At 46.4% G+C, this 103,781-nt stretch overlaps 12 protein-coding genes and 1 long non-coding RNA gene across 18 annotated transcripts; 6 read left to right on the plus strand and 7 right to left on the minus strand.

Annotated features, from left to right (window-relative positions):
- Positions 1-265: 265 nt before the first annotated feature.
- Positions 266-5,376, minus strand: LOC133143839 (neutral cholesterol ester hydrolase 1-like). Its single transcript, XM_061266029.1, has 5 exons — positions 4,386-5,376; positions 3,844-4,066; positions 2,373-2,442; positions 1,835-2,006; positions 266-1,722 (listed from the first exon to the last, which is right to left on the minus strand). Exons 1-5 carry the CDS (start codon positions 4,518-4,520, stop codon positions 1,102-1,104), a joined length of 1,221 nt encoding a protein of 406 aa, XP_061122013.1. The 5' UTR covers positions 4,521-5,376; the 3' UTR covers positions 266-1,101.
- Positions 5,377-5,459: 83 nt separating this feature from the next.
- On the plus strand, positions 5,460-6,908 carry emc9 (ER membrane protein complex subunit 9). The gene is made up of 5 exons (XM_061266031.1): positions 5,460-5,926; positions 5,988-6,064; positions 6,125-6,194; positions 6,272-6,366; positions 6,470-6,908. Exons 1-5 carry the CDS (start codon positions 5,732-5,734, stop codon positions 6,648-6,650), a joined length of 618 nt encoding a protein of 205 aa, XP_061122015.1. The 5' UTR covers positions 5,460-5,731; the 3' UTR covers positions 6,651-6,908.
- Positions 6,871-10,466, minus strand: irf9 (interferon regulatory factor 9). Of its 2 annotated transcripts, none has more exons than XM_061266028.1 (9): positions 10,376-10,466; positions 9,639-9,761; positions 9,384-9,555; positions 9,172-9,308; positions 8,971-9,055; positions 8,839-8,898; positions 8,392-8,769; positions 7,861-7,976; positions 6,871-7,793 (listed from the first exon to the last, which is right to left on the minus strand). In XM_061266028.1, the coding sequence occupies exons 2-9, from the start codon at positions 9,708-9,710 to the stop codon at positions 7,650-7,652; spliced, it is 1,164 nt and encodes a 387-aa protein (XP_061122012.1). In that variant the 5' UTR covers positions 9,711-9,761; positions 10,376-10,466; the 3' UTR covers positions 6,871-7,649. The 2 variants fall into 2 exon arrangements, with proteins under 2 accessions (XP_061122012.1, XP_061122011.1); XM_061266027.1 differs by lacking the exon at positions 10,376-10,466 and adding an exon at positions 9,997-10,369.
- Positions 10,467-10,693: 227 nt separating this feature from the next.
- LOC133143834 (E3 ubiquitin-protein ligase RNF31-like) lies at positions 10,694-20,521 on the minus strand. Of its 2 annotated transcripts, none has more exons than XM_061266020.1 (24): positions 20,384-20,521; positions 17,214-17,411; positions 16,980-17,126; positions 16,755-16,910; positions 16,635-16,694; positions 16,431-16,575; positions 16,092-16,241; positions 15,856-16,006; positions 15,688-15,791; positions 15,427-15,575; positions 15,080-15,310; positions 14,493-14,765; positions 13,682-13,867; positions 13,415-13,621; positions 13,158-13,331; positions 12,993-13,091; positions 12,699-12,788; positions 12,516-12,630; positions 12,332-12,444; positions 12,121-12,234; positions 12,002-12,050; positions 11,807-11,903; positions 11,391-11,556; positions 10,694-11,267 (listed from the first exon to the last, which is right to left on the minus strand). In XM_061266020.1, the coding sequence occupies exons 1-24, from the start codon at positions 20,414-20,416 to the stop codon at positions 11,205-11,207; spliced, it is 3,270 nt and encodes a 1,089-aa protein (XP_061122004.1). In that variant the 5' UTR covers positions 20,417-20,521; the 3' UTR covers positions 10,694-11,204. The 2 variants fall into 2 exon arrangements, with proteins under 2 accessions (XP_061122004.1, XP_061122005.1); XM_061266021.1 differs by having other exon boundaries at positions 17,214-17,422; positions 20,384-20,470.
- A 155-nt stretch (positions 20,522-20,676) lies between these two features.
- psme2 (proteasome activator subunit 2) lies at positions 20,677-22,645 on the plus strand. Its single transcript, XM_061266030.1, has 11 exons — positions 20,677-20,878; positions 21,097-21,129; positions 21,258-21,320; positions 21,447-21,524; positions 21,594-21,630; positions 21,717-21,814; positions 21,875-21,943; positions 22,062-22,129; positions 22,205-22,259; positions 22,331-22,417; positions 22,481-22,645. Exons 1-11 carry the CDS (start codon positions 20,831-20,833, stop codon positions 22,559-22,561), a joined length of 717 nt encoding a protein of 238 aa, XP_061122014.1. The 5' UTR covers positions 20,677-20,830; the 3' UTR covers positions 22,562-22,645.
- A 2-nt stretch (positions 22,646-22,647) lies between these two features.
- lsm5 (LSM5 homolog, U6 small nuclear RNA and mRNA degradation associated) lies at positions 22,648-24,076 on the minus strand. Its single transcript, XM_061266032.1, has 5 exons — positions 23,804-24,076; positions 23,489-23,584; positions 23,392-23,419; positions 23,237-23,309; positions 22,648-22,833 (listed from the first exon to the last, which is right to left on the minus strand). Exons 1-5 carry the CDS (start codon positions 23,847-23,849, stop codon positions 22,801-22,803), a joined length of 276 nt encoding a protein of 91 aa, XP_061122016.1. The 5' UTR covers positions 23,850-24,076; the 3' UTR covers positions 22,648-22,800.
- Positions 24,077-24,352: 276 nt separating this feature from the next.
- On the plus strand, positions 24,353-29,797 carry avl9 (AVL9 homolog (S. cerevisiase)). Its single transcript, XM_061266024.1, has 16 exons — positions 24,353-24,571; positions 25,345-25,465; positions 25,573-25,658; positions 25,758-25,829; positions 26,005-26,094; positions 26,159-26,225; positions 26,305-26,345; positions 26,531-26,569; positions 26,640-26,709; positions 26,777-27,132; positions 27,202-27,345; positions 27,407-27,617; positions 27,699-27,816; positions 27,911-27,964; positions 28,122-28,210; positions 28,440-29,797. Exons 1-16 carry the CDS (start codon positions 24,479-24,481, stop codon positions 28,559-28,561), a joined length of 1,773 nt encoding a protein of 590 aa, XP_061122008.1. The 5' UTR covers positions 24,353-24,478; the 3' UTR covers positions 28,562-29,797.
- Positions 29,073-34,610, minus strand: kbtbd2 (kelch repeat and BTB (POZ) domain containing 2). Of its 2 annotated transcripts, XM_061266023.1 has the most exons (5): positions 34,440-34,610; positions 32,977-33,505; positions 32,704-32,869; positions 31,206-32,515; positions 29,073-31,098 (listed from the first exon to the last, which is right to left on the minus strand). In XM_061266023.1, the coding sequence occupies exons 2-5, from the start codon at positions 33,147-33,149 to the stop codon at positions 31,002-31,004; spliced, it is 1,746 nt and encodes a 581-aa protein (XP_061122007.1). In that variant the 5' UTR covers positions 33,150-33,505; positions 34,440-34,610; the 3' UTR covers positions 29,073-31,001. The 2 variants fall into 2 exon arrangements, with proteins under 2 accessions (XP_061122007.1, XP_061122006.1); XM_061266022.1 differs by having other exon boundaries at positions 29,073-32,515.
- A 529-nt stretch (positions 34,611-35,139) lies between these two features.
- buc (bucky ball) lies at positions 35,140-37,623 on the plus strand. Its single transcript, XM_061266336.1, has 6 exons — positions 35,140-35,146; positions 35,344-35,496; positions 35,752-37,092; positions 37,169-37,264; positions 37,423-37,530; positions 37,610-37,623. Exons 1-6 carry the CDS (start codon positions 35,140-35,142, stop codon positions 37,621-37,623), a joined length of 1,719 nt encoding a protein of 572 aa, XP_061122320.1.
- An 822-nt stretch (positions 37,624-38,445) lies between these two features.
- Positions 38,446-41,581, minus strand: LOC133143937 (aurora kinase B-like). Of its 2 annotated transcripts, XM_061266223.1 has the most exons (9): positions 41,459-41,581; positions 41,090-41,128; positions 40,768-40,843; positions 40,643-40,688; positions 40,023-40,211; positions 39,684-39,822; positions 39,212-39,360; positions 38,958-39,132; positions 38,446-38,771 (listed from the first exon to the last, which is right to left on the minus strand). In XM_061266223.1, exons 1-9 carry the CDS (start codon positions 41,462-41,464, stop codon positions 38,598-38,600), a joined length of 993 nt encoding a protein of 330 aa, XP_061122207.1. In that variant the 5' UTR covers positions 41,465-41,581; the 3' UTR covers positions 38,446-38,597. The 2 variants fall into 2 exon arrangements, with proteins under 2 accessions (XP_061122207.1, XP_061122208.1); XM_061266224.1 differs by lacking the exon at positions 41,459-41,581 and having other exon boundaries at positions 40,763-40,843; positions 41,090-41,134.
- A 2,798-nt stretch (positions 41,582-44,379) lies between these two features.
- LOC133143800 (uncharacterized) lies at positions 44,380-45,067 on the plus strand. The gene is made up of 3 exons (XR_009710482.1): positions 44,380-44,664; positions 44,742-44,825; positions 44,894-45,067. It is a non-coding gene; the product is annotated as an uncharacterized LOC133143800 (long non-coding RNA).
- A 3,278-nt stretch (positions 45,068-48,345) lies between these two features.
- rnf152 (ring finger protein 152) lies at positions 48,346-53,212 on the plus strand. Its single transcript, XM_061266157.1, has 2 exons — positions 48,346-48,525; positions 52,192-53,212. Exon 2 carries the CDS (start codon positions 52,345-52,347, stop codon positions 52,948-52,950), a length of 606 nt encoding a protein of 201 aa, XP_061122141.1. The 5' UTR covers positions 48,346-48,525; positions 52,192-52,344; the 3' UTR covers positions 52,951-53,212.
- A 278-nt stretch (positions 53,213-53,490) lies between these two features.
- LOC133143899 (cadherin-20-like) lies at positions 53,491-83,504 on the minus strand. Of its 2 annotated transcripts, none has more exons than XM_061266156.1 (12): positions 83,360-83,504; positions 61,236-61,483; positions 59,482-59,776; positions 59,108-59,227; positions 58,774-58,941; positions 57,958-58,145; positions 57,191-57,456; positions 56,651-56,787; positions 56,156-56,277; positions 55,967-56,084; positions 55,304-55,555; positions 53,491-54,878 (listed from the first exon to the last, which is right to left on the minus strand). In XM_061266156.1, the coding sequence occupies exons 2-12, from the start codon at positions 61,404-61,406 to the stop codon at positions 54,370-54,372; spliced, it is 2,346 nt and encodes a 781-aa protein (XP_061122140.1). In that variant the 5' UTR covers positions 61,407-61,483; positions 83,360-83,504; the 3' UTR covers positions 53,491-54,369. The 2 variants fall into 2 exon arrangements, with proteins under 2 accessions (XP_061122140.1, XP_061122139.1); XM_061266155.1 differs by lacking the exon at positions 83,360-83,504 and adding an exon at positions 64,117-64,266.
- Between the last annotated feature and the right edge of the window lie 20,277 nt (positions 83,505-103,781).

Raw genomic sequence — 103,781 nt, forward strand, 5'->3', positions numbered from 1 at the left:
TAATTTGGAAAAAAAATCCACGATGTAGTGAAGCCGCGATAAACGAAACGCGAAGTAGCAAGGGATCACTGTATTTCCCTTGAACAAGTTATGCTTGTTGGAAAACTGCACTTTTATGTCAAGTGAGGTTCAACTCCCAATTATGACTGCACTGAAAAGACTATTAGAAGCTTGGTACAGGGCCTTTGTTACAATTCCCACCCCCCACCAAAAAAAAAGCTTTTTGCGAGAAGCGTTTTGCTTCTCAGTAAACAGCAAAAGCATGTAAGAGCGTTCAGCTGAATTTATTTCATGGCGGGCCCATAAAGAGCCACATTGAGCCCGTCTGTGAGGAACAAAGTGGAAGCTGGGATGGAGCAAGTTTGAATGTAAAGAAGACTGACACTTCAAAGGCCAGTTGTCTTCTTGCGCTGGTTCTCGTCGTTCCCTCGCAGACGCATGCGCAGATGACGCCATTTCAGCCAGCTCTCGTCACACAAGCCACCACGCCCGGCTTTGCGAGTGACGAGCGGCTCTAGCAATGTGCTTTGTGTGTGTTTAGACTATTATACGTGTTTTACGTGTGCGTGTGGGCCCACGCCCATGCTCATTGTTTGCTCTGAAGTTTTCCAAGTAAAAGGCCAACTTGGCCAAAAGCGGGAATGAAAAGCAGCGAGTTTCCAGTGATGAAATCAAACCGTAAAAAGCGTCAATCTCTTCTTTGGCTTGTGGTTTTGTGTCTTTTTTTGGATTGCTGGCAGCAGGTGCCATCTGTGACTCCAGGACAGGTTTACCATCTTTCTTCATTATTGTCTATTTCGTTGGCAAACCGTGATGTCGTTTTCAGTCGACGCCAAGTGACAAAATGGCCGTCCCCTGAGATAGATAAATACATATGCATTTTGCTGCTAAATTCCACCATTGCATATTAATCAGAATGCAATGTTTAGACAAATGGGTGCGCACAAACCATCTTCTTGTAGCGAACAGTTTTGACTTGGTTTTCCTTTAACAAAAATGAAAGGATACCGAAACATATTAGCTAGCCTGCTAGCTAATGTCAACATACAAGCCGTGGAACTTGTTTTCTCAATCGGTCCAATAAAAGCATCCGGCTTTGCCTCAGAGATTGTGGTCCAGCCATTGTATGTAGTTGTCGAGGGCACGGCGGCCCACGGCGGACATGACAGGCAGGTGTGCGAAGGACAAGCAGCCGTGGAAGCCGTCCTCATAGTGGTCGCTGGTCACGCGTACACCGGCCCGCCGCAGCCTCTCGGCATACATCAGCCCGTCATCCCGCAGCACGTCGAACTCGCACGTCAGCACGTACGCCTCGGGCGTCTTGGCCAGCGCCTCCCGCTCGGCCAGCAGGGGCGCCGCCCTCACGTCCAACAGCGCCGGCACCAGCCCCGCCAGCCCCGGCGAGCCCGTCTCCACCACCAGTGGCCGGAAGTCTTTCTTGCGCTCCTCCGGCAGCAGAGCGGTCCAGTCTAGTCGGGATCGTGCGGCCGGGCCAATCGCCGGCTGGTCCAAGGCGCTGTGGTTGTTGGCCAGTAGCGCCGGCTTTAGGGACGGGTCGGCGCCGAGGTAGAGCAGCCAGAAGCGGGCCATGACGGGCCGGAAGAGGATGGGCACCGCCCGGTTCTGCTGGTAGGACGCGGTGTGGAAGTCCAGCGCCTGCAGGACTGGGTAAATCAGCGCCTGGGCCTTGAAGCGTGCCGTCAGGGTCACGTCGGCGCCCAGCTGTAGACACACGCGCACACACACACGTCAGCCATGCTCATCAATCAACCGATGCTGCATCAGCTATTTTTCTTTCCTTTTTTTTTAATGGAAATGATGAAGTGCGGTTCACCTCCTGCGCGACAGCCGCCGCTAAGTTCCCTCCCGAACTGTCTCCCGACACGCACAGTCGTTCCCGGTCCAGGCCGTAATGCTCGGCGACCTCCTGGGACAGGAAGGCCCGCGATGCCGCCAGCGCGTCGTGGTACTGGTCCGGGAACACCGCCTCTGGAGCCAGACGATAGCTACGGCAACGTCGTTGTTTAAAAAAAAAAAAAAAAGAAGGACATGAACAGGAAAAAAGCAGTGATAAATATTTTGCATGGAGTTGGACAAACGCTGATACGTGTGATTGTTCAAGTGTGGTACTTGGGCGCCCTCTGATGGTAACTGAAATAATCACTGAACAAATGCCGCAGTGGCTTAAATTTCTTTTCACTCTGATACGGTAAATTAAATTTTTAAGTGCAACATATTTTTATTGAATAGAACTTTTTTTCTGAAACATTTATTTAGCTACAATTTTGCTTTTATGTGCAATCCATCCAATGCAGCTTTTCAAATTTAACCATAAATCCACTCGTTTTTGGGGGGAAATATTTGTTACTCACTCGATAGACATGACGACAGCATCCAGCTGTTCCGCCATTTGGCGGCACATGAGATCGTACGATCGCATCCCTGTGAAGAAAGAAGAAAAGGAGGAGAGGGTGTCACGTGATGTCTATCAAATCTAGGGTATCCTTTTTAGTGGCATGCATTTGATGCCTGGGCTTCAACCAAACAACAAAATACACAATTCTCACTAAATGTCCTGATTATTTCATATGCTAATAGAAATAGTGTTTTGCTTGTCACGATGTTTTGCTCTAACCAACCGATGAGAAATTCTTCGGGCCAATTGTGAATTAATTCCGGTCACCAATGGTGATTTGTATGGAAGTTTATCTGTGCCATCGGATTTTGAATTCGAATTTGTAGCACTGAATTTTTTTACATCCAATTTTTAACACTGAATTTTTTTTTGCATCTAAATCAGACTTTGAATTTTAAAAGCCATCGAATTTCTAGCACTGAATTTTTTTTTCCTAAGACATTTTTTTATATGTCTCAAAAAATTCAGTGTCAAAAAATTCCATGTCTTAAAAAATTCAGTGTAAAAAAATTCGACATCTCAAAAAATTCAATGTAAAAAAATTCAATGTCTAAAAAAATTCAGTGTAAAAAAATTCGATGTCCCCAAAAATTCAGTGTAAAAATATTCAGCGCGGACATCCGGGGTAACCAAGGGAGAAGTAATCGATCCCTGTATCAAATCATCCAACGTTCAGCCAATCAAGTTACGCTCCATTGGTCATGTGACGTCGAAACAGGAACGTCGTGAAGTTCAAAGGTAACAGTAACAGTTAATACTGTAATACTGTAATGAACTTGAACTTCACGACGTTCCTGTTTCGACGTCACATGACCAATGGAGCGTAACTTGATTGGCTGAACGTTGGATGATTTGATACAGGGATTGATTACTTCTCCCTTGGTTACCCCGGATGTCCGCGCTGAATATTTTTACACTGAATTTTTGGAGACATCGAATTTTTTTACACTGAATTTTTTTAGACATTGAATTTTTTTACATTGAATTTTTTGAGATGTCGAATTTTTTTACACTGAATTTTTTAAGACATTGAATTTTTTGACACTGAATTTTTTGAGACATTGAAAAAAATGTCTTAGGAAAAAAAAATTCAGTGCTAGAAATTCGATGGCTTTTAAAATTCAAAGTCTGATTTAGATGCAAAAAAAAATTCAGTGTTAAAAATTGGATGTAAAAAAATTCAGTGCTACAAATTCGAATTCAAAATCCGATGGCACAGATAAACTTCCATAGATTTGTAAATTTTATTTCAACGCATCCATTTTTTTCCCCGGAGCAACAGCGACCTCTGCTGCAAGGCCACGGTAAATACGTCCCTAAAGATAACAGTCCACCTGGACTCGTGCCCTTATTGATAACAGCTATCTAGCCATGTCTAGCTTTTGATTGACATATATATCTAGCTCGATGTAGTGACTTGCACTCACGTGCAGTTCCCAGCGCCCAACCTCCGCCGTGAAAGTAGATGACCCCCCTTTTGGGGCTGCGTCCACCCGTGGCCTGGAACATGCGAGCGGGTACGCCCCCGAGCTGTCCATCGCTGACGAGCACGGCGGGGCTTGAACGTGCCTCAATCTCCTCGGCCCATGACACCACCCAGTTGAGCAGGTGCACCTGGTGGCACACGCCCAGCGCCTGAGCCACATCACCCTGCACACAGCACAGATGCCTCGGGGTCATCCAGGAGCAATTGAGAGAAACTGGGCGTGAGAACTTATGGAACTGCATTCAAGCAGAACAAGTCCAGCGTGTTGTACAAGGCTTACGCAAATACAGGTCACATGCTGCAGTTTATCTCCCTGAGAATCAAAATTACACACAAGTGTAATAAGAGAAGCAATAAATGAAGACAAATAGATGCTGCAAGAGTTTCATAAGCAGCTATTTATTAATCTTCATCCATGTTAAATAATAATCGGCCCCGCCCTCCAATCGCAGCCCCCCGTCCAGCTGTCCTGTCAGGACTCACCACACGCATGAAGCCCCGGAAGAGGGCGTCCAGCAGCATCAGCTTCCACGGCTCGCTCACTCCGGCGGGCAGCGGCAGGTACACGTAATAGGCAGCGGCCACCAGCAGCACGGCTCCGGTGAAACGCAGCCTCATCGCTTGGCCGTCAGTGTGTACCGGGCCGGGGCCTCGGCGCGCTCGCAATCACCCTCCCCGCCCGGGTCTTGAGGTCCCTCCCAGGGTCTCAGGTTGGAGGAAGCACACAACGCCGGGCAAAGACCCCAATTTCAAAATAAAAGAAATATTTGGCGTTTGAGATGATCGCCTGAGCAATGAATTGTTGCGAATAAGATCTTATTTTGAAAACGTGTTTACGGAAAAAGCGTAGGCCTTGCGTAACGACGCGAAAACCTGGGAAATGTAGTCCTCACTGGGATAATATGGGAAACATCAATATGTTGTTAAAACGTTAAATAAACATCGCAAAAGGTAAAACTCAAGTATGATGTTAACATTTAAGAAAATAAACACCGGAAGAAACGTTCACTTGTCAAAGCCACACTAACACTGCCACCTGGTGACCCTACGAAGAAGTAAAGATTAAATTAGCTGTACAACCGAGGGTTGTGGTAACTATTTTCTTTTACATGATAGTTTGATTGATGTCATTCTTCCTCGCTAAAAAGCTGTTTGAGAGTGGAAAACGAATAAAGGGGAAATAATTGACAAATATTTTTCCCCAATCATGAAAAGGAACGTCATAATGTTGCCCAATCATTGCGATAGACAAACAGATACATAAATAATTTATATGAGCCGCTCGGCGGAATCAAAACTAACGAATGGTTATTACAACGTTGCAATATTTCAACGAAAAAAAAAAAAAACGTTTTCAGAAGACGAGCCAACAGAAAAAAGACAAATGATTGACAAGGATTCCCTCCAATCAAATGGTAAAACGTCACACAATGCTAACCAATGATGTGCGAAAGATCGGAACGTGACGATGCAGAAGAACCAAAAATGATTTGTAATCGTTTCCTCCAATCGGTAAAGAGTACGTCACTATGCTGGCCAATGAGTGAAGCCCTTTAGCATTAGCAATAGTAGACCCTTCGACCGGGATGGAGTAGCTGTCAACAAGGCTCGTTATCTTGTTCAATGGATAGTTGCATATTGGTAACAAGTTGAACTATTTAGTCAACAGCTTACGATTTTTTAATTTTTTTATCTATAGTGCACTCAACGGACTCATACATCTAGTGCTTGTGTTTAGCGTAAATGCTAATTTTAATACCGCCGCTACTTTTAGCCTTTTGGTCGCTCGCTCGCGATTAGTTATATCCTCGAAAGCCGGCGTCGTCGTCATGGGTGAAGTGGAGCTGTCATGCCGGGCGTACGTCAAGATGTACCTGCACGCCTGCCTCTTCCCCCGTTGCAGCGTCAACGGGGTGCTGTTGTCTTCCACCTCGGCAGGGGGCGCTGTCTGCGTGACTGACTGCGTACCGCTGCTGCACTCGCACCTGTCCCTGGCGCCCGTCACCCAGCTGGCACTCACACAGGTCAGAACGGCTGACCTTTTGACTAATGTCCTCATGTGTGCTAAAAATGGCGATGCTGCAGGTGGACGTGTGGTGCTCGCAGACCCGGCAAAGGATTGTGGGATACTATCAAGCCAACGCCTGCGTGTCAGATTGCAGGTAAGTCTCGGCACCGCTCTGACAGCAAGATTGGTGACGGAAGCAAACAACCTTTTACAGTCCAACGCAAGGAGCCTTGAAGATCGCCGACAAGATCGCCGAACAGTTCGACGGCGCCGTTCTGCTCATGGTCAGTTCCTTGAGAACTTTTTGGTCGCTGCAAACTATAATGAAGCGTCCTCATCTGTTGTGTTTGTCACCCTTCAGCTGGACGGGAGCAAAATGTCTCCCGACTACCGTGTCCCTCCCATCGTCATGTACGAACGCAAAGACTCGAGGTGGACGCTGAAGGACAAGCACACGTAAGGAGTGAATCTTACTTAATCACCAAAAGGAAGTCAGATAGCGAAATGCTAATATGAAATCATGAGTCACCTGTTCTTTGTTTATCTTCTTCCCATGTAGGATCATGCTGAGGCAGTGGGAGGAGACCCGCGCCATCGCCAGTCAGATGTTGGAGTCGGGCGACCACTCGCTCCTGGTGGATTTCGACAGCCACCTGGATGACATCACCAGAGACTGGACCAATCAGAAGCTGAACGCCAAGATCGTCGAGCTGTCCTCGCCGGCCAACGGAAACATCTAGAAGTGGGGGACGAGTGCTTCGAGTAATATATTACCGTTTTTATTGTTAACACGGAGGGTCGATGGCACATTGAAGCCTTTTCATTGTTTTGTCTTTTTGTTTTATTAACACGAGGTGAAAAATGATTTCAAGGACATGTAAACACATCCCAAGATGACTCCACTCCACATTTCTCCCTCGGGGATTTATCTTTCAACCATGACATAAAAGCACCCTAACATTTCAGTGAGCATGTTTAATAAAAATAAGTGAACACGTCTTTGGTTTTGATTAAAAAAAAAAACCAGTTGATTCAGGTGCCAGAAGATAGCAGCATAGCACTACTTTTGTGTAAAAGACAGTAAAATCACATCAACATAGTTCATTAATACTGCATACACAAAAACAGTGACTAAGTTACAAGTAAAAAAACTACAATTAATTTGTGAATTCAAGCATGCACGGTTCACTATGTGGTTTTTATCCTTGGCTTACGTTCGCCTAAAAAAAATGTAAATAGCACAATACACATTTTGTTTGTTCACGGGTGTTCCAGTAGGACATAGAAATAAATACAATTGTGACACATCAAATTTATGCCGATGCGAGCGCAACGTAAACGCCAGAAATATTGTTTTTAAAAGAACACTTGCAAATCAAAAGAACAGTCAGCGGCGTTTTAAATTTGTCCTAATTATTCTATTCGTGCGTAGTGCTGAACTCTGTGCAAATATTTACGTGCACTTTTTGCTCCTCTGCTGCTTGATTTGTGTGTTCCAAAAATGTAAACTCCCATTCTGGAAATGAAGAGTTTTTTTTTTTTTTTTTTCTGTCCCATTGAAGATGTGACCTTGACATTCCATGGGAATTGGCGACTTGAACTTGTGGCGTTTGTAGTGTGTGCCACGTCGTTCCATTCAAGATTTTCAGGCGAGCGGTTCAAACATGATGGAAGGATGGCCGCCCATCGAAGAAAGTGACTTCGGTGCTATTAGGGGAAGAGGCCGGCGCCAGGTTCCGTCAGGGTGCCGCCGCCTCCGCCTCGTCGCTCTGCTCAGCCACCAAGTTCAGTGTGATCTCTTCCAGCGGAGACTCCAGGATGTCGAAGGGCTCCAGCGTGGAGCAAGCGCTCCGCACTTGCTGCTCGGCCCACGGCAAAGTCACCTGACATCCGGCACCAACAACAACATGAAATAACACGTCAGTCGAAAGGAGTGCCACTTCAGAATACCTGAACGGTGATGAGTTTTTCGGACGGATCTTCAGTGCAGCTGAGTTCTTCGCCGAAGCAGAGAGTGAGGCTGCATTGTGGCGGCTCGCCGCCGTTCACACAAAAGTTGTCCAGCTCTGAAAAGCAGGACACAAAGTCGTGAGTTTTGCGGCAAGCTGAAGATTTCTGTTTAAAGCACAGGTGTCAAACTCAAGGCCCGGGGGCCAGATACGGCCCGCCACATCATTTTATGTGGCCCGCGAAGACAAATTGTGCATCAAATTCGTGTGTCATTACTAGAATTGCAAATTGTCTTCACTTTTAATATATTTTTTTTTCCAAATGTTTGACCAGTTTTTACTCGTCTGATTTGAAAACAAGTTATTTGTCAGTTTGTTTTCTCGCTTTTACTGTATATAATATGAGGTGCTCATCTATTTATTTGGGTTGACAGTCATAATGGCCCTTTGAAAGAAGCTATGACTACAATGCGGCCTGTGAAAAAAAAAAAAATTGACACCCCTGGTTTGAAGTGCAAAGATTTCCACTCACGTCGCTTGAAGGCATCTTTGCTGAAGAGCAGGACGGACTCCGAGTTCCTCTCCATCTTGGATAAGGTGGGCGAGCTGCCATGAGGCCCCGTCCAGAACACGCGGCCGCGGCAGAAGCGGCGGCCGTAGACGCCCTGGCTAGTGGACGTGAGCAATATGCCCTTCTCCATGAAGGGCAGCAGGGAGAGCAGCGCCGCCCTTTCGGCGGACACCGAAGGCGGCGGCTCCGGCAGGTGTATGCGCGGGAAGCGGACGTCGGGGGCGGGTGTGGGCGGCGCAGGCGAGGAGGACGACACGTACAGCACCCGCACGTCGGCCCCCTGGATGTGTCGCGTCAGCACTTTCTGGCCCAAGTAGTGCACCGCCACGTGCAGCGAGTCTGCGTAAGCATTCGTACACTTACTGCAAGTTTCTTGACAGTTTGTCATCTTGCTCGCTCAACGCTTACCTTCCTGCGAAGGCACGACACTCTCCTGGATGCACACGTCCAGTTGGATCTCGCTGAGCGCTGCAGAGAAGGCGCAAAAAAAACCATCGTCAGTCAAAGTTCTTCCGAGCGCTGGTGCGAGCTCAAACTCACGGGCTTCCATTGAGTGGTTGTCCATCAGTGCCGGGTGCCGCTCTGCCAGGAGATCCTCAGGCTGCAGCCCGATGTCTTCGGCGATCTGAGTTGCCACAAAACAACAGTTACACGAGCTAGCGGTGCTAAGAATGCTAACGAGCTAACAGAACAAGGCTTCCTTTTCTTGTGCAGCATGGCGGGAATGCTTTCAACACGCACTGGGTCAATTTTGCCGTCCTCCGCCGCCGTCTTCATGTGCTTGACGTGAGGGACGTCTTCATCGGCCGTGACGTCGCTGCTGCTGTTCCTCCTGCGCTTGCATTTGCGGCCGCTTTTCCTCTCTGGAATTGGTGCTCCTTGACAGACGTGGAATTCTCGTTTGTGCCCTGACATCGACTATCCCAAAAAACAAGCGAACGGTCCTTTCTCACCTTGCTCGTCGGGCGGTACCAGTCGGTAGACTTTGTACGGCTCCGAGATGTCCAGCTGAGCTCGCTCCACAACCTCGCAAAACTCGGAGCTCTTTTTGAGGGCGCAGCGCAGACGCGTTTTCCAACTGGCCGGGTTGTTATCGCTTAGCCTGCCCTTGAACTCGGCCCATGCCTTAACGACAACATTGTAGCGCCTTACTTTTTTTTTTTTTTCTCGCTCTCCTTGTGTACTTCCGCTAACATGTTGACATTCACCTTGAAGATGGCGGCATCCTCATCCTTGCGAAAGTCTTGCTTGCCGGCATGTTTCCAGGGGATGCGGAACATGGTTTTGGCCTCATCCTCCCATTTCAGACCCGGAAATTGACCACTGCTCACCTGCCAACACATGGCACTTTTGATCGAAAATGGTCCTGCCCTGAATAGGGTCTTTGGGAAGGTCCTTAATACCAAGTGACATTTTGGCCTGAGTATAAAAACTGTGAGATGTTTTAATGAAATTGTAAGTGGGGTGAAGGGGTGGGGACTTTTTTCCTTTCTTTAAAGTCGATTTTAAAGGTTTCTGCAGCGCGCCCTCCACCCGACCCGAGCCGACTCACGCGAACGCGCGCACCTGTTTCACCATCCACAAGCGCAGTTTGCGGGTGGATCGCGACGTCGCAGGGGCCATGACTCCCACGCAAGCAACTCCGAGGCACTCTGAGGGGCGGTGGGGGATACAGACAAAATATGCATAACGCACCATTAGCTCAGAAACAAATGAATGTACAAAAACAACAACAACAGCAGCAGCCAAACCGCAGGACGTCACTTCCTTGTTCGATACCCTCAAAAAACACTTTCGTTATAAGTCAGCCAACTATCGAAATCTTCTCAATTCGACAATCGGCTATATGGGTGGCACAAACGAGACCAATAGAATTGAGCAAGCTAAGAGAGCATCGAAAAAAATCTACGGTGATCATTCGGAAGTGGATTTAAGTTTCGTTTACCTGGCTGGCCCCCGCAGAAGCTTGCTGCTTGTTTCGAGTTTAGTATGCGCGCTCCTGTGGGCCGCGCACTTATTGTGTATTGCGTAAACAGACTTGCGAACGCGCAGAAGCGCAGGAGGCGTTTCGCTGAAATCACGTGACTTTTTGGAAGCCGTTCATGCGCTGGCCACGAGGGGGAGACAAAAGAGCACAAACGCACGATGATGTTCTTTCTGTTGAGGAGACGGTACGTGTTTGTCTTGTTTTCCAAAAATCAAAAATGATGATGGCGACTATGTATGTTATTGGGCTTGTAAAATGTCACATCGTGAGCATGTGTTTGAAGAGTACATATTTATTGATCATCAATAAAGCACAAAATTGATCATCTTGGCACATTCAAACTCATTTTTTTCGAGGGCCACTTCCCTCAGAGGGCTGTTATGACAGTGACATAAATTAAATGTTTAATCCTCTCATATTAGTACATTACTAGTTTTCAAATCATAAATATTTTCTTCAATATCAATTATAAATCTTCAATTACTGTAAAAAGATAATTAAAAAAAATCTTGCAAAATTCATTTTTGATTGCAAATTACAAATTTTGGTACGGATTTTAGCAAAGATTATGCAAATTGACATGCCTTGCTTTCACGGGCCATATAAAATGACACGACGGGCCGGATCTGGCCCCCAGGCTTTGAGTTTGACACCCATGGGATAGACAATCAGTTTTGCTCTCTTTTTATTTTGTTCACTTTTGGACTGCTGAGCAGCGAGTCTTGAGCTATGCAGCTCATTCTACATTAACGTGGAGCGTGTACGGCGGACGGAAGCTGGGTCAGCTTCAGTGATGCTGGTGAGTTGTGTTCCTGGGAACCTTTTCACCAAGAGGAACCTCCATCAGTTTCTAAAGGAAAGCATCAAAGTCAAACGCCTTTTCCGAAAAGAACATTAAATGCGCACAAGTAGTGGGAGAAAAGTTAAGGAGTCAACTAACTTAGCCGTTGAACGCATTGGAATTCAATTTCACCTTGAGCATTCGAGCGTGGTAGGCGTTGTCATCCTCGTTGTCGGCCCTCTGCGTGTCCACACGGTAGCGTTCGCAGGCTCGGATCAGGTCGCGGGCGTCGTACAGAGGGGCGGGGTCCAGCGAGTGAGCGTTGATCAGACTGACCAGGTACTCTTTGTAGTGTTTCCTGAACAAATTGTCCATCAGGAATTTTTCCTAATGTTGTCTTCTTCCTTGGGTCACTTTTGATTTTTAATGTCTGTAATGACTACCCCGAATTTTTATTCTGCAGTGTGGGTGGGGTGTTCTGTTTTGAAGTCATTTGACCTCTTTAAATCGCTCAGACGATTGTAAATGTTAAACCCGCTCAATATTTACAATGTCGCATCCCAATTTGTGGAGTTCACACGGAGATAAGTGATGAGAGTCGCACTCACTCGCAGAGTCCGGCCTGGCCCGGCTGAGTCTGGACGCCACACGGCGAGTCCACAATCTGACCGCCTTCGTCCTTTTGCTCCATTACACCGCATGTGTCTGCGTCATGCAGGAGAAGCGCACGCAAACAGAAATGCAGTGGGCCTAACACGGACCCCTGTGTTCTTTACAAACAATTGATTCTCGGTCACTCTCACCTGCTTGGGGTTCATCCGAACGTTCCGTGTTGAAGTCCACGCCGCTCCTCTGACAAACGGGAGCAGATGGGACACGTGAGCAAAGCTGCGGAAGCTGCGGAAATGTGCGGCGCTCGCACCTGCAGCAACGCTTGCAGCTGCGTGGCCTCCCAGTCCCGCAGGTAGAAGAGGCAGTCTCGAGGATGATGAGCGTGGAAGCTCGTGAAAATGCACTGTTCCGTCCTGCAGCCCGTCTGCAACAGAAAAAAAAAAAGGACTCTCGTGCTATCCTCAAGCAGGAGGAGAGACACTAAGAAATCCGTGTCCGCCGAAAAAAAACGGCGTACCCACCGTGTGGTAAGGGTTGTTGCATCCGCTGCAGAACTGGTACCTGCACTGGAAGCAGCGGAAGTGCATGCAGCCGCCTTTGGTCAGCGCATACTGAAAGCGGCATTGGGGGCAGGCTGCAAAAACAAGGCCACGCTCACTCTTGCAACCTTCAGCGAGCGAGTGAGAACAGCAGGCCGTCACTCACTTATGCCGTTGTCCCTCAGGTAGCCGGCCAGGCCCAGCCTCTGGTACTCGGGGTCGTTGTCCCGCTTCCACTGCTGGAACTGCTCGCAAGTCAGATCCTGGTGGTGAGGCTCCCACTGTCAAGGCGGTCAGATGCAATCAAGCCGTCGGCATATCGGATCTCCGGGCGCGGGTCGGCACTCACCCCTTTCTTGCACTTAGCGCAGAAGCTGTTGCAGCAGGACGGACACGTCACCTTCAGCTGGTCGCCTTCGTTAATGAAGCCCGACACGCACTGCGTGACCAAAAAACAAGGACAAGGGATATATGCAAAAATGAGCGCTTCATTTGAGCTTTTCATGAGACTACGCAGAAGAAGTGATAAGCAAGATACAGTAGGCGGGACGGGCAGGACTGGAAACAACTGACTCCAAAAGCGAGACCACCATCCAGTCTTTGTTGTGCTTAAAATGTGAAGACAATAAACATACACACTCACATGGCTGCACCACAAAAACTTGGGGTCCTTCCTGAGCACGTGCTCGGTGAGCTTCTTGTGGAAGAGGTCGTAGACGTCAGGCTCCAAACATTCCCGCAACTGCAAAGCGCAAATCCGCTGAGGTCATGGCAGCCCCTCCCCTCGCATTCTGTCCGCGGCTCATACCTGGATGTCCAGCGTGGAGAAGTAGCTGTCATGCTCCTCGGGATCGGTGATGTCGGGCCCGCGACAGATGGGACAAACCATGTCCCAGATGTGCCTGTCGCGCACCATGATGGTGAAGTGCTGGGTGAAACACTCCAGACACACCGAGCACTGACATGACGTCAGAGACTGCATCTGCGCGGGCGCAAAGAACTCGTTGGGGAAAACACTCAAATGGTGTTTGCGGTTGTTAGAATTTTTTTTTTTTTTTTGCTGACCTTGCTTCGAGGGAAGATGCTCAGGCAGCAGGGACACTCGTTGTTGAGGACGCGCCTGATGAAGTCGCGGTCGTGCGACTCCCTCACGGCTTGCACCACGTCCTCCAGCGAGTAGGCCACGTCCGGCTCCCGCAGCAGCGACAGTGCCAGCTCGCAGCGCCCCCAGCTGGGCAGCTCGTACAGCGCCAGCAGACGACGGCACATCCGCTGCGGGGAGCGCCGACATTAGCTCAGATGCATTCGGGCCTTCATTTTGGCGCTCTGCACCTCTTTGTCGGGGTGGTTGGGCTCCACAGACGGGTCGGGCTGCTCGCTCCAGATGCGCTTGTGGAAAGCGTCCAGTAGGGGGCGCTGCAGCACCGACAGGGCTCCCTTCACCTCGCCGCCGCTTTGCCGCAGGGCCTCTTCGCACCGACGGGCGTCTCGAAAGCCCAGAGAGTTCAGCTCATTCATCTGCGCACACACGGCAACACCATGGTTGGGCTGGCAGCCATTTTCAGACCTGGACTCAAATCGCTTCAAAACGCCAACATAGAAAATATTTCTTGAGTTTTATCTAGTTGCACCAGTTGATGAACTTTCACCTACTGCGGGTGGCTATGGGATTTACACTCTGCATTCCTGTTTTGTTTTTTTGTGTGTATGTGTGTGTGTGTGTGTTTCTTTAGCCTTGACCAAAGCATGTGAGTCATCTGCATGACCTTGCTTCCAATAATTGATGTGCTAGCTCGCTTGAAACGCAAACTGCACAACTCTGACAGATTTAAACATGGGAATCCTCCCTTGCGGCCTCAAGCCTCAGTAAAACTGCTGATTTATTTGCCGTTATCTGATGGCAAATTCAGGCCAAGATACATTTGTAGCTAAGTATTGCAGGGGACGGGCTCTTCTGTGGCAGCGAGCTGGAGGTCATTCGAAAGGATTTAAAGCCAAACTGTCCTCCCACAAGAGTGTTTGGAGGTTGGAGGCTTCAAGTCACACAAATCGCATTTGTGCTACTTGAAGGAGAGGATTATTTGAGGTGGTGCTTGGAGTCAAAGGTGTTTCAATCCACGCGTAGGCGAAGCGACGGTCACACCTTCATTTGTCGGTCCCTGAGCAGCTGCGTGGCGGCTTGCTCGGCGTCGCCGCCCGCGGTCAGCCAGGCCAGCTTGGCCTCAGCCCTGGACAGCTTTATGCCTTCGCCTGCGGTCGAGACGCCCGTGTTCACCGAGGCGGCCATGGCGCAGATCTCGTCCAGCAGGTGCGGCAGTTCCGACGCCTGCCAATCGCATGGGTCTCTGACGCCGGGGCCGCACGAGCGCAGCGCGGCGTACACTTCTTCGGGGCTGATGCCGCGCTTCTCGGCTTCCTGCGGGCAACACAGCGGGCAATGTTCAATGAGCGTTGCGTTCTGGCCAAAGAATCAACACAATTATGAGAAATGTTACTTTGGCGCCTCCATGTGGCAACAACCAGCAATGACTGCACATACCCTGTTGCAAATAGTAAAGCAATTCTTCCCTAACTCGTTAGCTTTGCTCCAATTAATTGCAATGGCATCGATCGGACATTCCCGCAAGTAAGTCGTTTGCCCTTTCTCTTTGGAATCAAGTTGCAAGAACAAGTTGGAGTCATTCAAGTCTGTGTGCCAAGCAAGCGCTGGCGTGAGAGAACAATTCCTACTTTGATCTGGTGTATGAGGAGCAGCCCGTCTTCCCTCATGCGTTCCTGCCTTTTGGCATCCAAGCTGGCTCTCCGCTTGGGCTGCGGCGGCGCGCTTTTACGGCCGATGTCGCCCGAGGCCTCGGGAGGACGCGGAGCTCCGTCCAAGGCTTTGCCCGGAGAGCCGCACACCTCGCACGCCTCTGCGGACGCGGGGTTGGCGTAGGTGCACGACTGACACATCCAATGAGGCTGAGGAAGAGAAAACGATCCAGCGGGAGTTCACATCTTACAAAGGAACATTTGGCAGCAGAGGACGTTCTTGACGACAAACTCAGCCCTTTTTTTTCAAAACTGTGGCTACCAACCTGTTCTCCGGCGTTCGAACCAAAACTCGAAGCCGGGCTGGAAAGCACCGGGGTGATCGATGGGCGAGGGGCCAGACGGGGACGGTCGCACACCTCACACAGGACGCTGCTGCCTGGATTGATGACCGTGCAGCTCTTGCACTGCCACTCTGGCAACGCACCGTCCAGACAATCATCGTTTTGTTTTTTGCACCAAAGTCATCTTATGACAAAATGTTTCTACTGCTTATTTCAAACACTTCACTGTTCCGAGCGTCTGACCTGCGTTGGTGGGCGTGGAGCCGCGTTTGCACGTAGCGCAGAGCGAGTCGTGCGGCTTGTTGACGACGGCGCAGTGAATGCACGTCCACGTGGGCCGAGGAGCGCTGGAAGCGGAAAATGACATTCAACACTGGGAATAACCCCTAAGGAATCGATCTCGAGGATTACCCGTTGCTCTTGGTGGGCGCCAGCACTGTCCTGCTGTGTCCTTTACGCTCGGGATGCGAGTGGAAGAGTTCGTCGCACTTGCGGCACAACATCTGCACGCACGTGGCGCACTGAGCGTGGGCGGGCGACATGCCACAGATGGAACACATCCCTTTGCACGTGACAAAACATCCGGGGCGAGAAAAATGTGAAGAGACGATGGTGAGGACGACGGTGGCGCCGCTGGCGCAACCTACCCTGCGTGGCTTTCAGTACTCGGTCTCGCTTGTGATCGGTCCTGGCAGGGTGGCGATGGAAGAGGTCGTCGCACGCGTCGCAAAAGGACTGGCCGTTACACGACGGGCAGAGTAGCGTTGCCGACCCGCCGCACAGATTGCACTGGCCCGCTGCGTATACAATTTCCAAGCTCAAGTTAAATACAAACTGGATTTTAGCAGTGGTTCTCCCATATGCCACTAGAGGGAGCCCGCATAACATGACCACCACTATACAGTACTTCCCAAGCCGCTCTTAATCGATAAACTCCATTAATGGCCACACTGCGCTCAAAGTGAAGGTTTGCGGTGGCAACTGACATGATGATGATTGCGGTGGCGCTTTCGGAGCTTGTCCTCCGACTCGGTCTAGTTTGGGCTTGGGCGCCACAGGGGGAGGCGGTGGCCTGTGTGCTGACTTGTCCTTTGACGGCGGGATCACGGTGGCGTCAGTCACCAGCGCATCCTGGCAGAAAAAATAAATCAGTACTTCTTCACCTTGCCTTTTCCAAATAGTACACTGACCTGTTGGACGTCCAACCCGGGGACAAGGTCTTTGAAGACTTCCTGATGAGGATGCGTGCCCTACAAATGAGGAAATGAGTCGTCGTGAATCAGCAAAGGCTCCTTTCGGAAAAGTCAAACCTTGATGAGCATGTCCAGCTCCGAACGCAAGATCATGACTTCCAGCGTCACCATGGCGACAGTGTCACGGTCAGGCTCGGTGACGTCGTCGGGAAAGCTGAGCCCGTCCAACTGCTGTTTGGTGTAGCCGTAAAGGTGAAGCACCGCGCGGCCGCCCTGAGCAATGGCAACTCGGTGGTTAGGTGCCGGTTTGATCAAGAACGGGTCACCGGGGGCGGTACTCACCTGAATGGCGTTCACAGTGGATCTGAAGACCGGGTTGTTGTACTTAACTATGCGCCAGAACTTAGGCCTGATGACGCTGGTCAGATTGCAGCCATATTTCTCAAGGATGTTCAAGGCCTTCACCAAATTATTCAGGGACTCCAACACCTGAGAGGAAGAGGATGAAATCTGAGTGTAAATTTGCAATGTGAGGAAAGTTTAACCAGAAAAATAGTCAAAATTAAAAGTGTTGACCTGAGCTCTGTTGCTGCCAGACACATTTTCCTTTAGCATAGTCTCCACCTGGAGGTGGGGGTACTTTTGGGACAGCGGCAGCGGGAAGTTGGCCATCAACTGGACGTCGGTCTTTACGCTCTGGCTTAGCCCTGCGGTAAGGAGGGCCAGGCTTCTCCTCCTCGCCTCCTCCATCTGCTCCTGATCACCGCGACCAATCTGGAAAAACACTTTAGATAGTTTGCACACTTCTGCATCAACAACAATGTACAAGAACATCAGAACTTCAATTCAATCAGATAAAGATTTCCTGCAAGTTTCTTCTGTCAATGTCTGAGCTAAAAGTGTCTTTCCTCGTTTCACTGAGGCTGGCAGGCTCCTGTCAAGGGGAAGTCCCAAACCAGAGCAACATTCCAGCTACAAATGTTGTCAACAACACGTCAATAAATAAACACACACATAAACCGTACTTTCAATAAATATTGATCGAGTTGACAACTTGAATTGTAGCTACGTAGGAGTCAAACGTCGACATTCCATTTGTTCAAACTTTGCTTTGACGAGACAAGAAGCGTCACCGCGTACACACAAGCAAAGTTTAACTTGACTTTAAATTTTTAAATTTAACCCCCGAGTACTCGTAAAACAACATTTGAGAATAATTGTGTGAAGGCGAAGGCCTTCACACATATGTTATTCTACTTTTTTCACTTTATTATTATTATTATATTTTATTCTCCTCACTTTTTTGTCCCGTTTCATCGTCCACATAATTCATCCGATTCACTCCATTCCACTTTTCACGTATTCCAAATATTCAGGAAAGGGTGGCTTCCATTTTTCTCATTCCGAATATTTTCCGATTCCGCAAAATTCCCCAAATTCCGACAAATTTTTCCCCATTCATTCTTAATGGCACATTCGACATTTCACATTTACGTCGTTCCAATTTGAAATTCACATCATTCAGCACATTCTAATCACATTCGGAAGGATTCTCGATATTCCCAAAATTCCCAAATTCGAAAATTTCACGTTTTCACGTTATAAATTCCGACAAATTTTCACAAAATTTCGTTTTTCACCTCTAACTTCTACATTTTTCAACCGATTCAACTCGTTCCAACTTTCAACTGTTCATCTTTTGCCTACCTATTCCACAACGTTCCACTTACCAAAAACTTCACATCTTTTATTTTGAAATTCAACTAAAATTCTCTTAAATTCCGTTTTTCTACTCTAATTTCTACATTTTTCAACCGATTCAACCCATTCCAACTTTCAACTGTTCATCATTTTTCTACCTATTCCACAACTTCCCACTTACCAAAAACTTCACATCTTTTATTTTGAAATTCAACCAAAATTCTCTCAAATTCCGTTTTTGTACTCTAATTTCTACATTTTTCAACCGATTCAACCCATTCCAACTTTGAACTGTTCATCATTTTTCTACCTATTCCACAACTTCCCAAATACTTCACATCTTTTATTTTGAAATTCACACCCAATTCCTTTTTCCCTTCTCATTTCTACATTTTTCAACCGATTCAACCCATTCCAACTTTCAACTGTTCATCATTTTTCTACCTATTCCACAACTTCCCACTTACCAAAAACTTCACATCTTTTATTTTGAAATTCACACCCAATTCCCTTTTCCCTTCTCATTTCTACATTTTTCAACCGATTCAACCCATTCCAACTTTCTACTGTTCATCATTTTTCTACCTATTCCACAACTTCCCAAAAACTTCACATCTTTTATTTTGAAATTCACACTCAATTCCCTTTTCCCTTCTCCTTTCTACATTTTTCAACCGATTCAACCCATTCCAACTTTCAACTGTTCATCATTTTTCTACCTATTCCACAACTTCCCACTTACCAAAAACTTCACATCTTTTATTTTGAAATTCACACCCAATTCCCTTTTCCCTTCTCATTTCTACATTTTTCAACCGATTCAACCCATTCCAACTTTCAACTGTTCATCATTTTTCTACCTATTCCACAACTTCCCACTTACCAAAAACTTCACATCTTTTATTTTGAAATTCACACCCAATTCCCTTTTCCCTTCTCATTTCTACATTTTTCAACCGATTCAACCCATTCCAACTTTCAACTGTTCATCATTTTTCGACCTATTCCACAACTTCCCAAAACCTTCACATCTTTTATTTTGAAATTCACACCCAATTCCTTTTTCCCTTCTCATTTCTACATTTTTCAACCGATTCAACCCATTCCAACTTTCAACTGTTCATCATTTTTCTACCTATTCCACAACTTCCCACTTACCAAAAACTTCACATCTTTTATTTTGAAATTCACACCCAATTCCCTTTTCCCTTCTCATTTCTACATTTTTCAACCGATTCAACCCATTCCAACTTTCAACAGTTCATCATTTGTCTACCTATTCCACAACTTCCCACTTACCAAAAACTTCACATCTTTTATTTTGAAATTCACACTCAATTCCCTTTTCCCTTCTCATTTCTACATTTTTCAACCGATTCAACCCATTCCAACTTTCAACTGTTCATCATTTTTCTACCTATTCCACAACTTCCCACTTACCAAAAACTTCACATCTTTTATTTTGAAATTCACACCCAATTCCCTTTTCCCTTCTCATTTCTACATTTTTCAACCGATTCAACCCATTCCAACTGTTCATCATTTTTCTACCTATTCCACAACTTCCCACTCCTCAAAAACTTCACATCTTTTATTTTGAAATTCACACCCAATTCCCTTTTCCCTTCTCATTTCTACATTTTTCAACCGATTCAACCCATTCCAACTTTCAACTGTTCATCATTTTTCGACCTATTCCACAACTTCCCAAAACCTTCACATCTTTTATTTTGAAATTCACACCCAATTCCTTTTTCCCTTCTCATTTCTACATTTTTCAACCGATTCAACCCATTCCAACTTTCAACTGTTCATCATTTTTCGACCTATTCCACAACTTCCCACTTACCAAAAACTTCACATCTTTTATTTTGAAATTCGCCACAAATTCTCCAAATATTCTACATTTCTCAAGTAATTCAACACGTTTCAACATCGTTCGGCAGCATTCCCCGAAGAAGTTATTCATACATTTCGCCTTCACACGCAATTTCTCCAGAAATTGCAAAATTCTAGTTTACGAATAACAGCGACGTTTATTTTACCTTAACTTGGGAGAGTGGACGTGAAAGCAGCATGAAGGCGGAAGTTTGGCTGCCTACTGTACTTCTGGTCCGCTGTGCTTTCTTTCACAGTAAAAGTAAAATGAAAACGCTTCTGAGAGTAATTCCGGTGTGATTTGGGTTTGTCACACACAATTTGCTGGCAAAACGGAGAAAATAAAATAAAATAAACTAGATTTTAAAAAATGCATCAATGTTACCGGGTTTATTTTATTGAACAATAAATATTACTTTTACAGTGAAGGTGCAAGCGAAATGTTTTTTATCAGTCAGGCGCAACGGGTAGGCGGTCCTTCAAATCGAAAGTAAATTCAAGCGTATGAGGAAATAAAATACAATTAAACTTTATTCCGTCCTGCCGCTGCACTTCTTCTTGACTTTCACCTTTTTGGTTTTCTTTACCGAGAAAAAAAAAGTTCCCTGGCTGTTATGCCTAAAAGTTCCGCTTTGACGATAAGCAGCGAAAATGCAGCAAGGGTAAGTTTCTTTTTTTTCTTTATCTTCTTTTTAACCAAAGAAAATGTCAATAAATTCGCCTGCATAAAGTTCCTAAACTGTTACCTTCACTAACGTGTCCTAAAAAACGTATTCTATGTTACTGGGAATGGAAGCTTGACCCAAAACGAAAGTAAAATGAAAAGCGAGTCAGCAGTTCTTCTCAACTGTTTTTATGTATCTTTTGTCATTTCTTGCAGGTGGAAACCTTTCACCGGGCCTTGTTTCAGGAGGTTTGTGCTCGAAATGGGCTAAATTGGTCCTTTTATTTACAAATATGAAAAAAAGATAATGCATGTTTTTATGTCACGTCGTACTGGAGTCAGGATGAGGTGAAACATGATTTTTTAATCCCTTCCAGGCCAACAATCTTTTCTCCACTGTTATTCCCTCCAAAATCCTCCAGATGGATGCCCTTCTTCAGGTCAGAATCCTCAAGAATACGGACCGTAACATTCCTAATGTTGCACGGTGCACACCATCCTCAAAGCAATACTAAAAAGTCACGTATTCTATCAAAGCAGTCAATTGATGACTTCTTTCTTGTCAGGATGTCAGCGTGACAGACATGTCAACGCTCAAAGCTCCACTGGACATCCCCATCCCTGACCCACCCGCTCCCGATGAGGTTTGGGACACTCCTGTCATTTTTGCAGCGTGACAATAAAAGTTAATTGTTACTATGATGTCATGACAGGACACGGAGACCAGTGAAGACAAAGAGAAGAAGAAAAGTCGAGTGTTCTTTACGTTTTCCATCGGACGGGGATTTGTTTGTGATGTCATGGCTCTTGAGCCCTCTGCTTGCTCCTTCCCGCAGAGCCCAAATGTGGCTTCATCAAGTCCCACGAGATGATCTTGGCACTGGCGGGCAAGTTGAAACCCGAGATCGTCGGCCTGCGAGAGACCATCGTCACTGTGAGTGAGCGGCCCGGCGACACATGCGCTTAGAAGTTGAGTCAAATGTGATGTGTGCAGGTCACATGCTGGATTCAACATCTCATCCCCAAAATCGAAGACGGAAACGACTTTGGCGTCGCCATTCAGGTACATTATAGCTTGTTCAGATTTGAACCCGACGGCCTCCTCTGATGTCAGAGTAGGGATTATTTTAATAGTTGCCCCATGCCGAGTTTTCAGTATTTCTCATTTTGTTGGCTCACAGGAGAAAATCTTGGAGAGAATCGCTGCGGTAAAGGCAAAAGTGGACGGCTTCCAGACGAGCATCAACAAGTCCGTGGCGAGATTTGGACATGTGAAAATGTGCCCGCTTGCTTTTTGTGATGGCCGCTTTGTGATTTTGTTTAGGTACTTGCTGGAGAGGGGAGACGGCGTGGCCAAAGCCTCCAAAGATACTCACGTGGTGAGTCCTTGGTAAAACTCCACGAGGGTTTGTTTTTGCAGAGCTGGACTTATCTTTGTTTTCTTTCCAAGATGGACTACCGCATGCTAGTCCACGAGAAGGACGTGGCCATCTTTTCCGACATTCGAATGATCATCCTGGACATGCGCAGCTTTTACGTGAGTCCAACAAATAAGTCCTTCTGCAAATGGTGATTTTCTTACCGCTTTCTTTTTCCTCAGATGGAACTTTTTGACATGATCAGCAAGAACATGGAGAAGGTGATCAATCCCAAAGGCGAGGAGAAGCCATCCATGTATTGAAACAGGCAAATCATGCCTGGTTTCTTTCTGGTTTCAGCTAAACTGTCCTAAATGTGGAAATAATCAATAAAACACTACCCCGTATGTTTGTGTGTACTTCATGGCACAGTTTTTATTAATTGCCAAACCAAAACTTTTTTTTTTTTTTTTACAAAAGCGCCTTTCTACCTAAAAAAAACAGGTAAAACAAGAACAAAAAACAACTTAAAAATAAAACAAAACTCCAACAAATGCTGGTCTTAAACATCCGGCCCCTCCCCGCCTGGAATGAGCTGTACAGGAAACATTAAAAAATGTTTAGTTCCAGCCTTAATATCACAGGTGCCAAACTCGAGGCCCGGGGGCCAGATACGGCCTACCACATCATTTTGTGTGGCCCGCAAATCCAAATTTGTGTGTCACTAGAATTGCAAATTGTCTTCACTTTTAATATCTTTTTTTTCCAAATATTTGACTAGTTTTAACTCGTCTGATTTGAAAACGAATTATTTGTCAGTTTGTTTTGTAGCTTTTGCTGTATATAATATGAGGTGTTCATCCATTTATTTGGGTTGACAGTCATAATGGCCCTTCGAAAGAAGCTATGACTAAAATGCGGCCCGTGAAAAAAACGAGTTTGACACCCCTGCTTTATAACAACGAAAAACTGATTTGTCATGCCGGGAAGTAAGTTACCATGGTGATATTGTTGCCATTGAGCAGGATCTGGTCCAATTTGGTAATCCTGCGACCCTCTGGCGTTAACTCACTAAACCACAACGTGTAAATGTACCATGAATGAACAAAAGTCCAACATAAGACTTAAAGGGTGAAAAAAAGTGACAACTTACAATTCAGTCACATCCTCGAGCACCATGTCTTAAGCAAAACAAGTTAAGCAATCAACCAGGAAACCAACATAATAAACAAGTTTGCTTTTTAGGATACTGACAAAGTCGTCGAATCCCAGCAGAGTCCCGACGATTTCTTTGTCCGTCTTCATGACAATATGGATTCGAGAACCAATGCACTTGTCCACAAGCTCTGAAAGATCATAAACATACTTCAGCAGACCTGGGCAACAAGACATTAAAATAAAAGCTCATAAATAAAATGATACTCGCACGTGTAGGAGGGAAAACGCTTTCCAAATCGGTAAAAGCTTACTACATTGTATTCGACAAATTTTACAGCATTCAGGTTCATCTGTCCGGTATACAAAATTAGAGCATATTTTAAAAATAATCCTTAAAATGTACAAACCCAAAGGGAGCAACTGGGAAGGATTCGTCGCTTGAGTTGCCGCCATGTTTGATGAAAGCACCCAGACAGAAACAATTGATCAAATATAGCCGCAAACTAGACCTTAGCAATCGAACCCGGCCAACGGTCTGCCGCCGTCAAGTATGCTCTTTGTCGGATGTGAATATAAATCTAAAATGATGTCTGTGTTTGGTTCAATTTATGTTAAACAAAAGTGTGAAGACGGAAAAAACTTCAATCAATGTGTACCACGTGACACTGCAATTTGTTGTGCCGAAAACATGACGTAAGCGTTCAATTTCAAAGAGTACAGAGTCCAAGTCAAGAGCAATTTAGCAACTACAAACACTGTGGCGGTCCCCGGTCCGTCATTTGCGACGGATATTTGGCTACTCAACACAAAATCAATCAATTAAGAAATAAAACGCTATCGAGATGCACGTAAAATAATTGTAATAGTGCCCTGTGATCATCTTAATGCCTGCCTTGAGGTCGAGTGGGTGAAGCCGGAAATGCTTGTCAGGGAATTCTCTGACTGTGTTTTGTTCTCTGCGCGCTCTGACTAAGCGGAAGTGAAAGTCGACTGCGCTTGTAGTGTTTCATTTAGCTGCGGGCTGACTGGATTAAACCGAGGCGCCTTTGCTGCTGTTTACGCCCCACGAGAGGGAGCCCCGAATGGAGCGGATGGAGCCACAGGACGTGGACGAGCCACGGGGACCGGTACTCCACATCGTCGTAGTCGGTTTTCATCACAAGAAGGGTTGCCAGGTCCGTCATTCTGCTTCTGCATACCACAACATGCTAACTGCAACATTGACGACCACATGAAAGCAGGCAGTGATGATGATGATGACGAAGATACTGATGAATCAGCGCCATGCACCTATAACCAGCTGTTGCTATTGTTGCACAAAATAGTCCAAAAGTAGGGTTTTTAGACTGGTTTGTGGGTCAAAGTAGTGCTTCAAGTCATGGTCAGGGTTTTAAAGATTTCATGACACTAGGATTAGGGTCTGAGTTGTAGTTTTAAATTAGGGTTCAACAAGTTCAAAAATTAAAAGTCGGGTTTCAAATCCGGATGAAACCAAGGTTAAAGTTTAGAGCTTGAACTATGATTTGATTTCCAAACAGGGTAAGGATTTTGTTGCCAGTCAATCTTGCCGGTCCTGCATCATTATTTTTGCTGGTGGGAAGCCAAACCTGCTGGTTGTGCTTTGATTGAGGTTACAAACCTGTTCTTCAAATTAACACCTGTCTGTCACGTTTCTATTTTCTCTTTGGCATAACAAAAGAGAGCACACAATGATTTGGAATCATATGACTCTACCTTCTTTGTCTTCGTCCATACGAGTACACAGTTAGACATTAGCACGACTTCCCACAACTCATATTACTACTCTATTACTGTTGTAATAGAGTGGCACTTCCATTTATCACTTGGAAGAGATCGAATGTGCGAACTGAGCGATGAAATCGCAACTAATTAATTTAGAGAATCCATGGAATGGCTGAGTTTTCTTTTTTGTTGTGTCCGACATCAGGTGGAGTTTTCGTACCCACCGCTGATGCCGCAGGAGGGTCACGATAGCAACATGCTGCCCGAGGAGTGGAAGTATCTCCCGTTCCTGGCGCTGCCCGATGGAGCGCACAACTACCAGGAAGGTACGAGCGCACTGCCACACGTTTAGTTTTCACTTCTGTCTTACTCAAATTCAAAAGCAAAAAAGTCCCTCGCACATAAAACGTTTTTTTTTGGGGGGGTCCTACAGACACTGTCTACTTCCACCTGCCCCCCCTCGCCGATGACACCAAGTGCGTCTATGGCGTGTCTTGCTACCGGCAAATAGAGGCCAAGGTCAGTCATTTTAGGCCCGGTTGCCACGGCGACGAGATGACACTCATCATTTCAGTGACATTGCGCCATGTGTATTTTTGATGTCGTTCCCATCCTCAGGCGCTGAAGGTCCGACAGGCTGATGTAACCCGTGAGACGGTGCAGAAGAGCGTCTGCGTGCTGAGCCGGGTGGTGAGCCGCACCGCTAGCGTTACGCTATCTCGCTAATGCTAGTGCACGTTGTTGAAAGTGGTCAAATTAGGACAGAAAATATTGAGACATTGAAATAGTGCTCCAGGACCAGAGTCCACCATCTGATGGATTGTCCCAAAAACCTTTGTCTACATCGAAGTTGTTGTTTTTGCAGCCTCTGTTCGGTCTTCTCCAAGCCAAACTCCAGCTCATCACTCACGCTTACTTTGAGGAGAAAGACTTCTCTCAAATTTCCATCCTGAAGGTGAGAAAGCATCTCCCGCTCCCGACATGTGGGTGCCACTCACCTGCTTTGGCTTTTCTTGCAGGAGCTTTACGAGCACATGAACGGCTCGTTGCGGGGCTCCGCCTTGGACGGCTCACAGGTCTTCCTCGGTACGTCCTCCTCAGACGCATATGTCCTCCTTTGCTCTTCTGCGTGTCCTCGCCGATGAGCTTTTTCGTCTCTTTGCAGGCTTGTCACCGCGAGATCTCATCCTGCACTTCAGACACAAGGTAGAAGATGAAGGGGAGCGTGCAAAATGTCGACAAAAGTGTTAGGACAATTTGGACTCAGGTTTTAGGACACCTAAGGAACATGAAATGAGAAATGGACAATTTTTTGGGCACCTGAAGTACATGAAGTGAGAAATCGGATCAAGAATTACATCACTAAGGTAAATCTTCTTCCATCTCCACAGGTTCTCATCCTCTTCAAGCTCATCCTGCTGGAGAAAAAGGTGTCACTCACACATGCACACTACTTGCTTGTGTCGCTTGTCTGTGACTGACGACTGGTCGCCTCCGTAGGTCCTCTTCTACGTGTCGCCTGTCAGCCGACTCGTGGGAACGCTGATGGCTGTTCTGTCGTTGTTCCCAGGTGCGTTTTTCTCAAACCGCCTCGTCAGCTACAATATTCATCGTTGTGCTCACTCGCGCGTGCACAGGCATGATGGAGCACGGCCTGGTGGACTCGTCACACTACCGGCCCAAGAGCAGCGTGTCGGACGACTGCGACCCAGCGACGGGCGGCTCGGGGCCCGAGGAGTTCGAGTCCGTGTCCGCTTCGGAGCTGCGGAGCGACGGTGACGTCGAGCCCCGCCTCAAACCGCCCTCCCCCGAGTCGTCGGAGAGTGACTGGGAGACGTTGGATCCTGGCGTGTTGGACGAGGGGACGGAGGGTGGGGCACCGTCCGCGCCCATCACGATGCAGCCGCTCGGGGGGCAGGGCGGCGGCGCGCAGGGACTGCGGTCGGGTCTGGAGGAGGACCAGTACGGCATGCCGCTTGCCATCTTCACCAAAGTAAGCTCGTCAGTAAAATTCTTCTTCCTGTTGCGGTGTTCCTAATGAAGCGTCCGACCTCGAGCGCAGGGCTACCTGTGTCTCCCGTACATGGCGCTGCAGCAGCACCACCTTCTGTCGGACGTGGCGGTGCGCGGTTTCGTCGCCGGGGCGACCAACATCCTCTTCCGGCAGCAGAGGCACCTGAGCGACGCCGTGGTGGAGGTGGAGGAGGTGAGCGAGGACCGGAATGTTTGGCGTCACGGGGTCAAATGGCTTAAACAGCTTCCCGTAGGCTGGCGTCCACATCCATGACGGCGACCTGCGCAAAGTTCTGGGCCTGACCACGGCCGACCTGCGCTTTGCCGACTACCTGCTGAAGCACGTGATGGAGAACCGAGATGACGTTTTCCTGGATGGGACGGGCTGGGAGGGCGGCGACGAGTGGATCCGGGCACAGTTTGCCCTCTACCTCCACAGCCTGCTGGCCTCCTGCCTCCAGGAAGGTGGGAGGAGTCATAACGTTTGGCATCCGCGTGAATGATGGACCAGAAATGGCATTATGTGTCGCACGTCTTTTCTGGCAGATAACGAGAGATTGCTGGCAGATTACGGCGCCCCCTTCATTGCCAACTGGAAGGTCACGCACAACTACCGCCTGTGGCACAGCAACAAGCACGCCGCCATGGCCGCCGTAACGCCGGGGTAACGTCGTCTCCTCCTTTGTCATTCATGCTAATATAAAAGTATTGCTTTGGTGCCAATGATTTATGTAAAACAATCCTTTGCTGCCATGCAGACATCCTTTCCAGGGACAATACAGTGTCACCGACGTCAAACTGCGTCTGACACAGTGAGTCCCGCCCACTCGCAAGTCAATAGCGGCAAAGTCGCTCAAGCCAAATGTTAATCTTTTTTTTTTAACTATTTTACATCCACTATTGTGTCAAAAGTTACGCATTCGCTACTGAATGTGCAACCATTTCCAACTACTTTTTGTGCACGCGCAGCTCGGTGCACAACAGCGAGCGTGGCAAGAAGATCGGGAACGCCATGATGACCACCAGCAGGAGCGTGGTCCAGACCGGGAAGGCCGTCGGTGAGAAGCATTTACACGACAAAATTCCACAGAACACTTGATTACCATATGTTAACAAAGTACATCATTTTGGAGTGCTATTTAATAAAAAATAAAATGCGAGGAATATGAATGCATTTCTTCACTGCAGGTAAACTGCTAGTGAACTGGAGGACTACTGTATGAATTTAAAAGAAAAAAAGATTTGACTCACTCAGATTGGCTGATGACCTCCATCTTGTGCCCTTAGGTCAGTCAGTAGGCGGAGCTCTAACCAGCGCCAAGTCGGCCATGTCGTCCTGGTTCTCCACCTTGGCCCAACCCGCCGCCACGGCCCACCCGGAGGCCCCTGCTGACCAGGCCCAATCCTGAGCCGCCCGTGTCTGTCATATTTGACCTCCCGACAGGCACCGACGTGAACACACCGTCCGCACCACTGCCGTTTTGGATCGCTGGAGTACTGTGACGCACGGCAGATGCTGTAGCTTCGATGCCATCCGTGTTTACCGCCGCAACAGCCCAGCTCCTGTCATAACATTGTGGTCGCCTCTGTAACAGCATCGTTCATCCTTAACAGCGCTCGTCTCGTATCCTCGCTAAACGGCGTCAGCGAGGCCGCAGCTCGCAAGTCTCGATCACGGCACTTTCACAAGTTGGTCACAATCGGGCTGCCTCGTAATCAACTCTTGACACAATGCAGTTAGCGACAGCCTGGTTGCCACGGCAACAAGACGGCAGTGTTGGTGACATCCTATTTGGTGACAGTGCAGGTTACAACGGCTTTGGCAACAGTGTGGTTGTCTTGGTTGCATGACAGGTCCCAGCCTGGTTACCGTGGCAACGGTTCAGGTTTCTTGGGAGCAGTCGTGTTTGTTTTGATAAGCTCGGTCGCCTTGTTCACTTGTCTGGTGGCAAGATTGTGTTGCTTAATCAAGCCAAAATGGGGAAATAGTTTTTAAATTTAGATGAACAAACCGTGCCTGTTGACTTACAAGTTTCAAACAGTTTATCAAATTCAGTATTTAATGATGTGAATACATCTATATTTTGTTTTGTTTTTTATAAAATACTTGGGCTTTCAACAAGCTTATATGGACACATCAGTAACATGTGGATATTCAAAAACAAAATATATTCCATTCAATTTATTTTACGTCAGGAGCTGACAAAAAGAAAATGCTGTTACTAGAACACACACATTGTTATGACAAGAATCTTTCTGTAATTGAACCTCCTGAATGAAAACTGACAACCTTCACCTGCTCGTTATGTCCGGCTATCATCAACTTGTATTGCTCTTATTTATTGGTTGTGTAAGCGGTTCAGAAATCAAATCTCTATCTTCATGTTTTGTCTGGACACTGGTCAAATTGATGTTTGCAAACAACTGTAATGACTTGCTTGTGAAAACAAATCATTTGACTTTCTGCTATGTGACAAATTTTACTGGTATATATATTAGCATGTCCTTCAGAAATCTTCTCTCTCCCTTTGAGTGTTCTTATTCATATCCCATTTTATAATTTAAAAGAATAATTTCTATTCTGATTGACAGACTATTTTCCTGACAGATGCTTGTAAAATAAAAAACTATATTGCTGCACTGAAGTAGAGAAGCCTTTTGTCATTGATGGACACAAATGAATATGAGTAACGGTTTTTTTTGGTATGCTTTTTTTAATAAATTAACGTTCATTGAAAAAACAGTGCCAACGGAATATGATGCAGCCAAACATGCTCAAAACGTCTGCCATGAAGCACCTGTGCTCATGAGTTGAAGGTCCCACCCCGCCAGACTACCGCTAGTGGTTGCCAGGGCCGGTTCCCATAGCAACAAGCGCCCAGGCCCGCAAGACGGCTTCACGGTGCCTCCTCCGGGAACGACGAGAGGACCGATTTCTAGCCACAGTCGCACTACAGTAATGTCTGATATTAAATTAAAAAAACATCTAATACAAAATAGAACTGGTTATTCCCCCCCACACACTATAACACATGCTTTAAACATATGAAAAATAGATATTTTACCATAATATATACTTCAGCAGCTTGGAAATGAGAAATGCTGATAGTGGAGGTGGATGTGTGTGGTACCATTAATGACGCTCACCATTGCATGAGGCGACGGTTGTGTGGAAGGAAGGCGAGCCGAGGGCACGGCAGGCGAGCAACTGGACCTGCAGTCGCCCTTGCTGCCCTCAACCTGGGAAAAAAAACAACAAAAAAAACACCTCTACAGCCTCCCTGCCACATTACGCTGTTGTTCCAGGCAGGAACCCAGACAGATGCCAGCTGGTCACTTGAGCGATTGATCCAGAGTTATCTTTAAAAAGATTGTGATGTGCGGTGTCCAATCATGAGTGGAGAGAGGTGAGAGAGGGGCGAGAGCGAGAGAGGGGAAAGCGAGAGAGGGGGGCAGGGGTCGAAAAGGGCGAGGGCAAACACCAAAGCGACGGGATTCCCATTCAGACTTTGGGCAATTTGAAGCTGAGATGCATGTTTTCGGAATGTGCGAGGAAGCCGGAGTACCTGTGGAAAAAAAAAAACTCACGCCAACAGGAGAACATGCAGAGTCCACGCAGCAAAGCAAAACATTCCAACCCCCGAACCTCGGGACGGTGAGGCACACGCGCAAACCATGCCCCCTGGCGTGCTGCGTTATGAGATCAAGAAGGACCAGTTTGTCAGAGCACGACGTCCTTTACATTTGTAGCAGACGTTCCCGAGTTGCCGTTCCCGCGTCCTTTTGAGGGTTCTGTGCGCGCTCCCCCCCATCACCCACCGCAGCTATACGAGGGGGAGCGATACCAGCTCACCGTCTACGTCGAAATCCTCGCTGCCGTCGGAGGAGAAGAGGTAGGTGGGCGGCTTCCATGGGGACTCCTCCAGGCAGGACGGGTAAAGCTTGCCTACGGCGCAATAGAAGTTGTCACCCAGCTCCCAGAGGACGCGCTCTGACACGGGCTGCCGCAGGTACCAGCGGTCTAGCTCTACGTCGTACTGGTAAATGGCATACCTGGGCCGCTCGTGCATGTGGGTCTCGCGCATGAAGACACAAAGGCCGCCCAGCAGCACCACAGCGCGCACGCACGGGTCCGAGTAGCGCTTGGCCGGGATGTTGGCAGCCTGGCGCCACTCGTTCTTATTGACGTCGTAGATCTCCACGGCCAGCGAGGAGCCGTCGTGGGCGCCCGGTGGTAGGCGGGCGCCACTGCCCGAGCCGCCCACCACGTGCAGGCCACCCAGGTAGAAGATGAGGTCCCCGAAGGCGGCGGCCGAGGCGTAGCAGCGGCTGGTCTTACGCACGGCCATCTCCACCCAGGCGTCGGCGCGCGGCAGGTAGCAGTACATGAGGTCGAGGGTGAGCACGTAGATGCAGTCGTGCGCTGTCACGCAGGTGCTCCAGCTCCAGGCCAGCGGCAGCGGGCTCACCATGCTCCACTCGTCCTTCTCGCGGTCGTAGCGCTCCACTGTGCGGCGGTTGAGCTCGCCGCTCACGTTGTCGCCGCCCACGGCGTAGATGTAGCCGTCACAGTAGACCAGCGAGGGCTTGAGGCGGGCGCACAGCATAGGCGTCTTGGGCACCCAGGTGTTCTGCTGGGCGTCCAGCCAGAAGAAGCTGTCCACCTGCAGGCCACCGCCGCGGTTGAAGGTGTTCTCCAGCACCACCTCGCCGCCGGCGATGAAAACGTCGTTGTCAGGCGTGACTAGCGTGCCCACCTTCTGCAGGTTGCGCGGCGGGTTGCGCAGCTTGTAGACCTTCTCGGCCTGCGGGCTGTAGCACACCATGGCGGCGGGCACCGACGACATCATCACGCTCACCCCCGGCGTCTCTGATAGCGCCTCCATGAAGATGAGCATCTCCTCCTTGGTCATGCCCAGGCGTGGCTTGAAGAACTTGGGCATGGACTTGTAGAGACCCTGCACCACCACAGACTTGTCATTGGGCGGCAGGCCCTGGAACCAGGCCCGCTGGGTCACCTCCGAGAGCGCGTCGATGCGGATTTGGCTAAGCACCGACGACAGGTGCTGCGAGCGCGCCTCCATGTTGTACTCCAGCCACAGCATGGCCGCCTCACGCACCGTCTCCTCCTTCTCCACGTTGAGGTTGTCGCTGCTCAGCACGTCCAGCAGCAGCTCATGCGACAGCTGCAGGAAGGCGTCCTGCCGGTACACGGTGGGGAACTTGTGCTCCACCATGCGCTTGGCGCACTGCTTCAACTCGGTGCAGCTGAACAAGTCGCCGATGCTCAGCATACGCACGCAGTTCTCGGGGTTGATCTTCTTTACCAGGTAGTCGCGACACTGCAGCAGGGCGTCCTCCACCTGGGTGGAGGAGAACCGAGATTAGCGAGGGACTGAAGCGGGGCGCTTGTGGGCAGGCTTTTATTCTCAAAGAATAGCATGTTTCTTTTATCGTCTTGACTGGTACGACTTCTCTAATTAAAAAAAAAAAACTACGTCAAAGATGCAAAAGTTACGACAGATTTGATACAAGGCAGCGGGCAGCTGACCTGTAGGAAGCAGGCGGTCTCGTAGAGCGGCTCCACGGTGCTGTCGCTGATGGCCAGGTGGCCCGTGTACGCGTACGTGATGATGATCTGCAGCGTTGTGGCGTCCACGTTCCTCAGGTGCACGTGCGTCTGCTTGCTCTCGCTCAGACTGCCCATGAACATCGCCCTGTGCACGCACACGTCAACAATCAGAAGAATCTCCTCCCGACTTGGCCATCATTAATATGTGTTTGGTCCTATTGCATTTGCGTTCAGTCCGCTTCACAAACTGACCTGAAGTAGGAGCTGCACGCGGCCAGCACCATCTTGTGGCACGGGAACTCAGTGTCATCCACAAGCAGCACCACGTCCGTCAGCAGTTTCTGCTCGTAGAAGAACTTGAGCTGCTCCAGCAAGGAGACGGCGTAGTCCGCATTGACCGGCCGGCGCTCGCCCAGACCCGACATGGTCGCATCACACGAATCGCGCCCCAGTTTTGAAGAGTGTGTGCGGCCGGCCGAGCCGGGCTCCGGTCCACCAGATAAAAAAAAAACACTGATCCCAGGGGGAGATTTGGGGACAAGGAAGGGAGGGGGATCCAAAAGCTTCTCCGCTCTGAGCAGAGTCGCTCAGCCGCTCCTTGGTGAGGAGGCGAAAGGCAAGCGGAGATGCTCGTTGGCGCCGGACAAAGGAATCCTCTGCCTTGATGATGCGCAGAGGCTGGAGGTTAGAGGTGAAACAGTGCAGTGAAGAGGCACTCGGGGCAGGAGGGAGGCCGGAGGTAGCGGGACCGGCGTCACAACGCGACTACATCAGCGGCGGCCTGCGGGAAACGAGAGACAACAAGCGCAGCTGGGATGAGTCACACGTCCAGCGGAGAAGCCGACAACAAACACCCCTGAAGATTGTTGTTGTTTTCATCTCAACAGTGCTTCTCTTGTTCAACTCCTTTACAATTTGACCCAGGAACAAATCCAAAGTCACCGGCAATTTCAAAGCTAACAAAGACATTCTTATGATCACGTCCACTATAAACTACAAGTTGAGACTGTTGTCCCTCTTGACTTGGCCAGCTGGGGTCAGTAAAGAACAACCTGTAGTGGAGGCAGCTCCTTAGTACAGCAGTAATATTACTTGCTCTTAACAAAAATATGAACGTGCTCACCACTCGTCCACCAAGCTGCCACTTTCCACCAGGCAATTTTATTTCTAGCCGTGAATGGTGACAAACATCAAAATTGGGTTTTGTGACAAGTCATTTTCAAGCCATCACGTTTTGAATGTAACCTTACGATGGCTAAGCTGGGTTCGCTCGTCATGACCACCCCACTGTCTCCACTTCACGAACACGTTAACCTGTCACTTAACACATTCTTCATGCAAGCGAGCCGACAAATCATCCCCGAGACGCGGGTAGACCACTCGAGCACACTTCTAAATCAGTCCGCCTCCATGTAACCATGTAATGTTCCATACGCGGCTCAAGTAACATTAGCAACGCCACGACCAACTAGTTAGCAGTTTTAGCTCGCCGTCTTCGCACCATCAATTACCACGCCTGCTCGCGAATCAAACTCGAACATTTCCAGAATGGAGTCAATTTATTCCAATGTGTGTGTGTGTAAAAAGACAAGGGAAGCCACTCCAGACAGAGATGGCGGCCATTGCAACGGCACGGCTAGGCTAACAGCTAGCTAAATGCTCCCTTGCCTCTTCCTGCCGGACCGCCGAAACACGAAATAAAAAGCTTTTCTCACACTAGTTTGATGATGACTCCGGGCGATAACGGGTCACGAAGCGGCTTCTTGCCAGCGGGGGGTGTCAAACGTAGTCCAAAAGGTGAGTTTCGATAGTAACGAACCGAGTTTGGTGGAGCCGATCTCACAACCTGCCAGCGCATTTCTAAGCGCCCGAAAGCACAGAGCGGTAGAGGCCGAAGGAGAATAAGCACACTGCGCATGCGTATAAAACTCAAATTATTTTATCTTTTTTCTTTAAACTTTTCTTAAACCTCTCTATCACCACAAAGACCAATTTATCGATTTCATTTATTTCTTTATTAATTTATCAATTTATTCGCGTGTCCAAGCTAAAATACTGCGCATGCATGTGGAATTATCTCATTAGAAAAAAATAAATAAAAATCACATTTGTATTTCCCCCCCGAACTCACCTTAAACTTTTTAACTGTCCCATTTGTGGAACAAAAAAAACGTTTCCATCTATTTATTTGTTTATTCACACCCCAAAAAGTTTTTTTTCCTCCTTCTTCTTCTTCCCGCTTGTTATTGGGCAATTAATAATTGGCCTTCGCCTTCACTCAATTGACGACAACGTATTAGCAAGTTGTCGAACGATTCGGACACGAAAAAAGAGCTTGTGGTTGTCGTTTGTTTGGTGGCCGTCGTGCTTTTATTTAGGAAGGGCCGACCGAGTATTAAAGAAAATACCGCAGACATGGAAGGTAATTGACACGCGAGGTGGATAACTACTCACGTGCAGTCTGAACTGTTTTATTATTTAGTCTCTTTGGCACATGAGCTAAAAAATGACTTGGCTTGGCACCTTTCCATTTGCACCATTGCACATTGTGAAAGCAATTGGCGTCACGGGATCGGCGGAGTAGCAGTTTTGAGTTGAGAAATGTGATTTTTTTTGCAGATGAAGGCAGGCAATCACAATCCTGTGGTAACGAGCAGCAGACAATTCAGCACTCCAGACCTTTTTTCTACGTGCAACCTCCATCCCAACCTTACTACCTGTATCAGCAGTGGCCAATGCAGAACCCTTACAGCCACTATGGTCTCCAAGCAGGTATGAGATTGCAGAAGTAAATGTACAGATAACGTGGCGTGGTGGATTTCTGATCTACCGTAAAGCGTTTGCAGGTGAATAATATAGATCTGCGTTTTTGAGCGTCTGTATTGTCTTGATGCATGGGGCGGCTCATTTTGTAAAATCCACGTTTATCATTTCATTTCCATTTGTAATAAATTTCATGATTTTAAATTGACTTGACGGACACCCTGTGTATCTCTAATGAAGGTCATGTTCTGCATTAAAATCCAGGTTTTCATTTTGGCCGCCCCTACATGAGTCCTCAGTACATGCCGTACCAGGGCCTCGTTGTCCCTCACCCCCCGTTGCATCCGATGGATTACCGCCGCATGTTTGAGCCTCGTTTTTACCCGCCCACCTGGAATGACGACGGCTCACGCCCGCCGCATCAGCAGGCTCACGGCCAGCGGCAGACTGCCAACTCCGAGGTCCAAACCGAACCCTGCGGCTCCATCAACAAGCTGGTGGACTTCCTGGAGAAGATAGAGCTGGACTCGGGGATGGCGTCGCACTCCTCCGGGACGTCCTTTCCGTTGGAGGAGAAGAAAGGTGAAGAGCAGTGCGCCGCTCACCTTCTGACCCAGGTGATGGCGGCCCGTTCAGAGTCTCAAGCGGTGGCGTTCAGTGACTCCACCACAGCTGTGTACGGCGGCGAAACCAGCCACATGAGCTTGGATGCCTCCTCACCTCAGGGGTACTGGCCCGGAGGGCTGGAAGTGGCCCCCCCTCTTGATAGCTCTTCCTTTCATGAGGACGGTCCACATCCCGAGAATTCAACCACGTCTGAGCCTTTCATCGCTCACGATAAGTCCGACGCGGAAAATATCCAGTCAGAGTTTGTTGCGGCCGTTTGCAGCCCTCCCAAATCCGATGCTGACCCGTCTCCTCCTCTGTCTCCCTCGTCCGAGAAGCCCGACGGTGAAGAGAGTTTCGACAAAGTTTTGAGCGATGTCGAGACCGATTACAAGATTCTCCAGCTGCCCTTCCAGGGCGTTTTCAGCGCGGGAGCAGCATCGCGCTTTTCGTCCTCGTCCTCCCTCTACTACCAGAACCACCGCCTCTCCGGCCACGAGCGCGTAAGCGTTCTCAGCCCATCCCTGGACGAGTTCTCCTCTCGGGATGAGATGTTTTCCACAGACCTCGAGGACGTGGATCTCTACCCCCGGCGAGCCTACTCGGGAAGGAGGACGACAAACGTGGCGGAGGCCGAGCGGGCGTCAGAGGAAGTTCCCGCAGCGCACGTGTGGCTTCCCAACAAGACCAACAAGAGGCTCAAGTGCAACTGCTGCGGTGCAAGTCTGCCTAAGGGTGGCACTCGCAGCAAAGTCCACACCGCCAAGATGTATCGGGATGAAGCCGCCACCTCCGAGGAGGACGATGGCTGCAAAAGAGGCTGCGAGCCATCGCGAGCACCGCCCAGAAATTATCCTCCTCCCGGCAAGTCTCACTTGGACCCCCAGAAGCAGCCCGTCAAGTTCTGGACCAAACGGAGTCAGTACAAAGACCCCGTGGAGTCCACCGCTCAGGGTTATGACAACAGAACCGGAGAGACCGAGTTTAGAACTTACAAGGGTGCGTCACCTCTCGCTGTATGATTTGAGTGTAGCTGAACGCAAACGTGATGACCAAAGTCAGTGGTCATTTGCAGAGAGAGGCCAGCGCGGCGTGTCCGAGCGCAGCAAGAGGAATGTCGGCAGCGGAGCCATTCCCAGAAGATGGCCTACGTCCGCTCTGCAGCGACAAGGTCAGTAGATGATTATCATGCGTGATTTGAGCTTTGAAAACATGGAGGCAAACTTGGTGAACGGGCAGCGTTCCAAACCCGGCGGCGCTTTTGGTTTGGCTTCATGCTCGCAAAGAATCAACATGGAGCCATCTCCCCAATCGGCCTTTGATTGACAGAGTCGAGCAGGCCGAGGGCGCCGATGACACCTCCAAGACCCCGACGTGACGACGACAGCAACGACGACGACAACTATAAAGAACTGCCGTCCTTGCCCTGGGACAACGGTTTGTTTTTTTTCCCCTCCTCATATGCCCAATGTTTTTTGTTGCTGCCATGTTCATGACGTTTCTCCTCCCTCTGCAGGTTCCCCTCGATGAGTCTAGGAAGATGTTTAAAAAATATTTGTAGGGCACCGGGTGTAAATGGCAAGCCTCTTGTTTGAGCCCAAGAAGAATTAAGACATTTCTGTATAAGTTTGTGTTGCATCTATGTGCACTGTTTGTTGGACAGCCCAATAAAACATTCAGGTGTAAATGGCACTGCACAAAAAAACATTTTTTTTTGTCAAGAAGAAACACAAAATTGATGTCATATAATTTGTGCCTTGCATGGTTGTGCAGTTTACAGAGGCAGGTGCCCTGAAAAGATTGTGTTGATCTTATTCCTGTTCAGGGACGGTCTAATAAAATGTTATTTGCCACTTGCTCTTCTATTTATTACCGACACGCTGATATTTTCGTTGGTTCCATTTGGCTCACTCGCCGATATTGACGACTGTAGATGTCAAATGTTCATTTTAACAAAGTTGGCAGTGAATGAGTTAGAATCATTCACTAACCAAATATACGTTTTTTTTACAGTGCTGAGCACCAAAAGAGATATAAGGTGCTTTATTTAAGAAGATTTAAGAAATATTTAATTGAAAAAAAAAATGACCAAGGTGAAGCAAAACTTAAAACCTTGAAAAAAAACTTTAAAATATTTTTATTTTGAATACATTGTTTTATTTTCCAAGTACTAAGTTCAGCACATTTATTGTTTTTAATGATAGTCATTTTCTTTTCAGTAGTTTTGTATCATCTTGAACCGAAATTGCTGAAATTTTAGTTATGTTAAAACCGAAGACGAGTCGCTCGTCAATGCCTCCCCAGTCATGAACCTCATCGCACGTCACTGAATCTAACTTATGAATACATAAATGAACTCCACAATACTCATTTATTGATATGCACCCGTAAATTAAAACACCACTCTGTACAAGAAAATAGCAGGACATTTACTAAAAAAAAAAAAAAATGCAGGACAGAGAATATATACCCATTACAAACATAAAACAATCTTTGGATTAGGATCATGAGGTTTTGGTAGGACAGACCGGGGGTAAGATCCGCCGAGAGTTTTCACGGACCCACGGGTGATCAATGACGCGCTGTAGCGGTAGACGATCGGCGGGGCAGTGGCGAAGCAGCTTGCCGATCAGGTCGCGTGCACCTTCTGAAATGATGCTTGGGTACTTTAGATCCACCTGGACAAGAATAGAAAAGGATTTGGGATGATGTAATGATTGCATGTCAGACTGACTGATTGGGGGGTTATCTGGCTCCACCAATTAATGTCAAGACAAATTCTCAATCTTCTGTTATGAATGACTGAGGCTGCATCTTTGCCTGAAAAAGGTACTTAATCAAAAGGCTGATTGTTCATGACCCACCTTGGTGATTCTTTTGTACGTAGTAGCATGAGAAGCCGTTTCAAAGGGAGGATTCCCCACAAGACACTCGTAACAGAGGATCCCGATGCACCACAGGTCCACTTTCTCACTATGGGTGCGGCCTTCGATCATCTCGGGAGGAAGGTAATCCAGCGTACCGCACATCGTGCGCCGCCTGCACAAATGTCGACGCGGTACGTGAAGTTTGCAATTGCGCTTTCAAAACTTCTGACAATTTGTTAGCTTTTGCATACCTGAGGGAAGGCGCATGAACTGACCAACCGAAATCAGCCATTTTCAGCTCTCCACGATAGCCAAGTAGGAGATTCTCTGGTTTGATGTCACGATGGATCACTTTCTTTGCGTGACAGTACAGCAGTGCATCGGAGATCTCTTCCATAAACTGGAAATGCAAACAGCAATGTCTTCAGAACTTTAACCACTTGGGGACAAAACAATTTGTGTTAATAAAACAACCCAAAACTATACCATAACTACACCTTTAAATTAAAACTAATCTGAAACTACACTTGAGTAATCAACCCCAACACACCTGCTCTAAAAATGACTTAAAACCAAGTGAAGTTTAAAAAGTCTAAATGAAATAAAACCTAACTATAAAAAAACATTTACATGGAAATCCTGCAAACATGAGACGATCATTCAGAATGACACCATCGCCACTGACCAAATGATCGCGGCTCGATTCATAGCACAATGGCTTACGGTGGCAGTGCGCTGATCGTCAAAGCGTCCTAATCTCTGGAGCTCCTTGTATAACTCGCCACGTGGCGCAAACTCCAGCACCAAAAACACCCTCTTAAGGTCATGAAAATAGTTGTAAAAGCGAAGGATGTTGGGATGCCTGAGGGGGGTGGGGTGAGAAAACACAAATATTTATCAATACAGTGGTATTTCCATAGCATGCCTATCATAAAATATAGATTATTTTTTGTTTGTTAAAAAAGCCTTTAACAGATCAGAAGGGATTGTATTTGACTGTAGACAATTCCACTGTAGCGTTTAGTCAATGTGACAAAATCAAATTCAGGAGAAGACACTGACTTGAGGTGAGCCTGGATCTCGATCTCCCTTCTGAGTTGGTGCTCCACACCTTCCTTCTCCATCTGGGACTTGAACATCACTTTGAGAGCCACAATGCTTTCCAGCTTCTTTATCTTGGCGAGGTACACATTGCCAAACTTGCCCTTCCCCAGTGGTCGACCGATGTCAAAGTCTTCAATACTGATCTGCCTGTTTGTATAAAAAATAATAATAATAATAAAAAAGGGGGTGGGGTCAAGATTGGATTGGTAAAAAAAAACAAAAAACTAGCTAACACTGAGGGCTGCACCTCAAACAAATAATGTGAACAATTCAGTTACAAAAAAGGTGAAGGCAAACCTCCGCCATGAAGCTTCTTTTTTTTTTTTCTCATAGAATAATATAACCTCAGATTTACTGATGACTAAACTATTTTATTCCTACCAAACCAGGAAACTTTACCCTGACTTCTAAAAAAAATTCAGCATTGAGAATCTGCAATAATTCAAACCTACTGTAATCACACTGACAACTACTTTAAGAATAAATTCAAAACTTATTTTAAATGAATTTCAACAGAAGAGCATTTATACATGTTTAACACGAAATTCTGTGAAAAAAGGGGATTACTGTGTACTTACTTCGGAACCAAACTGGAGGATGAACCAACATATTGTCTTACGGGTTCTGAAATTGATTTACACCTTATCAGTAAAGCAGTTGCAATAACATTCACAATTGATTTTTTAAAGGGGGCTCACATTACCCATGACAACATTTTTGTCTGTGCCTCGTCGCGGTTTAACCGGAACACGTTGTGGGCCAGCCAGGATGCTCGAGCTCTAATCAAATACGTAAAAAGCAGAAATTAATTATCATCTTGACTCAACATGCTCCAAGTGGAATCACATTTGTGTACAGACATTTTGTTTGCAGGACAAAGAAAAAAAACATATGTAACAGTAAATAAATATACACCTGTGTGGATTTAATTCACACCATCTTCTTGGGTACCATAAATGGTGACTTTCGATGAAAATAATTTGCAATTGTAAAATGTGTTAGTTCACCACATGTTTTCATCTTACCAGTTTCTGGAAAGCTCTCGGCTCATTATTTTCTTTATTCTATAGAGAAATACATGTTAGTTAATCGTCCTTCAGATTTTAATGCAATTGGTTAGCAACCAAAATTACAGATTGACACAAAGCGACATTTTTAAAGATATCTTAAAACCAGACTTGGGTCATACATGTGCTGAGCAGTACATTTAATTTCTTTCAATGTATTTTGCACACGATATAAATGGTCGATTTAGGCTCATTTATTCAACCGAGAGTAGCTAACCTAGCGTCGATAGCTAAAGACTGGATGAACTAGGTGAAACTGTAATAACTCGGAATTAGCAAAAGCACTGTTTTGTTGTACGATTACGATACGAAAATAATACATGTTACCTGCATCTTTGTGTAAAATTAGTTTTGTAGTGTGGCGTAACTCTTCCTCCGGACGACCACTGCCGCCAAGTTTTTCAAAATGGCAAGACGGGCTAAACTGGTTGGCCAGCGGGTTGCGCATCGAGAGTTTCCATTGGCCAGGAGACAGAAAAAAAAACCCGAGACGTTATGAAGGTATATAAAAAACCAACAACGTAAATACCCATTTTCGACAGTGCAAAACAGATTTAAGGAGATTTAAGAAATCTTTTCTTTTTTTAAAATTGACCAAGGCAAAGCGAAACTATTTTCAACTCGAAAAAACTTTCAAATATTTTTATTTTGAATACATTGTTTTATTTTTCAAGTATTAAGTTCAGCACCTTAATTTCAGATTCAAGTTTTATTTTTTTAAGTACGAGTTTTGTTTTTAAAAGTACAAAACCTTTGACCCCAATCTACTACTTTCGTGTGTGACTGTCGGATCTCTCGTCATAAACTTTGACCAGTAGATGGCGTTAATCCCCCATACATCAGGTGGTAAACTGCCAAAAACAGAGAAGAAGAAAAAAGTCGAAAGAAAAATTAATGCAATCATCATGGCGTGTACTTTCGTCAACTGTCACTTTCGAGTTAGGCAGAAGTTGTGCTGCTTCAGTAGTTGAGTCCAAGTGCAAACTTGAGGGAGTGCTTTACCAATCAAGTTCCCTTTCAGTTCAATTAAATCGATTTACCGTGCTTGAGGTGCTAGATTCTCTCCTGCATAATCTTATTTGTAAAGGAACTGATATACTTAAAATTATAACTGTACTTTAAATTTAATTAAAATGAGTATTAATTCAAATTAAGACTCGACTGTAGCATGGTAAATCAAATCAAGAGAAACTCTAAATGAATGTGGATTGGGTAACCAGATTAATCCTGTACAAACTGTAATCCAAAACATTGATACCGCAAGTGCCTGCACGTTCAGCTGCGGGACATCATCAATCAAAATGGCCGCTCATCACCTGTAGCCACGCCCTGACCAATCAGTGCCAGACCAAAAGCATTATCAGGAGTGCGCAGCCTCACTTTGGGTCTAAACGCCACAATGCGAGCTGAGTTGCTTTGTCCTGCAGAACCTCCAGGTAAGTGAGCTCACCTCACCGCACGTCCTCCTGCAACATGGCGTCATTCTCCCGTCGTCTGTCTCACCAGCAATGGAGGCCGACTCTTCTCACGTGCACACTTCCAACGGTGTGGGTCCTTGCGATACGAACCTGCCACCCGGACCTCCACCCGGACCTCCACCCGGTCGTCCTGAGCAGCAGCAGCAGAACCACAAGCCTATGTTCTTCTTCCAGCCCTCGCAGCCATACATGCCCATGCAGGGGCTTCAGTGGCCGCTGGCCGTGGCCCTGCCGCTCGGATACAACCCCTACTACGGCTGCCCACCTTTAGGTCAGTTCGTGGCACTTCAACTTAATGGTAGGCCGTGTATGTTTTTATTGAGTCATCTCTGAGCATATGTTTGCGCTCTATTCCAGGTTACGGGATGCCGATGATTCCACACTACCAGCCCAATCCTTACATGGAGCCCCCCGCTTTCGTCATACCCCGAACGCACCTTCACCTGACCGACTACAGGCGTATGCTGAACCCTTACCAGCAGACCATGGCCTACCACGCCCGACGATACCGCTACCAGCACAGCGCGCCGGCTAGAAAAGTCACCACCACAGAGGTTCAAACAGAACCGCTCGCCCGTGTGCTTAGAACCGGGAATCCAGGTTCCGGCAGCCCTGAGGTCCTCAAAGACTGCAATGGTGCGAATACGCCGAGCAGATCCGCCAGTCAACCGCCCCAACCAACTTTGGAGGTGCAGAGTGATGCTCTGGAAATGGGAGCCCCTCCCAATGGAAGCTTCGTCATCCAGACGGAGGAGTTGACCATTGAGTGCTGCACCGCGCCGGTGGGACTCCAACTTCTTCACTCCCACGAGACGGCAGAGGTCTCCCACGGCTTCCCCGCGGACAACGGGCCGGGCATTTCTGTGGAGAAGACACAAACTTGTCCCGACATCCTCTTGGTTGGTGGTCCCAGTGAGAAGATTCTCAAGGTGGAGGAGACCGAGCACCAAGATTCCTTCACTGGCTCTGCTCTTCAGGAGATGCCTGTTGAGAAAGATCTACAGATGGCCTCACAGAGTATCCAATCTCAAGTTCTGGATCGACCAGTGTGGTCAATGGAGGACACTTTGGACTCGATGACCCCCGTGGAAGAATCCGATGGAAGGCGCCACTCGGCTGAAGAATTGCCTACACATGAAGCTCCTGCAGGCGAAACCGGTCCCTCTCTGGAGGATGAGATGGCCTCTGAGATGGCGGTGCGCTATATAATGGAGGAGGGATCTCCTGAGAAGAAGCACAAAACAGAAGTTCCCCTTCCACCTGATTTGGGAAGTCCTCAACAGGAAGACAACCCACAACTTGGACAAGAACCAAACTTCCAAGAGCCCCAGGACATCTCGTTTGAGTCCTTACCCACCTATCTTCCCTCCAGCAGCTGGCTGGCAGATTTTGACAGAGAAAACGTTTATAGCAGAATGCCACCTGCTCCCAAAAAGCGGAACCAAGCTGTGAACCGGACCACCTTAGAGGTTCCCACTCGGAGGAGGAAACTGGAGCTGGACTACAGGGAGCAACCTTGTGTGCGCAAACCCAAGGAGCGATACAAGCCCAAATGCAAGACTGGCCGACAGAGCCTCTCCGACCATGAGTGTTTCATCACCAGAACCTTCAACGAGAACATCTTTAGTCTGGCGAGTGAACGATTTTGCAGCAGATGCTTGGCCAAGCCCGGTCCAGGCCTCAAAAGAAAGGCCGTCCCCTTCCAGCAGCGCAACCAGGCCTTGACGTCCACCTGTGACACATGCAAGTCTCACAAGAGGCTTCCGAGGACAGGTTCCGACACGCGGGCTCTGCAGCGCGGGTGCAACACGGAAGGCGACTCGTCGGATGGCTCGTGTCCCGCGGACCTCGAGAGCCGCCTTGGCAGGCGCAAGAGGCCACTGGGCTCCAAGCCGAACTGGGAGAAGAACTGCACGCACGACGAAGCGCAGCGCCGCCAACTCGAGGCCGGGGAGCGATTGCGCCACTGTCCCCACGGCAACGCCATTCGGGAGCTGGACGAGAACTTGCCAGCGCACGCCGAGCAGCTTTACTGGACGCATGGGTGGCAAACAGGTGTGCCAAGGCAACCGGACTCCTGTTGAATATTTTTTCCTAAATCCAAACTGAATGTGCAATCTTTGATCCACCAGAGAAGTCATGGAAAACGGCCCAGGCCAATCCTGACGGCACGAGATCACCGCACTTGAACAAGCACAAGACGTCACATTCACAAGGTGCCTCCCTTGTCCTTTCTCTGAGTCAAAATTTTAAAATAACATTTAATATTGTTTTCTCTCTGCAGAAAGTCCAAGAAAAGACACACGATGCTGAATTGCACAAGAGCACCAATCAAAGTCACTTTTAGATGTTTTGTACACTTAAATTATTTGCACTTATTTTTATAGACGGTCACAAAATGTACTATTTATTAACCACTAAATAAACACAGATTTGGAGTCATTGCTTTTCTTTTTGGCTTTTACATTTGTTGGCACAATAAAAGTATATTTCTGCAATAGTTGAAGACTTCTGACGTACTTTGAAAAAAACATTTGAGCAGTAACACGTGGTCACCGGTGGGGGGCAGCCAAGCACAATACTGCCAGGCAGGGTGACCCTGATTATTCGCTGCAAGAGAAGTCCAAAATAATTTTTTTTTGTAAGGAGGGCAATTGAAAGGAAAGACTGAAATCAGTCTCTGGGGGAGAAAAATAAAGAACAGTGGAAAACTAAGCTTGTTTGCCCCTGTCGACTAATAAACCGCTAACCTAGCTTACATGCTAATATTTTTAGTTTGGGGAGTAAAAAGCATTTACCGTTTTTTATGTGTATAATGCGCAAAATTTAACATTGTCCTAAAATCTGGGATGCGCATTATACATGGGTACAAATAAAAGACTTTTTTTTTTTTTTAATCCGGATATGATACGGAGGCCGCCATTACAGATGCGCTTTCTTCTCTGCTGTTCACTTCAAACACGCTCCATACGAACACAGTGCTCTCGTATCAGACGCTTGCTCGATCACCTGCTCGTTTGCTGTCACAATGTACCCTACACAAATCCGAAACATTTCTTCGCTATCGAGTTTGCTAGCGCATGCGCAGTGATACTGACCGGCGGCAGAATAACACCCGGTTGTTCCCAAAGATCTTTTGTCTGAAATAATTTTACGTTTACGGACTTAAGTAGGAGTCAAAATTTGGGTGCGTATTATACATGGGTACAGGCTTTTTTCCAGCATCGACATGCCATTTATAGGGTGCGTATTATACATGGGGGCGCATTATACATGGAAAAAAACGGTAACTATTCAGCAATGCCTCCACGAGTGTAAATGTGGCTTGTTTAAATGCTAAAATGGCTAAACTTAGCATTGAGCTGCTTTTACCCCCTAAATGTTCTGTTTGCATTGTAGCCTAATGCTAATGTCATGCTAGCGTTGGCATACACGTGCATTCCGGACTGCAAACTATATTTGTATCTGTATTGATCCGCCATCATAAAATGCCCATTTTCAAATGAATGTATCCCGCTCGTCAGGCCGCAGGGCAGCAAAACGTATTGAATAAATAATGACGTGTTGAATTGAAAGAATTAGTGTTCACGCCGTGTTGAATCAGGCGATTAGTCCTGTTTTGCTGCGGTGGTCGCTTTGAATAAATCGTGTGGGGCTGTTGAGGAATTGCTTTCTTGGCTCCGGGGCGAGTCAATAGCTAAATGTGTTGGATGTCTCTCTTTTGGACAGATGACTTGAAAACCTTTGCTTGTATGCACCCTTAGGTCACTCCGATGATTAAATATCTCTGTTTGGGATTATGTGCACACTCACAAGCATGAAGGCACTGCTAAAGTCAAACAAGTTGATCTGCCGCCTGCACTCAGCTGATATGTTCTTTTTTTTTTTGCCAACTCTAATCCCTCCTCGCAGCATGCCGGCTGCATTCGGGAGGCCCCGCTGACGCTGCCGTGCACACGCTTAACGTCACACCTTAGCAATTGTCGAAGGCCATGCAGCCCGGAGGAGACCATGCGGCTCATAAAAAGGTCATTAGACCTGCGGATGCTGCACAAACTAGATTGGAGGAATAAAAACACACACAGAAATGTCAAGGTGTGTGTGTTAACTTATTTAAAAGAGAAATGATGGAGGGAAGAAAAGGTAGAAGGCATGGAGGAAGGAGGATAGGAAATGTGAATGCAAGGAAAGAAATGCAGTAGGAAGGAGAAAAGAACTCAAGGAAGCAAGTAATGAAGGTGGGAAGGACAAAAGGAAGAAAATGTGGAGGGAGGAACAAAGAAAGAAACGGATGGAGTGACATGAAGGAAGATATGATGAAAGAAAATAAATATAGAAAGTAGGAACAGAAGTCAAGGTCAGGAGAGGAAACGAGATGCCCGACCAGAAAATTCAATTTCTTCTTCATTTGCGAGACGTTAATGCGGCCTCCCCACCGCACCACCACGGTCCACCCCTGAGCCGAGCTCCAAAATGTCCAAAGTGAAAAGCAAATTAGCCGGCAATCATTCATCACCCACAGAGAGAAGATGAGAGAATTAATTAGCGCGGCAGGAAGAGCCAAGTGCTTAGCGACTTGTTGCTTAGCGCCGACCAAGCGGCACATTCTCAGGCCGACGACATCCAAAAATTATCCAAACATGTTCTTGAACTTCAGGGCTGATTTTGAAACTGGAACATCACGTTGGTGCATAGACCTTCTCCTTAATTTGGTTTGAATGATTTCGAGCGAACAGCAGAAGAGCTTCTTGGCCTTTCTCGCCGTCATAAGCTTCAAAGTATTGCCACCACCAAGATGATATTGGCAACGCGGCGCTCATGCGAAGGTTAACCCGCTTACGGAATCTCCATCTAGGCCCGGTAAAGTGATTCTGCTCGCTCCCGGGCGTCCATCTCCCGGCAGGAGAGGACCTTCGGCAACTCGAATAAACTCAATCTCCCGTCACGGCGAATCCGATTATCCAAGTTTGCGCCGAGGTCACCTTCCAGACGCAGAGGGAGATTGTGATTGCGCTTGGACGGAAAGGCTCCGTCGTGCTCCATATGGAACGGCTGAAATTGCAAAGCCGTAGTCATGGTTACGAGAGTCAAAGTGAGGGAGCCCTCGTTCAGGTTCGGGAATCGACTCACTTCTTGCTGTGCGTGCTAGATGTAATTTTTCGGGATGAGGGTGGAGATGGCGGGAAAAAACTCACTGTACAAAATTAGCCTATAATTACTTGACAAACCCATTCATCTCACCCAAGTTGCAGCTAATTAGCGTAGCATTAGCACCACTTTAAAGTTTGTGGCGAAAGTCGCAAGTAATTAGCGTAGCCGCACGCGTCGCTGAATCTCATTGATCCCGGGCGTCATTATCTTAATTGTCATTCATCGCCGGCGTCCTTTTCCTCGCTTTGCTGTTGATCAATAACTCGACTGATTAGCAGCAAAGTCGACAAGCAGCAGAAATGTTTCATAGCAGACAAATGACGAATCAAGTTTTGTTTGCATGGTGAGGATGAATAACCAGCAAGGACAGACTTAAGAAACTGAGTGGGCAACTTTTGCAAGACATTAAGACCTTGGCAAAAAGGCCTACAAGACCTTTGGAGCAGATGTTGGTTTCTTTTCTGAGCACAGCCACATTTATCAGTGGGTGTGTACACTTATGCAACCTCATGATCTTCGGTCGCTCTCGCCACAGCCCCGCCCTCTCAACCCTCAACCTTGCCCAAGCTGCGCGTGCGCGTGCGCGCCGGAGAGAGGCAGGCAGGCGGTCAGGGAGGGCGTTTCCGCCTGACGAAAGGCGGCCGCCTGCTTTGCGCCTTGCTCATGTTCCTCTCGTCTTGTTTTGTTGCCTTCCTTCGCGTTCACACGACGGCGAGGACCACCAACGCGCAAGCACACGCACGCACGCTCGCATTGCCGCACGAGGTGAGTCGCTTCTTTTTGCGCTTCATCATCAACATTTGTGTCCTTATGATCTACTGTCACGATTTATTTCTTAGCCTGGGGGGTGTGTGAGTGCATGTGGGCGTTTGTTTTCGTCCTGGGCTATTGTGTCTGGAGCAAATGGTGTGTTCACGTTCATGCAAAAAATTGCTTTGTGCGGTGCGCTTGCGAATAGCGCGTGCCGCGCGTGCACGTCTCCATTGTCCAGCACTGTGAGACAATCGGATAAAGTTGAAGTCATCAGCCCTCACAAGGAGCTTGATATTTTTATTTATTTATTTTTAAATAAATAAATTTTAAATAAAGCTGGAATGAATCACGGGAGGTCACGTCAGGACGAGTTTGGAGGACCCCCCCCCCCCCATGCACCCACAAAGTCTTTCTCTTGAAATAACAAGCTGGATGTTCTCCCACTTTGAGGAAGTCTCGACTTAATCTTGCTGTGTAATTGCCTGCAGGATTACGGCGGTTTAACACAACGTCCCTGGCAGCTCTTTGCTTCTTGACGACAACTCGGACTCAGTGTGTGTGCGTGAGTGCCAAATGAGATGTTTGTGAGTCAGCGAGAACATGCCAAACATTCCCGAGTTTGTTGTTTTCCTTTTGCTAATCTCAAGCAAGGCAATCATAAGTGGCCAAAGGGCTCCAAGGGGGGGCGAATGCATCTCGAGGGGGAGCCCCGGTTAGTGCTAGAATGTCATGACCTCCCCCAAGGAGGTTTTTGCTTGATGATTATAAAAAAAAAAAAACAGCAAGCTAACACGCTACAATTTGCTAGAGCTTTGGATGATTTTAAGGTAGTTTCGGATCATGGACTCGCCACAGCGGGACGCCTGCGACCTTTCAATGCTTTCCGTTGCATCGGGGCGAGACGGCGATTGATTTTTTTGAGTGCGTCAGCTGATCTGCAATCTTCAGTGTCACTCAGAACACAATCAAGATAACGAAGCCGATTGAGATCTGAATCGGGCCCGGCTGCCTATCCTCCCTCGTTCTCGTCATGCGCCTGAAGCAGATGGAGCCAGCGCCGGTTCTTTTTCTGACCGTCATTGACCTTGACTAATGAGGAGAAGGGCCGCGACCTGCCAGATGGGGAGCAGGAGGAATGCAAAAATAGAAAACATTTTTTCTGGCGTGCCGTCTTCCCGCACGTATGCTGATGTCAGGAAGAAAGCAGCTGATGACGGGCTGCTGTTGCTTCTGCTGCGTGATGGCATAAATCCAAAAAAAGGTCAAGCCAGCCAACAGGTTGCAAGTCACTTGCGCCTCTCTCCGCTTTTTGAACAAATCAGATTGTGACGTAGACCCACTTTGGAGTTCACACCTGGTTTGCCGGCACATGGCAAGAGAAAATGTTATTAAAAGACTCGCCGCCCCGCCGCCGCGGGACCGAATGACGCCGCTAATGAGATCGAAAGCCCGCGGGCTGCCCGACTCCCGACTGCGCCGGCACGGAATCATTCAGTCTTTTAATTGGCGGGATGGCGCTGCAGGAAAAGCAATCAGCCAGACGATGAAGACGTGCATCCGTGTGAGGAGACGGCTGAGCGCTACCACAACTGCCTCACACTTCTGATGTTGATCAAGTCTCCAAACTTCCCGTGCGCAGTTGTTCTTCCTGCGGGTTCTGAAACATTCGTGTCCAACAAAGACTCGACCTTAAGTCACCCGGGATGCCGCGACCCCGCCGACGATAAACGCTCTGGCCATCTTTTTTCAAATGTACGTATTTCTCTTTGCACCTGATGCAGATCCAAGTTCAGCCAAGGTCGGCTTTTTCTTATCTGCTTTCATGTGAACATATCTGCGGAGTCGATTGCGCCAATAAATCTTCACTGATGGCTTTGCGCGCTTTTGAAGTGACAAGTCTTTATCTTCTTGATGACCCCATGTTTACTCTGATGGATTTGTGCCTGTCCGTTATCGGGACCAGCAGTCAATCGAACGTGTCGACCTTTTGTCGTCTTTGACATCCTGACATCCTGACATCGGTATGAAATATCTCGTCTCCGTGTAAATCTATCTCCACATTAGAGCAATCGTCTGGATTTCAAATCACGAGGCGATTTTACGTCACACGGACACGTTTCGATGGTGCGACCTTCAAAAGGCCGTCTTCTGTTGCACAGCGAGTCCCACCACCATCCCAAAACAAGAATAAATGTGTGCGTGCGACCCCGATGGAGCGGCCGCAGGCACTTGGCAAACGCGACGTCGTAAAATAAAGCAATTAATGTTTATCAGCCTCAGTTTCATGAATGATTGACCTTCATTGTTGCGCTATTCTTCTTTGCTCCTTGTTATCTTTGAGGGCATGCGGCGCCTCCTGTCAGAGCTCCTTGCCCCTGCCGCCGTTTGCCGTGGACATGCGTGCTAACAGGAACATGCGTTCGTCACGGCAAGCGCCGGGAAGAGTCAGCGTGACATTTGCCTGACATTTTTAGCTGGGGGTGTTCACATTTAACAAGCTGCGCTCACTTCTTGCAGGTATTTTGCTGCTTCCTCGCAGTCTTTGGACAGTGTGTGTGCGTGTGTGTGTGTGTGCGTGCGTATGCTGCCAGCCATGGTGGTTATTTTTAACTCGTGCACTTTCCCTTTGGCTGATTGTATGTGGCTACCCTGAGGGAATATATGTTTGTGTGTGTGCGTGGGTGTGTGTGTGCCACCTGCACACAATGACGTCATGACCACCCTCTGGTGAAATTATTCTTACGCAGACTGGGGACAAAAATAAATAGATAAACTAACTAAATACATGCATATTTTTATACATGTCTATATTATATATATATATATGTATATACAAGATTAGAGTTTTTATTTGATTTGTTTATTTATTTACGACCTTGTCTAGTAGCACGTGCATGTATGTGTGTTTTAAATAGGACATACAAAGTAGGTTGAAGTCGTAAATCAAATGACATCACTGTTTGCTTGCCTGATGCTTAACAGCGCCCCTAGAGGCCTACGTTTCAATCGACGGTTGTCATGGTTACGCCACACGGATTTCTACATCAATCACCTGCGTTACAACATATTTCCTCTGGGCGAAGAATCGACGCTTGGAAATCTATTTGGGGAGTTATGCTCGTCACGAATATTTTGAAATGTAAAAGTTTAGTTTGGTTTAGTTGTCCTTTAATGTCTTTGAGTCCCCCAGATTCATGAAAGGATGGCTGAAAAGAAACGAGTCAGCACACTTCACACTTCTTTCCCACCACTCCCTCCCTTTGAGAAAAATGAGAAAGCAAAGGCAAAAGAAAGACGACAAGATAAAGCGAGGGAGAGTGACCCCCCCCCTTTTTTCCCCCCTGCAAATGTCTGTCTCTGATTGTTTCTCTTGAAATGATTTTCACGGCCATTGAAGCGGACCGATTGCTGACTCAGCATTTTTCACGCTCGCTCGCCACCAACTCGTGAGTCGGCACTTTTGGACCAACTCTCAGCGGCCGCACTGACCTCCCCTCGCAAAGCAAACGAGTAATGGTCACGCTCATGGATGGGGTAGGGTTTCAAGATTAGGAGCCCTAACCCCAAACGGATTCAAGTTTTAAACCGGATTTGGCGTTTTCTCTTATCTGATCATCAGGGTATTTAATTTGCAGTCTTAATTTGAACGTGCTCACGTGGCATGTCTTTTTCTCGCAGATGGACGAGCATGTCGCCGCCAGCACACCGTGACGTCGCCGCGACGCCATCCAACTTGTCGGCGGAGCGTCGATTCAGGACGAGGACGTTTTCCCAAGCCCCCTTTGGGGTGAATTGATATCAGAAGCAATCATCGAGGGATTGTATGGACTCATGGAGACTCTTTCCCAAGATTCCTTGCTGGAATGCCAGATCTGCTTCAACTACTTCAGCCCGCGGCGGCGGCCCAAGCTGCTGGACTGCCGCCACACGTGCTGCTCGGTGTGCCTGTCGCAGATGCGCGGCAGCCACAAGGAGCTCCGCTGCCCGTGGTGCCGTGGCGTGACCAAACTGCCGCCCGGCCTGTCGGTGGCGCACCTGCCCGACGACCCCGAGGCGGTGGCCGCGGTGGCCATCCCGCGCATCTCCGAGCGCACGCCCGTCTTCATCCACCTGCCCGGCAGCGGCTGCTACGTGCTGCCGCTACCCGGCCCCGAAGAACACGCGCCCGACCTGCTGGCGTGCCGCTTCCTGCCGGGCGGCGGGCAGAAAGGTGTGGCGGTGGTGAGCGTGCCCGAGGAGCGCCCCCTGGGGGCACTTTTGGAGCTGGACGAGGGGGAGGGGGAGCGGCGGGTTGGCGTGCCGGCGGCCAAGGGCTCAGCCTGGTCGGGCGTGTGCACGGTGGTGCTGGTGGCGTGCGTGCTGCTCTTTCTGCTCGCCATCGTGCTGCACAACATGTCGTGCATCTCCAAGCGATTCACCGTCATCTCCTGCGGATGAACTTCGGCCGGGCTCACCTTTGACCCGCCAAACAACCCTCGGAGATGAAACATTCCCGAACAAACGCTCTCATGACCTCATCCGGACTTTCCGTTGACCCTTTGGTTATTTTAGGCTCAGGCTCGTCTGATTGGTCGTTAGTTTGTGATTGATTAGTTCAAGTGCATCGGGACTTGGACTCCCAAATGAGTGGGAAAGGACAACGCCTCCGTGTGACTTGTCCACCGTGTTATCAATAAAGTTGCGGTGTTAGAAGACAAAACATCTTTCTTCATTGGTGTCCACTAATGCCTCCATGCTATTTTTGAACGGGGTCCATTTCAAGTGACACGCTGCTCTGAGACATTTTGGAGCCGTTGCCAAAACGTCTCACAAAAAACAGGACGTATGTTTCTCATTCATGTGAAGCTATTTCCTTCCTCCCTTGATGGAGCTCTGGAGATTCCTCAGGAGATGCTGAAATGGAGCCGCTGACCAAAGTTGACATCCGAGTCTCCCAAGATGATGAAAAGCACGACTAGTACAATCACGACACCAAAGTAGCTTTTAAGCATTTTATTAGCAAGAATACAAAAAAGTATCGGCATTCGCATACTACTTTAGCGTAGCATGAGCAACCCCACATGTTCAAGTAAAAAGATCCAAAATTACCCTCACAGTTTTTCTTTCTCTTTGTTTGGTGCTCTTTTGTTTTTAAAATCCAAAACGTTTTTTTTTTTTGTGTACATTTGGCACTTAATGCGGACGGCGGGCAGCCTCTTGACCACTTTTCTTTTCAGTGAGCATCTGCTTTTGGTCCTCAAATAAGTTAGCCCCAATATAAATAGAAAATAATATATTTTGATCCGGACCTGATGAGGCGGCTGCAATGTCTGTCTGTTGAGAATCATTCATTCTTCTGTTGTGGTCCTCTTTCGTTAGTGTGCTTAGAAATTGACTCCAGAGATTCTGACATGCAAGCCAGAGAAGGGTCACGACCAGGCCCGTCGGGATTCAGTCCAACCTTATGAACGATTCTTTGTCCAGAACACCATACATCTTGGCCAGCTCCTCGAAACGTAACATTGTAACTTCCTAAAATGAATTACCCTCCAATATACATATGTAGACCAACAACTTCAGCTTGTGGCAGTGATCCGTTTGTCTGATGGGACTTCTTCAACCTTCTTTTATTTTTATTTTTCTGTCTGTGTGCTTTGATGACCCGGCATTCTTCTACTGGAAATTTTCTAGTTTTGTGACATTTTGTTCACACGCCTTGTAAACCCACCAAACCAGGTCCGTTAAGGCGGTCGGGTTCTGGAAGGGAATCATATGAGCGACTCTCGTAGATGTTGTCGGGAAGCCACCACAGGGTGAAGAAAACCAGGCTCGTCTAGGCGTAATTCAATAAATGTGATGCTTTGTGTTCTTTCCCGACTACCACATGGGGGAATTGTTAGGGTCTAGAACGCCATACATCTCGGCCAGCTTCTTGAAGCGCGGTCCCCAGTCGTTGAGGTAATCGTAATCGTGGTCTCCGCCGGATCCGCCCGACTGAAGAGAGCTGAGCGACTCCGCTATTGAGCCCTCGCCCTCGTAGGCGTACGTCTGCAGGGAGTCGTAGGGCGGCGCACACGGATCCACGTCGGCCTCCACAAGCTTGGACAACACGTAGCCGTGAACGCCGCCGCCGGCATCAGCGCGAGCCATCGGTACGTAGCGAGACAAACTCTGGATTTCCGGAAACATGTCCTGCCGCGCCTCGCAAGCGTGTGGTTGCACTTCCCGCGGGTTCCACATGGCGGCGATGTCAAAGGCTTCCGTGTCCTCCTCGCCGCCGCCCTCGTCGTCGTAGCGAACGATGTTTTCGTGCACGTTCTCCTCGTTGTCGCTCAGGTACGGTTTCTTGCGGTGTGTCCGTAGTGACAACATGAGTAGAATCATCACTGATAAAACACAAACACAAAAAGAGCAGTGTTAGCACAATTAGCACGGAAGCTAGGGTGTAAGCTAATAAGCTAGCTTAATGGATTTTAATGCGTTGTTCTTTTTAGCTATCTTTTTCGTTTTTTAGATGGCAAACTCACTCGTCTGCCAAGTAGTTTATCAGGTAGATCCTAAATTTCAGTCACAACTTTCTTTAATCTCGTTTTGTAGTTTTGTTTTAACTATTTAAGTTGTGGCTGAAGTGTTAGCTCGTTGGCTAGTAATTTGTTAGCTGATTGGTTACTTTGTCTTAGATTTTCAATTTAGTTTGTGTGTAAATATATTGGCTAGTTAGTTAGGCCATCTTTAAACTAGGTATTTCAGCTAGTGAGTGAGTGAGTGAATTAAAGTTAATTAATCAAGAGTCTTATGTTGTGTCACTTACCCAGGAGCACGAAAATGGCGGCAAGGATAGCAATGAGCGCGGCCCTGCTAAGGCTGGCGGGCAGGCTATAAGCTTCGGGGTTGCAGGTCATGATGTTTCCGTCGTGGTCACAGGCGCAAACGCGCACGCTCAATGTGGAGGTGCTGGTCTTTATCGGTGCCTCGCCGTCCGTCACCACGATGGGAAGGTAGAAGATGCTCTGCTCGCGCTGGGACCAGCCGCCACGACGCGTCAGGATCCATGCCGTGTTGTCTGAAGACATAAGTAGGGGGTTAATTTTATTTTACACATTAGTTATTATTACCGTATTGTCCGCACTATAAGGCGCACCGGATTATAAGGCGCACCTTCAATGAATGGCCTAATTTAAAACTTTGTCCATATATATATACATTAGGCTCGTGGGCAGGACTTTGGAGACGCCAGCTGTAGTGGCTCAGTATTGGTCCATATATAAGGCACACCTGATTATAAGGCGCACTGTCGGCTTTTGAGAAAATTTGAGGTTTTTAGGTGTGCCTTATAGTGCGTAAAATACGGTAGTTATAATGCATTTATCATTTGACTAACTTCCCTTAATATTTGGGACATTTTTACCAATATTTATTTGGCAAACGTTCTATACTTCCTCCAATATAATTTTTGGGTGTATGTAGTAGTAACCTTGGTTGTCCCTCAGGGTGAAGTTGGGATTGTTGGCGGCGTGTGGCGCTAATGCGTAGGAGAAGTGATGTCCGCTGGGAGGCTCGTCAGGATCCACGGCCGTCACAGCCTGGATCAACTACGAAGGCGAAGATCATCACCAGGTGACGTAAAACTCGCACGGGTTTGCGTTCAGTTGACGCGCGTTACCTGTCCCGCCTTGGCACCGTCACACACGAAGGCCTCAAGGGTGTCGCTGAGCGTGGGCGCGTTGTCGTTGACGTCCTGCACGCGAATGGACACGGCCACGCTAGACAGCTTCGAAGGATTATCTGACAGACACACAGAATACCATCAGCACAACATGAGCACAATTGTTACGAATGTTTCAAACCTCACACCCGATTTGAAACCGTAACTTACAACCCTAACCAGACCTAGATCGTTTCTGCTTGAAACCTTATTCTGAAAACCCAACCCTGGCTTGAACCGCTCATCTTTGTTAAGAGCCCTAAATTTGGGAATGTGTGAGTACCGATAACAGGTGTCCGTATCGGGTTGGTACCGGCCTTTTTCAACTTCGACTTGTGGAGGGGACCAATAAAAAAAAAAATCTGTTACCAGGTAAGTTCCCCTCGGCAGTAGTTGGCAATATATTGCAGCATTTTCATTCTGGGTAAAAACCGAAGGTGTCACCGTACTTACTCATCTCCATGGCCAGCACGCTGATGTTGTGCCAGCCCAGCTGCTCACGGTCCAGCGGACGCAATGTGATTAGAGCACCAGACGTGATGTCCACGTAGAAGAACTTGTCCGGGTCACTGGAACGGTCCAGGGAGTACCTGAAGAGAAGGACCACAAAGTGCAAGATAAAGACAGGACAAGGACACGAAGATGAAGAAAAGAGGAGATTTGGGCGAGGACGAGAAGCATAATAGGGAAAAGAAGAAAAAGGAAAGCTGAGAAGTATAAGAACAAGCAGTTGGAGGAGAAGAAAGACAAGAATCTGGAGTAGGACATGGAAGAGGACAAAGAAGAGACCGCTCATAGTGGCCAGTCAAGCTAGTGTTGTGTAATGGCGACCTCTGTTGGCAACTAACCAGCATTGCGCCTTGCTCATCACGTGCTAGATCCTCATTTGCCACGATTGGGGACACCTGACTAGGTTATTTTGATGTAGCTGCCCACAAGTGGGTGAGCCAGTACACGTGTCCTTGACAACACATCCATGGGGTGACCTCTCACCTCACAGTGTTGTTGGCATGGTCCGGGTCCCTGGCGGCCACCGTCTTGACCAGCGTGCCCACGTCAGCGTCCTCGGCCACGTCCACCAAGTAAGCCGGCGCGTCGAACACGGGCGGCTCATCCACGTCGTCCACGCTTACGTGCACAATGGTGACGTCGTGGAAGGTGTTGGTGTCGTGGCGGGAAAATGAAGAGGCGGGCTCCACATGCGTGTTGGCACCCTCTACCTTCAGCGTGTAACTTCGCTTGGCCTCAAAGTCCAGTGGCTGCCAGACAAACATGTAATAATACTTCAAACCTTAACACGGGCTTGAAACCCTAACTTTAGTTCAAAACCCTAATTGAGGCTTTAAATTCAAAACCTTAACCTTGGCTTGGAACCCTGACTTAAAACCCTAACCCTTATTTCAAATCCTAACTCTGACCTGACACCCAAATTTGAAACCCTACCACTAGATTTACATTCAAAGCCCAAGGCTCTTTTAGAGGCTTAACCTCAATTTGAAACCCAATCTTGAATTTGTAATCTAGGTTTTAAACCATACTTTAAAATCCTATGCAAGGCTTGAAACCCTACCCTTTGTTTAAAACCCTATCCCAGTCCTGAAACACTAATCATGGCACAAAACCCAATTTAAAGCCCCATCTATATTTTGACACCCCAAAGTGAAATCCTACCCAGTATTTAAAACCCTAACCCAATCTTGAAACCCCAATTTAAAATCCTAACCCTGCCTTGACACCCCACCTCAAAAGTGTAGCCCCACCTTTTTTACGGTGATGATGGCGAATCTGTTGCTGCTGTCGGTGACGATGTCAAAGGTGTCCCTGCCGTCGCCGTCGATGACGCGGTACGTCATGTCGGCATTGACTCCTACGTCGCGGTCCTCGGCCTGGATGCGTCCCACCTCCGAATCCACCGTGGCGGACTCGGGGACGCTCATCTGATACAACCCTGCGCAAAAGGATGGACCGGTCATTTTACTAACCACCACAAGAGGGAGCCAAACCTCCACACCGGAGGACAACCCAGTTCTGGAAACACTACAAAACATATGCAGAGGAACTCAAACGAAATATAACAGAAGAGAAAAAGCCTTCTGAAGACATTTTTTTTTTTAAAACAAGAAAACTGTAAGTATCATTTTTTTTCTTTTATTGCATACTTTCATTGTGATGTTGCAGCACTCCTTGTACAAGTCCGTTCTCTGATTAAGTGTAAATCATTTAAAATACTAGCCCAGGCTCAATAAGTTGTAGCAGCATCAAACTGTCCACGCACAATTTGTTCCGCTATATTTTGATGCCTTTTATTTCTCTTTGATGTCTTTTATATTTCATTGATGTCTTTTACGACTTTGTCCTGCACCAATAAGATCGCTCAGGTCCGCTTCACCAGTGTATAAATAATGCCAGTTTGAACAAAATTCAGCGACAACGCAATGCTAAACCCGTCTCTCCACAACTGTACTTTAAAACTAACCTTTGTTAAAAAAAAATTACTGGCGAGAAACACCTTGTACCTACCTTAACCCTCACATTGAGAAAATTGTATGTGTGGAAAAGCTCAAGACGTGTCTCACTTTGGTCAAAGACGGGCGGGTTGTCGTTGACATCCCCGAGCGAGATGTCCACGCGGGTGGTTCCGGCAAGGCCGCCCAGCTGGCCGCCCATGTCCTTGGCCTGGATGACCACTGTGTAGTTTGCCCGGGTTTCCCGATCCATGTCGGCCAGGGAGACCCGTACCACACCTGAGGAAACACGTGTCAAACACATAAAGCTACACAGCTTGGCATCCCCCACCAATGTCATACGGCAAAGCATGTCGGTATAAGACCTCATCATGTCCAAACCCAAGTCTTAGGTCTTGGAACTGTGTCATTCCAATATGTATTGTAGCAAACGGCCCTCGCGTACCGGTCTTGGCGTCCACCGAGAAGTAAGGCTGACCCTCCAGAATGCTGTAGACCACGCGGGCGCTGTTGCCGTACGTCGGGTCGTCGGCATCCGTAGCGGTCAGCTGAATCACTGACGTTCCTGGCAGGGATGAAATGGTTCGCCGTTTATAGATGAACCATGATTCAATTTCTAATTCAGTAAGGTTTTTAAATGTAGGCTGCGCCAAAGCACTTTTTTTGTTCAAACAAGGCCTGACTAAATGAAATGCCTCTCGTCTGTCCAACATATTGTAATCATTGTTAGTACAATACAACTCAACTTTATTTAGATAATTTTAAAAAATGACAGAGCTTATACTGTATCGTCCTTCATCTGGCGAAAATAGGTTGTACCTATTTTGGACATTTCCGGGACAGACGCCCGATATGGTCCATCAAGGAACTTGGGCTCGTTGTCGTTGATGTCTTGGATCTTGACGATAAACTCCGACTCTGGCTCGAGCGGCCTGTCGGTGAGGCGGTTGCGGGCCTGCGCTCGCAGCACGTACTGCGCCTTGACTTCACGGTCCAGCCTTTGGATGGCGTGGATGTCGCCGGTGCTGTCGTCGATGGTGAAGGTGTTGCCGGCGCCTTCGCCCGTCAGGATGTACTTGATGGAGCCATCACCTTTGTCCATGTCCGAGTGGAGCTTTGTTCAAAACAAGAATGCTTTGAGTTTATCGAGTCAGCGGAAACTCTCTTCTAAGGATCAAGACTACAGATTCAGTAGCCTGTGAGAACCGTAACCCATACTCCAAATCCAGTAACCTGACCACTAAGCCCAACTCGAGCATACCCAACGAACCCTAAACCCTACTCTCTTCCACTTCTTCCCAATCCAATAACTCACAAACTAATTTCCAGACCATACCAAATCCAACCATAACCTCCAATCCCTATTGCACAAAACGTAAATGCTTAGACACATGGATATGGAAGTGATATCAGGTGATGCAACGTCTGTTCTTGTAATAAAATAATCAGAACATGTCACAGGGCTAAGTGGTACAACTCATTATTGGATCTCAGATGAGATAATCCTTCATTGATCCGCCAGGGAATCAATTCCAAATTCTATTAATTAAAAAGAACACAGCAGTGCAATCGATGCTAATGTTGACATTTGCAAGCAGAAAAGCACATGTTGACCTCTCCAAGATTAGGCTGGCAGTGAAACGCTATTTGGTGCGGCGACTCCTAATCATCGTAGAATCAGAGGCAAATCACCACCTTTTTGTTGCTGGGGCGACCGTGGAGCGCAATCAGAAATCTTTTGTGGTCGGCGAGTCCAAATGGCAGACTATTGATGGGAAATCACTCTGGGGTTTTGTCGAGGGCCTCGTTGTCATCAAACGGCACCGCTTAATGCAACCCTTGACGGCCATCTTGTGTGTTAACCAACAGAAGTAACAAAGGGACAATTTCAAAGCGAATGTGGTTATTTAAACATTATTTTTTCAATACGGCTGGGAAATAATTGACTTAACCCTGTTCAAAGTTGAAGCAGATTAGGAGCGGCTTTCCCAATGACCAGTTCAAGCTAGCCCAAATATGTAGATGGAGCACTTTTCCTTTGTTGGGATTCCCAAGATGCCTTTCCCTCAGGACTTGTTAGCCGGGCAACTGATCATGGCCCAGGACTTTTTTGGGGGGAATTTTCTTCCGGAATCCCCCCTACACTCATTAGGTGTGTTTGGATCAGTCTTTAAAGGTGCTTTCACCGAATAATCGCTTAATTCCGCAACAGTTCAATGCGTTACCGTGAATTTTCTGTGAAGGCTTCTCAGGACCAAGACTGCAGTTTTTTTAAGAAGCTTGTCAGGAAATTTAATAAGCACGATTGTTTTAACGGTTTCAGATACCGAAAGATTTGAATCCCAAGTCATCTCAAACATTGCTATCGACCGCTACAATCAGTTTAATTTTCAATCCACTGACCCGAACCAAACCTTAACCATAATCCAGGAGATGTTTAAGACCAGTATTTGTCATTCAATTTAGTTTTATGTGTAACTCCAGTTCACAACAAAAGTTGTCTCAGGGAGCAGGTCCAGAACTAGGGATCAGTCTTTGTAAATATGCATGTGTGTATGTATGTGTTGACCAACCTTTCCGATATAAAGCGGGTCCAGACCGGTGTACTCCTCCAGAACGAAAAACTGGTTCCACACCCAACCTCGTTTCACTCTCCGGACCCTCGGCATGGAGTCTGCAGGAGTGGGCAGGAGGCTCATCACGCACAGCATCACGTACAGCCACGATGCCGACCGGGGTTCCATTATCAAGTCCACAGTTCGAGCCCTCTTTTAAATCTTCTGTTCTTCTGATGGAGGGATGGATGGCAGTTGTAATTTGTCTGCAAACAATGATTGGAGTTGTTTTAAGAGCAAGCACAAGACATTTTTTAGTCAATATCGCGAGGTTGTTAACGTTATTGGTCATCTGGGCAACAGCGGGACTTAAGACTTGGCACTCGTCTTGCAGCGCCTGCCGCCTGCATCTGCTTGGAAGGTGGCAAGCGGTTAAAAGGCGGCGTGGCGGGAGGAGCCGAGAATTTTTCTTCTTGACTGCTGAGCCCACTTTTGTGACGCCAATAGACTGCTGCACTCCATGATGCTTTTGTGAGAGCAGGCGCTTTTGTGCCACTGTCTGCAGACTTTCTCAATCTGCCAGCTCGCTCCACATTGTCCCCGACCCTCGGGGGGGGGCGTGACCGCTTTGTGAGTGTGCGGCGGGCGGGACGGCTGACATTTAACCTCGTCGCTCACCACAAAGACGCCAAGTTTGCTCCCACTCCGCCCCTGTGAGGTCACAGCCGTTTTGCAGCTTTTGATGCCAATGCTCGCTGCCTTAAACTTGCTAGCCACTTGTTTAAGAATCAGCAGCTGCCGGAAGATGAAGAGGAGGTGGGGGGAGGGGGGGCGGAGCATCATATGAAGAAGCTTAACTTTGCCACCACATTCCGGTACGCATGCGACGTCACTTTTTGAATCCAAAGGGGGAAAATACTATCAGTTTTGTTTGACGTCGTAAAAAGGGCAAATAAAGCAGGAGGCCATGCAGGGAAAGAGCAAGCATCTGCCGGCAGGGAATGATTGAGCACAGCCTCAGCGCCGCTCCACCTGCTGCTCCATTAAATGCACCAGCAACAACACACTTCATCATCAGCACATAATGCCGGCAGTCTATATAGGCTAGCTGCGACTTCATCAATATGTGTCAGCGCAAAGCCGTCACACCGACTAAATCTCATTTTTACACACTTTTCGGGCGTCTGGCCGTTACGGAAAATAATAATAAAAGAAATCAGCAGCACAGTCGAAGATACATTTGGTCATACTTGCACTACTCTTTGGTGTGATGCAGAATTTGTAAAATTTCAAATACAAAGCGGGAAAAGTCGATTCACTTATGCTACAAATCTTGATAAAAGTAGGGACTTATAATGTAATATAAATGTTATATAATATACACTTTTTTTTTATTAAAAACTTGTATCTATCCATGCTTTCCAGTTGAAAGCAACAGGAGCAGGAGGTATGTATTCTGATGTGCCTTGGTGGAGGTCTCCACTCTCCTGAGTGAGATTGGCCATGAAATTGGATGAGATCACTAAAGTCATCTCAGTGTGTGGCACAAACGTATAATTTGGGAATGCGAAGCACAATCAAGTGTTAATTTCACAGTAGTCGTGTTTTGCGCTATTCTTTTAACTCCCATGCACAAAGAAACCCCCCACGCCGTGGAAAAGGGTCTTTAAAAGTGGGAGGACCCGTGAAAAAGGCTACCGCCCCCCTCTGGATAGTTGAAGGGTCACGGGCAATTTGTTAAGCACAATCAATTTTACACGCCGGATCCCAACCAGCCTGCTGTGGAACGTATAAAGAAATAACAACAAGCAAGAGTGACACCTCAAGCTTACCCTAAGCCTAAGCCTAACCCTAACCCTAACTCTATCCTTACACTTAAACACAAAATCTGATGCTCACCCTTTATACGCCATTGGGGGATACGGTGATAAAAAATAAATAAAATAAAATCATCATCTGGACATATGTGTGATGTCACGTTGAAAAAGTCCATTACCTTGCCAGTAGGTGCATTGTGTCTCAATACCTTTGCTGACATGTCGTACTTGAGAGGCCTTACAAAATCCTCGAGTGCCGTGTCTTTTCGCTCAAAGACCGGCTGGTTCATTTAGTGTCAGCAGAATGTCGTAAAAAGGAGCCTTGTCATTTACGAGGAAATTAAATCACACAAACTGGCGGCGGTCCCAGGCGAGGGGATGATGTCATCAGGCATAAACATCAAGCGGGAGAGTTTGCAATCAGTGTCAGTCAAACGAAGCCACGCATCCGTTCAAATTAAGTCAAACCACATCACGGAGAGTTTGCCCGTCGGTCCATTTGCAAATGCCGCTGGAAAAAACCCCAAAAAGGCTTCAGAGCTCAACCCCAGGTATGAGTCATCAGAAGAAAGTAGAACATTGGCTCAGGTCGAGCTTTGAGGTCTGAATGCCTACGGGTGTTTTGATGTGCTCCGAATGGGAGATGCCCTTGGCATCTCGACTCGCCACAACATCTGAGAACTCCCCTTTCACTCTCTGACAAAAACAGCATGAGTTCAGGCCTACCTAGTCTAAAGTCGTGTTTCCAAAAAGTGGACTTCTGGAGGAATTCCCATCGTTTGTTTCTGGATGTCTTGTCCTTATTCGTGATTTTGTAAAACAAGCCATCTCGCTGCCATTTACAATATTTTCGTCCAGTACACACGGCAAATACTGTACATTTTCGATTCCTATCTGTGACTCTTCCAGTCTTTCTGGAAATTGAACAAAGTACTGAAATAGTCAAACTCCCGTACTTCCCACTCGAGCCCATAGTTGAAATCCAAAACGAGCTATTGTAGAAAAGTAAGCGTAAAGAGAAAAAAGACAAACGGGTCTCTAGTGTCTTTTTTCACGTGCAACATCAAATGTAGTCGTCTTACCTAATTCTTACGCTACAACTCCTCCGTGTCTTCGTCTCGTATCTCTAGGTTCTCCCCCCGCCCGTCCAAGCAAAGTCACCTTCAGTCCTCACTCATTTCTGCAAGTTTATTGGACTGCCCGCCTCCTCCGTCTGCATGCTCTTCATGGAAGCTGGCATTGCTTATCTGGAGGGGGGGGGGGGGGCAATCGGACCTGAGCGCCAATTGTCCTAGTCCATGCAATCAGCGGGACGGCCTCCCCCCCCTCCCTTGCTAATGCAGTCGGAGGGAGGAGTGAACTGAAGAGGAAGGAAGGAGGGGTGGAAAGTGGTGATTGACAGCAGGATAGTGACAGGGGGGGGTGTTGAAATCAGGTCGGGAAATAAATGTAATACGGGAAAGAATGTGACTAACTTTACATGCTCTCAGTATTCGGGTTAAGGTCAGAATACCGGTTTCTGAAACATTCGGAATATCCTGTTTACGTGGCTGGGCGGACAGAGACGGACAGAAAGACATTAAAATATCTTAACACTTTTGTCATATTTTTTGGGGGGTAATTTTGTCGCACAAACTGCCTGCGAAAACGATACCGCCGAAGTCCTCATTGGTGTTGGGGTGCGGCGCTCGGTGTGCGGCTGGATTTAATAAAGCCTGCGGAGGAATTCAAGAGCCTAAAAAATGAAGCTTCCCATGTAATTGCATCCATGGTCAGTCAGAGGAGCAGCAATTAGTTTCCCAAATTGCTGGAAAAATACTGAAAAATGAGGCTGTGGCAGCGGGCGCACAAACGGCGGCGGGGGAAGATTGGGTGACGGTCACGGAGATGTGATCCGTGTTTGGGGAGAAGGCGAGGGGTCTCGCAGAGGCAATCACGGAATGAACGGCGCCGCCAGAGAGCGGGCCATGCCGCATTCCTCCTCGGGAGAATCATATCGGAAAGGCGATGGAGCATGTTGGAAGTGAAATGAGAATATATTAGAGAGGAACAGGCGGCTGCGTGCACGCCTTCTTGCTTTTCATTACACACTGGCAAGTGTTTAAATATTGGATTTACTAAAGTGATGGAAAATTCCATTTCCTAACCCCTCGAAAAATATTGAAGACCATGGAGCCAAGTGGGTAAAACTTAACTTCGATCTTTTTCTTCCTAGCGTCACTTTTGGAAAAAATGAAATCGCACTCGAATAGTTTTTTTAAACAGCCAGATGGTTTAAGAAGTTAACTTCAATACGTCTCTCCCTGGTACGTCTTTTTTTTTCTTTGGTGTGGCGGCTCATTCTTCAACACCCCCGCCACCACCCTGACCTCTTCCTCCCTCCCCTGCCATCTTTGTCTGTGCTCAGTACCTAAGTCAATCTGTCAGCGGGTGCCTGAGCAAGCCCCCCCCCTCCCACGGAAGAAAAGGCCGAATAGGGGCCCCCCTAGCAGCGGCTTCCATCCCGGTGACAGAGCCGGGATAATAATTGGCAGAACAAATTGAAGCTAAAAGGCTTATGGAGCAGCTTTGAAAGTCTGGTTTTGGTGGAGTGGCGACGGGAGGGGAAATGTGGGGAGGTGTATCTGAAAAACACGTCCCTGAGGGTCTGCCGCACAAAGGCGCTGATCCGCCGTAGAAATAGATTGGATACAGTGGTGTGGCGCAAGCTTGTGGACTTTGGTTTGCGGCTAATATGCAAGATGTCGAACGGACACGGTGCTTTCACGCGTGCCGTCCTGTCCGCCTCCCCTTAAGGCTTCCTTTAAGGTCGTGGCATGTCGGGTCACCACGCCAGAAATCGCCACCTCCCCGGGCTCCTCATAAAAGCTTCATTTAAAGTAGACGTGTAAAGGGAATAGCAAATAGAGGGCAACTCATGAAAACAACTACATAGCTTAGCTTTTCAGTCTGCTAACGTAATGCTAATCTTTTTGTTGAGATGTTATAAGCCTCTAAGCATAAGAGTGAACACAAAAAGGCAGTACACAAAATTATATAATATGCCTCTTTGTAATAGCGCAGACCCTGATGTCTGCAAAAACTGGACTCTACAAAGATTGGGAAAAAAAAATGGAATGTGCAGAGCTTTCTTTGTTCAAAAGAGTGAAAAGTACAGAACAAAAGCAATACAACTTTCTCTTTTTCAAGGAGTGAAAGGAGGCAAGCCCTAGCTACCAGGCTAGGCTAATGAGCTCACGGGGGACGTTTAGCGAGCGCTTTGGTTAGCGCATTTGATGAACAAAAAGGTGCGAGATGACAAGTACGACGCTCCGGGACGCTGCGGCATGGTAGCGCAAAATAGTGACTGAGGTTTTTTTTTTTGTTTCTCAGTTTCCATCCCAAAGAGAGCGTTTAAATTAGCTTGTCGGGTACATTGATAGCAAAAGCATCTTTGGACTGTCCAGAACGCAAATACATAATTTTCTGTGGTTGTTGGCATAGTCTGTGGTGTTCCTCAAGAATCAGTCTTTGAGCCCATTTGGAATTTTCATCGGCAAATTTGAAGGTATGTATCTCATATCACTTGTATGTAGATGAGTCGCTAACCTGGTAATGATGATCATTCATCCTTTTACCTCACATTTTGCTCATTGTCTCCTCACCTGCCTCGGTTCGTAAGACAACAGAACAATAGCGTTTTTGATTCTGTGGCAAGAGAAACGATAATGCTGACTAACGAAGGAACCGCCGCTTGGCGCTTGGCTAAATAAATGCACAAGGAATGTGCTAAAACATGAATATGCAATAAGATGAGCCGCTGAAGCATGACTGGAAACAAGCTCGCATTGTCCTTAAGTGCTGCTGATGTTTAATTTAAATATTAGCTGAAATACGCAAGTGTATACGAGGTGCTAATGTATTCAAGGTAATGATACAGCAGCTGACATGCGGCATTCCTTTTTCTTGCCTGAAAGACAAAGTAAGTGCTCTCTATAAGGAGTCCTAAAATTAAATAATCAAACAATACCTAACGTGATTTGGTGCACTCTCGGGCCAGGCAAAAATCCTTTTACTCGTGATTCACAGGCCAGAATACTTGTTCTCTGAAACACGAGCACTCGGGTGCAAATTTGAACCCTCATTTTGTGTGTCTGGCAAGCTACTCCAAATAATAGAAACACTTTGGGTCGGAAGCAAAGAACCTGCCTTCTTTTGCCCACGTAGCGCTCGGCTTGTATCACCGGTGCCATGAGGAGACGGCGTGAAAGAAGGTTATGCTGGAGAGGAACTAAAGCCGCTGTGTCATCTCAGATAAGAAGCTCAGCTCTCTGCCCTGCTGCTCCACATTAAAAATGTCACGGAGATGTACAAAGAACTCCTCCGTGTCTTTTGAGGGCACCCGCAAACCTTCTCGTGTCTAATTTGCAGAGGTACAAATATTTTGTTACTTTACGGGAGTCATTTTTCGTCACGCGAGTATCTGTACTTTAGCGGGAGTAGTTGAGCCACCTCTGTTGTTTTCTCAAATGGGAATACAAACACGTTGTTGTTGTGGTGTTGAGGGACAGTACTGGGCCAAAGCGGCAACCTTTTCTGTAATTGGTGGCGAGAAGCTTTAATTGTGAGCCATTGCACTTGGCACAAGGTTGGGAGAGTGAACCGTGACATTAAGCGGCGTCATGTGACTTCCTCCTGGGCGGCTTGGCCTCAGACAAGCTGTTTCTTTCAGGATCCTTCTCCATTTGACCTTTTCGTCGTTATTGTGAGTGTGTGTGTGTGTGTGTGTGTCAGGGTATTGACTTTCACTCCGCTACGTTAAACTTCCATGCTCGGCTAAGACGAGGAGGGGGAATAAGAGTGGCCGGCGCTGGGGATAAAAGGCTCCCCGAGCCGTTTGATGCCGTATTCCGACAGAGACCCGGCCTTGATGAGCTGACGGGAGCTGAGGAGCGGCAGACCCCTCTGATACTTGGCCCCTCCCGACCCCCTGTTCTTGATTCTCTTGACCCCGCTCTCGCCGCCACATCGGAATGAGCAAAGTGACTTTTGAAGTCGCTCCCTCGCTACGTGTTGTGACTGACGCGCAGCTAACAGAGTGAGCAGCTCCATTATGGATGCGGCTTCAATATTTATTAACCTGCAACTCAACACACGAGTGCCTTCACTCACTCTGACAGCAAACACAAGTGAGGTAGTGGCGGTGGGAGGGGGGTCAGGATTACAGCTCCCCCTCACTGTCAAGTCGTCAGTCAAACTCTCAAGAATTATTGTCTTTCTTTTGAGACTCATTTGTTGAAAGGGCTACCAAGCACAGATTCCAAGAGGGCCTTCGCCCGGTGCTCTGCCCCTCCCACCGCCATCAGGGCGGCATGAAAATCGGGGGTTGCGTCTTGCACTCAATGTCGTCATGTCGAATATCTGGAACACGCTACAGCAACCATCCATTAAGTCAATAAATAACTAAACTGTTGTTGTGTGTCTACATTCGTCCGCCTCGCCGTCCCTCGGGGAATGCAGCCAAACATCCACCCTTGAATGGACGCACTTCTTTGGTTCATGTCGCGGTCGCTGGAGCACGCATCAGCAGGTCGGCCCGAGTCACTCAGCAGAGTCAATAGAATAACAATTAGAAGACAGCACGCACGCTTCGTTACACAATTGGCATGCAGGCGGGGGCTGAGGCGGTGGGCACGGAGAGGGGGTCTATCCAAAGGCGGCGGTGTCTAACCAGCAGATTCATGTCTCCTGTGTCGCTCGCTTTGAGGACTCGTCCTGAGCCAGTGATCACAGGAGGAAATTGTTCCATGGGGTTGACGTCTGACTGTCTACACCCCCGACCCCCAAGCCAACTTCAAACAAACCCTACCTAAAGGTTTTTGATACATTTCGTATAAATTTTCCACTCACACGTAATAGTCTGAGTAAAATAAGTAGCATGTAAGGGTTAAAGTTCACTCAAACGTCCTCCACATCAAACACCCCAGGTGTAAAAACAATTCGTGTGGAGGAGAACATCTATCAACCACCTCCACAAAGTCATTATTTAGACAAAAACACAAGGTGGAAGCGCAGCGGTTCTCTGACTGGATCCTGACCCTGACATGCTGTTGTGTCAAAGGAAGGAAGCGTGAAGCTCCTTTGACCTCGATCCTGCACGATGACTGATGCACAACAACAGGAAATTACTTTTGGGCTACATCCTTAAAGCTGGCCGATTGGAGTTGGCACGAACCCCCCCACCTTGATTTTTTTTTTTTTTAGCAGCTTCAGCAGATCAGTGTGCATGCCCATGTTGTACCAATAAAAATGCTGCAAACTCTTTTTACCTAGTGTTGCTAAATTAACCATTTGGTATTGTTGGCAACGTTTCTGATCCGAACAACGAAAATGCGACTGCGCGTTGAAAACATTTACCGTTTTTCCGCATTATAAGGCGCACCGGATTATAAGGCGCACCTTCAATGAATGGCCCATTTTAAAACTTTGTCCATATATAAGGCGCACCGGATTATATGGCGCATAGAATAAATAACTCAACGTTGCTCAAACGTTAATGCAATATAGTAACACTCGAAATAGTGAAAACAATAACAATATATCAATAACTCAACGTTGCTCAAACGTTAATATCACACAACACACAAAATAAACACGTAAAGCTTACTTTAATAAATTAGTCCTCATCCACGAATCCATATTGGTCCATATATAAAGCGCACCGGATTATGAGGCGCACTGTCGGCTTTTGAGAAGATTGGAGGTTTTTAGGTGCACTTTATAGTGCGGAAAAAACGTTACGTTGAAAGTATTTAAAAGCATCAAGAGATTGTATCAGGAAAAATAAAGTCCCAGAAAGGGCAACCAAAATCAGTTTCAATAATGGCAATGTAATTTGTGTCTTCTTTAGGTGAGTAGGAAAAAAGAAGATTCAAATTGGAAAAAAAGCAATATTCTGTCAGCCTTAGCAGCTCCAGATTCTTGTCACTAATGTCACACCTCAGTCGCATACTCCCAAAGTCACAGCAATCAAGTTATAGTAGAAGGATTCACACATCTGATGCCCGGGAATGTTTGACGAGTCTCAGAAAATCAGGCAAAAGATCGTCATTGATCGTCCGATCGATCTTCAGGCCAAATCTGTGAGGATGCGACACTTTTGGGTCTTATCCCGGGGAAAATTACCTCGCGACTCATTCCTCCGTGGCATGGCGGTATAATGTGACACCTTTATACTCACAGAACTGACACCCGCTCAGTTTCTAAGGTGGGGGAAGTGCAGAAAGTCAGACGTGATATCTAATCTTAGAGTGTCAGCGGGAAAGCTCCACGAGAGCTTGCCATTATTGAATGAATTGAGGGATTTTACAGAAATAACCAAAATATCATGCTTAGCAATGTTAGCGCATAGACAAATGTCTTAAACCGGCATTAAGATTTTCATCGTCAGAATAAAAACTGAAAGTCAGGAGGATTTTTTTCCCGATGGGGCTAACGATCGTTAAATTCAAGGTGCACCGTGTGCTACCTTATAAGCTGTGGTAGCTTGCAAAAAGTTTGAACGTCAAGGCCTGGAGAACCCGCGGGTTATATTTGTGATGCTTTCCACTCCTGAATCTCCCCATGCCTGCAGGTCCAGGTACGCACACCACACGGTGCGTCAGAGCACATGATGCACGGCTAATACGCAGCTGTCTGACCTGATTAGCTTTAGCGTTAGCGTTCCCCGCAGAGCCCCTCTGCTCCATCAGAGGGAATTTCTGGTCGGCTGCACGTTGGCCCACTGCTTGACGGCGGAAAAGTGAGAATGTGGATTGGATTTGAGAGTGGATGAAGCTCATGTGCCAGACTCCTCTCGGCAGGAACAAGATTGCAATGCTTACTCGCAATGTTTTGCCCAACTTTGCTCCATCACAAAACCATAGAGGCATCCATTTTCGAGTGCCCTCGTTTTTAGTGGGTTATTCAGCCGTTGTGTCAAACATACATCATGTGGACTAGAATCACCCCGACATTTTGGCCACAGCGGATAGAGATTCGAAATACTCTCGAACCTACCAATTGTCGCAGTACTGCCATGAGTAGAAATTAACTTTAAATAAAGTTCCCGGTTGCGTGCTGGGTTTGTTGCCCCAAAACTAAGCCAGAGCGGTGATTGTCCAACATCAGAATTCTCCAAAGAGTAAAAACAAAATGGAACAGCGCTACTCTTTCTTGCCGCTTTATCCCGTGGGTGTCCCAATACATTTGTCCGTCTCTCCCGGGTTCGCCTTCTCGTTCAACGGGGTGTCACTTTCAAGAGTTTTTCAGCCAGAAGTCAAACTTCCCGTGTAGCGGAACAAAAGGGGAGCAAACAAAGCGGCCGGCGGAGGCTCGGCGGTGTTGGAGGTGATTGGATATTTTCTCATTCATTAGCTTAGCTATAATCTGCGGCGGCCTCTGAGAGCAATAAGCAATTACGCCGTGTTTATCCCCACGACTCCGACAGAACTAATCTGCTCTCAACAGCCAGCGCCGGAAATAATGAAATTAATTACGACAATGAATGCAACTGGCGGAGAAAGGTAGAAACGTAATTATCCGTATTGCTGCACCCCCCCCCTCCCTTGTCTGTCAGGATAAATGTTACGCTACCTTTTCATTCTTTCATCATAACAAGAGGAATACTCCTGATTTAGTTCTTCATCATCATGATCATCTCACATCATGGTGACCTCGAGCGAGGCAACATGACCTAAAAAGTAGCTCTTCAAATTCAAATTATTTCACACGAGAGTCACAACTTTAATTTAAAATTCAATTTAATATCAAATTGAATGAAAAACAACCTTGACCAGGAGGACAAACAAAACCTTGCATGCTGCATTTTATTTAGCCGACCAATTTCTTGTAACAATATAAAATTTGGTAAGCTGTCATATCTAGACCCATCAAAACGTCTTCAGAAGCTCTGCTTTATTAATCCTTCAATACGAGTGGTAGAGATGTTGTACAATCACTCCCAGACATCTGATGAATATTGTGTTCTCATCAATCTACCATTCAGTCAAGATAAGCTTCTGGTGACTTTTTGTGGCACCATCTGTTGCTTTAACATGCACCTGCATAAGAACAAATGTAATCATTCAGAAGTGCAGAGCCCGACAGCTGCAACGTGAGACGCAAAGCTGTAATAGGAGCCGTGCTGTGCCAACACCTTCGGTGCTGTACGTCCAGTTCAATAGAGTCAACATGTACGTGTACAGAACTCAACAACCTGACATCCAGACACAAAATCGATTTTTCAGACACCCAGCGATTGTTCCAGAATCTTATTATTAACATCGGAGTCATCCGAGGCTAAACCTCCCACTGAGCATCTCGCAAGCATCACAGTTAAGTGTGAAAAGCAACGTTTGAAAAGTCCGCTGCCGCTCCGCTAACATGTAATTACGTTAAATGGAGACTGTGCTGAGTAACTTGGAAGCCAGAGAAATTTCTTCAATGCGTTTTCCATTAACGATCAAAATTGGTCACCCGGCTTATTTTAGTGTGCGCCCAAAAACGAATGCGAACATCTCTCAGGTGAAAAGACGTTGCGCTTTTGTTCGCCTCGTTGTGCCTTCTTTTCACTACAATTGATCTGCAGTCTCTAAGTCAGCTTTGCTATTGATTTACCCACTAAAGCACAGGTGTCAAAGTCAAGGCCCGAATGCTAGATTTGGCCTGCCACATCATTTTATGTAGCCCACAAAGACAAATTGTGCATCAAATTCATATGTCAATACTAAAATTACAATTTTCACTTCTAAAAAATAGTGATATTGCTAGCAATTTTTTATTACGTTCATATTTTTTTAAATATTTGAACAGTTTTTCTTAGTCTCTGTTTTGAAGACTAGTTATTCATCTAGTTATTCACTAGACATTACACACATTTATTTGGGTTGACAATTCCAATGGCCCTCGGAAGGAAACTATGACTACCGTATGTTCCGGACTATAAGGCGCAACTAAAAACCTAAAATTTTCTCAAAACCGACAGTGCGCCTTATAGTCCGGTGCGCCTTATATATGGACCAAATTCCTAAATTTAAACTGGCCCGAAGCATTGTGTCATGAAATCAATCATAAGTGGCCCGCTGAAGACGATGAATCATGATCAATCAAAAAGACTATGGATCATTATTTTGTGATTATAAAGTAATTTTATGCGTCTGAAGTTAAAATAAAAAAGATAAAATGGCGAATGATTTGATTTGGATTAAAAATCTGACATGATGCATTAATGGTGCGCTTTATAGTCCGATGCGCCTTATATAAGGACAAAGTTTTAAAATGGGCCATTCATTGAAGGTGCGCCTTATAGCCCGGTGTGGCTTATAGTCCGGAAAATACGGTATATAAGTTTGACACTCCTGCAGAAAGCATTTGACTGTCAACGTCCGCTCAAAGCCAGAATTTCTCAGAATTACACGGTTACATGTTGCTCAAGCTGATTCTGGGTCAGTGACCAATTGGTCACCTTTGTTTGTGATATGTTCTAAAATATCTGCACGGCTTGGAAAACCAAATTAGCGACTTCTTAAAATATGATAATGCCAGCGAAGTAATAATAATACTAATAGCGCCGTTAGCGTATGGGCCCCATCCATCAACGGAACTAATAATCCTCCTCTTCATTCTCAACTTCCTCCTCCGAGCTTGCAGAGTTGTGATAAACACACGTTGAGACATGCAGACTTCCACGCGCCGATACAATCGACCCAGTGACAGATTGCGCCGCCCACCCATCACGTCTCATCCGAACCCCCCCCTCCACACACACACACACACACACACACCTCTGGGATGAATTACCACACGGCTCACAAGTGCCAACAATTAGCTAAATAGGCTGAGGATTGATCTACGCAGAACTAAGTGGGGGATCGACTGTTTGTTGGGGTAAATATAAAAGATGTCATGTTGACAGAATTAAAAAGGCGGGTAGCTACGCCACATCAATGTGTTCATTTTATATGCAGGCCTATCCGATTAGTGCCCTCGTCTTTGGATGGCTGCTCCACATTAGCCGCAAAAAAAACCAAAAACAAATGTCATCCATTCCACATGAGACCAACTAAAAACAAAATAACGCCATTTAATACAATATTCATGCGGTTATCAAACTGATAAACAGATTGAGGACATTTGTTGACAGAAATCAACCATTTCAATTCAACAAGATCTTTCTGAAAAAAAAAAATCCTGTCTATGCATCTCATAATCATCTTCAGACAAAGACTCTCGGCAGCCGAGGTGCCAGAAATGTCGGCATGGCGGTAAAGATGATTTAACGATGACTTCCGTGACAGCGAAGGATAAAAGTCCCCCCTCACCCACCCAACCCTACATGTGGTGTGCCTGATTCATTTCCAACCCAGCGGACATCCACGTATCCCAACCTTGTGTCTGTATCACAAACCTATCCTTTAAGATAAATGCTGCTATAAATTAGAGTCCATAGCTGAACGAGTCTGTTTTAAAAAAAACGCCGACCTATCACACGTTCTGCAAGGAGCAGGTGGCGGTCCTGTGGATTTAGGGAGCGTGGACATTGCCAATGTTGGAAGAAGATAAACAGATGTTAACACATGGTGCCTAGATCCCTGCTGAGGGTTTATGTTTGAACGAAAACAGACGTGTCGGAAAAGCCACAGGAAGTATGTCACTATGGTTCAAAGGAGCCTTGTCGGGACATTTCCAGGCGGGGATCATAAATGTAAATATGTCTACCCACAAAAGAAATCATGCCTGAAAAGTCACAGGAGATCTGGTATTGTTCTTAGAGGTCGGTAGAAGTTGAAAAGAAGCTTGGACTGGCACGGAGCACAAAAAAAAATTAAGATGTGTCGAAAGCCCGAGGCCGTCGGCATCATCTTACCGTTCCTCATCACGTCATCTTCTACACAACTTTCTCACCCTCAACGGGAGCTGTACTTTATTGTCAGTAGGTGGACTCTTTTGTTCCTTGCGGAAAAATAACCCATCGCACTCTTGTCAACATGAAAGATAACAACTCGTCATGTTTTCCCGTCATTCAGCCCCTCGGAAAAGAGTCAAGGAAGTCCTTTCTCTTTACGATGTCACGCAAGCTGAGCGTCCTTGTCTTCTGTCTTCAAGGTTAAGCTTCTAATGAATAATACGCAGTATATTCCGAAAAACACGGCATACATTACACAGGCGACTGGTCATGGTTGAGTCTTCACTGTGTCCCAAGGGCACACCGTGGACGGACCGCCTCAGGACGACGTGTCCCACTTCTGACATGATTATGCTCAAATATTTGCATTCAGATTTTCTCAGTGCATCTCTAAGAAGCATGCAAGGCATCAAACAGATGGGCCCTAAGACTGAGCCTTGAGGAACCTCACAGGAAAGAGGTACAGACGTTGCCAAAAACCACAGGAAATTATGTTCAATGGTACCTCTACTTATGAACTTAATTGGTTACACGATCGGGTTTGTAAGTAGAAACGTTTGTAAGTCGAAGCAACGTTTCCCATAGGAATCAATGTAAAAGCAAATAATGCGTACTGGACTATCCCAAAAGTTACACCTTTTGCCCAAATAGTCTATGTAAAACACACAGAAAACCAAAACAACTATTTATTTGTGCTTTTTCAAACCTTTATAACATATACTAAACATCACTTTATTCTTGAACTAACTTTGCTTGGAGGGGGGGGGGGACCTGTTTTAATTTTCTACACTTGCTAAAAATACCCCGAGAAGACAGAAAAAGTTAATGAATTATTGCATGCTTTCACGTATTCCCTGCAATGTGCTCTCTCACGTACCCATCGTTACTTTTTGGTGCTATTATTAACTTTTCCGACTGTTCATTGAATGCACCTCGTACAGAACGGTGTGACGGTTCGGAAGTCGATTTCCAGTTCTAGCAGGTTCCTCCGGTGTGCCGTGTCACAATGTGAGGTTGCACAGGAAGCGAAGCTGAAGAGATTGCTTCTCAATCAAGCTCTCGGAGCAAGTGAATAATTGAAAGGCAGGATAGCGTTCCAGGTGACATCAGTGTGAGTCTGCTTTGAATGTTTGGAGACTCCCGGCGTTAGGCCGATGCTTCAGTAGGCGTACATGTTCCTTAAATAGGCTGATGGGTCAAACACTCGCCTAGCGGACCTGCGGGCATGGAGGCCAATTACGCCAGTTGTGCTCTGTACAAACACCTCCGTGTGTCCGCGAGGAGAAGCGCCGTCCTCTTGTTTAAACAGGGGAAATGTGTTTGCTGTGCGGAAGGTGTGGGCGGAGAGAATTTTTATTTATTTTTTTCCTTGCCTGCCGTTCTCCTCATCAGTCTCATCCACTCTGACAAGCTTCCCAGCGAGTGCGTTCAGAGGCCTTTCTGTACGGGCTACAAAGAACACGTGAAAATCAATGAGGTTCAGATAAGCTGGCTATCAATCGTGACATCTCCTCTTCATCTTCTCCTTCACTCCGCAACAGAACAAACACACGCCTGCCAGACATTGGAGTTTGTCTCGCTGCTTGTACGCATCACATCAGAGCGTGTCGACGAGGCGGGGGAGTTCGACCATACGTGTTGCGAATGGGATTGTGGGTAATTCGGGAGGCTGCCCTGACTGGGATTTGAAACTTTTTGAGAGACCTTCCGTTTTGCGCTCCCCTTTCACACCGGTCGACTGGTCCCAAAGGCTTCGGAGCTGATTGACCGGGCGTGGAGGTTAAACAGCTGCAATACACAAAAAAAGCTATGATCTAATTTGCTGAGGTGGGAACAACTTGTCAGATGGGACCTCATCGCTCCACTGGCACTCTCAGCTTGTTTATCGCAACGGCAGTCAAGAAGAGAGCGCTCGCCGCCAAATGTCACGGCTGGCTTGTTGTCTCCACTTCCTCGTCACTCCCTCGCTCTGGTCTGCTCGGCGGCGTTCCCGCCGGGCGAACGTCCTCCTCTCGTGACCCCCGCGCGACATCCTCAAGGTGCGTCTGCCGAGCGTGTCGACACGAATCACGCTGCGAGAGCGGCAAACACAACGGGGGCGCCCGCTGAGCGCCGCTTGTGTCTCTGTTTGTTTGTGGGCATGAAATTGGGATTGCCAGTGTTTGGCTTCCATTTGGCTCGCTGATAAAGTCTTACTGTGAAGAAGGGCTTTTATTTCTGTGCTTTCCTCCCATGCAACCTGAAATCTCCTGGCGCAGATCACAAAGCACAGCAGCCTTTTTTTTTTTTGCTTTTTCTTTGTCCTGATCATTGCAGCGTGAGAATCCGCCATTAACGAGTATCCCGACAGGAGAGGGGGGGGGGAGAGGCCATCTTGTGACTTTCTCCAAGGTGATGATCTTGAGTCTGTGACAGGATTTCACGTAAACTACTTGAAAGAATTTCGATGACTCGTTGTCATAGGCCATTACATTTTGGTGAAGTTATTTGATTTGGGATTGTGGATACTCAATTTCTGTGGAAGGTTTTTTCGATGGCGGCAAAGCTCTACTTTTCCATAAGAAAGGGTTATGGGCTGATCACATTAAGCGCCGCCCGCTCGCTTCAAAATTGTTATTGATTTAGGGCAAGTCCATCCTGAATTTAGACAAATATTCACACCTCTGGTGAGTTACCAGTCTTCTGAATTTAAAATGGATGGCTATGGTTTGTGTTACCTGGGCAACAACCCCACAAGCACGGGGAAGAAAATCTTCATGGGGACAGCCGGGGCCAAGACTAAGACACAAATATTCCAATTCTTCTTTTTTTTTATTTGAAGTTTGCTGGCAGTCTGCGCTGTCCTGAGGCTGAATTCATCTACATGATTGTGTGTGTGTAGTCCGAAGAAGGTTCCAACCTTTTTGAAATCCACATGACGTGAGATGCTGTGTTGTCTTATGTCCTCATTAGCATTTTTTTTTTTTTCCTCCCCTTTTCCTGCAGCATCTCCGCAGTAAAAAGGATGACAGGTTGTCCTTTGAGCGGGGGACTCTCATTAAGTCCATCCACAATGAACCTTTGTCTGGCTGCTCTTCCATTGTTCTGTTTTTCTTTTCTATTTTTATTCACGGCAAGCGAGCTCACGCTCCCAACCACCGCGCAGGTCACAACTTTCCGCTCCCCGTCGTTAATTTAGCTTAATCTGTGCGAGAGTCGAGGCGAAAGATGAAGCTGATTGCTCACCAGAGACCCTCATTTCTTTTTCCAGGGTAGGTGGTGGGTGCAATTAGAAAACTTAAATAGGCAAAGTTTGAAAAAGTTAGCGTGTTGATTGCATAGGCTTTCTGTTGTTTTCCAAAGAGTTTCCCAGGCGGCGTAATCACCTTGCTAATATGCGCAGCCTTTTATCCTGACAGTCGCATTAATCAAGTGGTGCTGCCGAGCGAGCGCAGATGATTGGGGCAATAAGTGGTGCGTGTCATCCAAACAGCCATTAAGTGTTTGGACACTACACCTCCATTACCGGGCTGCTGCGCTGTTTGACAGAAATCCCTCCCTCTCCCGTTCATCGCACGCATCCGGTCGAGCGGGTCATTTGGGGAAAAAAAATTCAACGACTGATGGCACCAAGAACTTTTCTTTTCAGCATGCGGATAAAGAAATCTTGCTTAATTTCTGGATTGATTGATCAATTTTATTTCAAGCTTAAAAACAGAAAAAGATATTAGTAAAATATAAAAGGAAAAAGAAAACAGGACAATAACAAAATATCCCAAGCAAGTCGTAAATAACAACAATTAGGACAGCTCGAAAAGGAGTAGGAAGAAGTTAAAGAACTTTTCAAATCCGACCCCCTATCTCTTTTATCTATTCATAATACAGATTTCTCTATATAATAGAAACATAATTACTGTAATTTTCGGACTATAAATCGCACCGGAGTATAAGTCGCACCAGCCATAAAATGCCCAAAAAAGTGAAAAAAAACATATATATGTATATAAGTCGCTCCTAATAATAATAATAATAAATTATATTTATAACGCACTTTACATTTGGGGGAATCTCAAAGTGCTACATGGCAGATAAAAAACAAGAAAACAAAACAAGGACAAGTTTAGAACAACTGGACGACAACCAAGATATGAGAAAAATTACGGAAATGCTAAGGTAAAGAGGTGAGTTTTAAGTCCAGTTTTGAAAGTGTCAGTGGATTGGGGTGCTCTTAGGTGGTCGGGGAGGGAGTTCCACAGTGTAGGGGCTGTATAGCAGAAGGCTCGGTCGCCCATGGTGCGCAGCTTGGTTTTAGGAACGTGGAAAAGGTGAGAATTGGATGAGCGGAGGCTTCGGGTGGCAGGTTTTGGGGCAAGGAGTTCTTTGAGGTATGGGGGAGCATGTCCAAGGATACAATGGTGAGTGAGGAGGGCGATCTTATAATCAATTCGGAATTTGATGGGGAGCCAGTGCAGAGAATGGAGGATGGGTGTGATGTGATTGCTTTTCCGCACCCCCATCAGGATCCTAGCAGCGCTGTTTTGAATGTACTGAAGCCTCTGGAGGCTCTTGCTAGGGATCCCGATGAGGAGTGCGTTACAATAGTCTATCCTTGAGGAGACAAAGGCGTGGACAAGTTTCTCAGCATCCGTCAGGGTAAGTGTGGGGCGGAGTTTGGAGATATTTCTGAGGTGGAAGAAGGAGGTTTTGCAGATGTGTTTTATGTGTGACTCAAGGTTGAGTTGAGGGTCCAGTTTCACACCCAGGTTGGTGACATGGAGGACTTACAGCTCCTGAGTGTAAGTCACCCCCCCCCCCCCCCACCCAAACTATGAAAAAAAACACGATTTATAGTCCGAAAATTACGGTATATACCACACACATTACTACACTTATGTAATAATGCACAATAATCAGAACAATAATACCATGTGCTAAAATGCAATAATCAGAATAATCTGTAATAATCAATGATATAATCATCAATAAATTATGATTGTGACCTGAGCATCTGACACTTCTTGCCTATGCTGGAGTAACCTTTGATTTGTTTTGCAAAATGAAAAGCAGAACCATTAAAGATATTAGAAGGATTACTTTGAAGGGTAAAACTTGGTCAGTCCCGCAACTTCCCTGACGCAATTGTCCAGTCCCGCAATTTCCCCAAAGTACAAAATTAGAATGCGGGGATAAAATTGCCAGCAGGAGAAAACATGGCAGATTAAACTCATCTGTCTGCCTGAAAATTGGCTCGCAAAGGAAACAAACGGCCACTACACGGGTTGATGGGAGCCATTCGTCAGGGAAGATTGAGGAGGCACTGTGAAGATGGCCCACATCTCCATAAATCATGTTGACAATTGACTTGAACTGCAAGTCCGCCATAAACAGCCCATGTAGAACCCCCCCCCCCCCCCCCTCCAATTGCTCAGTCCCCGCTGGCAGACTTAAAGAAAATGATGCATTGTGCAGTGTTACTTGCATGTTAATCTAAAGCGATAAAGGGAATTTTACTTGTTTCATTTTATAATACGCCACTCATCTCTGCGTACAGCCCATTTAGTTTGACGACTTGACTAAATCTCTTATTTTCTATACCTGCGCCGTCTGACAAAATGTCTTTTCAAAATGGTCGCCTTTACAAAGATAAAAATGTTTGCTTTTGACGGAGAGAGCTATTCAGCGTCAAACAATACACCGCTCCCCTGAAATGTGTCATAGACTTTACAATTGCGTTGACAGTTGCAATTCTAAACATTTGTTTTTATTTTTTTGTTCTCCGGTGGAAAATTTTGCTCAATGTCAAACCATTGTGTCGAAAAAAAAGGCTTGGAGGGGGGGCTGCTTTTTCTTGACATTATTGGTAGATTTCATTTTATATTTGCATGACGGTTTTTGAAAAGTGCGCCCCGCTTTGTCGAAGCACGCCAGCACAGACGTGTTGATGATTGATTTTTTATACAGCAGCGGGGCATCTGAGCTTTCGAGGGGCTCAGCATGTGGCGTTTGCGTGACTTCCGCCAGATGTTGACTCCAGCGTCGCACAAATGACAAACCTTGACAAATCCATCATCCAACACTCGGCGGGCTTCCGCTTTGCTTTGTTTGCACACTCCGTCGTCGCCGCCTGGCGTGTCGCATCACACGCTTCTCGTGCGTCAACACCAACCACTTTTAACACCAGCCACAAAACATGTCAGCTAACAACAAAAAAAGAAATCAAATTTACGCGAGAGATTAGTCAACCGTCTACCTCCGGAGAGCTCATTTCAATCACTTATTTTAATACACTTTGTGTCAGCTCACAATAAGTCAATAACTCTGAATCAAGAATACATGATTGCACTTGATCAGAAACACGAAAAAACACGTATTCTTAGAGAGACAGAAACTGAAAATCAGCAAAAGATTTGCTGAAGGCAATGAATGTTTTTAAATTGTCTGGCTGTGCTGTTCCATAAATAGTGAAGAATTTAAAGCAAAAATAGTAGTTTTCCCAAAATGCATAGGCTTGTCCAATATGAGCAACAAACTCACTTCACAGGTGCTTCAAAATCCAACAAGTTAGCTAAAAATCCATCAACTGCGGATGTTAGACCTTGTAAACGTGCAAAGCGTGTATATGAACGTGCTTTGGTGTGCTCCTCATGTTTCTCTTCCCGTGTCCCTGCGGGCTGTGTCGTAAGATGCGATTGTGTTTCCCTGTCATTGTGATACCCGCGCGTTACAAACTGAAAAGGATTGCGAGAGCTGGGAACTTCTCCTGAGGTTATCTTTTATAGGCGGACAAAGCAAACCCGTGTTGGTGGGAGAATATTCAAAAGGGATTCTGATCCGACAAGACAACCTTGGGGACAAGTACAAGCAAATACTCCATGGGACTATTTGTACAAATCGAGGCAAAACTTGGTGGACCATAAAAAAGTTGAAGAAACCAATTTGAGGGAAAAAAAACAAATATGATACTCTGTAGGCCGGATGAATGATTGGCGTGGGCCCCATGTGGTCCGTATGCCATAATTTGGCCACCTCAGTAATAAAAGGCCAACCACAGCTCCATAATAAAACAGTTTTCCTTTTACGTGTCCTTGAGGACTTGAATGGAAGCAGGAAAGTGAATCAATGCCAATTAATTCAGCAGTGGAGGTCCTGGTGTCTATTACTGGATGTAATTACTTGATGTAATAGACAGAGCCACTGCCTGCGTCACTGATTGCTTTCTTCAGACTGGCCAGTCGGTAAGCTTGCAGTTCATTGAAGCAGCTGCTTCATTCGAATGGAAACCCACAAATGCGCATCAGCCTTTGAGGACTTGGTACCTACTTGATCCAAGTAGGGAGCTTAACAAAGACAACAAAAACAGGACCATGTACCTTTGAGTCTGTTTGAGGTGGGCAAACACAAAGTCTCAAAGCTTCTCAAACCGTCTTTCAAGTACTCCAGTACTTTGATTTTTCTGCTTGAGCTGGAGTTGCAACATAAGCCCGGAGGTAAGTTGCTCCATCCTCAGTCTCCAAAGCTCACAAAAACCCACCACACCACTTCATCATTGTGCCCGACAAGCCCCTGACCCATGTTTCATCTGCCATCGCCATGGCAACATGCGCGACACCACGCCAGGGTGTCCAATAACAACAAGAATCATCAAAGAAAGCCGAGACAACGGGAGGTTACGTGACAGATGTACAGACGACAGCCACCTCCAGATTGATGGAAGACAAACCACCATTCTTCATCTGCAAGGAACCTAAATTGATGTTTTTGGAATGCCGTAGAAAAAACCCACACAAGCCCTGGAACAACATGTAGGCTTCATACCAAAGGTAAAATTCAAACCCAGAACTTGTGAGGCAGACTTTCCAGGTAGTCTGCCGCTTAAAGGTTCTTCTGCCATTCCAATTGGAGAACTTCAAAGATCCAGAAGCAGCTCCAAAACTCCAGGTTTGAGCTTGGTCTTACGTTACCTCGTCTCTCAAATCTTTAGCGAGAAGAACAAAAAATGCGCCTAACAGTACGCTGACCCCCGAAACTCCCAATTAATATTCAGCACAATGCTTCCAGAAAGTGTTGATGCCTCAACAGCATCATTAGGCCAAGTGAATCCTGCACGGCGGGAGGTCGGATGGGGGCCGGGGGTGGGGGATAGCGGGGTCACGTCAATGCCTCATGAATCAACCGCACAATGAAATCTTTCTCCTAAGAAGCGGCGGACTTGGCAGAGCTGCGTGCTGTCTCTGAGGCTACGAAATACAAATTCTGCTGCCCCCTTTGGCTGCCGTAGTTAGCGAGCTCCTGACCGCGTCTTCTTCCCTCCGCCGGACGCACCCCATGGTTACGATCCACTACCCCCCCCACCAAAAAATTTGCCTTAGTCACTTTCTCCAACTGCTGAGAGCCTCATGATTAACAAAATAAGATGGTGTTACCTTTTAAGAACTGGATGCTCAACTTCTCATCTTCTTCCTCTCAAGAACAAACCAATAGCACCTTCTCCTTTCCTCGTTGCTCCTCAAATGTGAGAGAAAGTAACATTCACAGTTGAAGATGCACACTTCCTCTCGCTGCCTCGCCTCCGCCTGCACTGACTGCTTTGCCGGCGCTCTTCATGCTCCTCCTGCCCCCCCCCCCCCCCCCCTTCTGTAACCCTGCCGCTGCTCGCCTCATGAATGTTTAGACACGGCAATTGCTGCTGAAAGGTACCAAATTAACCCGCGGGATTGGAAATTTGCTCACTTTTCCCCACTTTTTAGATTGTTCCGAAAGCTCTCCCTTTCTCCACCACATCAGCGCGGCTGTGACCTGGTTGAGAGGTGCAATCGCAACTTGGCAAAGCGAGAGCCTGCTTCTCTGACATTTCTGAGGAAATGAACTAACATGAAGATTATACAGAAATATGTTTGATAAATAAGTAAATGTTTACTACCCGCGGCACTTCTCTGATAAATCATTTATCGTCTGCAAATGAGTCAAATCTGCTAAACAAATTGAATCATTAGGCGTCAACTCACGAGCTTAAAAGAAAAAGCTAAGAAATAAATGCAAAAAATGTTCAAGTTAAGTCTGTGCAGTCTGTCGGTTAACAGAAGATTGGCCAAATGAACGAGTGATTCAGGGCATCACAACCCTTTGACGTCACAAATCCTCAAATAGACCACCATTGGCGCCATGCTCCGTCTACAATTTAAGTCGTCGGAAAAATCGATTTCCTGTCAGGGCCCATTTGGATGTATTAGCCACGGAATTCATTGAAATGACCAAAATGGATGATTTCCTATTTCTTTTCCAACGTGGGTCCTTGAGATTTTTCAGAGAGTCACAATTTTAAGCCTAACTGGTGACGAGCTAATTTTTTCCAAGAATACTCTCAATTATCATCAAAATTTCAAACTCTGCTCCGGCTTAACTAAAAAGCAAAGGATACAAACCTCTGGAATTTAGTGTTGCCCATCTGTCAAAGATACCTTCTTTCAATTTAGGCTGATTAGATGAATTCCCTAGTCGAAAATCATCAAAGTTCAAGTCCTGGAATTCAGTCATGACTGTATTAAAGCCAAATGGCTGACATGGAGACCCTCAGAATAGCAATTTATTCCAAGTGATGTTGGAGTAGGGGTCTACAAATAAAGCTCCTGTTTCTGCTAAGTAGGGACGAGCTTCTTAGTGGCCCGTGTCCAACGTCTTGCGTTCTGCCGCATTGTCTCCATTGTTCTCAAGGAAGCTCCCTGGAGTCGTACTCGGGATGTGCTAGCAACGCACCGTTAGCTTCCGGGCTCTGCGCCAAGTCCACTTAACGACACCACTCAGGTAAAAATGGATGAAGGTCTTACTTTTGCCAACATGTACAAAGAATGTTTTGACAACGGAAACAAAAAAGAAAAGAGCATTAGAACTGTTCGGAATAAACGTCAGGCACAATGTCTAAATTGGTGATTTTTGGATCGTGGGATGAAGCTGGAGTAGTCAGAGAAAGCCCTCGCCAGCAGGGCGGCTGAAAATAGCCACAGCGCTGCGCTATATCAGTATCACGGAAAAATTCGATTGCTATATATTCCATCTCAACAGTGACCCTAAACAGTACAACAGGAAGTGAACAGATGGATTTTCGCCAAGAAACTTTTACGGAACACAAGTTGGGCATTACAGACGTGCCCTGGAGGATGCGGAACAGTTTGGGTATCCATGGCTAGTTTTCCGTGACGCCAAGCCACAAGACTTCTTCCCTCAAGTCCTAAGGCACAATACTAACATGTTGGATATCGATCGTCCTTGCACTCATGTTGATTTTAATCGCCTGCCTGGCAACTGGTGGAAGCGGCGCGTCAGGAATGAGAAGGAATTAAAAGAAAAGAAAATACAATGTGCTCCTTAAGCGGACTTGCATTGTCGGCAATCAGCTTGAAGCACCACAGCAAATCGATAAACACAAAACACAACCACGGGCGATCCAGCCTGGCGGTGTTGATTTTTTTTTATTTTTCTTCCTTGAATGTTGTTTGTCAAAAAAAAACCAAGTGTGAAATGTTGGCAAGTATAAACTACACAGCTAGAGGACATCGATGGGATTATGTTAACAAGGCGGCCATCTGCATGCTGGCAACCCTTTCTCAATGGAAGCAATTCAAATAGATCACAAGGCTATGGATTTTATTTTTAAGCCTGATGTGCTAAAAAAAAACAGACGAAGAAGAGAAAAAAGGTCTCGGGATTGATTCCCGTGATGCTTTGTGACTAGACTCCCTTTCATGCAGTCAGCCCGGTGAGCCATTGATTTCTGGGCTTTAGCCTCAGGAGATGAGACAGTTTGCATGTTTGGCCTCCAGGACCCATAAATCACATTGATCAGCTGCCATAATAAGGCCATTGCCAACACAACCCCAACAGAGGCTAGAAAACAATTAGAGACAAAGAAGAAGAAGCATCAAGGAGGTCAAAAGGTGTGACTCTTAAGCCAATACATTCATTAGTATTACTCTAATAATCCATAGGTGGCTTGGAGAAAAGTATTGGGACATCTCCATGAAGACTAAAAGAAGAATATGTGACAGCGTTTTCTATTTTTGGAAAATCTTGAATGTCACTGGCCATCAAACTCATCCAAATATACCTTTGCAATAGAAGGAGCTCGGCCAAAATCTCGAAATTGGAAGCATCGAGACTAAATCAATTTACTCGAACATGTCGCACCAAGTTTGTTCAATTTTTTTGAATTGTTGTCAAAGGTTTGTCAAAGTTGTCAACGCCGAATGCATGATTGATGTGTTTTGACCGTCTTCTCGGCCAGCATGGCATTTATTTTTAACAATCACTAAGTATTCTGTATGTTGCTCTTGCCCTGATGAATAATTTGAGTTGCCGGTGAAGCGAAACATTGAGAACTTGACCGCGGGGCGGCGGAGCCTCCGAAGAGAAGCGAGCGGTTTGATCTTGACCGGCTTTTACAGTTAATCTATCTCCAGCGCGAACGCGCAATTGCATGTCAGTCAGCGGGTTGGTGGAGTGGATTGTCTCGTAGTTGCTCTGTAAAAGACGCGTGAGTTCTTCCCAGGTGGGTTTTTTGCGGGAGGATGCACAACAAATCCCACGCGGACCAATGAAAGAATGCAATTTAAAGCTTTATTGAAAGTACAGATCTTCAAGTTTCTCCGATTGTCGAACTGCATCACAAAGAAGCACGTTTTATTTGTCCGCCATCATGAAAGCAGATATAGTGACGACAAGTCATGCGGATGACCTCATTAACTGTCTCCGGATCTCGGTTTTCGACCACAATCCGTTCCAGAAGGCGGATCGAGAAGCGAAACGTTCAAATTCCGAATCTATTTTTCCCATTACAAATAATGGAACAATTTTTAACCCGTTCCAAGACTAAAAAAAACAAATTTTTTAAGCATTTTTTCATTTGAGCATTTTTGTCCGATGGCGCAACTGCACCTCGCCGGGCGCTCACTGTCGCATTGCTTTAAGAGCGTCTTTGTGTTTTAGGATGGCTTTACTGCTCCCACTTGCAGTCTTTGGAGGCCTGATTAGGGGTTAATACAATCCTCAAAGTAACGAAAATATAATAACAACGGAGTCAGTCGGCATCCGGGCCGCGTGGGGGGTTTTCTCGGGTCCTCTCGGCTCATCCCGCGAGGTTCGACCTCCAATTTTTGTTCGAAAACCGAAGCAAAAAAATCTCGAATTTTTCGTTTGAATGCCGATTTATTTGAGAACCCGGAACGTTCGAAAACTGAGGTTTGACTGTAGTTAAATTCTCAACCTCAAAAAGTATTGATGCTGTTGTTCAGCACGGTATCAACACCCTATCCGACGTCCCCGCAGCCGACCGGCCCCCTCCTTCTACTCCCCCTCCGGTTGTCGTGTGGATATTAGAAGCCAACAGGATTTGAGGGCGAATTCGTGGTCGTGTTGAGCTCCTCCTGGGATTACCCATCTTGGCTTTCTGACGCCACTCTGGAGAGCTTCTGGCTTTTACTCTGCCACTGTGTGTACACACATCTGCCACTTCCTCCCAGGGGGAAGCGTAGCACACAGGCTTTAGCCTTTTTGCAGTGCCAAACGAAAGGCACCAGGGACAATTTGTTCGCACAGAATGATTTTTTGGCACCTTAACGTCGATTGTTACATTGTGACAAAAAGCGTTATTTTAGAGATTCCGACAGCTAAAAAGGAGTCGTCATCCGATATCGGGACTTTGCTGAGTTTGATCAGATTTGAGGGAACTAATATCTATCAATCTTGGATTATTGGATGTGTGTACCCAGTTTACAAGGCAAAAACAAGCTTTATTCAGATGTGTGAAGATATTTTTCATTTTTTACTGAAGCCGCCATGATGACTGGTTATAATGATTGATTCTTATCAGGCGCTCGTCTCACGATCGATTGGAAGTCATCAAATGTGAGGAGATTCGAGTGTTGCAAAGCAAAGTCACGCTTGGCGTCGGGCTTTGATTTGAAGTTAGAGCATAGTTAAGGAAGCAGCGCTCTAACGAGGCCGAATAAGAGAAGCCGACCATGCCGTCGATATTTGGTGTAATTACATCCTGAGAAGTATCCGTGCGGCGTTCTTCCCGGCCAGAAAGACGAGAAATGTTTTTCTTTCTTTCCATCCGCAGTTGTAATTATTCGTAAACTCTTTCTCGCGCCCCCCTCCCCCGTGGCAAGAGATTGACGGGAAAATAAAGGTTGTTGTTGTGTTGCCGGGGTGCTTCTTGTGCAATTAGAACAAATGTCAGACGTGTAAGAAGAAGAAAAAGGAGGCGCTAATTGAAAACATAAAAAGATTCCTCAATTAACTGCGGAGGCGAGCTAGCGAGCGCGCGGAGGCGAATTATTTGCATTGTTAGGCGGCGGGCAAATGGCGGAATGTGCCGTAAGCCGAGCAGAAAAACCTCGCGGGGAGTTGCACCCGACTTCAAAAGCAGAAAGGCAGATAGCACCGCCTGCCATCAATAGGCGCTAATTCACCCAAAGCTAACGCTTTGAAGGAGACGTGAGCATTTTTCTTCCAACAGTTCCTAGCAATCCTAATAAGGCGTCTCTTCCGTGCTTTCTTCAAAATAGCCAACGATCAACAATTTGAGATTTTTTTTCACCAGGGACAAATTAGCTCATTGTAGGGCACTGGTGTCAAACTAAAGGCCCGGGGGCCAGATCCGGCCCGCCGCATCATTTTATAAGGCCCGCAAAATCATGTGTGTCAATTCAATGTTTCTTAAAATACCAAAACTGTGAGATATTGCATAATGTTTTGTTGTAATCCTAATTTCAAAATAAATTAGAAAATGTTTAATATATTCAAACTGATAATAGCCACCCATTCATTTCTATTTAAGTCATTAATGGCCCCACGAGGGAAATCATAACCCCGATGTGGTCCGCAACAAAAATTAGTTCGACACCCTCGTTGTTGTCGGATTGATCTCATCCAGTGAGCCAGCCTGGCTTTTTCTGTAATCTCATTTAGTTTATTTAAAAAATATGAAAATATATTTTTTTATTTTAGTTCATTTTGTTTGTTTTGACTATAACCTTGTGACATCACTAAAATGAAATTGCATCAATGAGTCACTAAAATACACCAAAAGCAGTTAAATGACATACATGTTTTCTGAATAACTACTGAAAATGTGCAGACTGAGAAACCTCGAGAACTGAGTTGTGGAGACACAGGATTAAAATAGTTTTTCACCAATTCTTTTTTCTGATTGTTGGTCCTGAAATTGAACTCTCTAAATAAAAGAAGATGGATGGGGAGCCATGGAAGGAGGACACCAGAAGTAATAAAACAGTCAACTAAAAAAAAAAAAAAAAATCTACACAAGGCAGAGAAAAATAACTATTTTCAAGAAACAACCGCTATTTGTCTCCCACCATTAAAGAGTTGCATTTTCGTAAAATGTCCCCTTTAAATTGCCGTGGCCATCGGAGGAGAACCTTCTCCTGACTTATCAGGCGAGACCTTGTCAAGAACACAAGCCGGGAAAAGCAATTTTCGTCTGTCTTCCAAAAAACAGGAAGTTGCTCACCTGTGGAAGGAAACAAAAGAACAGACGTTGGCGTCACGTGACTTCTATAACACGTTTGCTCGTCTGTGGACTCGTGTTCACCTCACCAGAAAAAAAGCAAATGATGAACGCCGGCTTTATTTGAGCGTGTCCAAAGATTCATTCTCCGTGTGGATCTTCAGTTTTAACGGCACCGCATTTGTAGGTGACCTTTCCCAGGCGGGAATAATTGCAATCATCTTTTTTTGTACTGACATTTCCTCCAATGAGCCGCTTAGCGTTTGACATCTCACCGTGGCGCGAGTGACGACGGCAACACCGGCGATAACGAGCCCGAACACTCTCGTTCACACGCAAATGACAAGAAATGAAGAACACACACCTCCCATTATACTATAAATGTTACCATCTAGTTTGGCGAGTCCTAAAAGGGACATTGGGCTATTCGGTTTCTATGTGAAACTTCAAGATGGACTTATGATGCTAAGCAAGTGAGCTAGTAAAAAAAAAAAAGGGAGCAATCAGCCAATCAGAAGAATTCCTGCTGTCACCTATCACGCTGAGAAGCTCATCAGAGGAAAAACTTTACTGTTTGTGATGGAAATTCAAACTTAGACTGCACTCAGCTCATATTCTTTCCTCCTGCAAGTCCACAGAATGTTCTGTACGCTTTTGAGTGTCACTGCTGTTTGCGTGGAGCTCCACAGTCAACTTGCATCCTGGTCTTACACTCGAAGCTCAGTGTTGTTGGCAGTTGGAGCGCATCAGAGTGGACTTTGCTGACTTGGAGCTTGGCAGGGAGAACGGCCAGGCTCTCTGGCATGACAGCTGAGGCTTGGAGGTCTGCGTCCGAGATGATCCCAGTCCAAATGTCTCCCTTTTGTGTAAACAAAACCCGGCATGGAGGGAAGGAGCGGCACAGGCGGCTCATTTCTCCCACTAAAGCTTTTCTTCGCCTTGCCTCCCACTGGAAGGACATGAAAGCTCTCCTTGGCATTATTCGTGTCCTCCTTCTTCTTTTCTTCTGGTTTTCTTTTACCCTTTTGCCCAGGGATTTGCTTTCGTCCCGCCCCAAAATGTGTAGCATGGAAGTTTGAAGTCTTAAAATGTGCATCCAAAGAGACACTCGTGTGGATCTGGTCAGTCATCAGTGTGGACTAATCTCTGGCTGCTTGATGAGGTTTTGTAACCTCTAATTTAGAAGCTTAAACATCTAACAAACAACACTCACCCTTCCATCCAACCAACCAAACCAGACCAAAGCGCAATGTTTGCTTGGTGGCGGTAACAATTGTAGTAATCATTGTCTAGCGTTGAGAGCCTTTTGAAAGATAAAGCACAATCAAGACTCCGGTCAGAGGGGATTGAAAATGTTCAACTCGATTTATTTATCATCTTTGCAACTCGCTCACGTTCAACGAACCAACACACACGCGGAGACCTCTCTGAAGCAACTGAAATAATTGTCCGTGTTCCTTTGAGCTGCTTCGTGTCCCTCAGAAATGCCGACTTGTCGTTGTCGCTCGCGTGCGTTTGTTTGGCCTCTTGAGCTGACGACACGGGATTCATTCTTTGGTGGGCACTGACTTTCAGGTTGGAGAATAATCAGCTCAGCATTGACTGAGGCAGGGGTGTCAAACTCATTTTTTTTCACGGCCCGCATTGTAGTCATAGCTTCTTTCGGAGGGCCATTATGACTGTCAACCCAAATAAATGGATGAGCACCTCATATTATATACAGTAAAAGCAGATAACTCGTTTTTAAATCAGACGAGTAAAAACTGGTCAAATATTAAAAAAAGATATTATTAAAAGTGAAGACAATTTGCCATTCTAGTAATGACACACAAATTTGAAGCACAATTTGTCTTCACGGGCCACATAAAATGATGTGGCGGGCCGTATCTGGCCCCCGGGCCTTGAGTTTGACACCTGTGGACTGAATTGGGAGCATGGTCCTCCTCACATTGCGCTTCACTTGTTAAAATATCAACTGGAATGATGAAGGCGTCACACAGACACAAGTTAACGCGCGCGTCTTGTCACACTTTTTTAAATTTAACTTTGCTTTCTTCTCTCCGTGCGGTCAAAAGGATCAAATCAATACCGCTGTGAAATTCTCTCTTTGGAACCTTCTTTAATTGTCCCCATGGAAGAAAAGAGCACATTCATGGTGCTGTCGAGACGAGCGCAGAGTAAATACAGCCAGCCGTCACCTTGCACTCACGCGCAATTTATTCGCCTCGCAAAAGCAATCGCCGCCGCGCCGCTCTCTATATCGCTCCAGATTTTTTTTTACTGGACTTAAAAGAGGTTCCCAAGGGGGCAGCGACATGGACAGTATTTCAAGCTTCTTCGGTCCTAGTCAAGCCTGCGCGGGCCTGCTAGCTTTGAGAAAAAATTTGAATGCTTAACAATAACATATTGTCTTGAACAAACCATGTGACTTACAAAGTTCTACCAACTTTGGGTAAACGGACACCCGGGTTTTGTCAAACACGCTTTCTGAGTGCTTAAAGTTCGAAACTCATCTCAAGAGAGCTCATTTCAGCCGGAGTGGCTCTTTTGAGAAAATGGAGGGCCTCCAAGAAAGGTGGGCGACGGCTAATGAGACGAGGTTGTAACCAGGAGAGGTCACGCCTGTGCTGGAGAGGAAACTCATTAGCGTGGAGAGCATCAGCAGAGTGTTTGTCAAGATGGAAAAAAGTTTTTGCATTCAGGTTTGCAGGCCACCAAGAAAAAGAACAAACGCCGTGCTTTGGCGTCAGCGGGCCTGCCGAAAAAACTTCCGGTAATTTTATCAGCAGGACCCGACAATCGCTTGTCTCTTGACGAGTGACATCATGTGCCCGCCCAGCATGAATCTACCGACGGAGCACTTTTTGTCTCCCCGCTGAAGGAAGTCAAGTCCAAAAAGGACGCGACGTTCCCTGGCGCCGCTCCAGCGGGATCAAATTGGGTGACAAAGTCATTCCGCTAAGTCAGAGCAATATCCTCTGAGTCACCAAGCCAAGAAACGAGTCATTTTGTAGCTCTCGTCGTGTTTTATTGAAAGGTTGAGTGCTTGTGCCTTGATTTGGAGGCAAATGAGAACTCCTTGCAAGAAAAATAATACACTGCAATCATATTCATGTATTTTACAAAAAGGCAGCTGATGTTTTGGTTTTGAATTCCGGACTCTCATGAAGAAAAACGTTTTGCATTATTAGCACTAAGCTAGGGGACTGCTTTCATTCTCTTTTGATTATTTGTCAGTTTTTTTAATGACTCGAACTAGAAAAACCAAAAGCTTAACACATGCTTTGCTTCTTAATTCATACAATCTACATATCCATTACTGTATGTCCGAAGCAAAAAATATTTCTGAGATGTTAGAAATCAAGCGTGTCGAGCATTAGCATGTTTGTTTGCACGTCAAGTCTGAGCGGTTTGGAACATATTTTCATGGCGGCGACACCGCATTGTATCGTCACCTCATTAGCGACGTGAGGTGGCAGATAACGATCTTCTCCCCACGTGGCCAAGCGCCTCTTTAGCCGCCACACGTGTCATATCTTAAATGACTTCTGATTCCGGGATTTCGCCGAAAGGCATCAGCGTCAGCCATTAGCACCATGGCGGGGAAGCACAAAAAAGCCCCGTGGCAATGAGACAAAAGTGGACTTAAGTACAAAATGGGCGAGCGAGGCATATAATGCTGAAAAGTCTGGACGGGTGTGAGGACGCTATTACGTGGCATTGCTGCCTCGGCTTTTATGTGTGACTTGAAGGCGCAGGAGAAGATAATGAGCGCACTTATTGGCCATCCGTTCCATTAACGTGGCGGCCCACAGCTCTGCTTTCTTGCCGCCACAAAGAAGAAGATTGCATGACGACAAAGGAAAAAAAAAAAGAAGGAAAAAAAGATCTTCAACAACAAAAGCTTCAAAACTGACAGTGGGAAGAAATAGAACTCAATATGAGACCTAGTTCTCGTCAGTACTCGAGAAGCCCAAATCCTTAAATGAGCGGTCCTAAATTGTTCAACAACAACTTGTCAGGGATCGAGCAAGAACATTATCAAACTGTCAAAGCTGTCCGAGGCAAAATATTGATCAAGCTTAGGGTCAAGCTGACCAACAGTTCTCGTTAGCACTTGAGCAGCCAAACTATCAAATAAAGGTCAAACTCTCAGGGATCAAACAAGAATATTTATTGCACTTATTTAATATTATTCAAGGTTTGAGTTGTCCGTTTTGTAGCCAAATGCTAAGCTGCCAAACAGTTCTAGTCAGCCCGCAAGCAGCCAGAACAGAATCATGACCCATCTTGTTCAGAATCTGCTGATCTTGTTCTTCAGTCTACACCAATTGTCAATGACCTCATACCATGTGATCCCCATGAGACCCGAGGACCAAATTCAATCGTGAAATCAATTTTTTTGCCCACCTCGTCAGATGTCGTTAGCTTTGCGGGATCCCTACCTACCAAAGTCTGCTTGCGCCAGAAGACTTTCATCACCTCTGACATCTTTCTCCATATTTCAGCCTAATTGCTCCCCGCCTTAGCCGCGCAAAAGTCGGCAGCCGAGTTTTGATGCCGGCGTGTTCGTATTTGAAGCGCTAATGCTAATTTGGCACGTTGCACTAATGAACGCGGGGAAGATTAGCAGCGGTGGATTGAGCTAAGCGGATTCCTTCAGACCACCCCCCCGCTGACAAAATCTCTCACCTGGAAAGATGAAATCAGAAATGTGTCTACGCCAAAACGTAAAATGACACATTGAGGTGCCATTGCGCTTTCAAGTCAACTTTGGCTCAACTTTTACTCGCTAAAACTTGGCCAGTGAACTTCCAAACGACAGCTAAATCTGCTTCATTTCCCTTGCAAAGTACCCAAAATGTGACAAAATTTTGACCAAAAATGGAATTTGTGAAAATACGGACATACTATTATCGATTGTCATTTGACGAATAGTGCCATTAGCTAGCTAGCTTGTCACTGTGAAAATATAGAGTCATTTTGTAGTTTTAATCGCTGTCATGTCGACACGGCGAGTAAACAGCGGCATCGGCGCGCTACGCTAATGAGGACGTTTGCGTTTTTTTGTTTGCGCGAAGGCCAGTCGCGGCATTGCTGAGGTTATAAAGCCGTCAGCGCCTCTCGGAGAAAACAATGAAGATGAAGAGCAGAACAACGGTGGGAGGAGGAGGAGGGGGAGGAAGAAGAGCAAGCAGCGGGGAGCCTCTCAAGAGCCGCAGGGCTTTATTTTTAAACCCGGCGCTTGATTGTTTGCTAACCTCGAGATGGAGATGGAGCGTCTGGCGGGATCTTGACTGGAAATTCATTAGGACAGGAGACACCTGCCTGACTTGCAGACACCCTTGTGTATTGATTGGACATCAGATAGTACACTTGATGAGCAGCGTGGCCTGTTAATGACTTGAAACGCTTTCATTAGTCGACCAGACCCCTTTATCAGTTTGCCCACGTAACGAGGTGTGTGACTACTCGATTGATTCCAAATGCTTCCATTCATTCTCATTAATTTACCTTCCACCCACCCATTAATTTATTTGCATTCATAGGCCAAGCTCCTCATCAAATTGTACAAGGAGCTATGAATTCAAATTTGTCATTAATATGCTTGCAGCTAATTTAAGTTTTCGCTAATAGGCCAAGCTCCTTACAACAGGTCTCATTGAATGTTTAGCCGTGACATTGTCAGCGAAACCTCACGAGTTCAGCTTAGACATTTTTCAGATCTGGGTCCCTATTCTTCCACCGCCACCCAAGCAAATGAAACTCCCAGCAGCTCAACAAAGAGGGGGGATCAGCACCTTTGTGTTGGCGCCGCCGCCGTTTTTGACAGGGGCGGCGCCAAGTCAGCTCACGGGGTAGATGGTGCATTCAGCGGCGATAATGGAAGCAGAGGCGCTCGCTCCACCAAAAAAAAAAAAAAAAGCCGCAAACATATTCCGCCCCCTCCGCGGTCAGGATGAGCCAGGATGAAACGCTCCAGAAATGGCTGTCGGGCCCAATGTTTACCCTGTGAATTATTGCTGGCATTATCGGGCCGGAGGAGACGCGCGCAAGGAGAAACCATCCGAGCCATCGCGGCGGCAATCTCGCCTTCATGCATAATCTCCACCTTATCCGGGAAGAAGCGCTTTCAATATTCCGTTGACGTGCAAATCTCTGCTAAATTGTTTATTGTAAACAAACCACGCCTGCTCCTCACCAGACTTGAAGAATGTTGCTAATAAATAGTATGATGAAGTGGAGGAATTGCGTGGAATGCAAGAAAAAATAGAGCTTGAGTGCAGACGACTCCTAAAAGCAAATACGCAGCACATATTCTCCGTCTTCTTCGTCTTCCTGTCACATTCAAGTGAAGAAAAAGCACAGCGGCATCGTGCATATTTTAACACGGCTGTGACAGGACATTAAGTACAAGAAGCTTGTTGAGCATGTACTGGATACCATAAATCAAAAAAAAAAGATTACCGTACGTCTATGGCATAGGTGTCAAACTCAAGACCCGGGGGCCAGATATGGGCCACTACATCATTTTGTCTGTTGTTCATCGACTTGTGTCAATACGGAAATGACAAATTGTCTTCACTTTTTAAATAGAGATATTGCTAGCAATTTTTATTACCATTCATCTTTTTAAAATATCTAAACAGTTTTGACTCTTCTCTCATTTCAAAACTAGTCATCAATTTGTTGTGTAGTCTATACTGTATAAAACGTATTTTCCAGACTATAAGGCGCACCTAAAAACTTAAAATTTTCTCAAAAGCCGACAGTGCGCCTTACATATGGACCAAATTCCTAAATTTAAACTGGCATTGTGTCATGAAATCAATCATAAGTGGCCCGCTGAAGACTGAATCATGAATAAAAAAAAACTATGGATCATTATTTTATGATTATAAAGTAATTTGTTGCGTCTGAAGTTGAAATAAAAAAGATAAAATGGAGAATGATTTGAGTTGGATTAAAAATCTGACATGATCCATTAATGGTGCGCCTTATAGTCCGGTGCGCCTTATATAAGGACAAAGTTTTAAAATGGGCCATTCATTGAAGGTGCGCCTTATAGTCCGGAAAATACGGTAATATAAGGCGTTGACAGTCATTATGGCCCTTTGAAGCAAACTGACTACAATGCAGCCCGTGAAAAAAATATATAGTTTGACACCCCTAGTCTATGGGAACCGGCATGTTGCGCACCGTTCTTATGCCGGGCCACAAAATGGCCGCTTAGGCACCAGCGTTGCGGCTCATTGAGCGCTCTGTGATGAAATTGGCCGGACCGAGGTTGATGAACTCCGGATAACACAAATATCAGAGCCTCAGGCCCCGCTGACTTTTCAAAGGCTGCTGATGAATTCCTGCACCTTGGGGAAAAAAAAAGTGTCAGACGCCTTCACGCTGGAAGAAAAAGGCGCTCTTTGGCGCATCGGGTTGAGGGAAGAGGATGCTCCAATAAGAACAACAACAATCATAATAATCATAAAGACTTTATGGAAGAAAGCGCTTCCCCCGGCAGGTAAATTAATCGGTTTATTTTAGGTGTTTGCTGCTTTGCGCTCGCTCGTGCCCTCGGAACATGTCGGAAATATCTTTTTAAATGTTGTTTTTTAACACAATATATATCCCAGCAGCCCGAGAGCAAAACAGCATAAAAGAATCTTGAAACTAGTTTGTCCTCAAGAGGGTCTGCATTTGAGGTTTAAAAAAAAAAAAAAGTTCAAGAAAATAATGGAAATGTAAGTGTCGAATCCATCCATCCATCTGCGATACCGCAATTTTCTCAAAACGAGCCATGATTTAATATCAGACTAAGTAAGGACACATAAAGCGAGCATTGACTCGAGGCTGCAAATGACCTCACATGAAGCGAGAGGACACTTTTTGATGATGAAATGACAAAGTCTTTCTTTGTTGTACCCCACCAAGAAAGCAGCCAGCTTACGCCATCAATTCTGCAGATCTTTGTCACACAAAGACCAACTCTTGTCAAAAAAGGCAGTTTCGTATTTTCATGTGAATTTCACACATACATCGACAGAATACATTTATAGATATGTACGTATTTATAAAGTGAGGGTTGTGAGGTCACGCACCATCAGATGTCCTTCGGCGCCTCTTTCATCCCGTTCGTCTCGATCCTGACTCAACGGAAGACAAAAAGGTTGCTTGTGGCAAATGCCCCGAGGCCTTCCGCTTTTTTCCCGCCCCCCCCCCCAAAAACCTCGTCATCCATCTTGAGGAGACATCTTTCACTCGGGTCGGCCTTGAAACTTTTTCAGGCGGGATGCTCCCTTTTTCGCCGCCTCGGCCGACCTCCTGATTTACGAAGGCAGACGAGCGTGGCGCACGGCGCGCATGAATCACGTTTAGATGACAAGCGGCGAGGGGCCCGCTGCAGCAAAATACATCACAAGTGCTTAACTACTCTCCTCTGTGATGGCCACCTGACGTGTACTTCCAAAGAATTCTAATAAACACGAACACCTTTTGAGCTTGCTTTGATTCAACAACCCGTTCACCTTGTCCGGGGGCCATTTTGTTTGCTTTTATAACTTTAAGAGCCTTCCCATTATCCATCTGTGTATTTGAAGCGGTAATCAAGACCACGTGACACGACCGCATGCTAGCACGTTAGCGTCCCAGAGTGCCTGAGCATGCTAACGGCCGAATTTGGTCAAGGGAAGACTGCACGTGGCGTCTTCCTAATTGCTCTTTTTGCTATGATTGCAAATTAATGAGTCAGGCGCGAGCGACCGCTCCCGTCGCCACAACGCGGCGGACGCCAGACAACTACCCGTAAGGCCGAGCGGCTGTCGGGCTGATTGATTACCCGCGTAAATGTCGAAAGGTTGAACTTCTCACCTCGCGACATTTCACGCCTTTTTCGTTTGGAAAACTTTTCTTATGGGAGAAAAAAAAAAGCAAAGTGGGGAAAAGAGCAAAAGAAGAAATGCCACAATATGTAATAGTCGGGTCCAGGCAACAAGAAGACTTATGAGGAAAACCCAAAAAGTCTTGAACAGGAAGTCGGCCATGTTGCTTTGAAGGGGGCAAATTCCCGGGGTCATATTTTGACTTCACAGCTTTGACTGCATGTCCCTAAACCTTTGTTGACATATATTCATCTTCACACATTCTCAGTCATTTTATTTTCCGTCCCCGTCTCGCCCACTATTTTGCAATCAGATCACACTCCGGCGAGGAGACGGAGGCGCTTATTCCACGGGACGTCGGCTCCCGAGATTGTCGAGTGGGAAGTACGTACGAGTAATCCCGAGTCACCTTCATGAGGTGTCACAAGCCGGTGATATTCTCCAGCCGTGCAAGTCCCATGACAACATCCCAAACCAAGGGCCCCGCAAACTACACTGCTTTCTGGGGGTCCCCATACTGCAGTTTGAGACCCACCCCCTAAGCGTGTCTGCAAGCCGTTCCGCCTCACCCCGGTTGCCGTGACGACCCGCCAGCATCTTCATCCCTCTCGGACGCGTCACAACACATTGTGTGCGTTCACGACTGACTTGCTGAGTAAAAGTGAGTGTTGTGTGATTACACACACGCACACGCACAGTGAGTGAGTGTCCGTGGAGGGCTGCATGCTGGGTAATGAATAGTTTATTACCCCGTGGAGCTTCGCCCCCGCTTCGTCAACACACGCCGTGTGTGGAAAGTTCCTTCAAAAGATGGATGTTCAATTCTGCTGTGTTTGGTTTGCTACTGTGATGTGCTTGTTAGACACTTTTATTCACAACTTTCCATTGATGACTGTGCTCTCCTGCCCCCTGCTGGCCGTTAGAAGCGCTACAAGTCTTAGTCAGTGCAAGCCAGTGCACGACACAAGACGCGGTTCAGATTTTGAACAACAGAGGTCGCCACAACACTTATCTTGACATTATTGTGGCTTCATCGGAAATAATGATGATGATGATGATCCTACTACTAATAAATAAGAATAATCAAAATGATACTAATGGCAAACTGTGTTTATTTGGCCAGTCAGTGTCATGAATATTGAATTTTTTATACTTAATTAGTCTGGATGTCAGGTTGTCGTGATCACGGAGGTTCAGGTAGTTGACTGCGGTGCCACCAGCTCTTCAAATCAACAACCAGAATGTTCTTGATGGCCTTCAGACTGACGTTGAGATTTTCTTAATATTGTGTCATGCAAACAGTTAGAACTTCTAACAGCTTGAAGATTGTTCCGCGACATTTTACTCTTCCACTTAGTATTTTTGCATGGCTGTGTTTCCAATAATTACATATCACGCAGATGTTTGTAGCCGCGTCGCTAATAGTTAATTACAAAATAATTACAGTCGAGACTTCTTTTCAGGGAGAAATCTTTATCCTTTCCCGCAGTGCTCTTGTACGTTTCCATAGCAACTCAGCAGGACCGAGTCTAAATTGAATTATACACGTAGCAAGCACACAAGCGTATAATGATCGAATCCTGTCGAATTATGATGATGATGATGTCTGATAATTGTCCATCGCGTCTTGCGTGTGGTGCGCCGCAGCAGACACTGAGCAATGTTCCTCTCCACATTTCAGTATTGTTTTTTTATTAGCTTATTGTTGATCAAAAAGCCAAAGATGTCAGACTCCCAGTGTTGTTGTTATTATGAGTCAAGCTGTCGGCCAACAACGCTGCTACCACAATTGCGGTTACCTAAACTAGCAGAGGTGCGGCCGACGATACTTGATTCCAATTCCTTGAGCGGTATGCAGTTGTTTGTTGTGCTCGGTGATCGACTAGTCCAGGGCGCGACCAAAGTCATCAGGGATCAGCTCTAGCTTAGCCGCAAGTCCAAAGAGGACAAAGAGTGATAGAAAATGAGTGTTTGGATGAAGGAGCCGCTAAGGGACGCTGACATTTCAAATGAACAAGCTGAGGCTTTTAAGCACTCAGCTTCATAGAACGTGACTTCACTTGAAAACATAAATGCGTTTGCCATTTGCCACAAACGCTTGACTTGTAACAATCATTTCCATCCAAAGTCGTTTCAGTCTGCATGGTGCATTCTTGCACTTTCAATTTCATGCTTCCAAAGTTTTAAAAGGTTCCACTCCAGAAATCTTCACTTGCAGATTCTGATCCTGGTTCTGACCCCAATTGTGGCTAAGATGGTCATAACACTTCCGATACGGTTGTGTTTCTGATTCTGGTTCAGTTTTGTTTTAAATCCCGATGGTTCTGATCTTGATTTTGATCCTTATCGCCGTCCTGCTCACGATCCTGGGTCTAGTTTGACGTGCAATCGGTACACATGAATGTTTTATAATCTGTATTTTGGGCTCACAAAGTGTCACATGTCAGCCCGGGCCTCGCGTTATGTTTGTTGTGCTGACTTTTTAGTTCAAAAAGTGCAAGTGTGTGCGCTCCGGTTGTCTCTTGTGTGATTTGCGCGCCAGGTTGATAGCTTGTTTTTCCCCCTGAAATGCGAGCAAACCTGAGGACAGGCAGGAGCCAGCCGCTAATCAGGGTGAGCGCAGCGGGCCCATGTCAATCAGCGCCTATTAGCCCCTCTCTGCCGCACTGGACGCACGTCACCGTTTACCGCATTTATAAAACGGGCCGCTCTCATGCATTAGCATGTGATTGGTTTGCATGGAAACAACACACCCGCCGACCCAGAAGGTCACGTCCACCGCTGGCACATCGCAAATGCTTGGGCGGATTTTTCAGGTACAATACTTGAGTATTGATATTTTTTACTTACTTTGAAATCTTAATCTCTACTTACTTTTACTTATACTATATCTATCTATCTATCTATCTATCTATCTATCTATCTATCTATCTATCTATCTATCTATCTATCTATCTATCTATCTATCTATCTATCTATCTATCTATCTATCTATCTATCTATCTATCTATCTATCTATCTATCTATCTATCTATCTATCTATCTATCTATCTATCTATCTATCTACACAGTGGTCCCTCTCTTATCGCGGCTTCACTACATCGCAGGTTTTTTTTCCAAACTAAAAAACAATTTAAAAGTCAAAATAAAACTTCTAAATTGAGGAAACATGTGTCTAACCTTATATATATATATATATATAGCGCGAGGGATGATGCAACGTAATATGCTAATCTCAGCAGACAATTGTCACTTTAATTACCTTTTGGGCCTTTTATTTTCCAAAGTTCTGACCGAGTCACTTCCCCTCCCAGTGACAATGTCCCCCCAAAACTCGTCAGCTCGTTTAATTAAAAGTTTATTTCACTAACTTTGGGCCACGAGCATACAAAAAGAAAAGAAAAAGTCCAGATGTTCTCTGCGAAAGCTTTGATGAATTCCTGTTGTTAATTAACTTCTCCATCTGTCATAATCAATATTTTTTAATGCGCATTCTGTCCCCGATTGATCATTTGCTTTCCGCCCCCCGGTCGCTCAGCTTTTCTCCCGGCTCTGTCGCCGTGGAAACCAAAATATTGCAAGGCTGCAAGCGTCATTGCGGGATCTCATTCAAAAGGTTTGATGATTCCGTTCAGGAAAAATGCATTTTCAAAACCCTTTTAATACTTTCCTATCTTTTATGTCATAGTCCTGTTTGCTTTGAATCAAATGCCTCACTTCATCTCCGGGCAAGGTGAACCTTTTGTTTGTTACATCCACATGTCAAGTAAATGGCTGCTTTTTTGATAAATAAATAAGTTGGGCGTTTTACCATTTTTTCTCGTGTATAACGCGCCCTCATGTATAATACGCACCCTAAAAATGACATGTTGATGCTGGGAAAAAAGCCTGTACCCATGTATAATCCGCAACCAAATTTTGACTCCTACTTAAATCCGTAAACGTAAAATTATTTCAGAAAAAAGATCATCTTCGGGAACAACCGGATGTTATTCTGCCGGTCAGTATCACTGCGCATGCGCTAGCAAACTCAATAGCGAAGAAATGTTTCGGATTTGTGTAGGGTACATTGTGACAGCAAACGAGCAGGTGATCGAGCAAGCGTCTGATACGAGAGCATTGTGTTCGTATGGAGCGTGTTTCAAGTGAACAGCAGAGAAGAAAGCGCATCTGTAATGGCGGCCTCCGTATCATATCCGGATAAAAAAAAAAAAAAATTGTACCCATGTATAATGCGCACCCCAGATTTTAGGACAATACATTTGTTAAATTTTGCGCATTATACATGGAAAAAAACGGTAATTTCTCTTACTGAGATTTGCTCAACTTTGCTCTGCTGCTTTTGTTGCATTTCTTCTGGCTTCCAGAAGGCAAAAGTGGATGTAGTTTCTGCCCAATCAGATTTCAACGTGTACGTGTCGCCATGTCAATCTAATCTGCCGAGCCTTGAGAATCACTAACGCTGGCCGGCCACTGTATCTTCTGCAATGCGACCAGTAAATTAATTGCAAAGCTTTGCTCATCAAAACCAAAAACAGCGGCGGCTTTGCTCCAGAATACACAGTCTTCTTTTCAATGAAAACGTTGGGCTGCATTTATGCAAATGAGTCTCTAAAATGGGGGAGGCCATCAGAGCAAAGTAGCATCTGGAGCAATTGAGTGACTTTCTCCAAAGGTCGGAAAGTGAAGCAAGGCACTAAAAATGCCCCCGAAAACAGACGTTGGAAATAAAAACAGATGAAAAAAGTTTATTCTTGCTCATGGCTGAGAATCTGAAAAATGTTTTTCTTAAAACTCATCAACTGTGTTGTTTCTTGCTATACATCATGTCGAATACATCTTTATTGTTTTCTGTGCTTTGTTCCAGCGCTTTATAGAGAATATCAAAGTCAAAGTCTTCTTTATTGTCAATTTCTTCACGTCAAGACATAAAAAGAGATCGAAATTGCGTTTCCTATTATCCCACGGTGACAAGACATATTACACATTCAAGTAAAGAATACAAAAAGTAAAAATAAGAAGGCACATACAATGAATAAATAAGAGCAACTCGGTGGAAATGGTGCAATTGTGCATATAGCAGATTACATTTATCTTCAATATGCTGCATACAAGTGAAATAAATGAACTAGACGAGCGTACGTGACCTCCTCTGTCCTGCGCTTATTACTTTATTCGTCTTAATAATAAAAAAGATTGATTGCCCCTTAGGGTAGATGTACATTGCTAGCAATAAATCATAATTGCCAAAGAACCTTTAAAAAAAAAGAAGCCGACTCAAAGACTCAGACAAGAAATATTTCCAGACACAGGTGATGCTGTTTTAAAGTTTCCAGCAGCGGCTCACATGGTGCACAGGAGCGTTCAGGAACACTTAGCAAGAAAACACCAAATTTGACAACACGTTTGGACATGACAGCGGGTTGAAGGCCTATATACTAAAAG

Source organism: Syngnathus typhle, linkage group LG19 (genome assembly GCF_033458585.1).
Source record: "Syngnathus typhle isolate RoL2023-S1 ecotype Sweden linkage group LG19, RoL_Styp_1.0, whole genome shotgun sequence".
Lineage (NCBI taxonomy): Eukaryota > Metazoa > Chordata > Actinopteri > Syngnathiformes > Syngnathidae > Syngnathus > Syngnathus typhle.

Excerpts from the sequence above, each read along its gene's own strand:
- irf9 (XM_061266027.1), bottom strand. The coding sequence starts at position 10,128 with ATGGTGCGTTATGCATATTTTGTCTGTATCCCCCACCGCCCCTCAGAG. Across the intron at positions 9,309-9,383 it reads GGTACCGCCCGACGAGCAAG|GAGCACCAATTCCAGAGAGG; the intron begins GTGAGAAAGGAC and ends ACGTCTGTCAAG. Across the intron at positions 8,899-8,970 it reads CAACCACTCAATGGAAGCCC|CGCTCAGCGAGATCCAACTG; the intron begins GTGAGTTTGAGC and ends CCTTCTCTGCAG.
- LOC133143834 (XM_061266020.1), bottom strand. The coding sequence starts at position 20,416 with ATGCTGCTTTCACGTCCACTCTCCCAAGTTAAG. Across the intron at positions 16,695-16,754 it reads AGCTGGACATGCTCATCAAG|GGCACGCATCCTCATCAGGA; the intron begins GTTTGACTTTTC and ends CCTCATTTGTAG. Across the intron at positions 12,631-12,698 it reads GCGCTAAGTGCAAGAAAGGG|TGGGAGCCTCACCACCAGGA; the intron begins GTGAGTGCCGAC and ends CCGCCTTGACAG.
- rnf152 (XM_061266157.1), top strand. The coding sequence starts at position 52,345 with ATGGAGACTCTTTCCCAAGATTCCTTGCTGGAATGCCAGATCTGCTTC.
- LOC133143937 (XM_061266223.1), bottom strand. Across the intron at positions 40,844-41,089 it reads CGAGAGCTTTCCAGAAACTG|AGCTCGAGCATCCTGGCTGG; the intron begins GTAAGATGAAAA and ends GTATTTGATTAG. Across the intron at positions 40,212-40,642 it reads TCCTCCAGTTTGGTTCCGAA|GCAGATCAGTATTGAAGACT; the intron begins GTAAGTACACAG and ends TTATACAAACAG.
- kbtbd2 (XM_061266022.1), bottom strand. The coding sequence starts at position 33,149 with ATGTCGGGTCTGGGCGAGCGCCGGCCGGTCAATGCGGACTACGCCGTC. Across the intron at positions 32,870-32,976 it reads GCGTGCAGCTCCTACTTCAG|GGCGATGTTCATGGGCAGTC; the intron begins GTCAGTTTGTGA and ends GTGCGTGCACAG. Across the intron at positions 32,516-32,703 it reads AGACCGCCTGCTTCCTACAG|GTGGAGGACGCCCTGCTGCA; the intron begins GTCAGCTGCCCG and ends TCCTCCACCCAG.
- psme2 (XM_061266030.1), top strand. The coding sequence starts at position 20,831 with ATGCCTAAAAGTTCCGCTTTGACGATAAGCAGCGAAAATGCAGCAAGG. Across the intron at positions 21,815-21,874 it reads TGCGAGAGACCATCGTCACT|GTCACATGCTGGATTCAACA; the intron begins GTGAGTGAGCGG and ends TGATGTGTGCAG. Across the intron at positions 22,130-22,204 it reads TTCCAGACGAGCATCAACAA|GTACTTGCTGGAGAGGGGAG; the intron begins GTCCGTGGCGAG and ends GATTTTGTTTAG.
- avl9 (XM_061266024.1), top strand. The coding sequence starts at position 24,479 with ATGGAGCGGATGGAGCCACAGGACGTGGACGAGCCACGGGGACCGGTA. Across the intron at positions 26,346-26,530 it reads TCCTGCACTTCAGACACAAG|GTTCTCATCCTCTTCAAGCT; the intron begins GTAGAAGATGAA and ends CCATCTCCACAG. Across the intron at positions 27,133-27,201 it reads CGCTTGCCATCTTCACCAAA|GGCTACCTGTGTCTCCCGTA; the intron begins GTAAGCTCGTCA and ends CCTCGAGCGCAG.
- LOC133143899 (XM_061266156.1), bottom strand. The coding sequence starts at position 61,406 with ATGGAACCCCGGTCGGCATCGTGGCTGTACGTGATGCTGTGCGTGATG. Across the intron at positions 56,278-56,650 it reads CGTGCTGGCCATGGAGATGA|ATAATCCTTCGAAGCTGTCT; the intron begins GTAAGTACGGTG and ends TGTGTCTGTCAG. Across the intron at positions 55,556-55,966 it reads CACCCTGAGGGACAACCAAG|ACAACACGGCATGGATCCTG; the intron begins GTTACTACTACA and ends TTATGTCTTCAG.
- lsm5 (XM_061266032.1), bottom strand. The coding sequence starts at position 23,849 with ATGGCGGCAACTCAAGCGACGAATCCTTCCCAGTTGCTCCCTTTGG. Across the intron at positions 23,585-23,803 it reads TTCCCAGTTGCTCCCTTTGG|AGCTTGTGGACAAGTGCATT; the intron begins GTTTGTACATTT and ends ATGATCTTTCAG. Across the intron at positions 22,834-23,236 it reads ATGGCAACAATATCACCATG|CTCATTCCAGGCGGGGAGGG; the intron begins GTAACTTACTTC and ends TTTCCTGTACAG.
- emc9 (XM_061266031.1), top strand. The coding sequence starts at position 5,732 with ATGGGTGAAGTGGAGCTGTCATGCCGGGCGTACGTCAAGATGTACCTG. Across the intron at positions 6,065-6,124 it reads GCCTGCGTGTCAGATTGCAG|TCCAACGCAAGGAGCCTTGA; the intron begins GTAAGTCTCGGC and ends AACCTTTTACAG. Across the intron at positions 6,195-6,271 it reads ACGGCGCCGTTCTGCTCATG|CTGGACGGGAGCAAAATGTC; the intron begins GTCAGTTCCTTG and ends GTCACCCTTCAG.
- buc (XM_061266336.1), top strand. Across the intron at positions 37,093-37,168 it reads CGAGTTTAGAACTTACAAGG|AGAGAGGCCAGCGCGGCGTG; the intron begins GTGCGTCACCTC and ends GGTCATTTGCAG. Across the intron at positions 37,265-37,422 it reads GTCCGCTCTGCAGCGACAAG|AGTCGAGCAGGCCGAGGGCG; the intron begins GTCAGTAGATGA and ends TTTGATTGACAG.
- LOC133143839 (XM_061266029.1), bottom strand. The coding sequence starts at position 4,520 with ATGAGGCTGCGTTTCACCGGAGCCGTGCTGCTGGTGGCCGCTGCCTAT. Across the intron at positions 4,067-4,385 it reads TCCGGGGCTTCATGCGTGTG|GGTGATGTGGCTCAGGCGCT; the intron begins GTGAGTCCTGAC and ends TGCTGTGTGCAG. Across the intron at positions 2,007-2,372 it reads GCTGTCGTCATGTCTATCGA|CTATCGTCTGGCTCCAGAGG; the intron begins GTGAGTAACAAA and ends ACGTTGCCGTAG.